General features: G+C 46.8%; 6 protein-coding genes across 18 annotated transcripts; 4 read left to right on the top strand and 2 right to left on the bottom strand.

The window, feature by feature from the left end:
* Positions 1-17,466: 17,466 nt before the first annotated feature.
* Positions 17,467-33,945, top strand: PAFAH2 (platelet activating factor acetylhydrolase 2). 3 transcript variants are annotated; one of them, XM_073317591.2, is made up of 11 exons: positions 17,467-17,536; positions 19,357-19,470; positions 21,574-21,724; positions 22,552-22,648; positions 24,308-24,376; positions 25,653-25,794; positions 28,522-28,635; positions 30,478-30,569; positions 30,732-30,902; positions 32,011-32,159; positions 33,115-33,945. In XM_073317591.2, exons 1-11 carry the CDS (start codon positions 17,474-17,476, stop codon positions 33,207-33,209), a joined length of 1,257 nt encoding a protein of 418 aa, XP_073173692.1. In that variant the 5' UTR covers positions 17,467-17,473; the 3' UTR covers positions 33,210-33,945. The 3 variants fall into 3 exon arrangements, with proteins under 3 accessions (XP_073173692.1, XP_073173694.1, XP_073173695.1); XM_073317593.2 differs by lacking the exon at positions 17,467-17,536 and adding an exon at positions 17,909-18,097; XM_073317594.2 differs by lacking the exons at positions 17,467-17,536; positions 33,115-33,945 and having other exon boundaries at positions 17,909-19,470; positions 31,985-32,153.
* A 19,710-nt stretch (positions 33,946-53,655) lies between these two features.
* STMN1 (stathmin 1) lies at positions 53,656-59,514 on the top strand. 3 transcript variants are annotated; one of them, XM_073317703.2, is made up of 5 exons: positions 53,656-53,754; positions 56,205-56,274; positions 57,038-57,210; positions 58,397-58,588; positions 59,042-59,514. In XM_073317703.2, the coding sequence occupies exons 2-5, from the start codon at positions 56,262-56,264 to the stop codon at positions 59,108-59,110; spliced, it is 447 nt and encodes a 148-aa protein (XP_073173804.1). In that variant the 5' UTR covers positions 53,656-53,754; positions 56,205-56,261; the 3' UTR covers positions 59,111-59,514. The 3 variants fall into 3 exon arrangements, with proteins under 3 accessions (XP_073173804.1, XP_073173806.1, XP_073173803.1); XM_073317705.2 differs by having other exon boundaries at positions 53,710-53,772; XM_073317702.2 differs by lacking the exons at positions 53,656-53,754; positions 56,205-56,274 and having other exon boundaries at positions 57,001-57,210.
* A 6,573-nt stretch (positions 59,515-66,087) lies between these two features.
* Positions 66,088-73,038, top strand: PAQR7 (progestin and adipoQ receptor family member 7). The gene is made up of 2 exons (XM_073317734.1): positions 66,088-66,233; positions 70,553-73,038. The coding sequence occupies exon 2, from the start codon at positions 70,596-70,598 to the stop codon at positions 71,652-71,654; it is 1,059 nt and encodes a 352-aa protein (XP_073173835.1). The 5' UTR covers positions 66,088-66,233; positions 70,553-70,595; the 3' UTR covers positions 71,655-73,038.
* Positions 73,039-80,105: 7,067 nt separating this feature from the next.
* Positions 80,106-88,144, top strand: AUNIP (aurora kinase A and ninein interacting protein). 2 transcript variants are annotated; one of them, XM_073317946.2, is made up of 4 exons: positions 80,106-80,239; positions 83,350-83,478; positions 83,909-84,062; positions 85,983-88,144. In XM_073317946.2, exons 2-4 carry the CDS (start codon positions 83,386-83,388, stop codon positions 87,038-87,040), a joined length of 1,305 nt encoding a protein of 434 aa, XP_073174047.2. In that variant the 5' UTR covers positions 80,106-80,239; positions 83,350-83,385; the 3' UTR covers positions 87,041-88,144. The 2 variants fall into 2 exon arrangements, with proteins under 2 accessions (XP_073174047.2, XP_073174046.2); XM_073317945.2 differs by having other exon boundaries at positions 83,347-83,478.
* On the bottom strand, positions 83,587-111,340 carry MTFR1L (mitochondrial fission regulator 1 like). 6 transcript variants are annotated; one of them, XM_073317954.2, is made up of 7 exons: positions 108,548-108,664; positions 104,710-104,750; positions 103,768-103,872; positions 102,880-102,989; positions 101,610-101,821; positions 96,878-97,187; positions 83,587-90,534 (listed from the first exon to the last, which is right to left on the bottom strand). In XM_073317954.2, exons 2-7 carry the CDS (start codon positions 104,722-104,724, stop codon positions 90,429-90,431), a joined length of 858 nt encoding a protein of 285 aa, XP_073174055.1. In that variant the 5' UTR covers positions 104,725-104,750; positions 108,548-108,664; the 3' UTR covers positions 83,587-90,428. The 6 variants fall into 6 exon arrangements, with proteins under 6 accessions (XP_073174055.1, XP_073174057.1, XP_073174054.1 ...); XM_073317956.2 differs by lacking the exon at positions 108,548-108,664 and adding an exon at positions 105,579-105,656 and having other exon boundaries at positions 83,588-90,534; XM_073317953.2 differs by lacking the exon at positions 108,548-108,664 and adding an exon at positions 111,262-111,340 and having other exon boundaries at positions 84,836-90,534; positions 104,710-104,822.
* A 41-nt stretch (positions 111,341-111,381) lies between these two features.
* Positions 111,382-140,453, bottom strand: SELENON (selenoprotein N). Of its 3 annotated transcripts, none has more exons than XM_078849447.1 (13): positions 140,238-140,453; positions 130,735-130,852; positions 129,843-129,973; positions 128,948-129,160; positions 127,299-127,423; positions 125,899-126,036; positions 124,120-124,201; positions 123,326-123,514; positions 121,843-121,948; positions 120,718-120,830; positions 119,277-119,378; positions 118,464-118,641; positions 111,382-111,464 (listed from the first exon to the last, which is right to left on the bottom strand). In XM_078849447.1, exons 1-12 carry the CDS (start codon positions 140,370-140,372, stop codon positions 118,471-118,473), a joined length of 1,623 nt encoding a protein of 540 aa, XP_078705573.1. In that variant the 5' UTR covers positions 140,373-140,453; the 3' UTR covers positions 111,382-111,464; positions 118,464-118,470. The 3 variants fall into 3 exon arrangements, with proteins under 3 accessions (XP_078705573.1, XP_073174044.1, XP_073174043.1); XM_073317943.2 differs by lacking the exon at positions 111,382-111,464 and adding an exon at positions 114,564-117,278; XM_073317942.2 differs by lacking the exon at positions 111,382-111,464 and having other exon boundaries at positions 117,288-118,641.
* Between the last annotated feature and the right edge of the window lie 529 nt (positions 140,454-140,982).

Genomic DNA, 140,982 nt, shown 5'->3' with positions numbered 1-140,982 from the left:
TTTAAAGATACAAGGAAACTGACCTCATCGCTTCCTTTGAAGTACGAGATGTAAATGACACCATCAGGATTTTATTTAACAGTGTTTTGGAAGTGCTGTGTTTGATGTCTATAAAATATTGAAAGGAATCCAAAGCCAAGTTTGTACTTGGGTAATTTTATTCTCCTGCAAGTGCATTGCACAAAAAAAAAAAAAAGCTAAAGCTGTCTTTTAAGTAATAATATCCCTTTTACGTATAAAAGGGATTCCTTTCTGACTCAGATGGCAGGAGCCTGCATCTTTGGAGCACCACATTGCTTTTGACACCTATTTGGGAGTGAACAGGGGTTCACAGGGGTGAACAGATCACGGCTTCTTGAAAACTCCAGAGGAAAAGAAGCTCCATCATGGAAGGAGCTGCCATCACCTGTTGACAAGCAAGGGGAAACAAGGGAATAGGCCAGGCCTCATTTGCATTTCTATTAGATGGCAGTTTGGGGGTGTTTTGATCAAATTTCAATTAAGTTTTAATTTGGGGGGGGAATTAAATGTTGTTATCCCTGTCAAGGAGGAAAAGGGGCAAGGGGATGGCACCCATAGTGCATGAGGAAGGGGTCACCCTAACCTAAATCACAGTCAGGCATGGTTGGGTACCAGAGCCTGGCTAAACTTAACAAAAGATAGTAGGAAGATGGTTGCTGCTTTCTGTGGGGAGTGCTTTCTTCATGGTAAGATTGCTATTTCTAGATGCATAGCATAGAGCAAAGGCTGTATTTCAGTATGTGTAATAAATTGTGTAGGGGATGAGTCTAAGGTGGTTTGGGTGCAAACCTCAGAGAGCTACGTTCCAACTGAGGACTCTGGTGTCAGCCTTCCTACCCAGCATGAAAGCTGTCCTCACTTCAGCTGGGGTAGGTGGTAGGGTACGGCAGCCCCTGGAGTACCTAAGCAACACTTCCCTTCAGGGCTGGAGATGGACCCGCCTGGATTTTAGACTCCAACAAGCCTGGATGACAAACTGTAAATGAATCATAGAATCACAGACTATCAGGGTTGGAAGGGACCTCAGGAGATCATCTAGTCCAGCCCCCTGGTCAAAGCAGGACCAATCCCCAACTAAGTGGAGCAGCCTGGAGGAGGGCAGGGGCTAGTGCTGGAAGGAACGTGTTGCCTGTTTACTCCCTTGCAACTGTGAGAGGAGGCCTGAAGTTAAGACTATTGCCAGGGCACCTGGGGGGGGGGGTCTTTGGGGGAGTCCGTCCTGCCCAATAGCAAGTGTTGATTTGTTAATTGCTGGCTTTCCCAAGTTTACTCTGTGTCCCCTTCCCCCACAAGTTTGCTTTGCTTGAACCCCCTGGACTCAGTGCTTGTGAGTGGGGGAGTATTGCCAGGGAAGCTAATTTAGTTTTCCCAGTTTTCTAAGTGTTATTCCAGGTCTCAGAATCCCTAGATGATCACTGAACCTGGATCCTTTTACTGCCAACAGCACCTGCAGAAAGGTTATGTAACTAACAATACTGGTCTATATAAAGCAGTCCAACCTGTGTGTGAAGGTGTGACTGGGGTCCCAACGGGGAGCTAGCTGTGGTCACTCAATTAGGGTGAACTGCAAAGAATGGGGCAGCCAATCCCCCTAAAGCTCTGGATATTCCAATACTTAGATTCAGCAAGCCAGCATCAAACAGCTTCTTTATTACCTTACTGGTTAGTCAGAAGTCCAGACAACACAGTTCCCTTAAAGTGATCCAGCCTCAGGCCTCCATCCAGGTACACATGTCAAATATGATGAAAATTTCTGTAAATTTTATTTCGTCACATAAAAGAATAGGTTCTACCAATCCCAAAAGATCGGACACATGACCTCCCAGGTTAATGAATGTTTCAGATCGTACCCAAATACACGCTACAGCCAATTCTTATTAACTAAACTAAAATGTATTAAAAAACAAAAGAGAGTCTGGTTAAAAGATCGATATACATACAGACATGAGTTCAATTCATTGAGGTTCAGATTCATAGCAGAGACCGTGAGCTTTGTAGTTGCAAAGAGTTCCTTCAGAATTCAGTTCATAGTCAAATGTCCAAATCTTATATTCCGGGCATACCAGCATAACTGGGACCTCAGTCTTACTACTCAAACTTCCCCTGATGAGGTCTAAGCAGATCTGAGATGACAGGGATCTTTTATACAAGGATCTTTTATACAATTTCATGTCCTCTTTGACAAGTTGGGATTTCCTCCAGGAACAAAAGGTGATTAGGATGACTTTGAAGGAGGTCCATCACCAATACTTAGCAATATGAATTAACATAAGGCCATTTGCTTGTTCCTCTACCATTCACAGTACATTTCAAAGAGAGATGAATACCGAGATATCCCATGTTTACAATTCATTTAAACACTAGGATGTTCTTTTGACCTCTAAAGTATCAGAATACAGCATAGACAGGGACCGTTAATTGTGGACCCTACTCATACATATGTAAATACACAAAAACACAAACATTATCTCCCTACATGTCTCTTGCGGGTAATTTATTTTGCAGGATGTTTAACCCTTTCTAGCCATGCGTCACAGAAGGCCTAAATTGTAATATGGGCCCTTATATACTATGACAGTATGCTCATGTATAGGGTAATGTGTAGAAACTTAGAGGCCTCTACTTTCAGGAACTTCTTGGAAAGAGAAGCCTGTATATGTGGAGGAAGGAATAAAGCCTGAATGCTGCACCATCCTGCCTCTTCTTCGGCTAGAACACTGAACAGAAGTGACTTGCCAAAGGTCACACAGGCAGAGCAGAATTAAGAACTGACCCTGGCTGTCTAGAGTCCTCGTTTAGAGCCTTAGCCACAAAACTCTCCTTCCTCTCTGCGAGCACTCTGTATAACCTGTTCAAGCAAAAAGAGACAGAGCCCAACTAATTACTGTAACAAATTTAATTAGAGAAGATGGTGGGGGGAAATGTCATTAGAAAGAGATGGAGTCAGTCAGCATGGTCTTTCCCTGCAGGAAAAATGTTTAATTCTAGCAAGAATATAAAGTCATTTTGCATTTGCAGATAGGGAGTCATTAAAAACACGGCCAGATTCTCAGGTGGTGTAAATCAATGTATTGACTTCAGTGGAGTTGTGCTGATTTACACCTGCTGAGGATATTTGGGGGCTCTGCTCAAATCTTGGTCCAGCTTTCCCAAAAGCATTCTCCCACCTCTGTCTCCCAAGCCCATAGATAGCTACATAGATATAGCTAATTGGGTCAAGATGCGGGGGCATTACCAGGTCTCTGGTGAACCGGGGGTGAACCTCGTTTTAGTGCCCCTTTTTCCCCTTGCCTGGGGGCCCCAGAAAGGGATATATATATTGGATAACCAGCAAAGGAAGAGTCCTCATCAGCATTGTTTCACCCCTAACAAACTTAAGTGACGTGTGGTTAGTGTTAATGTATTGATTTCAAAACCCATGCTGATCAAATATCTATCTAGCCCCTGTGGCAGTTTTATTTGTAAGGAGGCTCGTTTCTAGCATCTGCTGGAAAGAGATGGGGTTTCAAACGGAAGACGAAAGTCACAATAAGCTGTGTGAGCACCAATACTCACGGTCAGTGCTCCAGAACACAAAGATAAAATAGCACGGGAGTCAGATCCATCTCCTGGAGCCCTTTGCTAACAGTACTTTGAAGTGATGGAGGATTTCCGGTGCGGGAGGGGGTTGTTTGGTTTCATTAGAACATGAGCAGACAGGGATATCGGGAATCTGAGGTGTCGCCCATCACCTGGTCTCTCTCCCTCCCTTCCGCTCTCTTTCTCTGACTGGAATCTCTGCCCCACTTAGTTCTGCTCATGATCTGATAATTCCATTCTCTATGAGATCACAGCCTTCACCATGGTAACGCAATTGACCTGATTTGTAGAGAAGTTACATTGGCATCCTTGCCAGTTGGCACCATGCCGTTATCAAACCGTTATCAATATTTTAAGTGCCATCTTAAAAACAAAAAGGCTAAACTGGTTTTCAAAACCCCAATGTGTGTAGGAAATCAAACCAATAGCCGAGGCCTGATTCTCCTTCCTCTTACACCCCGTTAGCTTAGCTGAGCTATAGTAGAAGTGAGATCAATGTGGTATTTTGGAAACAGGTTAAAAATGACCAGCTTTGTCCTGTCTAGTTTTTAATGGTGGAAACTGCAGGTTTCCCACTTGGGGGACCATTCCACAGTCTAACAGATCTTGTTACTTCTCAGGAAATGTTTCCTGACAACCAGCTTTAATTTCCCTTTTGCTTGCTTTCATCCTATTGCTCATAGCTGGAGACCCGCAACTAGGAAACCTCTCAGCCCCTGCACTTTAGGAAGGGGCAGCTTTCTCCTTTCTTTAGCACCTCAGCTCCTTGCTGGCAGGTTTCCAGCCCCCCTGCAACAGGACCTAACAGCTTCCAGGAGTCTCCTCATCGGAGCTGCCAGGCAGAATGTCCTCCAGCTACATACTCAGCATTGCCAACTATGTAGCTGCTGAGTGGAAGGTGGGTTTCCATGGCACAGACAGAAGCCCAATTAGCACTGAGTGTCACTATCGTCAGATAATGTCCAAAAGTCTCACTGGAAAGAGGATAGATGTCAAAGATCCACATAGATTTTTTACTGTCCCTTGTGTCTCTCTACAGATCAGATGAGAAGCCAGAGCCTGGCCTGGCTTCTGTAATCAATGAATCCCAGTCAGTAGCCCAATCTAAACTGGCATCTGCCTTGGCACTTAAATCTCGTTATTGTGCCTGAAGATCACGTGCCGTAAAGGGACCAGAATGCATGTGTTGAAGTTAATCCTTTTAAGGAAAGTGCTTGTAAATACCAAAGGATCCCTTATGTGGGTGAAATGTGAGCAGCAGCATAAACACAAAGAAAGACCCCCCCTCCAATGCACTCCACTCCGGGCAGGGGGACCAGGAGCTGGGCAGGGAACACTGGTTCAGCATTGACTTACAGGGAAGAGGGCCACCTCCTGAGTCCCCAACCCCACTCCCTTCAGCACCAATCCTGGCAGCTCCCCCATCCCAGACCAGGAGTCAGGGAGATTAGTTAGGGCTGCTTGACATTTTTTAGTCAACCTTTTTTTCCAATGAAAAATGGAGTTTCAGCGAAACAGCAACCTCATCAAGGTTTTCATCCAAACAGTGAAATCCCCAAATGTTGCCATTTGGGGGCTTGTTTGTTTTTATGAAAACCTGAAAAAAAGTCAACAAAAAGGGGAAATTTTCATTGATTTCCCCCCCCCCCCCCCCAGGGAAAAAAATATAATTTGCCACACAGCTCGAGGGCTGTGTTTGTAAAGCCGGGGGGATCAATCCCAGCACACGGGGAAGGGCTGTGAACACACAGGGGGGGTGCAGGTTTGTGTTCTGTGTTTGTACAGCGCCTAGCACAATGGGACGCAGGTCCATGGCTGGGGCTCCCAGTCACTGCGGTAATACAAATAATAACAATAAAGGCATTATCGATATCAAATCTGTATATAGACACACACACACACACACAAACTGATTCCTCATGGGAGATTTTGCTGCAGATTGAACTCTGATAGATTCAATACTGGCTGCTCAGCCAAAGTGCAGAAGGGTCAACCGCAGCAAGCACCCTTCTGTCTCCTACCCGTACAGAAAGGATCAATTCCATTGCCCTTGTGCTTAGAAACCAACTGGGGACAACACAAAATCCCCTCCCCTGGCCATGGAATAAATATGTAAAAAACTGCAGAGGCTGATTTAATCAAGAGCAGGGAGAAGAGAAGCCGCCCTGGGACTGGCTGATTAGAGAAGGGAGTCATTCTGGGCAAAAGTGAGATGAGGCCTTGAACAAATCTGCAACATTTTCAATCATTTCTCCTCTCCTGTGCACTAAACTCATTTCATCCTGCCAGCTTTATGGTGCTGAGAATGATCTATAGCGACACCGCATTACTTTGGTGTGTACCAGCCACATAAATACTTGCTGCGAAGGGAAGGGGCGGGGGGGAAACCAGCAGCTGGGGAAAGAGAAGAAAGCAGGGAATGTTACAAAACTGCAGAGGCCAGCATCCCAGCGCCCTGCTCTCCCCTCCCCCAATGTGCTGTTCCCTTCCTTGGCCCTAACACTCTGCTCTGCACCCCAGCACCTTGCCACGCACCCCCAGCTCTCTGTAGCCCTCTGCTCCGCGCACTAGTTCTTTGCTCCCAACCCTCAACTCTCCGTTCCCATTCATCTCCACACCCTGAGCTTTCCATCCCTCTGCTTTCTCCCCCAGCTTCCCCTCTGACCCTCCCCAGAGCTTTCATACACCTTCTATCCCCACCCTTCCTGCTCTCTATTCCCCTTCTGCCACCACCCCCCACCCCAGCTCTGTACTTGCTGCCTGTCTCCTTCACTTATCCTTCTATCCCCGCATTGTAACTGCAACCTCCTCTCCAGTTCCTATGGCCCGAGGACCCTTGCCTGCCAGGCCCACTCCCCCCTGGCTTGCAACACCCTTGCAGAGGAGAGGGAGCGCCGTCTAGTGCTTAGAGCTCACAACTGGGAATCCAGACACCTGGGTTCTGTTCTTAGTTCTGCTTCTGAGTCACTGGTTGACCTTAGGCAAGTTGCTTCCCCTCTCCGTGACTCGGTTTCTCCATCTGTGAACTAGGGATGATAGCACTGTCCTGCCTCACTGAAGCCATGTGTGGCTTCATTAATAACTGGCTCATGTACTTGCTGCTTTGGGTCAGATCTCTTCTTCGCTCTCCCCTACCCCATAACTGGGGCCACCCAGACCCTCCTCAGAGACTAGGGCACAGAGCTGATGCCTTGTGCTCCGTTAGAAGGCTTAGCCTGTTTCAGAAACTATCAGAGACTGTGGCAAAGAAGCAGCCGTCTTCAAAATAATTTGACCAGGCCCGGCGAAGCCCAGCAGACAGAGCCCTGTTCTTAGGCCCATGCAGGGAAATGTATAAACAAAGGTGTGACCTGGAGAGGCGCCCTGGGGAGTGGTGAATTCAGAGGAGAGTGGAGGGGGGCATTCTTGAGCGCATGAATGCGGCCGCCTGTTTACAAAGTGACTCCCGAACACACGCGCCTGTGTACACAGCTCTGAGCTTGCGTCTGCGTTCTGGGCTCGTTATCAGAGCAGGAAGGTCATATGAAAGACTCTGCTTTGGCATTCATAAACACGGGCTTTTCCATCCCGGCCAAGGATGCGGGGCTGCCCTGGGGTGCCCAGAGCTGTGCTCTAATCCAGCCCAAAATCACTTCCTCTCGCCATGCCTCAGTTTCTCCATCTGCCGAACAAGGGAAGACCAAACTTCTCTCCGTCCTTGCGGGGTGTTGTGAGGCTTCAGGAATTAAGGAGGAGAGAAGTCCTTTGAAGCTGGGTGTGCTGACAGGTGTCCTAATTAAAGCTTCTCCCTAAGCCCAGACACATTCTTCTGGGATGGCTAAAAAGTTTGGTTTTATTTAGATCATTTTACCATTTGTTTTATACACACAATGCACAAGGGTGTGGACACACACCAGTGTGCACACACACACAGACACATTCACGCACCATCCTGACAAAATAAAAACCAAAGGCTCTGAGCCTCTTGTCGCTTACGCTTGCGTGCAAACCCCCTGAAGTCAGCACACTTACACAGGCAGAAACCCAGAGGAGGTGGGGCAGAATCAGGCCCTATCCATTGCTATTGAATCAACTGGCCCCCACAACACAGACCGCTCCCCAACATTACCAGCCCCAGAGGAAGAGCTAGGTGAAACTGACAAGTTAGAATGCTGCTCAGAGCCGGTTCCCAGCAACTGGTAAAGATCACAATGTGTGTGGTCCTCCAGGCACCCCACCTTCCCCTACACACACACACACACACACACGATAATGCCAACCCAAACCCACACACAAATGCCTCTTGCACCTCTTCCTGCACATGAGCTGAAGAGGGAGAGAACTGCAGAGCTAAGGGGTGCCCACCAAGAAAGCCCTGGGGATAGAGAGCAAACGCATCTGGACCAACGCTTCCCAGATTACTGAGCTGAGTGTGAGTCACGGGGATGCAATCATTCTGACATGGTGAGAAACGGGGCTTTGGGGGTTTCCCGTCCTCTCCCATCCCCAACAGGAAAAAGGAGAGAAAAGGGCAGCCTGAGGGACCCAGTGACTCGGGTTCCCCTGTAAGTGACAATGGGTGGGGGACAATGGCCTCACAGGCCACTCCCAACCCGCCCTTCTCTAGCTGTATGTTTCTGGCTCCCTCCCTGCAATTTTTGCCTTTGGGGCTCAGCTGAGCCCCACAATCCTTTTGCACTTCCCAGCTGCAAAGAATTCTGGGAGACGCCAGGCACCTGCTGCACGGGGCGCAGAAGCAGAGTTGGCTTTTGGGAGGCAGAATGACGCAGTCCAGAGGTTGCTGTGCTCGGGGGGGGGGGGGGGGGGGGGAGGGGAGGGGAGGGGATTGGAAGGAAGCTGAGAGGGAAAGGTTGGAGTTCCAGACACTGTCATCCCATCAGACACCCATGCTCGGCCCTGGCCAAAAGCCGGGAGGTGTATGCAGCTGGCATTGTGAGCCACTCTAGAGCTGCCAGGGTAAGGGAGGCCTGGACTTGCTGGCCGCGTACAAGCCAGTCACGTCTTCTGGGCACGTTTCTCTAAACATCCTGCCAGGAGCTGTGTGTGCTTTGCAGGTTTGGGCTGGCTTCTCCCCTCGTGACTCCCGTGCCCTGCCCTGGTGCCTCCCCAGACTTTCAGCTGGCTGCATACCAGCGGTGCAGGAATCAGATGGGAGAGTCACCCTCCACCCTGCACACGCCTTAGCCTGAAACTCCACCTGAGCGGGAGCCGGCTCAGTCAGAATAAGGCCCTTAGGGTTTGGCTACCTAGACTGGCAGGCACTGGCTCCTGAGCCTGCTAAGCTAGCAGGGACTGAGCCTGCTTTGTACTCGCAGGACCTGTGAGCCGGCACTGGATGGTTCAGGATATTGGTAATGGACTATGGAGATCTGTCACCTATAAGTCCATTTCAATCCAGCCTGGGCTGGCGACAACTGACCGTTGTCCTCTCTGATGACCTATGTGACGTGAGCTGGTGGATCTCAGGCCTGGTGTCTCAGACCCCATCGCGCCCCCCTCCCCTTCCCCCCCCCCAGTCCTTACTCGCTCTCGACTGGCAGCCTGAATAAACCTTGGTACCCTAACTCCCCTTTCACCCCTAGGGGTCAGGCCTGAGGCACATTGGCTGAGCACTGTCGGGAAGACACCATGGTGAGCGTTGAGACACTACGGGGATGGACAGCAGTATAAAACCTCGAGAAACGATTTCTTCTTATTTGTATTCTGTTAGCACCTCAGAGCCCCCAACCTGGACCAAGAATCTGTGGGGTTGGGTGTTGTACAGGCACAGAACAAAGAGCTGGCCCCTGCCCCAAAGAGCCAACAAGATGAGAGACACCAGGTGGATACAGCCAGAGGGACGGGGGAGCACCAGGAAACAATGAGACAATACTGGTCAGGGTGGGGACTGGATTGAAACTCATCCAGTCAGTTCCCCTAGACTGCTACACAACTTAGCAGCAGCGAGGGACTAGGATTCTGGACCTACCCGGCTCCTCATGTCCAGTGTTTATAGGTTACCCCAGAGACCAGTGACACTGGCCCTTAAGCAGCAAGAGAAACACTTGGGAGACCCAGAGCAATCCCACCCCCACGCTCCCTGCATCCCCATCCTCAGGCTCTGTCATCAGCCCAGTCTGAATAGGCTACGACAGCCCCGTTCCCTCTCTCTGGATTCTGGGGGCCTGGTTCTCGGCTAAGGCCCTTTTATGCTGGGTTGCACCCTCTCAGCCCCACACAGAGGGTGTAGGACTGCAAGAACATCAGCCCTACTCCCACCCCCTGGCAGAGGGGGCAGACTAAGGGCATGTCCAGAGCACACTGCACTATAGCCAGGGACCATGTGAAGCAGAGCATAAGTTAGAGCAGCCTTGAAGCTACTCTAACTTACAGCAGGGGCCTGGCAGACCCCTGTTTGATCCCAGAGCACAAGGGGCCACATCCTCAGATGATCTAAACCAACATTGCTCTAGTGAAATCAGTGGCCCTACAGCCACACAGCTGAGGAAACGGTCCAGGGAGCCCAAAGGGGACTTAAAGCCACCTTAACTTGCTGCCCAGAAACTGGGTGTCTGAGAATCAGGCTGTTGGGTTCTATTCCTGGCTCCACCACTGATGCGCGGTCTGACCTTGGCCAAATCGTCCCGTGCCTCAGTTTCCCCACCTGTAAAACTGGACCAGTGCTGCTCCTAAAGTGCTTTGAGAAGGTTCTCAGATGAAAGGCAACACTGTATCTAAGCACAAGGCACAATGCGTTACTATTGATGCTGTAGGCTGCTGACCCCCTTGCCAACCTCTGGGATCAAAGACCCCCACAGTTTTTTCCAGGAAGAGACCAAACCTAGACAAAGTGAGGTTAAACAGTTAACCACTCTGAGGGGCTCCGTAACTGTTTTCACCACTGTGGCGATTTATTCTCCGCCTCCTAGTGTGAACATCCCAAAGGGAGGCTGCCTGTAATTAACAGCCTGTTTTCCAAAGCAAGGGCACTGTGATTTATTTTTCATAAACTGGTCTCCAGAGAGCCAAGCAGCTCTCATTAGTAAACATTCATTTCAGTCTGCCCTTTATGTACATGTTCCCGTGCAATGATTCATTCTGGAACCCTGTTTGCTCCAGGAAAAACAGCAGCCATGTCTGTATGGAGCTGGAACCCCTCCTAACACCTGGGAGCTGGAGGTCTAGAGTGTGGTCTAGAGTAGGGGGCTGGGTGGGAGACAGGAATCCTGAATTATCTTCCCACCTCAAGGAGAGAGGTCCAGAGTTTAGCACAGGGACTGAGAGCCAACATTCCTGGGTTCTAGACTCTGTTCTGGGAGGGAGTGTGATCTAGTAGTCAAAGCAGGGGTGGACTTGGAGAAGGAACACCCAGTCCTGCCACTGACTGGCTGTACAGCCTGGACTCAACCTCCCTCTGCACCTCAGTTCCCCCATGATTATAGTAATGCTTGTGTACATCAGAGTGGGGTGGGGAGGCTTAATGAATTAACAAGGAAAGATTAAAGCCAGCAAGCTACATATGTCTTGTTAGGTTGTCAGTGGCTCTCAACCTTTCCAGGCTAACTGCACCTCTTGCAGGAGTCTGATTTGTCTTTTGTACCCCCAAGTTTCACCTCACTTAAAAACTACTTGCTTACAAAATCAGACCTAAAAATACAAGAGTGTCCCAGCACATTATTACTGACAAATTGCTAACTTTCTCATTTGTACCATAGAATTATAAAATAAATCAACTGGAATATAATCTTGTGCAGAATCTGACTGTCACGTGGGCCAAATGAATACAGCGAGCAGACTGGATCCAGGTATGTGACATCCCTTGTCTACACGCATCTGAAGGGATTAATTGCCAGGGAGGGAGAGGCATTATCGAGCATGGCACAAAGAGGTATTAGTAGGGGTAAGTGATTCAAGTGAAGAAAGGGAACATTTAAGATGAATATTAGGTAAAAATTGACAGTAAAATCTGTTCAGCTGTGTGACCAGCTCTCCAGGGAAGGGGTGGGAGCCCCATCACTTGAGTCATTTAAAACCAGAATGGACAGAGCCCTGGAGAGCAGACTGGGGGGAACAATCCTGAATTGGCCAGACGGACCTAACGTGCCTTCTCCATCTCTAATCTCTGTGACCCTGATCCTGCGATGTGCTAAACACCCTGAACTCCTGTTGAACCCACAGCCAGGGGCAGGTGCCGCTTTCTAATGGGCATGTTTAAAAGACTAGTTGTGGGGACTGAGGGCACCCTTGGACCTATATGTAGTGGGGGAAGAATCTAGCTCAGTGTATGCAAAATGATTTGAGATCCTTGCATGAAATGCACTGTAGAGCACAGTGAATTATTAAATATTAGTTATGATTTTATTACTTAGACTACGTGTTACTTAGGGTGACCAGACAGCAAGTGTGAAAAATTGGGACGGGGTGGCAGATAATAGGCACCTATATAAGACAAAGCCCCAAATATTGGGGCTGTCCCACTCCCTATAAAATCGGGACATCTGGTCACCCTAGAGTTACTAACCCTTTCCAAACCTTGCCCTGCTATCATGAGCCCGGCCTGCAGGGACCACCTGTGCCAGGGACACAGTTCAGTTTCCATGACCCATTCAAGTTTTGGCTTCTTTGCTGGGACACCTAACAAGGGAGTTATTAGTGATTTTTTTTTAATGAGGGCACCTGTCCACCAGGAAGTAGACTGAGGCCAATCAGTTAATTCCAATCCCCAGAACAGCCATCAGATGGTAGCTACATTCATCAGCCACTACCATAATAGTCCGAATTCCACCTCTTTCTATGTCTAGCATGTCTCTCTCTTCATTTGCTTTGGCTACCAGACCCCATACAGGTTCATCGAATCATCCCCTGCAATACACCTCCCACTCATACCACCATTCACCACAGGCCAAAGGGGCTTATGCAATATGAGTCACATGGCAAATACCCAGTGCACTGATCTGATCCTTGCTATGCTGTCTCTGGCTGAGTTTACACAAATGGCAAAGTAGAAATGACACCATAAAAGCCAAAGAAGGAAAAGACCAAGTAGGCTCAGCCCCCCCGGTACCTTAGCAGGAATGTGCTACGGTATGGGTTCATTGTGGGGGTGTGACACTCAGGCAGGGCTGTGAACAGACACTAGGGGATCACCAACTCCCTGGCCTTCCCACATTACTAACCGGGGAGGTGGCCTTAGCAAGATCCCAGTAGATGGGTGTGGAGTCCCAAGATGGGATCCCACAAAGTGTGTTCTCTCCAGAGCTGGTTTAAATGTACCCATGCGATTGACGATGAATCTGCAGTCCAGAGCTTCTCAGGGCCAGGAAGTATTTCCTGATAATCGGCCTAAATTTCCTCCTCTTAATTTCAGCCTCTTACTCACAGCAGGACACTTCCCCTTCAGTTTCTGGTTGCTCCGTTTCATCCCGTTACTGCTAGTCACACCCCCATGTACCACCCCGAACAATCCCCCTCCTACCGTGGAGTCTACACCCTTCCCATACTTTCAGACTCCCCCACTCCCTGATGGGTATTTCTGTGCACCAGTTACCATGGTCATTGCTATTGTTGTTTGTTAATTATTTGCATTATGAACCCCAGCCAAGGATCAGGGACCCCAGAGAGCTCACAAATCTACATGTCAGGTTGAATGCAACAGATGGATGAACCAGACAAACAGGGTGGGGATGGGGAGATGGGAGGCCAAGATAACAATAAAACAAACAGAGTTTTGCAGAAATGCAGAAGACACAGCTCGCTGCTTGCCTAACCAGTCCAGACAGGAGTGATTTGTAGATAGCACAGCACAAGTCGGTTTTAAGAAGGGATTTAAGAGAGGATAAGGTGGCAGCTTTACGTGTGTATAATTCTTTAAATCAAGATTGGATGTCTTTCTAAAAAACATGATTCAACTCAGCTACAAGATAGGGGCCTGGTGTAGGACTAATGGGGTGAAGTTTGATGGCCCCTGTTACGCAAGAGATCAGACAGGATGATCATAATCGTCCTTTCTGGCCTTAAAAATCTATGAATAATAATGCTGTGCTGTTATTGTATTAACAGTCGTGGGTGGTTGCGTTTTCTGCACCTTTCCTTTTTAAAAGGCCAGATTCACAAACGTTTAGGGTTAAAACTTTACAAGTTTGAAATGTCCTCTGCAAAGTGACTGCACTAAATTCTTTGGGGTGATATCTAACGTAATGGGGCACAATCACTGACTGAGCCCATAAGTAAGATAAATACTAAATAATCAGAATAACGATAATCAATGAAGGTCGCTACCAAGAACTAACCTACGCTCTGCACTATACAACTCTGCATTGGTCTGTGTTCATGCTGTTTATTGTGGCACAATTTGAGCTGCAAAATGAAATTTATTAATTAGCTGGAAAGAGCAGGCTAAGTTCGGGCTAAGCTGCCATCAGTGTCCATGATTTTAATTAAGTCCAAAATGTAATTATCTTGACTAGTTTTACCATCTTTCATATGATGACTCTATTATGTGCTCTGGTTAACTGTGGGCTAAGCATTTTCTGCACACACACACACACAAAATGAATCCAACAGAGGCTGCCAAATGAGAAAATGGATCCCAGATGCACAGAGTGAGTTTGCTGGGGTTTTGCACAGCTCCTTACTGCTAGAAGCTGAAAACCTGGGCTGGTTTTCAAAAATCATTTTAATTTATTTGTGTCTTCCACTCCCACTGGGTTTGGCCACGTTCAGGCTGTTAAAATAGAGGGATGTGGGCTCAAAATATTGTCTCAGATCATAAAAATCAGAGCTGGAAATGAAGGGATTAGGTCATCACCCCCAAAATGCCCAAGGTAGTCAGTCTAGAGCTGAAGATAGATTCTGTGGTTTGAGCCCCTTTCTGCTGTTCCCTCAAATGAACAGTTTCTCAGTAAAGACAAAAATGCTAAGCAAAGTAAACATATATAAACCTTCCCTGTCAGTCACTGGGTCTCCGGAACCAGCCAAAGGGCCAGGAAATTCCAGCTGCATACTCATTCTCAGTGACATCAATGCAATAACTCTGGGCATACAGGCATTCCAATCCCACATGCCGTCTGTAGTTATGGGGAGAACCCTTTCAGACAAAGAGCCCGATCTGTGATTCACCCACCTGCCGAGTAGAACTACAGGGTCAAGCTCAGTTTGGCCAAGTCTATAGTAACTTGATAAAGAGCCCCAGGCTGTGGAGGAAAGCAGTAAAAGCAGGTAGAGTTGAGAGGGGGCTCAGAAAGGGGGAGCAGTGGCTTCCCAATTTTGAGACCACAGAGATAATTTTGTATTTAGGAACATGAAGTGGGAAAGGAGAAGGTTGGGGTGTGGGTGGGAGAGTTCTCCCTTATATATACAAACAATGTAACTGTTCTTGCAATTGTGCCCCAAAATGAACCATGCAAAAGGCTGATGCTAAAAGTTCTGACCTCAGCTTTGATCCCTTTATTCAGCCCTGAGCTAGAACTATGATTATGATCATTTCTGAAGCACCATAGAAGTCCTGTGAACTTTACACACAGGCAAAGACCAGGCACTGAGGAGCTTATGGTCTGCTTAAGGCAGACACAGTGAGAGATCTGGTAGTCACAATGGTAAGTGATGAAAAGAGACTTGAAAAGAGATTTCAAGGAGGATGGGAGAGGAAGAGCAGTTGGTGCATGAAAAGCAGGGTCCAAGCCTGGGGGAAAGCCCCAAGTACCAAAAGAGCCCCAAGTATCAAAAACAGACTCCAACGAGAGAGTGCTGAATTGGAATTAATTTGCAAACTGGATACAATTAACTTAGGCTTGAATAAAGACTGGGAGTGGATGGGTCATTGCACAAAGTAAAACTATTTCCCCATGTTTATTCCCCATCCCCCACTGTTCTCAGACGTTCTTGTCAACTGCTGGAAATGACCCACCATGATTATCACTACAAAAGGTTCCCCCCCTCCCCGCACCCCGCTCTCCTGCTGGTAATAGCTCACCTTAAGTGATCACTCTCATTACAGTGTGTATGGTAACACCCATTGTTTCATGTTCTCTGTGTATATAAATCTCCCCACTGTATTTTCCTGAAATCCAACGAAGTGAGCTGTAGCTCACGAAAGCTTATGCTCAAATAACTTTGTTAGTCTCTAAGGTGCCACAAGTCCTCCTTTTCTTTTTGCAAGTACCCTAGAGTTTAGGGAGAAATCCCTCGACAAAAGGTTTTTACTAGTACACACAGCACATTGTGGGCCACATTTTTTAAAGGCGCTCCTAACCAGGCCATATTTGGAAACATGTCTGCACACCTGGACCCTCAGTGTCTCAATGTGCAAGACCATTTGGTAACAGTACATGCAAATAGGGACTCAAGCTCAGCTAACCAATTCACACACCCTTTGCCTGTCCCAAAGGCCTTTGCACATATTACAGGTCAGGCTAGGAAGCGCTTTGAGAACATGGCCCTTGGTGCCTGCACTAGGCTGGTGCCCTCTTAACTAGTGCCATGGCACCTAGAAACCCGGGTAGCAGAGATCCACAGGTGAGAAGCAGATAGACATCTTAGTATCATTGTCATTCGCTAGCCCAGACTTTGGCATGCAAAGATCTCTGGGAGTTGTAGTGAAAAGAGGAGAGGAAGAGGTGGAGAATACATAAATAGCTGGGAATTGTGGCTCTGGTACCCTTGATGGGGGCAGGGGTCCATGCATCCTACTCTGACGATTTTAGGACTGCAGAAGATATGGCCTGCAGCAATGAATTCTGGGAGTCGCAGTCCTGAGGTGTCTGTGCCTTACAGAACCCTGGGGCTTGTAGTCCTGTGGGTTGGGTGAGGACCAGTTCCCTGGAGCTAAGAACTATATTCCTGGGCGGTGGGATTCCAGGAGTCCTATTTCCCAGCCTTATGCTCTAACCCATTCACTCGCTGTCCCTGCCCCCTGTATGAGAGGTAGTGAAAACAGAGGAAACTCCCTGGAGTAGAGAGCTCTGGGAGTTGTAGTGCTGGGGGGGGGACAGTCCAGGCCGCGGGGAGCTCTGGGAGTTGTAGTGCTGGGGGGGGGAACAGTCCAGCCGCGGGGAGCTCTGGGAGTTGTAATGCTGGGGGGGGGAACAGTCCAGGCCGCGGGGAGCTCTGGGAGTTGTAATGCTGGGGGGAGGGGACAGTCCAGCCGCGGGGAGCTCTGGGAGTTGTAGTGCTGGGGGGGGCAGTCCAGGCCGCGGGGAGCTCTGGGAGTTGTAGTGCTGGGGGGGGCAGTCCAGGCCGCGGGGAGCTCTGGGAGTTGTAGTGCTGGGGGGGGAAGACAGTCCAGGCCGCGGGGAGCTCTGGGAGTTGTAGTGCTGGGGGGGGGGGAGAGACAGTCCAGGCCGCGGGGAGCTCTGGGAGTTGTAGTGCTGGGGGGAGGGGGGACAGTCCAGGCCGCGGGGAGCTCTGGGAGTTGTAGTGCTGGGGGGGGAAGACAGTCCAGGCCGCGGGGAGCTCTGGGAGTTGTAGTGCTGGGGGGGGCAGTCCAGGCCGCGGGGAGCTCTGGGAGTTGTAGTGCTGGGGGGGGGAGACAGTCCAGGCCGCGGGGAGCTCTGGGAGTTGTAGTGCTGGGGGGGCAGTCCAGGCCGCGGGGAGCTCTGGGAGTTGTAGTGCTGGGGGGGGGAGACAGTCCAGGCCGCGGGGAGCTCTGGGAGTTGTAGTGCTGGGGGGGCGGGACAGTCCAGGCCGCGGGGAGCTCTGGGAGTTGTAGTGCTGGGGGGGGAGACAGTCCAGGCCGCGGGGAGCTCTGGGAGTTGTAGTGCTGGGGGGGCAGTCCAGGCCGCGGGGAGCTCTGGGAGTTGTAGTGCTGGGGGGGGAGACAGTCCAGGCCGCGGGGAGCTCTGGGAGTTGTAGTGCTGAGCTTCGGGACCCTTCACACTGGGCGTGGCAATGACACTACATGTCCCAGGAGGCATCGGGGCGGGGGGCGGCCGCGTCTTTCCGTGGGGCGGCGGGAGCCCAGGTGGGTGCTGGCGCTGTAGTTCCGGCCTGGGTGGCCCTGGTAGCCCCGCGCCCCGAACCATCCCTCTCAGGCCGGGCGCGCCCCCTGCTGCTTCCGCTGAGCTCCCGGGGGCGGCGGAGGGACCAAGCGGGGGGGCAGCTCCCGCTCCCCCCCCCCGCGTCTGTGGGGGCCGGTTGTCCGGGGGGGCCGCTGTCGGGGGGAGAGAGGGAGCCGGGCTGGGGTCAGAGGTCTGGCTGGAGGGTGACACAGGTGGGGGGGCGTGAAGGGGGGCAGGTGTGGGGCAGCCAGCAAGAGCCAGTGGGGCGGGGCACACGGGACTGGGGGGAGAGTGGGACGGAGGGAGGAAGCAGGGCCGGGGGCTGTGGGGGGCTGCCTGTGGCCGTGCTGAAGTTCCGATTCCAGCTGTCTGGGTGGTCTTGGGCAAGTCACTGTCCTGCTTGGTGCCTCAGTTTCCCCACCTGTCATATTGGGATAATATTTCCCTGCCTTGTAGGTTGGCATCAGCACCCTAAGAGCCTGGCATAGAAGGTCTTATATAAAGAGCCAAGTGTTATCACTCAGGTATTGCTCTTGTGAAGCTCCCAGAATCAGAAAATCTCACTCATGTCGCTCAATTTAAAAGAAAAAAGCAAGCCTGCGTTGTCACCCTTTGCCTCCTGTTCTAGTCCCGCAGTCTGAGTCACAGAACCCCATTGTCCCGACCCTAGCATGTTACAGATGTCCAGATGGTGTGAGGTTAATCTCTTAAAAAGCATGCGAGAGGCGACTGCCACAATAAACAGCAGCCAGGGCAGGACATTGGTTGGTGTAAAGTGTTCTGTAAGTTCGGTTTCAAGAAGCACCTGAGCTAATACTCCAACAAAAAGCACTTTCACAAGAGCTGCTGCCCTGCCAAGCCACCAGAATGCGCAAGCTGTGCTTGGCTGAGTGAAGAGGGATCAGCGCAGAGCGGGGCTTTGCCTGGTCCTGGCTGCAGGTCAAATCCTGCTGTAATGTTAGCCATTGTTACAAGCAGCCTTGAAGACAGTGCAGCGGTCTCCTAAGGAAAGTGGTGAACGCCCCTTTGCTTGGAGACTGGACAAAGTGCTAGAAAATACACAATGGGGAACAGTTGTGCACCGCTCCGTGGGAGTTAGGCACCATGGCCCAGGCCCTGAAAGGCGCCTAGCTCCCATGGAAATCAATAAGAGTTAAGCTCCTAAACACTTTTGAGGACTTGAGCACTAGTCATCTTTGTGAAGCCTGCTTAGTGTCTATGTACATCTTTAGGAACCTTTCAAAATCTGGCTCTTTTAGATACTACAGTGATGGATAGGAGTCTTTTCCATCTCTAATCTCTGTAGCTGTAGGATTAAATAATAACGTACTTTGCACTTGCATTTCCTTTCATTGGAGGAGCTCAAAGCACTTTCCAGAGGTGAATCATGGAGAAAAATGATTTAGCTGCCGTCACACCGTGAGTCAGAGACTGAAACCCAGAGTCCTGTCTCCCAGTGCCCTGCTGGAACAATACGTTCATTTTGCCCCTGCAGCCCATAATCATTCTGGGAGTCAAAAGGCAGCTTCCTTGCACTGCCCTGGTCCCACTGGGTTGTGGCATAGGCCTTCTGATAAAATCTTGCTTACTCTTCTGCTCTCTCTGCCTGATGGCTAAGCTCGCCAGCCAGTGTTCTGCAGCTCTCAAAGTCAAGTAGGTTAGGCTTTGGTTGGAGGTTTTGCTCAACAGGAAACAGATGAAGGAAGTGAGATGAACTGGCTCTGTTTCACCAGCCATTGGGCGAAACAGTTCTAACACTGCAGCCTCCTCTCTCCCTTTCTAGGCACTGTCTCCCGCTCAGGAAGGCATGGGGGGAGTGCAGTCCCTCGGGCTGCCCCCAGGGAAAGGACCTCACCAAGTGGGCTGCACGGATGTGATGGTGGGCCGCAACCGGAAGGTACGGTCATGAGCGCTGCTAGCTCTCGGGGTTTTGCTTCTCATTAGTTGTGCCACCGTGAAACAGAGGATCAGCGGGTAGGAAGGCAATGGTGTTTCCAGCTATTGGATTATTTGTTTTGCTGGAACTGATCTTGCAGCAAGCCCTGTAAATGCAGCCTGTGGGGTACTTGAGATTGCCTGCTGTGTGACTCAGGGTCACTCTGAAGACTGGCTGGGGTGAGGCATGTGAGCAAGGAGATTACAGCTGCAGATTTCCTGCTGACCCAACTGGATTCTTGGTCTCTCCTTAAACTGAATTTTGTGTTTGGACACTTGAACAAAGGAATATAAAACTGGAAGGGAGCTCCTGGGTCACTGAGTCTCATCTCCTGCTATAGAAGCCAATCCCTTCATGTTATCCCCTTCGTAAACTGACCAAGCTGCATCTTAAAACTAGTTAGTTTTGACATTGCACATGTCTCCAGTTGTTATTTACTAAGCATGACTCTGTGCTTGGTACTGTACAAGATGTGGAAGTAAAGAGTGTCCCAGCCTCAGTCTGAGTTCTTGTATGCATTGAGAATTTGCCCCTGTTCGAGCAGTCACTGGCCAGCCATTGATGTAGTAGCATCTGAGCACAGAGAAGGAAAGCCAGAATTTGCACCAGCTAAGCCCAGCTTGAACAGAGGGCAAGCTTAGGGTGAGCTCAGCTGCTGCAAATCAGAGCTTTCCTAGTCTCTTCTCGGGGTTTGCACCACAGCTGGAATCAGGGCCCATTCCCAATGTAACAAGGCCTGAGATGCAGAGTAAACAGGACATGCTGGGCAACCTGGGGACAGAGCTGCTTTGAGATGTGTTTAAATTGCCATAATGAACTTACTTCTTGTTGGCATCACAGAAGTGAATAATTATAGTTTATCTGTTTTACGGTAGCACCCATAGGCACCAGTGAAGGGTCAGGGCCCCCATGTGCTCATTGCTGTACAGCCACATTACAACATAGTCTCTTCCCCTACAGCTTACTGTGTAATTTTCAGATCAAATATGCAAGTTAGTTTAACCAACAGAGGGAGGAAGAACAAAGGTCATATCGAGAAGATTGCCTGGCGACACAGTCCAGCGAGGGCACAATTTGAGTCCGATTCAGCTGAACGTTAGGGATTTTTTATATATAACAAAACTCCTCTGCCTTTGCTGATAATACAAGTCCAGTGGAGTTGAGGAAGGGCAGGCAATATAACCCGGCTGAATACACGTGGATTTGTGAGCACAGAGAGAAATCAGCTGTCTTACCGTCAGCTTCTCAACCTGGACTATAGTAGTCCTACTGCCTCACTATAACAACATGGAATAGGATGGATTTGAATGGTGGGGTGCCCTGATGACCTGACAGAGGAGGTTGTTCCATGCATAAGGCGCAACGTGGAAGCAGTCCCGGAGAAGGATGTGAATGCCGGCTGCAGTAACGTAGGCAGAAGATGATCAGGGCACACGGAAAGTGGTGGGTTGGCTGGTCTGGGTTCTAGAACCAGCACGGTCAATTGGGCAGCCTAGTGTTCTAGGTCCCGGTTCTGCGGGATGGGGCACTAACTCCTGAGAGGAAGAATACCTATTTTCTCCTCCCATTATTTGTTCCTTTTCCTTCCTTCCCACCCACCCACTCCGATCCACTCTCTCCATTTTCTGTCCACACTCCTCCTGTATGTTCCCTTTCCATTCCGTCTGTTCCTTCTCCCCTGCGCCTTCTGCTCAGTGGGGGCTCTGTGCAAATAGCTCCAGCCCTATTGGAGCTTATCCCTCTGCCTGTAGCGTGAGCAGAGTGAGGAGAGGAGTGGATCCGGCCTTCTGGGAGCTGTGTGAATCAACCCCCCTAACTTACTGACAGCATAGCCAAAGAACAGGGATAGAGGCACATGCTAGATGAGGATCACCTGGTTTGACGTCTGTATTGAGGGTGTGGGCTGCATGCGGGAGTGAAGGATGGATGCGGGAGGTCAGAACAGATGATCACAAGGGCCCCTTCTGGTTTTATAATCTGTGACATTCTCTGTTCAGATCTAGGTGGGATGGGGTGTTTCACACGTGTGATATTTGTGCCGCAATCCTCCCTTCTTTTCTTTAGGGGCTTTTCTTCCGGTTGTTTTACCCCTGCCTTCCCCAGGAGGGGGCAGAGCAGCCTCTCTGGATCCCGCGCCGTGAGTACTGCCAAGGGCTGGCCGACTACATCAACTGGAACAGGAAGTGGTGCACCCCTCTGCTCAGTGTGACTTTTGGTGAGAGGACTGATGGCTTCAGATAGATCTCAGCCCCTGGGGGGCTGCCCCAGACTCTCTCTGCCTCCTGGGAGCATGCATGGAGGCAGTTATAACAGCATGCTGTTAGTGCGGTCATAGGAAAACGGCCCCATGCTGCCCCCTTAGCTCCAGAGTCAGAGGAAGCGGTTGGTCTATGTTCTAAGCTAATAAGGCAGCATGATTACAGGTTAGCCACAAGAAAGGGAGAGGACTGGATAATATAACACTATAGTGGATGGTTTAGAGACCACAGCCTCAGGTTTGAACTAACTAGACTCCCTGGAACACCCGGGATCAAATCCCACCAGGGGTCTCTGCAGCAGGTAAAATGCAGACTGTTTAGCTTGCTGCACATGCAGGAGTTTCCAACGAGACGTCCAAAGGCAAGAGCCATGGGGACGGTGGAGCCCCTGGCACTTTCCATTAGTGTGGACGTTTGCTGTGGCATCCAAAATTGCCCTCCCCCGCCATTTGCAGGCTATGTACTGCTTGGCTGCTGTCCTGTTCCTCAGAGGTAGCTGCATTTCAGCAGGATGACAAAGCGCTTTGGGATGGAGGGTGCCTTAGAAATGTTCTCTGGGCTACAGAAAATTGCGAGGGCTTGGGAAGATGCTCAGTCCTCTCCCACTCAATTTCCTGTTGTTCCCTTGGTACAGAAGGTTACATGAGGCTGGAAGGGGGTCAGGATTCTGAAGAACCCAAGAACAAACGAGAGCGTGGGGGATGCCCCGCAACTGCAGGAGTCAGAGCTGTAACCCTCTGACAACTTGGCTCACTCCACTCACATCTGTCACTTCTTCCTTCAGGGTCCTACAGAGTTCCAGTGAGCTGGAACGGGCCTTTTAAGTCATGTGGCAGCAGGTACCCGCTGATCATATTCTCCCATGGCCTGGGAGCCTTTCGGTAAGAGTCGCGGCCTCACTTCCCACACCCCTGGCGTATTCTGTCTATGAGGCTGCCTCTCTTATAACGCTAACAGAACTTTCAGCTGGTCTGCACTGTCAGCAAGGGGCTGGTTTAAATGCACGCAGCCAACAGGCTGAGGTTAGGACTTGTCAGTCATTTCTGCCAAGGGATTGGCTAAAAAGTTTCCTGCTCCCCAAGATTCCCCACCAAGCAAGTCTCTTGTCATTGTTTTAGGAAGTGACTGGAATGCTGGTGAAAGATGCCAGGCTTGCAGCTCTGGAGACAGGAGTTCTGTGCACAGAGCAGGGGCAGGGCAAGCTGCCTCCATGTTGCTCGGCCAATGGGCCAGATCCTTCACTGGTGTAAATCAGCATTTGCAGTGGAGTTCTGCCCGTTTACATCAACGGAGAATCTGGCCCGAAGTATCTTACCTCTGTTTTAGAGGGACCATTTCTAGGGCAAAGAGCAGCGCTTAGTTTTTATGGCCAATTCCATCTTCAGCACCTGTCCTGGGACAGCCAAGAGTGGGAGTCAGTTGTGATGATGGCTTTTGCGGCGTGGACACACCTCCCACAAGGAGCTGGCTGGAGGCCCACACCAGTTTGTTTCACACTAGACAGCCAGCAGATGATAATCCCCTTTGGCCCATTTCTCTGGATTTAAATTGATGACCTAGAGGTGAAAGGCTCCCAGTCCCATTACAGCCCTCCTCCCTCCCCAACAGCAAATCCCTTATAAAAGCCAAGGACCAGGATATACAATGGCATTGTCAGCAAAAACTCCGCTCTTGTAGGATGAATCCCTGTGATCCCCGGCTGTCAGAGCCACTGACGTCTGCTGTAAATCTATGTTTAATACCGTGCCAATAGCTTAGAACCTTATGCTAGACGTAAAAAGTCATCCCTAGTTACTGCATATATAAACATGGATGCTAGGGACAGCAAAATCCTATTAGATCATCTCACACCTCTTGCTGGGCAGTGGAAACTGGATCCCTACTGTGTATTTCCTAGTGCTTTGTCCAGTCTAGTTTTAAATGATTCAAGCAATGGGGCTTCCACCACTTCCCTTAAGAGACAATTTCACAGTCTAATAGATCTCTGGGTTAGGCAGCTTTTCCGTACATTCAGCCACTGCACAAACAGTGGTTCTGTATCTGGCTTTATTAGTAATAATAACACTTGGCATTTTTCATCTTCAGAGCACTTTACAAATGTTACCCCATCCTCACAAACGGGTGGTATTCTGCCCGTTTTACAGATGCGGAAACCAAGTCACGAGCCTCTCTGTGCCCCCATTATCAGAAGTGCCGAGCACCTGCAGCCCCTGCTGAGATCAATGGAAGCGGTGTGTGCTCAGCACCTTTTGAAAACGGGCCATTGTGGCTTTGCCAAATCCTAGAGATGAAGTCAATGTCAGAGCTGGGATTAGAACCCAGGAGTCCCTCACTCCCGTGGCTGGGCTCAGATTATGACTCTCTCGCTCTTCAACAGGGAGACTTGCAGCAAAACTTGTGTAGGAGCGGAGCAAGTCCTGGAGGTGCTGAGTGCCTTGGACTTCTGCTGAGTCTAGTGGGGGTGGAGGGTGCTCAGCATCTCTGAGAGCCAGAGGATCGAGCCCTCATTCTGCTTTCCCTTTGCATCCTCATGTTTTCAGAACCGTTTACTCGGCTGTCTGTGCAGAAATGGCCTCCCGTGGCTTTCTGGTGATGGTGCTGGAGCACAGGTGAGTGGCAACCCCCTTTGGAACAGCATGATGTCGTCTGTTTCCTGGTGGTCACCCACCCTCTCCCCTAGTATATTTTGTTTTCTGGTTGATCATTATTTCAGCAGACTTGTGATATGAATTCTCCTCCTAGTGTTATACCAATAAAATAAAAACCAGCAGGATCTTATTAAAGGGGAAAAGGCAAAATGCCACATTTATTGTGAATACAGAAAGAATCATAGTAAGCAGTTAGTTATAGCTATAACATTCCATTCAATTTCATATTTATTCACACATTCATTCATACACACACATACACAGATTCTGCAAGGTGGTTGTTATAGTTACCAGCCTTAGAGTTGCTCATGCCAAGCCACTGGCCAGGTGGCCTGGACATGAGGAGGAAGCAGGGCCTTGTCAGATGCTCATCTGATGCTTGGCAGAATCAGACCCCAAAGTTATCACTTTCTAGAGTCCATTTTTATAGGAATTTCTTCCTATGCCAGTCTATGGGGATTTCTTCATCATGCTGTTACTGAATCAATCAGCAGATAGCACATTCCTGACAGCTCCTTGCTGCCAGATGTTATCTTGTTTTCTGGTTCTCCCATCCTTGAGGCTGTTGGGTGGATTCCAGTCTGCCCTCCGGGGGTCCTCTGGTTCTTTCCACTTGACGCCTTCTTCAGCTGATGGACACTGGATTCTTAGGCTGGCACCTCCCTGATCATTCAGTTATTATCCACACCAAGCATCCATCCACATACATCCTCTATCTCTATTTTAATCACAATTGTTAATAAAGCGAGATGAATACAACAAAAGGGCGGGGAGTCTCTGGGTGCTGTTTCTGTTGTTACAGAGTATTGCTTTGAGTTTCTCTCTGTGTGAGTAGTTGTTGTTACAAAGAATTACTTTGAGAACAGACTCTGTCTTAGAATGTACTAACACAATTAGCTTGCAAGTTTCACACAGAGAGGGTGCAAGTTTCACACAGAGAGGGTGCAAGTTTCACACAGAGAGGGAGAGAAACAGTACCAAAACCCAAGAGACCTCTTAATTAGTAATACCCTGGAATTTAAACTATGGGGAATCAAACTCATTTGTGATTTTAATACGGAACTTCTTTAATATGATCCAACACTAGGACTCATGAGCAGTCTCTGATCTTCTTTGAATGGGAGCATTCAGAAGCTGAATCGAATGCTAAATATTCCCCTTTCCCTTGCATGCCTCATGTTTCCGATGCATGGCTGCTGCTCAGTGATTTAACTTCACTATCCTGTTATTCCCGCAGAGACCATTCTGCCTGTACAACTTACTTTTGCAAGGCAGAGGCTGGGGGGTCCGATTCCCTGGAGGCTGCGCTGCAGGAGGAATGGATCCCGTTTCGAAGGATCCAAGAAGGGCAGAAGGAATTTCATTTTCGAAACCCACAGGTAATGACTGGAAGGCAGGGAAGGGCTGTTTTTAGGATGGAGGTGGCCGAACCAATTTGGGGAGGGGCAAAATCCATCACACCTGAATTCCGGGCCAGTCTAAGGTGTACGCACGATGGGCGTGTGCCTAGGGCCTCAGTTGCCAGTGTCACATGATGATCCCAGAATCTCTCTTTTCATTTAAAAAAAGAAATGCCATCATGGTTGCAAAGAAAAGCTTGAAAATGCTAAGTCAGTGCAATGGAGGTAGTGAAGTCTGCAGACGGTCTCCAGCTGAGGGAGGAGCACGTGTTTTATGAACATTTTCTGTTTTCACATCACTTTGGAAGAGAACCAGAGAGGAAGTTGTCTGGCCTTTTACCCACCACTAGAGCAAACCACACTGTTGCTCCAGGGTGGGAGGAGCCTGCCACAGCAGAGGGCAGTATGGGGCAAGGGCTGTATGGGGGTCTGCCCAGGGTTTTGGATAACTTTACTCTTCTTGCTTTGCCCATACCTGTCTCCATTTCTGGAACTGAACCTAAAGTTGAACCTGTTTTGTAGATGCTGAACCATTGGTTAACTAGTTTGCCTTTCACACTTTTATAGGCCTCTTTGTGTCTGAGTTCAGGGCAAGGCAGAAAGCAGCCCGCCTGGTTTTGCTGTATTTCCTGCCTCACTGGAAACAGAAAATTGCCTGAATACTCTCGAGCACCAGCTCAGTTCTGCAGCCTAAAGAGGCTGAGCTAAGCTTCAGATGAGTCTCCAAATATCCAGGTGCTTATCAGCACTCTGATTTCTAACTTTTTATGAGGTTCGTCCCATTGCTGTTTTGGACAGGACATAAAAAATCCAATTGCCTGCTCACCCCAGCCAAGTAGAAAAGTCCCCTAGTAAGTGAGGGGACTAAACTCTCAATTTCTGCTGAGTTTAAAAGGACAATGGCAACTTGAAATGTAGCCTGTTTTAAAAAAACTGGATTAACTGTGGTTTCTGGTGCTGCCCCTGAGACCCCTGCCAGTGTTTGTGGTTTTAAAACCATATTTTTCTGTCCTTTGTCATTGTAGAAAAATCCATACAAACAAGGGCAGAAGGCTGACTATACATAGGAAAATATGAACTGTGATGTCCAATGTCCAGAATAAGCAAACTGGGGGAAAAGCAACTTGCAGTAGGTCTCTTCTTCCCCCCCGCCCCCCATCTCAGTTATAGAAATCTTTGGTTTTACTTGTAACAACAAGTTTTTAAACTAAGTTTAGACAGATTTTTGTTTTATTTTGTTTTAAAGTTGATGGTCTCCCTTTAAACATGCACGTTAAATAAATTCTTTGCCTTTCTGCAAGTGGAGAACACCTTCCATATGTGACCCCCAATGCAGGACTTTCTTCCTGAGTCTGCAGACAGACCACTCCTGTGCTGCTGGAGCTCAAACAGCGGCAGAGTGAAATTGACAAAGACTCTGGTCTGTTTTGTTGCTGTTACAACCCTTTGGGCAGCCCTGAAATGCTCAAAAAACAGGTCAGTTTTACTCAGCTGCAGCGGGAGAGACAGGCACTGAATTTATTCATTATGGAGGAAGACCCAGATATGGAGGGTGGTGTAGTGTTATGGAGATACGCCCACTCACACTGTTTGAGGTAGCCAGGATGCTGAGGAAGGGAAGGAAGAGCAGATTCAGCTTCTCCAACCTATTTCTCTCTTCCAACAGCCTGAAGGAGGCTGGGTCTCAAGAGAGCTTCAAAATACCTACTAACAGAGGCTAATATAATACCGGCCAATTGGGAAGAGACTTTCCAGAGTGCATGTATTTTTGGTGGCACAGTGGGATCTATGGCAATGTGATCCGTTAGATCCTCGCTGTGACCCAGTGTGTTAAAACCTCATCAGATTATTTAGGAATATCTTTTGCAACTATTACAAAAAATGGAGTCCTTGAGCAGGGTCCAGGGACAGCACCTCAGTAGGAATCCCAGCGATCATCTTCTTCCCAGCAGCTGGGGGGGGGGGGCGGGGGGGGGGAGCGGGGTTTCTCATTAGGCGTTTGGACCTGTTTGGGGAAAGTCTCTCTCTCTCTTTCATATTGGCCTCTGGCTGGTAGGTTCGGCCATGGTGGATCCAGTGAGCAAAACACATTCTGTCCTCTGAGTACCCTCCTTACTTATTGGTATAGTGGAAATGTTTTGCTTATCTTCAGCAGTTTGTGGTATTAAATTAACTGGATTTTAAGAAGCTTTTCCAATACATTTATAGTGATTTCCCTTGGGAACCTCTTGCGGTGTCTATATTTTCCTCCACATTTGTCTCCACATTCGCGGTGATCCAAGAAAGGCAGTGTGGTTTAAAGCCTGAGACCGGAGTTGGGACTCCTGAATTCTATTCCTGCTGCTAACTCACCCAATGGCCTTGGGCAAGTCTCTGAGGGCCTGATTTTATGCTCTGTTAAAGCACTACAAATTAGGAGTAACCCTATTGAGCTCAGTGGAGTTACACAGAGATAAAAGTGGTATAAATCAGAGGAGAATCCTTCCCTTTAATCTTTCCATGTGTGCATGCAAGGGGTATGACACGTACTGACCTCACCTGGTGTAATGAGACTTACTAATCTTTGCAAGTCACTGTGATGCGCTTAGACAAAGGGCGTCTTGGCAGAGCACATTATTATTCTATATTATCATCATCCCTGTGTTGATGCTTGATCAGTGTGGAGGAAAGAAGAGGTTGAATTAACCAGGGACGCTTTCGTTACAGGTTCATCAAAGAGCAAACGAGTGTGTGCGAGGGCTCAGGCTGGTGAAGGACATCAACAGCGGCAAAGCTGTCACCAATGTCTTGCACAAAGGGTTTGATCTGTCTGCACTGAAGGTATTTCCAGCCAACTCTTCAGTTGCAGCCGAGAGACTTTTTGATGCAGGGCAGTTTGTGAAGGGATTCACTGGAACCCGTGCAGGGTTGCCTTCCAAGCTGGCCAGTTGTTTTAATCTGATTTCCTACCAGCAATAGCAGCAGCCTCTCCTCCACCCAACACCTTCCTTTCGTTGCCCCTGCAGGTGGTGTTACTGGCAGGAACGGGCCTGGTTCTGTGAAATTTGCAGATTGCCCTCCTGGAATTGGAGGCGTGGGGGCCGAAAATGCAGAACCAGAATCCTTTAAGCCCCTGATTCATTTTCCCTTTTGTCCTGTCCCACCACTGCACCCCCTCGTTTCCTTTTTATCTCCTCTGTCACCTTCTCCGCTGTCTTATTTTTCTCCTCCTCCTTCCCTTTTCTCTTTTTGTCCCCTTTAACTGCACCCCTTCCATATTCTCCCCATTTTTTCTCCTTCCTTTCTTCTCACTATCCTCTTCTTTCTTTCCCCCCTCTTTATTATTTTGTTTATGTATATTTTAGGGGAGCCGGCTATATATATTTTAGGAGACTCAGATCCCTCCAGGGCCCAACAGTGCTGCTCCTGGACTGGCAAGAGAAGGTGTTCTTTAGTGACTAAGTACTGCTCTTCCCTTCAGCCTCCCATTCCAGGGCTTAGCACTGAGCCTCTTATAAATACTAACTGCATCTGCTGCTTGGGGACTTGTGCTGTGGTGCCCCTTGTTGCAGAATTGTGTACCAGCACATTCATTCTATGGGCTGGTCGACGCTGAAAATGTACATCGGCGTAGCTACGTCTCTCCGGGGTGTGAAAAATCCACACCCCGGAGAGACGTAGCTATGCCACCCTAACCCCCGGTGTAGACAGTGCTAGGTTGAGAGAGGAGTTCTTCCATCAACCTAGCTACCTTCTCTCGGGGAGGTAGAGTGTCTACAGCGATGCTGCTATGGCATTTTAAGAGTAGACATACCCTAAGGCCTGGTCTACATGAAAAGGTTAGGTCAACACAGGGGAAAAATCCACACCCCTGAGCAACATATTGAACCTGCTAGGTCAATAGACAAATTCTCCCTCCCACCAGCCTAGCTACTGCCCCCTGGGGAAGTGGCTTACCTACGCTGATGGGAGAACCCCTCCTGTCAGCATAGGTATTATCTACAACTGCAAATGCAGCATTTCAAGCGTAGACGAGCCCTTCATGTTTTTATTTTCCACCCATCGTCTCTGTTGTGCTGTCTGAATATGGCCACTGCACTGATCCTCAGGGCCATGCATGACAAGCGACTCAAGTGTCACCAAACGCTGCAGGAGATCCCCATGTGTTTTCAGAACACAGTGGAGCTAGTAATGCTGTGTCCCCAGGCTCCTTAGGACAAAGAATGTGGCTAAGATCAGTGGCTTGTAGCAAGGATGGCTGAGCTTATCAGCCTGTAGCTCAAATAGGGAAGGTGTTGGTTCAGAATGTAATAGGAACTCGCTGGTAAATGAGGGTTCCAAATCCGAGACGCACCGTGGTCTGGGAGCTGAGAACTCCTGTGTTCTGTTTCTAGCAGTGCCATAGACTTACTGTGTAACCTTAGGGAAATCACTTACCTGCTCCGTGCCTCGGTTTCCTCATCTGTAAAATGGGGATAATACATCCCTGCCTCAGAGAGATGTGGAACTTCATGAGTCACCCCTAAGATGACCTTACTCCCTCCAACATCTACTCCCCTGGCAAATGCAGCTTAGAGTCTCTGTAGCAAGCTGGCTTTTCCTGAGGTCACTACTTCCCCAGCAGGAGCTTTGTGCAGTGCGGTTTGGGGACTCGCCTCTTTACAGTTTTTCTCCTTTTTGCAGGAGAGTGTGGATTTGACTAAAGTCGCTGTAATGGGCCACTCTTTCGGAGGAGCGACAGCAATTCTAGCCCTTGCTAAAGAAGCCCATTTTAAGTGAGTATCGGACAGATGCTGCTTTTAAACTAATAGTAAAACTTGAAGCAAGAACTCTCCACCAGCTTGGGAGTGGGGGATGCATTTATAGAAACGGGCCAGATGTGAATAGAAGACTTTAGATACCAGAAGAATTCCCTGTTGTCTTCCATCCTGCTGCAGATGCGCCGTTGCTCTTGATGCCTGGATGTTCCCTTTGAAAAATGATCTCTACCCCAAGGTGACCAAGCCGGTGCTTTTTATCAACACAGAGAAATTCCAGACTCCAGAAAGTGTCGCCAAAATGAAGAGACTCCGCTCCAGAAACAGGCAGACCAAGATCATAACCATCCTGTAAGTCCGCACTCTGTGTCTGGGCAGTGTGGGGCAGCGGCAGAGCAATGGCCTGGGAGCCAGGAGTGCTCATCCTGGCTCTGCTATTGACCTCCTGGGTGACCTTGGGCAGGTCACGTCCCTGCTCTGTGTCTCAGTTTCCCCATCTTTAAAATGGGGGTAGTGCTATTTATGATCCCTTGTAAAGTGATTTGACATTTCCAGATGAAAAGTGCTGTATACGAGCCAACGGTTACTATTATACCGCTGCGTGAACAATCCCAGAACACTGCTCACTCTGTGCCAAGTTTTACTGTCCCACTCATGTGCAGCAACCTTTGTCTGCATCTGCTTTGGACTTCTTGTCCTCACCTTCAGAGCCATGCTCCTGCTGACAGCTCAGCTCGTGTTTCCTTCGCCCCTGTCCCCCATGCCCAGTCCTCACTCTGACTCCCCTTTCTCCCATGTTCAGCTCTCTGTCTTTTGCTACCCCCTTTGCCTCCCTTTTCTCTTTCACCAAGAAACCTTCCTACAGATTCCTCAACCTCCAACACCAGCACCTTCCCCACACTGATCTGCCCTCCGACAGGACCTCTTCCTCCTTTGGCTTTCCTTTAATTTGCAGGCTGTTTGTCTCAGTTAGATGGGCGGCTGTTCAGGCTTGGATCTTGTCTTATGTGCTTACAGAGAGCTGTGTGCATTTATATGGCCTGTGGAAAATACCACTGAGTGATGCATGAGTCAGGGTGGGCAGTGGATAGTGTTACTTAGGCCTTGTCTACGCTGGGGCTGAAATCCTGTTCCCATTCAAGTCAATGGCAAAGCACCCATGGGACCCAGATTTCACCCTAGGTGGTTTTGAGAGATCTCCCAGCAGTGACTGCACTGGTGATTAGTGACCATAGTGAAGACAGAGCTCACATGGCCACTGGCATTTTTACCACCATGCTGTCTAGCTGTATCGTGAGCAGGGTCAGATGATTCCTGATGCACCATCTGTGTCTACAGTGGGAGATTCCCAAACCCAATGTAGACCCAACCCAGGGCTGTAAAGCTAGCAAGAGCAAGTCGTCGATGAGAGCTTTTCATCCCTGTCTCCAAAGGACTCGTTTCCTTCTCCCTTCTCCAGGGGATCTGTGCATCAGAGTCAAACTGACTTCACTTTTCTGGCTGGGAATCTCCTGAACAGAGTGTTCCAGACCAGAGGAACCCTGGACCCATACACAGGCTTGGACATCACCAACAGGGCGGCGCTTGCTTTCCTGCAGAAACATCTTGGTACGACGCTAGGCAGAAAAAATCTTTTTCGTTGGGATGGTGCAATGGGTCCGTCTGTCTGCCCAGACATCTGAGCTGAGGCTCTCGCCTCCTTGGCCAGGAGGGGCTGATAGTTTGGAGGAGGCGATGCTTGCAGAAGGATTTCTGTCCGGCTTGGGTGATGACCATGCTAGCCAATGTGTGGGCTTGGTGTTCTGTGGAGAGCTTCATTCCTGCCCTATACACAGAGCTGGCCAAGATTCTGAAGAGCGTAGTGGGGGTGTAGTGACCTGTCTTGTGCTGTGTTAGGCAGGGACCTTCTTCTATGGTTAGTGCCAGATTTAAAGGCAAAACCATGAGCTTTGCCTTAGCAACGCCACCTGGTCTAGTGGCCTTGGTATGGGGCTGGAAGCAAAGCACTGCTGGCTCGCAGCTGCTCACTTTGTGAATGGGGGAAAATCAATTCCCCTCCATTCGTGCCTCAGTTTCCCCATGTACAGATGGCAATAATGATACTGCCTTACTTCACAGGGGTGTCTGCAAAGCCCACGGCCTAGGCCACACCAAACACTTAGCCAACTGAGGGACTCCCCTCTGGAAGAATCCTGCTGTGTGGGCAAGCCACAAGAATGCCAGATGACGGATGTGGGGAAGTGGGTGGGGGTTCATTAAAAATCAAACACCACCCCCACATCTGCAGAGTCTGTTTGCTGTGTTATGACAATGCCCTGTAAAATGGGCTTAGCACAGGTCCCTCAGCTTTCTCTGACAAAGCAAAGCCAAGTGCATTTGGCTAGGTTAGCCTCGTGATCTATGGGAAGAGCTACACACATATACTAATGCTCATCAACTCCTGCCATTGTCTAGCACAGCTAATGGGGCCAGGGGCCTCTCTCTTGTAATGCATGTTGCTGAGCCTTGCCAGCAGTGTAGTAATCATGGAGTAATCCTCTCGTCATCTCTCTTCCCCAATTAGAGCTGGAGGAAGATTTTGATCAGTGGAATAATCTCCTGGAAGGCATTGGTGACTCAGTGATTCCAGAGGCGCCTCTCTGCATCTCCAGCCTTTAGAGACACTGTCTGCTGGTCCGTCCGCATGGATGTTAGGCATCCTACATACCAGGAAGATAGTAGTTTCCCCTTAAATGAGCAACTCCAATAACTGCAAAAGACACATGTAAATCATACAGCTGCTGATGGAATCCAGAGACATGGAGCCCTCACTAGTCCAGAATTCATGCTGGAACTGGAAGACTAGAGGCCCTGACTGGTCAAGGGTTGACCATGGAACCCAGAGAGTGGGCCCTCCTCTGGTCTAGAACTCACCACGGAGAACAGACTGGGGCGCCTGGCTGCTCTAGAACTGATTTTGGAACCAGAAAACTGATGCCTTATTGGACAGAAGCAGATGTGGGGTGTGGCTTAGTGGCCCCATTTTAACAGGTCCCAAACCTTTCTCTCTGCCCCTTCAAATCCCTCCTCTAAATACATTTTTTCCCAGAAGTCCTTCACACATGAGACCTGCCTTGGTCCCCTCTGACTCCTGCCAGCACCCCATGCACTTTGTTGTCTACACCTGAACTACATTGCCCTAGTTTCAGACAATGGAGGGAAAATCTCTCCCCTTGTGTTAAACTCTCAGAAGCCCCTCCTATGAATTACCTGAGGTACTTATGCTGCTGTAGTAATTATGTCAGTCAAAATGGTATTGTCTGTAAAATGGTGCATATATTGGAAACTGTATTTTCTTCTCTCTTAAATGTGCATTAAATGAAGATGGAGAATATTGTTCCTAACGCATATCTAAGCTTTCTCTTTTTTGTTTTGTTTTTATCATAGGAGAGGCGGTACTGTCCAGTGGATAGGGCACTAGATTGGTACTGAGACCTGGGTTCTGTTCCTGGCATGGCTACTGGTTTGGGGGAGGGATAGCTCAGTGGTTTGAGCATTGGCCTACTACACCCAGGGTTGTGAGTTCAATCCTTGAGGGGGCCATTTAGGGAACTGGGGCAAAAATTGGGGATTGGTCCTGCTTTGAGCAGGGGGTTGGACTAGATGACCTCCTGAGGTCCCTTCCAACCCTGATATTCTATGATATCTATGATAAGTCACTTCACTTTTCTGTGCCTCAATTTCCCCTTCTATAAAATGGGAATAATATTAATTGATTGTAAAATGCTTTGCGATCTGTGGATGAAACATGCCTTAGAAGAGCAAGGTTCCAACAACCTTCCATGCAAAGAGAATTGGTCATAGAGCCCAGAGAGTGGCCTTGTCATTAGTGAGGTTCCCAGTCTTTTAGCTCAGTTGTACCCCATCAATAGACCATTCTCCAGTTCTATCAGCCAAGGTCCCTTTCTCTGATTCAGGAGTGGTTTCTAAGCTGCCCTGGAGTGTAGGCTACTGTTGCCAAAATCTAGTTTTTTGATGGTATGAGCCAAAACTCCAAGGGGAGGGAGAGCATGTCGACAAATAGAAAGCAGGGAGTGACGTTGCTTTCAGGCCCGACAGAGAAGCTCTTCACAGTGGCAAGGGAAGGGGCTCATCAGTCAGCCAAAGTCTGGTGTGCCGGTAGTGCGCCACACAGCAGGGGTTGGGAATCTCTAGGGGAAAATTCACAAGGGATAAGGATGGATACCTATTGTTCTGTATTTGATGATGGAACCCACATCTTACCTGCAAGTACAAAGCCTACTGTAATGGGGCCCTGCTCTCCGATTTGGGCCTGTAGATGCTGTCACAGTGCAAATAGTAACAACCCTGATTTGTCGGAGGCAAGAGCAGGCGGCGGCCCGGTAGCCATCTTGGCATCCTAGAGATTCTTGAGTGGGGATGAAGAGTTCTTTAGCTGGAGTACAGACCTACTTCAGTGAAGGCCATCGGAACCAGCACAAAGGACAGAGCACAATGGGCTAGAATCTTGGTTTCCCCAAAAGTGAAGGTGAAGAAAACCTCTGCTTTCCCAGAGGATGTACTGAGGGTCACAATCACCTCCCGTAAGTCCAAAATGTAAGATTTGTTTCACAAAAATGAGGGGAGAGATGCCGGGCTGGGGTGGGGGGAGTTAAAGAACCCTAACAGGAAACCAATCCGTTTCCATTCTTTTAATTTCACTCAGAACATTTTTGTTTATCTTACAATTGAAATGTTTCCCTTCTGCCTTGGAAATCCAACAGCAAAGGGATTGCGGGGGAGAAGGGGGTAAATGAAAAGGGAAATTGATTATAAACAGAAAGGGAAACCTAGTTTTGCTGCCCACCCTGAGGGAAATATAAAATCAAACCGCCTGGGTGGTGAGAAGCTAGTAACTGAAAGAATTTTTAAAAAAATACATAATCTAGAGTGTGAGCGAGGAGAGAGGAGCAATGGATTTTTTTGAAATACAAAGGGTCAGATCCTTGTCTCATGGCTGCATTAAGCCAATGGAGCTGTGCTGATTTACACCCACTGAGGATCTTGCCCAAGTTTTTTACCCTGACGAGGCAACGGTTAGCTCTGGGTGTTCATTGGCATGCTCCCCGTGCATGCTGCTTTTGCATAGGTTTTAAATATTTAGGGCCATAATGTGCCATTCGTTTTTAAGGACAACTCCCCATTGACGCCAGCGTGTAGCTCTGCCTCGAGATGGATGGGGCCGTGAACAATGTCACCCCTCGCTTCTCTACTTTATGATTCAGTGGAGGTGATACAGCCTGGCGATTATATGACATTAATGATCCTTCCTCCTTCCTTCCAGAGGAGCCTGCTGCAGGCAGCTGCTTAAGGTGCTGAATTTGGAAACCCAGTTTCCTTTGGGGATAAAAGTGGTGTGTGTGGACAGACTCTGCTCATGTTACTTTCCCCCAAGAGATGGCTGCTGAACAGTGAGCAACATGATTCCAGTGCATATAAAGCCAGCAAAGCGCTCTGGGACCCTTTGTGATGAAAGGTGCAATGAAAATGTACCGTGTTGTTTTTCCTCCTCCTCCCTCTCTTGGAATGAGCGAGGAGTTTATGTAACCATGTATTGGCCATTTCCCTGCCTGTTAACGGACACCCACACTACAGCCTGGCAGCAGCAGTCGGCTTGGGTGGGGAGAGCGGCTGTTACGTGCTGATAGAACCAAAGCCTTGAGCAGTATGAAGCATCTCCAACTCTCATAGAGTTTAGCCGGGGTCCAAGGTGCTTAGTACTGCTCCAAATTTGCCCGGGAAGGGATTGTCTTTTGGTTCTGTGTGGCAGGGAGACTAAGGGCTTAAGATTCCCATTAACTTGAATGGCCTTTCGACCAGATCCCAAGAGCCTTATCTCCCATTGACCTCAGTGGGACTTGAAAACCGCCAGCACCTCTGAAGATCTAGCCCTAAGGCAGTCTGGTATCCAGCTGCAGAACTGACCCAGATCATCTTAAACAGCCAGCGTCCTTTATTTTTTTCTTGACCCATTCCCACGATCTGCCAGAGACTTGTCACACCCTAGGACTGGGTCAGGTTGCAATGTTCCAGAGAATCCCAGGGCCGTTCTACAGAGAGCAGGGACCTCAGGGCCCACAAAGCGGGTGGGTGGGAACGCCAGGGCTAACTGGGGAGTTCTCTCCAGTTTGAAATGAATTGCTTTGGGGAGCTAATTGGTGAGGAGACTGTAATGAGGAAAAGCCTCTTTTTAACAGCGAGTGATGGTCCCTGGTGCAGAAGTGAAGTTCCATTTCCTCCCTCAATTGACATTGGGCGGGATTTGTTCTGACGGTTACATGGAGTGCAGAGAACAGTTCACGTCCAATCCATCTCCAGCGATGCACCACCCGGAAGAGCTATTAATTATGCAAGACTCTTATGTAAGGGCTTTTGGGGGAGGCGTCTTGGACTGGGAGGGGAGAATGAGCATGTTTCACTCAGAAGGTGACTTTGAAACACATTGACCCTTCGGTTCCCAGCGCACTGCTTGGGTCACAGTGGATACAGCGTCAAGGGTGGGATAGGTTTCAGAGTAACAGCCGTGTTAGTCTCTATTTGCAAAAAGAAAAGGAGGACTTGTGGCACCTTAGAGATTAACCAATTTATTTGAGCATAAGCTTTCGTGAGCTACAGCTCACTTCATTGGATGCGTACTGTGGAAAGTGTAGAAGATCTTATTATATACACACAAAGCATGAAAAAATACCTCCTCCTTCACTCACACCCCACTCCTGATCCTCTCTAGCTACATGCTAGTTCTAAATTTTGTTGAGCTCTAGTGCCTTGGGATGCAGCTTGTGTGGAAGATGCTGCACAAAAAACAAGTATTATCTGGCATGAAGTGAAGCCATTTTCTCTCTCTTGATGGGTTGATTGGCTTGCTTCTCCTCCAGGCCCAAGAGGTTTCTTCGCTCCAGTGAAAGGGGGTAAGACAGCTCTGCCGAACTTAGCACCTTCGGCACCTACGTTTGCCCTGAGGAGCAGATGCATGTTCAGTGGCATCTGTTAGGAGCATCTTCCCATGTTACAGGCATGGCCAATCATAAGAGGTGAGAACCCCAGGGGCCTTTTTTCAAATGAGCTTATTTTGCACTGAGGCCTTGTTTGTACTTGACTGATGGGGCTTATGCAGCTACGTGGTAAGGAAGGAGTTAATGGGGGCACCAGGAAATCCGCTTCAGCCGGAGCGATTCTAGTGCCTATATAACCATTCCCCTCCCTGAGAAGAGGCTGGCAGGGGAGATGGAGTTGCAGGAGGGGTTACAGCAAGCTGGAGTTAGCTGTTGAGGAATCCTTCCTCTTGCCTAGAAAGGAGGTCATCTGCTTAGTTCCTAGCCTGGCTGGAGGAACTGACTGAGGCAGGCATCCTTGGAACTGGTGGTTGCCTTACGCTGGGTTGGGTCAAGCCTGTTTCCTTGACGTACACCATTCACAAGCAGCCAGCTCTTTTCTTAAAAGGATAGTACCGATGGGGTACGTGGCCAGCTCTTTGGAACCCCCACAGTAAGAACAGCCCCAGCTCAGCTCTCGTTGGCCAGCCTGGACTGACAAGGGCAAGGCGGGATTTGCACCACGGCCCAGTTGGCTCAATCTGTGTAAAACCCAGTTTGTCCTTATCTACACTTCGAGGTCAGCCCCAGTCCAGTTACACTGACTGCTGAGTCAGGACTATTCAAGGCCTCCAGAATGGGCATGGGCATATCCAGAACAGGACCCGGGTACAGGAGAGATTTTTCTAACCACCCCCTAGTTTGTGACTACAGCCCCATTATGTCGCCCTTCCTCCAGGCTAAACCCCCAACAAGCCCACTTGCCTAGTTAGTGCTCAGCCCTTTGCTTGCCAGGGAGGGCTCTGTACACCTCCCCATCCTTGCACTGCAGCAAGCCTTGGCTCTTTGCCTTTTCATCCCCACTCCAGCGGAACTGACTGTAAAGCCGATGGTGAAATACAGCAGAATCAATAACAGGCCATAAGGAGCAGGTGTAGAAACGTGCTCCTGGGATGAATGCTCTCTGTGTGAAAGAGAGAGAGAGTGCGACTCCGTTAATGGCTAGGGGTGGGGGGCGTTGGGGGACACACACAGTTAGACTGGTGGCTGAGAGGGGCAAGGCTGGCCTGGATCTGTGCTGAGTAGATGCATTGAATCTCCCGTACACATTTTTGGAGGGTGCAGGGAAGGGAAACCCTCCCCACGCATCCAGCCCCCTATCCCCATCCCTCCATACTTCTGCCTGATGAGCTGTGCAGTACAACCTGCATCCAGTAGTCAGGGCCTCCCTACCCCCCATTCTAGCTGTCTGAACCTCCCAAGCCCCCAAACCTCACCAGCCACTAGAACCCTCTTACGTTCCCCTGATGACAAGCATCGCTGACCCACTCAGCTGCCCAACCATCCAACTCCCCGGACATGAACTACTGCAGTCATGGAAGTCAGACCCCAACACCTACCCCAAGTCATAAGAATGGCCATACTGGGTCAGACCAAAGGTCCATCTAGCCCAGTATCCTGTCTTCTGACAGTGGCCAATGCCAGGTGCCCCAGAGGGAATGAACAGAACAGGGAATTATCAAGTGATCCATTCCCTATTGTCTTAACAAAAAGTTCTCCCAAACCTAGGGCCAGAGTAATGCTGAGGATTATAATTAACAGTAGGCCCCAATGGAGCCAAAGCCTATTGGAAAGACCCCATTAACTTCAACAGGCTTTGGATCAGACCCCCTAGGCCTCACACCTCTCTGCTGTAGAAACTAATGTAGAAAGGAGCTTATCCGATCTAACTACCATGCCATTTCTAGTGTGCCCATCACCATGCCTGGGAAATCTATCTAGATGGCTCAAACAATTCACCAGGACAGTTAAAGATCAAGGGAATGACCTGCATGTTATTTAAGTGCATCTATTATCCTGACACTTGAAAAGTTCTAGACAGCCTAGGCCCGCAGCGTTCAGGTAGTGGGTGTTTCATAGGGCAGGGTTACCTTCTGAACTAAAAGCTGTGTGTCACGGAGTCCCCGGGCGATGCTCTGGAACTGCTCCCTACGAAGCCAGGCAGGACTCTGGGGAAGTCTCCTCTCTGCGAGCAGACTGTCTTCAGGACACACAGCTCACCCGGCTTCCACCTTCCTGGGTCTGACCTCGGAGCATTCAGCATCCTCTGCCCCTCCGTGCGCTTCCCCCAGCGAGTCCGCCCAGGCGGGCTCCTGGGGAAGCCAGAGGGTCCTGCACCCCAACTCCGCAGTCAGACGTGACTCTCAGCCAGCCAGTAAAACAAGGTTTATTAGACGACAGGAACATGGTCTAAAACAGAGCTTGTAGGTGCAGAGAACAGGACCCCTCAGCCGGGTCCATTTGGCAGGGGCAGTGAGCCAGACAACCACGTCTGCACTTCACTCCATGTCCCCAGCCAGCCCCAAACTCAAACTCTCTCCAGCCCCCCCCTCCTCTGGGCTTTGTCCCTTTCCTCAGCCAGGAGGGCACCTGATTCCTTTGTTCCCCAACCCTTTAGCTCTCACCTTGCAGGGGGGAAGGGACCAGGCCATCAGTTGCCAGGAAACAGGGTGTCGGCCATTCTCTGTGTCCAGACCCCTGCACACACCTGCCCTCTAGGGCTCTGCAACAATCATACACCCTTATCCCACCACCTAGATACTTGAGAACTGCATAGGGGAAACTGAGGCACCCCCACAATATTCAGATCATAGAATATCAGGGTTGGAAGGGACCTCAGGAGGTCATCTAGTCCAACCCCCTGCTCAAAGCAGGACCAATCCCCAATTTTTGCCCCAGATCCCTAAATGGCCCCCTACAAGGATTGAACTCACAACTCTGGGTTTAGCAGGCCAATGCTCAAACCACTGAACTAATATTCAGAGGAAACATTAAGAACAGTCCCGCTTCGTCACAGTGTGGAAGGTGCATCTCATTTTTCAGAGCTCCCCAGGGGCCTGAAGTACTCCTGCTAATACAGACATTCATTAGCTGATGCATTTTACAAGAGGACTAGTGGATGAAGATGATGATTGAATTGTGCTTCATTGTGTGGCAAGGAGAAGCGTGTCTCTGAGGGCAAAAATCCTGAAGGCCAATGAAATCAAACCAGGAGAAAAGGTAAAATGGTCCAACAGCCCAGAGCCTTTTGGGCAGAGTATTTTGCTTTGATTAATGCTTTATTCCCAAACCTTTGTTTTCCCTCCAAGGTAGCCTTGAATTTTAATTTGGCCGCCATCAGTCAGTTATTAGACAGATGCTTGCATTCACATTTCAGCCTCCGATAAATCGAATGATTGCAGACAATACAACAGAACTGTGTGCGCAGCTGCTGTGTGGAGGGAGGTACCCTCTAGAGATGTCTAGTGGTTAGAGCTAGGAGATTGGGTGACAAGGAGATTTGGATTCTATCCTTGATTCTGCTGCCGTCTCCCCTGTGGCCTTGGGTAAGCTACTGAACTGCTCTGTGTCTCAGTTCCCCCACCTGTACAATATAGATGACTTCCCCACCTGCGCAAGGTGTTTGGAGATCGGCTGCTGGAAGATGCTATGTAATATCAAAGTATTATTATTATTTGATTTTAGTATGAATTTACCACTAGAATTAGGTGTTGGACTGATAACTCCAAAGACTGAAGCCCTCTGCGTATCCACAAACCAGGTACAGCAAGCCGTCTTACTCCACTCCGCCCTGCCAGTGAGCCTTAACCCTTCCTTAGGGGAAACGCCTCAAGGAGGAAAAGCTTAGTTCAGATGGTCCCATTGGAAGAAGAGTAAAGTGCAAGGGTTCATCCCATCTTTGATTCCTCTGCTGAGAAAGCCAGCAACATGAAAAAATCCATGCCCGCTGTAGTGATGGGGTTTATGCTACATTCACCTACCCCATCAGAAATGGGCGGTGACCCACTAACTTTTTTCACGCCAGTCACTGCAGGGTCGTCGGCTCTTGGTCGTTGCTGCGGTGGGCCTGGAGCCATGTTTTATTCTCCCTACAGCACAGAGATTTTTACATTCCTTGGTGCGTTTGTTTATTTAGGGCCTGCTCCAAAGCCCTACAAAACTGCCATTGGCATCCATAGGCATTGGATCAGGCCCTTAAAACCAGTATGTTCAGTGCGGATAAACATCCCTGGTGTGCAGAGGCTCCTTACAGGGTCAGCACTAGCAGATCCGATTGCAGGAGTGGGGCCAAAGCTAGTCCTCACCCCAAAGACCTTGTGGGCGCACCTGTGTAATAGATGCAGCTTTGGAATTAGCTTCCGGTTAAACTAGGCATTTAAAAATGATTTCTGATCTGTTTTAATATTCAAACAAGCAGCTTTTAAAAAAGTGGCCCATTTAGATTCGCCTCAGAGTCTCATTTAAGACATCACTCAGCTGTGAATGGAATAAATTTTTTTTTAAGCCCTGGCTTATCTTCGCCGAGCAATTTCAGCCCCCAACCTATGCTAACTTCAAAGGCATCTCACAGCAGCTGCTGTGACTTGGGCTGCAGCTGAAATCTGAGTGTCAGCACAGACTAGATACTGAAGGTCTTAATATCCTAACCTCTGGTATCTTGTACTCCTTCCCCCAGCCTGAGAAACCCCTTGAGCCTTGTCAGATCACTCGATACAGAATTCACACACACACACCCAGTGAATTGTATCTACCAGCCAGTGCCCGCAACAGAATCCTCTGTTTCTTTGGAAGCTTAATTCTTTATAAAAGAGAAACGAGGCGAACATTTACTCACCTGAAGGTTCCCTGTTGATTTCAATAAAATAAATTGAAATATATGTTCAAACATCCCTTGAATTGTCTTTTGGGGAGAGGGTTGGTTTTTTTTTTTAAAGACAAGACTTTCTCTGAGGTCTGGATTAAGCACAATGTATGAAGGCCCTGATACTGCAAACTGATCTGAGCGGATGCCCATGCAAATCCCAACTAGCTCCAAAGGGGCTCCATGCAAGGGTATTTGCATGGATCAGATTGCGTGAATGGGGCCCGTTTGGACAAACATGCAGCATTATGTCGCCTAATTAAAAACAATGCAGAATCCCTTAAAGAACTTCCCAGAGCGGAATTCCTCATTCTCTGTTTAATGATTATAAACTGGGTTTTATATTGATTTTTACCACAGCATCAAAGCCTTGGAAAATCACACAGAGGTGAAGATAAGAGAAAATCTAGTTTATTGATATCTGTATCAAATCCATGGTCATCTATTGTACGAGCTTCCCTGTTCTCACTAGGCTACACACCCTGGACACTTGGAATATCAGAGCATCACCAGGGGATAGAACTCAGATCCTTCTTTCCCAAAAAGAGCAAGTTTCTACCACTTGCGTTAAAGGAGAATCTCTCTTAGCTCTAAGCAGTAAAAGGCCTATGACACACAGGTGGGCAGCACAGATCCCATCCAGTGACGCCCATATACTAGCCAGTTTTTTGCAATACAGTGTCATAGCCACTACAATCAGCCACAATGCACTTAGCCTCTGTCCCCAGGGCTTCTATCTCAAGAAGAGCTGGCAGAGCATTCTGAGTGATAGACTGTGAGATTCACTCCAGATTTAGGGCCTCTAGGGCCCGGATCTGGTAGCCTTCACAATGTAGCCAACTTGGCACCAGTCCCTTACTTTAGAATCCTAGGGGTGAGTAGGTTCTCTTTACATTTCATAGGATCAGCTGAGGCTAAAATAATCCAAAAACGTTTATTATTATTGCATTATTTATTTATTAGTTTTACACTATGGCTGAGAGGCCTCAGCTGAGATTGGCGTTCCAGGGTGCTAGGGCACTTGTGCACGCTGTAAAAGACAGACCCTTCCCCAGAGAGCTTGTAATCTGAAATAGACAAGATAGAGGGTGGTGGGGAGGGGAAACAGACGCAGAGAGATGAAATGACTTGCCCTGTGTCACACAGCAGGGCAGTGACAGCTGGGAATAGAACCTAGCTCTCTCGAGTCCCCACCCAGTGCTTTCCCCCATGTTAGGAGGCACACACTAAACCCAGTTAGTGGCCCCCAATCCTCCCTAAAATCTTGGATGGCACTGGGGAAACTTAGCTTCATCTTAGCCTTATGCACACAGCCTTGGTGATCATAGGCCTGCAAACGTACAAGGTTCAAAGCCCTGCCGGATTGTCTTCCCCACCTGGCCAATTTGTCCGGCCGTCCATTTAATTAAAAAAGGGGGTGGACGCGGCTTCGTGCCCCTGCCTCCCCTCCCCTCCGCATCTCTCTGTCCTGAAGGGAGGCAGCACGGCCGATACTGGCTGGCCAGCATTTTATTCCGAGAGTAAAGCAGCTTCGTACAGGTCAGCGAGGTGATTCCTGAAAGTGGCTGAGCTGCCAAACCCCGGGCTGAGGAGAAGGGAAAGTTAATTAGGTCTTTTTTTTTTTTTTAATGGAAACATGATCGGCCACTCACCATGCGACCTGCTCCTGGCCATCTGCTACTGGAGACGGACAAATCTGGCCAGGGAAAAGCCGAGGCCCCTGGCCCACCAGGCTGGGATGGGGCGGGAGGGGGCTGAGACCTAGGTCCAGGCCCCAGTGGATGGGTCCTTTGCCCCGGTTGCTATAGAGACAGACAGGCAGCAGCTGCAGGAGGAGGAGGAGGGATGGCAGTGGCAGCCCAAGCTGCTGCCACCACAGGCAGATCAGATGGTATGGGATTGCCCCAAACCGACAGCGTCAGACGCTAGCCTGCCCCCTGCATGATGTGCAGCTTTCAGACCAAAAGAGAAATATGCCTTCTGGGCCCCAGTGCCCTGGGAGTTGACAGCGTGGCATCTCTTGGGCTCCCCCAGCATCCCCTGCACTGACGCCCCAAGATGTCAGTCCTGTTGATTAATGCAGCAGAGGACAGCGGGAAGGTACATTGTAGTGTGATACGGAAACGTCAGGGCTCTCCAGCTGTGCTCACTTGACTAAGAAGGATTTTTTTTTTTAAAATGTCTCTTTCAAATACACAGAAAAAACATTAATTATGGGCCCAATTCTGCAAAGCACAGAACAGATTCAATTCCTACCGCTCAGGCTTGGTGCCCAGTTGAGTGCCACTGGGAAAGGTCTGGGGTTGCATCTTAAAATACGTACGTTGAGGGCAGAACCCGATTTGAATTTCATAGGTTGTCTATATTTTATGCAAAGGAAGCACTCACATTCATGCTATGCTATGCAGAACCATGTAAATGCCTTTCTGGATGATTTATATGAATGTACAGTAGCAGTATGCTGTGTGACAGGGTTGGGCTAGATGGCTATAGGAGAGTAATAGAAGGCAGATATATTAGCCCCAGGCTAAATAGGTCCCTTTTCCCTGGATAAGGTAACAGGGAAGGTTCCAGAACAATCAGGAACCTTCTGGAGACAATTAAGACAGGCTGATTAGAACACCTGCAGCCAATCAAGAAGCTGCTAGAATCAATTAAGGCAGGCTAATCAGGGCACCTGGGTTTTACAAAGGAGCTCACTTCAGTTTGTGGTGTGTGTGTGAGGAGCTGGGAGCAAGAGGCACTAGGAGCTGAGAGTGAGAACGTGGACTGTTGGAGGACTGAGGTGTACAAGCGTTATCAGACACCAGGAGAAAGGTCCTATGGTGAGTCTAAAGAAGGTGTTGGGAGGAGGCCATGGGGAAGTAACCCAGGGAGTTGTAGCTTTCACACACCTGTTCCAGGAGTCACTCTAGACAGCTGCATTCCACAGGGCCCTGGGCTGGAACCCGGAGTAGAGGGCGAGCCCGGGTTCCCCCCAAATCCTCCCAACTCCTGGTCAGACACAGGAGGAGTCGACCTGGACTGTGAATTCAGAAAAACGGCCAAGCTGAGGGCTGCCGTGAAGCTCCAAGGGGAGCAAATCCACCAATAAGCGCAAGACCCACCAAGGTAGAGCAGGAACTTTGTCACAGCTGATATATTCCATGCAACATTTCTATCTGCTAGGTAAGGATCTCAAGATATGACAGTGCTCCTTGCCTAAGGTTGCATTTGTTTGTATATTTTTACAGTATTTGTAGACTCCTGTGTTTATTTTTGCATCGATCTATTAAATGTTCAATTTAAAAAAAATCAAACTTAGTAATAAACAAAGTGAGATCTGGATATATTGTTTCCAGACTGTTATTGTTTTAAATAATTCTAGTTAAGATATATACTGAAGTCAACCCAAGAACTGAACAATTTAGAGAGAGAATTTTGGGTGGGAACAAGAGGGAAATTTACTATATTTTAAAACAAACGTTAAAGTATAAAATCATATCTTTAAAACACCTTACACTCAGGATTACAACTGAAAACATTTTAAAGATCAAATGTACTTTCCGCAGGTTGTACTGTTTAATTATTTTATATTAGGCCAACGAAAACAGATATCCATTTCACCGTTCTTTATAGTCAGCTTCTCGTCGATTTACTTAAATGGCCAAGCTGTCTGAGACAAGCCCAACTTTTCATTCTGCAGTTATACAGCACCTAGCACATTGAGAGTCATGGTCCCTGAATAGACTCCTTGATGCTAGTGCAATACGTGTAACAATAAGTTCATTTTCTGGTTCTTCTTCACTACCACAGTGCAGCAGTGTAGGGGTTCTTAGGTTACGTAAAGGCTTGTTTTCACAAATCTGATATTGCCCCAATTTCACCTTGCCTTGTCTGCTTTGACCAAGTCAGACACGTCAGTACTTTAAACAATTCTGCTCCTCACATCACAGATCTTTCCGGCAAAAAAAAGCAAATTGTCTTACCAATTGGTTGTCCACCAATTTTGCATGTGAAATAGCTTTGAGACCCAGGGGTCTAGGCCATTTACTTTAATTGGAGTTGACTCAATCTAAGGTCTTTTCTGCCATTTCAGATCAATAATGTGAATGATCTTACTTACCAGGAATATACCTTTAAGAGGGTTTCCAGCTAAAAACCCCTCCCATTATTGCAACGTAAATTTCTGTCTTGAAAGGGAAGTGGCATTTTTAAAGGTATCATGCCGAGAAAATATTAATAATACAATGGGTTTTCTGAGCTTCTTCTACTTCTGAACCCATCTTTTGAATCCCAGAGTCTAATTAGGGACTGGGGAATAATTAGTGCTACACCAAACGTCTTTATTTCATTTCATTTCATTTTCAAAGAGCCAGAGCAAATGTCTTACGGGAACCTTCTTTCTCTGTTGAATATTTTATGGCTTCTGTATGCATTGCTATTCTCTGTGTTGTCAAATTCACCTTGTCTCCTTTGCTCCGCATCCCAGGTGAAGTGGGAGACTCTGACACTCTTGAAATCTAATTAGTGCACCTCAAGTCGGCTAAGAAAAAAACTTTATCTCCTCTCTTCTCTTCCTTCTGTTCCGTTATTGAGAGAGCCTTGCAAGCCCAGTGGTCATCTCTGAACCTTCAGCAGTTGGTTATTCAGGGGCTTCCTTGACAAGCGAAGTGCTCGGGATGAAATTCAGCCAGGGTGCAGAGAGCTGGTGTAAGTCCCTGCATATCTCCTAAGATCAGGACTAGAGTGACAGGGGGAGTAGCCAAGAAAGGGAAGGGGGGGCCTTCCTCTGTACTCTGTGCTCTCAGTGAAAGGGGATCTCCATGCCAGCTTTGCATTGGCTAGCACAATGGTTGAGGACGGTTGGGGCCACAAAATCTGTGACTATGTAGAATCTCATATAGATTGGCGTAGCTGACCGTAGAGCCCAGTTACTTAGGAGTTATGTGGAGGGTTTGAATTTCATCCAGAGAGAAAACCATAGAGTTCAGTCTTAAGGTGAATATGAGAACAAGCAGGATCCTACTGTGACTATATAACGTACAGGGACTTTCTGTCAGTAGCCATTTCTGGGGGCCAGAAAGTGTTGAAAAGGCAGTAGAGTATTTTCATAAAATCCTAAATGTACTGTTCTATTCTGTTCAATATAGGTTTTTATACCATCCTCCATAGCATCTGAGCACCTTCCAACACTGCATTAAGCAACAGCTGTCACGTGATTTTTTTTTTTATGAAGGGTAAGAAATTTCAGGATCATGGTGCCCATATATTATAATAATAATTAATTTGCATTTATATATCTTTTGTCACCGACATGGTCCCCCTCTGAGTTAATGAGGTGCTATTACTATCCTTGTTTTATGGGGGAATAAAGAGAATCACACAAAAGGTTGAGTGGGTTTCCAACAGGCACACGGCAAGTCTGTGGCTGAACTGGGTCCAGAACCCTAACTCCCCAGCTACTGCTCTAACCAGGGCCATATCCAAGAGTATTGACTGCCTTACGGCCAAAGGCAAAATTTAATCCTAAAGAAAGCATTTAATTACTAATACTCATGTTTTCAGCATAAAGATACCAAATAGTCTCAAAAAACTAAGAAAGAAATAAGCTAATATTAATATATACATAAGCAAATAGATCCTGATTAGCATATACAGATCGTTTCCAAACTATTTCTGTTTCACCGATTGAAGAACTCTCTCTGAGTGGGAATCACGCCTTGAAAGTCTTGTTTGAAAGTCTTAGTTTTTGGCAAATTCTGCAGATTCTTTGATTTCTTTATCTGGTGCAGGATGATAGTCTGGAATGTATGTTATCCAAAGATTTCAATGTGCTTTCCAAATATTAATTAACTCTCTCAATACCCTCGTGAGCTACCCTAAGTAAGTATTATTATAACCATTGTGCCAATGGGTAAACTGAGGTATGGGGAGATTTGAGGCCCAGATTCTCAAAGTTAAGAGCCCAACTTCTGTTGATTTTAATGGGAGTTGTTAGGCTGACGTGAGCCTAAGTGAATTGCTCAAGGTCAACATAGCAAGTCAGTGGCAGAGCTGGGAAGAAAATCCTGACTTTAGTCCCCTGCTCTAACCAGGCCGCCTCTCTCTAACTTCAGGTGCTGAATCTCTTTTAGCTCCCATGTCTTTCTTAGCAGGCGACCATATTAAAAATCATTAAAAATTAAAGATCATTTTAAGACCAGCTATAATAATACATCAGAAAGCATGTACTGGATTTCTATTCTGAAATCAACAAACATTCCTAGTTCAAACAACGAGGAGTCCTTGTGGCACTTTAGAGACTAACACATTTATTTGGGCATAAGCTTTCATAGGCTATAACCCACTTCATCAGAGTGGAACTCCCATCTTTTCATGTGCTGTGTATTTATACCTGCTGCTGTATTTTCCACCCCATGCATGGGCTACCCTTCTGATTCCTAGTTCAGACACAGTTACTAATATGTCCAAATGTAGAAAATATCTGCCATTGACATTACTTACAAAGGCACTTTAAGGCATTCTCTGCATAACGAACCATATATCTGTCAGTCCATCTACCACGGACACTGTAAGGATGGCAATTTAATACTCAAGAAGTGCATTTTCTTGTTGGAGATTAAATGTTTTGGCAAGTTAAAGGCGCTGCCGTGGGCTGAGCTGTCGCCTAATTATGTCAGTCTCTTTGTGGGATGTTTTGATAAGTACATCACAGGAGCATTTTAATCTTCATGCTAAATCTGATCACTGTGTCCTAATTCCATGTACAAACAGTCCTCCAGCTGAGACCTTGAAACATATAAGAATACAAATTGCAGTTACCAGTTACAGGAAAAACCTAACTATTTTAATACAGTCTTTTATGCTTTCAGACAAATTTTGAGGAGAGGCCCCGTTGTCCAGTGGGCAAGGTACAGGACTGGGAGTCAGGAGACATGGATTCTTTTTGCTAGCTCTGCCACTGACCTGATGTGTCCCCTTGGGCAAGTCACACAATGTCTCAGTTTCTTCATGGGGTACTTACCTTCCTTTTTAAAAGTACGTTGAGACCCTTAGATTATAAATGCTAAATATTATTAGTGCACCTGAGGCAGTGCCCAAGTAAATTGCCTCGAAATATTTTGTATTTATGTTACATTTATAATTCGAGGATCTCAAAGAGCTTTACAAGCATTAATTGATTCTGTGAAGTAGGTAAGTGTAATGATGTCCATTTTCAGGCTGAAGTCAATGGTCACACAGCACAGTGATTTCAATGGGACTCAGGCACCTAACTTGCTTAGGTGCTTTTGAAAATCCCACTAGCTGCTTCTGGGCATCTTTAGATACCTAAACACCTTTGAAAATCTGGCCCCAGGGGTTTTTATGCTTCACAGGTTGATTGGTGGGGAAATGAAGGGCCCGATCCTGCCAGGAACTAAGTGCCAAGTGCAGAGATGTCTGAACACCCATTATAATGACTCATTGAGGGGCCTGATCCTCGGTGGGGCTGAGCACCCTCAACTCGCCTGGAAGACAAAGAGCCTGCTCCTGCTTCCATTGAATCCATGAGAGTTCAGGTGTTCAATAAACATCTGAGGGGCCTTGTTTGTACTGGGAATTAGCCCCAGTCTCAGCAATCAGTGGCCAGTTACTGCTGTAGCTGCACTGGTACAAACACCCAGATCAGACCAGGAAAGCTTTGATTTGCGTGAGTGGAGCTGAGCCTGGTTTCAAGCAGCTGCAGCTACCCTTGGGGTGACCTTGGTTGCTAGCCACCAGTTGCTGAAATCAAATCTTATCCCCAGTATAAACAAGGCCATCGACACCTTTCTGCATCCTGCAATGTCCTCCTCAGGCTGTGCCATTGTCCTTTCTTGCTGCCAAGATGCACATATTCGTTAGCTGATTTGGTTAGAGTTAGGCTTGAAAGAGCATATTCACTCTTGAGCCGTGATTTTTGGTAGTTTACAGTGTTCAGAAACTATGACCTTTCATTGGAAATTTCTCTTCCGAAAGGCGAACTTTTTTGGAAAGCTTGACATAAATGGAAAGATTGTTCTTATTTGCAAGGAATCCTGCAACCAAAAGCTGCTGGCATGTACTGAGCTCAAGAGGAATCTGCTTGGTCTCCCACTAGCAATGCCTATAAACAATGGTCTAATGCAAATTAAATGCCTGACTTTCCTATACTGCATTTTCCCTGGGAGATCCCCAGCCAAGCAGTGACAAAGCCCAGCCCCAGACAAACAAGTGGGTTTTATGAAACTTAAAATCGCTTCTGAGGGGAGACCAAAAATGAGACATTTTATCCCAAAAGGTAAATGTTTGAGAATGCTGTAAGAAATTGGAAATACATGTTGAATATTATATATTTTTTTTGTATTACGGTAGGGCCAAAGAATCCACTGAGATCAGGGTTCTACTGTGTTGGTGTTGTCCGCACACATATAGTTAAAGATAGTTCTAGCCCAAACAGAGTACTGTTTAAATAAACAAGGCAGACAAAGGGTTGGCAGGCAAAGAGAGGTGAAGTCATTTGCCCAATGTGACGCAGAAGGAAATAGGCAGAACTGGGCCCTAGCCACTGGACAATGCTGCCTCTAAATTTTAGAGGTTATATAGGAAAGGCATCTGAGCTTTAAAGGAAAAATAATTAGTCTCAGACCTTTTTTTTATTTTTAGTTCTTTACTATGTGCAAACAAGCCAAGAAGATGTATAGAATCTGGGCCCAGAGTCTGGCCACAAGTAACTGGCAGTGGGATCCAACCCCGTTTCCCTTTTGCAGGAGGTACAGATGACATTTCTTCATGTCTCTGCTGAGGGTCTGGCACCAGGAAGTGACAGGAATGCCAATCAAAACCCACAAACCCAGGAAGTCATTGACCCTGTGACTCTTGAGATCACCCCATGACAAGCTCCCTTTTGTTACTAAAAGGCTTTAAAATACAAGCACCTAACACACTGTTGAAATCATATGGATAATAATAATTAATACATAATAATAAAAGAACACTTGATTTAGGAATGACAAGCTCTCAGCAGGTCAACGACATTCCAAACAATATTTAAAGCAGTGTAATCACAGCACTTAAGATATTTCTTTTATTTCAAAATGATCAGTATGTATATATATTTTATAACTAGCCCCTTGGCTGCTGTTTCTTGCTGCACTGTAACATGTGGCTGCTAGCATTTAGAGTGATCCACCCTGTGGATGGGGCAGCACCTGCCCTGTTTCTCCCAGTATACCAGGTCTGTTACTGAATGGTTAAGCAGATGGACCCTCTTTCAAAACTGAAACATTACACTAGCCACTAGAGCCTAAAATCAGCTCTAAAATACTGCTTAAAAATGGCTCTTGCTATGCTGAGCTAGCCGATCCAGCTGAAAACCTAGTTCTAACAGCTCTGCTGCTGGATGCTGTTTCCATGGAAATAGACGTTAGATCAGCACACACACACACACACACAAAAACAGAGCAAGTGTTTAAAATAATTTGTGTTTTGAAAGCTTTATAATTTTCTGTCACAATATTAACCTACCTTAATGTGTGTAAAATCCTTGTTTTTTTAAAGTATGCACAACAGGGGTGGATCCCCTTAATAAAACCTTCTTATTTCAATACTACAGATACAAAGCCTTTGAAATAAAGAGCTTGGCTCATAACACATTAAGGCTGCTCTACCCCGGTCATTTACCTCTCATGCATATTGACTTTTGATGCAATTTAAATGAGTGGATCACAAAAATTATCAAGGGAATCATATTGAAATAATTTTTAAAGAACACACTAAAACCCAGCTAGTTCATTCAAAGTTCGTCTGGGAATGAACCACTTAGCTATGCTTAGTAATTCAATACCTCAGAACCAGAATTGTTCATAATGTACCCCAGAACACAAATAGGGATGGTTCTTAAAGCAGCCTACATGAACGTAATTATAAAATAATCATTATGGATGAAGAAATCGGACTAGCTGGCTGGTGGCATGGCTGCAGGGGTTTCCAGTGTAACTGCACAAATCCAAGTGTACTGTATGTAACAAAAACCATCAATGAAGGCTGTATGCTGTTCTTTAACTGTATTGTACCCTGATAATATTTACCTCCTTCACAGGCATGTGTGGCTTAGGGGAAGCTTCAGCAAAGCACGTTGAGTCCTTTGGCTAAAAGATACTGTCGAAGTGCAAAGGATTTATCATATTATACTACCTCTTGGTACTTTTAGATTGTAAATGGTTTTGGGGGTGCATGTTTCACTCTGTATCAGAGGGGTAGCTGTGTTAGTCTGTATCCACAAAACCAACAAGGAATCTGGTGGCAGCTTACAGACTAATAGATTTATTTGGGCATAAGCTTTCCTGGGTAAAAACCCCACTTCTTCAGACTCCATGCATCGTGGCTTTGTTACCCATGAAAGCTTATGCCCAAATAAATCTGTTAGTCTTTAAGGTGCCACCAGACTCCTCCTTGCTTTTGTTTCCCTCTGATTTCTCTTTCCTATATTTCACTGGCATTGAAGTAACAGGTACATGTATGGCTTCCTACAAATGACAGCACATGTCATATAATAATTAGCCCTTTTGTGGCATCTCCCATGAAGGTTTCTCAAAGCATTTCACATACATTAGTGAATGAAGCTGGACTACTCCCCTCTGAATTAGGTATTCATTATCATAAATCCCAGCCCAACGGGCAAGGCACAAAAAGGGCACGTTGCTGTGCTGAGACCCCCTTTTCAATGGGTCAGAGCAGCCTCAGTTCCCACTGACTTCCCTGCTCCTCAGGCAGGCATCTGGTTGCAGCACCCCGGGGGGAAGCTGAGGTCTCTCAGCACCTTGTAGCCTTGATCTGGCCCTGCCCCGAGCTCTTTCCGCCTGAAAGATGGACAAAGCCCCAGACAGCCTGGGAGCCCCAGCGCTGGGCAGAGCCTTCCTGCTGCTGCCCTGCAAGGGCTGGGGCTCGCACGTGCCTGGGAATTTGGGGTCCTCCCGGGGCCAGTGGGTTTCGGGGGGCGCTGGGAGGGACGGAGCCTTGGCACAGCGTTAGCCCAGGCAGAGGCAGGGGTGGGAGCAGGAGACAAAGGGAGTCCCGTTATCCCCATTTCACACGTGGGGACGGTGAGGCCGAGGCGGGGGGCGCGTGCCGCAGCGCGTGGAGGAGCCGAGCGGGGGCAGACCCTGGCCTCCTGCCCCCAGCCCCCGCTGTCCCCAGCACCTTCACCCGCCGCGGGTCCGGCCCCGGCCCCCCCGCACTGGCCCCCCACGCCCTGTTTTGGGGACTACAGCTCCCACGATGCACCAGGCGCAGGGGGCACGCGAGCCCCCTCCCCCCCCGCTGGGCGACACGTGCCGCCGCTCTCGGCCAATGGGGGCGGGGCGGGGCTGGTCACGTGCCATTGTTTGGCGCTTTTGTGAGCAGCTGGTCGGTTAAGCGCTGAGTGTGGCCAGCCGCGCGGACGGAGCAGGTGGGCGAGCGGAGCGAGGTGCGGGGGAGGGGGAGACAGAACAGAGGGCGCCTAGCAGAGGCGCGGGGAAGCAGCGGGTCGGTGCCCGCGAGGGCGCCCACGAGGGCGGCGGTCGCGGGAGGGCCCCCCCCCCTCGGTGCGGATCGGCGCTGGAGGGGATGGTCGGGGTTAATGCGGGGGGAGGGGGGCGCTGTGTTCGCCACAGCGCGGAATTGGTCAGCCTCCGTCAGGGACCGCGGCCGCTTTGGGGCGAGGAGGCGGCGGCGGCTCCGCGCTTTCCCCGGGTGAAGGGAGCGGCCGGTCCCCCACAGCGGTGCCGCGGCGCAGAGGGAGCGGGGCTGACAAAGAGGACAGGGCTGCGGGAGACAATGAGCTGGGGGACGGGGCGGGGCGCGTCCCCTCCCTCCGCCTGGGGCTCCATTGTCCCCGCCGCCGTGTGGGCGGGGGGCCCGGGGCGGTTCCCGACGGAGGGGGAGAGGGGTGGGCTCAGGCAGCGGCGGTTGTCCCCGATCCCCTCCCTCCTCTGACAGGGCCCCGGCTTTGTTCGCGGGGAAGGGGGCGGTGCCCAGCCAGCTCGGCCGCCCTCGAGGCCTTAGCGGGGAGCGGGGCCGCCTCGCTGCGAGGTGAGGGGCGCGGAAGGGACCGAATCCGGCTCGCAGGGCAGGGGCCGAGCCGAGGGAGGCTCCCCGGAGGAAGGGGCTGCCGCCTGAGGGGCTTTGGCGCGCGAAAGGCGGGGGCCCGTGTCAGGTGAAACGGGCGGGAGGGGTGGCTGGGGAGGGGGTACCCAGGTGCCCGGATGTTACAGTTAGCGCCGCCCCCTCCCCTTAGCCCCTGCGCGCGCTCTCCAGCGGTTTGAATTCGGTGCTGCTCGAAACGCGCGTGCCGAGGGAGGGGCTTCAAGAGAGCTCGCTTCTGAGTGGCTATGTGGGGCATCTGCCTGCCCCGTCCGGGGCATCTCATTGGGCCAATTAGGGAGCCGGTCCTGGCCCCGCCCCATGAGCTATAGCCTGTCCCAAGCACTGTCTGGAGATTACTCTACCTGGGGGGTCAGCTCTTCACTCTGCCCCCCACAGCCCCGCTTACCCACAATAGCCAGACTGTTCTACCATTACTCTTCCAGAGCCCCATCCGTCTGTTCTGCCTCCAAAGGGGGCGCCCCTCCCTACTATTCCAGGCTTACAGTCCTTGCCCCTCTGTAGCTATTGTTCTGGTTCTAATCTTTGCTATTTAACAATCCAGCTGTTCATAGTTGTCTCGCTTACCTCAACTAGCAGTCATGCTTTTGTGGTTTTGCAATGATCTCTGCTCTTATTTTAGTGAGGCTGTCATAATCTGGCATTAAGGAAAATGGTTCAGCTGTCTATCTTTAAAAGTGCAGAGTATCATGTAGTGCTTTTCATCTAATGGCTTCTAAATAACCATTCTAAACAGAGTCAACATCAGTGGGACTGTACCCATTTTTGTACATGAGTAAATGGAGGCACTTGTAGCTGGCCTGTATCTATTGGATCCTCTGGATAGAATGCAGGACTGGAACTCAAATCTGAGTTTTCTATTCCTGGCTCTGTTACTGCACTGCTGGGTCCTTGGGTAAGTCAGTTCCCCCTCTGTGCCTCCTCTTCCCCATTAAAATGGGGATAATGATGCGAATACGGACTAACACGGCTGCTACTCTGAAACTGATAATGATACTGTTCACCTTTGTAAAGTGCTTTGAGATCGATGGGTGGAAAATGACCCTAAGAGCTAAGTGTTACAAAATGGTTATGCTCCAAGCATGCTGTATAATGTGGCTTGGTGTCTCTTCAGTAGATGGGTATCAGTCATAGCGTAAAAACAAGGGAAATTTGATCCTATTCGCACAAGAACAACCAAACTTAAAGTATCTTGAGAGACAGCTGTCTAATGACTAGTTGTCTCATTGTAGTCTTAAATATGGTGTTGACTAAGCCTAAATTGTCACTGCAATTCTCTGAAACTTGGAATAGGCTGCAGTCCTGAATCTACTTCCTTTGGACTATAGTGCCACCCCTGAAATTTAAAATCTATTACTTTCCTCAGTTTATGAAATGACTTAATCTTTGGTGGAAAAAAGCAGGATTAGTAGCCCTTTGTGGGGACAGAGAAATTATTGGACTAAACACTTACTTTGTGGCACTTGCAATTTAGAAGTGCAAACAAGGTCCGAAAATATTCGGATCAACTGGGCCTAGAGGCACTGAAATAGCAGAAACTTCTCCAACTGTCTAGATTGGCCACAAACTCTTAAATCATAGGGTTAGAAGGGACCGCAAGGTCATCCGGTTGTAGTAATTAATGCCTCTTCAGTATTCTCTTATTGTAACACACAGTGATTTTTGATTGGTGTTGCATTCTGCTGTGTAAAACAATTTTTTTAACTCTTATGGTTGTCTACTCAAAGAATTAATGACTATTTATTAATTACTTAGGGGTTCCACTGATTGGAGTCTTTCCAGAGCACATTTCTGGTGTCTACCTTCTTAGTCATGGCTTCTTCTGGTATGTAATGTGTTAAGAACACTTTATGGAATATTCCTGTATTGTATCTTCTCAATCACTTGTAAATGTTTTGAATAAATGGGAAGTTCCTTCACTACCCTAATTTTGATGTTAAATAAGCAGTAAGCAAAGTACTATTTTACTGTCTCTTAATGCAGGGGTTAGAAAACTTTAAATTAAATGCATGTGAAAACACACAAAGCTTTGTCTGCTAACAGATAGCATTAGATTAACTGAAAGCCATCTGGTATGGTTGATGAAAGTGACTATAAAATGTGCATGTGATGCCCTAAATCCTATAAGAAGACAAAGTCAGTTCTGCAGGAGATTAGAAGCCATTTGTGCTCTGTCCTGAGAAACATAGTCTGAAGTTCTGGAAGAAAGGCTGGCCTGCTGGCTAAAGGGCGTTGGAAGACCAGGGTTCAATGCCTGGCTTTACCACAGCTTTCTGTGAGACCTTGGGCAAGTTATTTAATCTTGGTCCTTTAGTTCTCCATCTATAAAGTGGGGATACTTGCCTATCTAACTAGGATGTTGAGGATAAATTAATGTGTAAAGATGCACAGATACTGTTGTGGCTATGTGACTTAAGAAACAAATGTATTGTTGGCTTATGCGGCTGCTTTAAATAGGCTAATCTGCTCATTTTAAACTCTGTCTTCATTAAACAGCTGTGTTATCTAAGTCTAAGAATCATGTGTAATGAACCAAAGTCAACACTTAAGTTGGCTCCAAGTACCGATGTGTCTTGTCATTCTCTTAGATATTCAGGTGAAGGAGCTGGAAAAGCGTGCATCTGGGCAGGCATTTGAGCTGATACTTAGTCCTCCTTCAAAAGAAGCAGTCCCAGAATTTCCCCTCTCCCCTCCAAAGAAGAAGGATCTTTCACTGGAAGAAATTCAGAAAAAGTTGGAAGCTGCAGAAGAGAGACGTAAGGTAAATCCAAAGTAACAGTAGCTTAAAAGGCCAGTCAGGTAAAGCTCACTTTTAAAAAAACCAACAAAAACCCCTTTCTGATAAATCTAATATTGCAGGACTTTCAGTCTTAATATAGGTTTCAGAGTAACAGCCGTGTTAGTCTGTATTTGCAAAAAGAAAAGGAGTACTTGTGGCACCTTAGAGACTAACCAATTTATTTGAGCATAAGCTTTAGTGAGCTACAGCTCACTTCATCAGATTCATCCAATGAAGTGAGCTGTAGCTCACGAAAGCTTATGCTCAAATAAATTGGTTAGTCTCTAAGGTGCCACAAGTACTCCTTTTCTTTTAGTCTTAATATAGGCACTTGTTAGTTTGGACAACCAGCTAGCTACTCACATGCTAGCATAGCGCTGCAAAAGAGCAGGAGATTGTTTGCTTGTTAAATGGCTTGCAGTAGAATTTCTAAAGCTCTTACTCATTTGTATCAAATATATCTGCAAGACCTGAACTTCATTCCCAAAGTGACCCTTCAAGAGGTTGCCCCAAACACGGGGGTAGTGGGACATACAATAGGGAGAGAGACTGCTACTCTGTGATCTCCTAAAGTTTACTGAAAGGTTGTCTTCCTTCTAATTCTTCCTCCTACCTCTTACTTCATGGGGAAAGTCTTGGACTCCTCCCAGAAAAATCTGGCTATTGGTAAATCTCCGAAACACTCCTAATACAAAGTCCATGGTTGAAAGTTGGACTAGACATGGCACCTGCTGTTGAGACATGGCTTCAAATTCCTAATTATTATAAATAGGAGGGCCACAAATGTGAAGGCTTTTTAACATAAACGTAATATTTGAGTTGCATAGTCTCTAGTGTCTATGGCTTCATGTTAAGACGTACGGTGACTGGAGGAGGATAGAATCATCCAGAAAACTTGGCAGCAATGTACCCTTTTTCTTTCAGAAGCTATCTAGTTTACTAGATTCTTATACTTAACTGCAAGAACTTATTTTCTTGTGTACTCAACTATGATGGAATCTGGGCAAGTAGAGAAGGAAGGCATTGGGGATTTGTGCCTGATGTGTTAAGACTACAGTCACAAATGAAATCGGCAGTAGAAAATGTTGTCTCCAATGTAGACAAATTAGGTACCTTGCTATATAGTTCATCTGTCTTGTGTCTAAACATACGTGGTCTATCTTGTTAGTCTCATGAAGCAGAAGTCTTGAAGCAATTAGCTGAGAAACGAGAGCATGAAAAAGAAGTGCTTCAGAAAGCAATTGAAGAAAATAATAACTTCAGCAAAATGGCAGAAGAGAAGCTGACCCACAAAATGGAAGCTAACAAAGAAAACAGAGAGGCACAAATGGCTGCTAAACTGGAGCGCTTGAGGGAGAAAGTAGGTGTCGAGTTCTAATTCCCACTTGGGAAGAACTCTTGTATGTTCTTTTCTATGCTCACTAGCTAAACATAACCTACTAATGGCAGAGTGGGGTAATTCTCTAATTAGATATCTGGAGGTCTGGGGGGTATCTTTTGGTCAGTCTCCACACTAAAGAGGATTATATATCTTATTAAATCCCCAAAAGACGTATAGTAATTCTCTTGGGAAGAGGGACTGGAGGGAATTTTCATGCACTTTAAAAAAGGAAGTAAGAAGTCACTGATCTTCAAAACTTTCAGTGGCGTATGCTACAATTCACCCTGTCATTTGGGGATCAGGTGTGAAGGTGGAATCAGAAGATTTGGCAGCTGAAGTGTAGACCTGAGTGCTGCTACAAACTTAGAGTCTTGGTTTCTTTAGTAGACTAATTCAAACAACTAATTGCTCAATCACCTTTGCTTTCTTCAGGACAAGCATATTGAAGAAGTACGAAAGAACAAAGAAGGCAAAGAACCTGGTGAGAACGAAACTGACTGACCTTCATTCTGGAAAATGACTCTCCCCCTCCCCTAAATATCCAAAGACTGTATTGGCCAGTGGGTTTTTTTTGTTGAATTTCTAGAAAACTGATGTAGAGCTGTATAGTTAGATCCAAACTGTACACTTGCTTTGGGGACTAAAGGGGAGATCTTACATGTTTCACTTTTTCTAAAGTGTTGTCTTTCCAGTGTAGCTATCTTGTTGCATCCTTTTCTACTCCAGTGAGCTTGCTACTGGGCTGATGGCTAGTACTGTATAAGCTCTGTAAGACTTGTTTGTGAAAGGAATATGTAGTATACTATTCCATGCTGAATATCTGTTACACTTCAAAATCTGACTGTCCCAGTCTTATAAGATACTACTGTAACTGAGTGACTTAATAAAGCTGCACAGTGCTATTATCACAAGTGAATTATTTCTGGAACTAATATGACAATACATTTTAAAAAATCCAACTTTTATAGATGACTGTGTCTAAAACAGACTGTCTTTAACATTAGAAAGAAAAGCCTGAAGCAGCACTCTTTCTTACACCCAGCTACTGGATATACTGTATAGCATCCTTTTTCCCTAGAGCAGTCTTCATTGTTTTAATCTTACAATAAGAGCTTTGTTGTGGCACCTCAGCAGTTGTCAGCTGTTACGGTTCTTGTTTAAACAATTCAGAACCACCTCCCTCGGGATGTTGACACTTCAACAAATAAATCCTTGTTACCACATGACTTATCTGACTTGTTATGTTAAAAACAACTTTTTCTGGAAACACTAAGTGAGCAATCCAAGTGTCACCATGCAGCTTGTTGGAGAGACTTCAGGGGAAATAGTGACTTCAAACTTGATGCAGTTCTTGCACTTCCCTAATCAAATGACAGAGGTTTAAATTTAAAAATGGGCATATTATCAAGACTTCCAGTACTTTCCATGTACATCAACTGTGGTACAGTGCAATCTACACCTATTACCAATTAAGAGGAGCTACACTTTGTGAGCAAAAAATAGCTTATTCTAACTCAAACAGTAGTTAGAGCTTAAGGGAGAGAGAGGAACACAACTCCCATCGCTGTCATTACAAAATAGTCCCCCAAAACTCTACTTCCTTAATTACTGTTATCATATGTTGTCCCTATTTAACTCAATTCATGCGAGTCTAACTGGAGACAGGCCATTATTTCACTTAATGTCACTCAACTCAGTAGCTTTCCTTCCAAAGTGAAAGACTCTAGAAGGAGTCTTGTAGACACTTATGAATGTATACTGCTAATTATGAGGAAAAGAAATAACTGCAAATTGCCCATGTAAGTAGCTATACGACCATAAAGTCTCCAACCTAGACATAGGTAGGATTCATTCTTAAAGTGAGCCCTGTTACTCAGACTTGTGTTATAATCTGTCCCAGAGAACTTTTCTAGCTAAATACAGGAGTACCCATTGAATGGCTTGACACCATATACACTTACCACTGAAGCTTGTAAGAGGCAAGGTACCAAACATGAGACAGCTCATGCCTGACTTCCAGAGGCACTGAGCACTAACAGCTCCCACTGACTTCATCTGGAATTTGGGATGGTCAGCACTGCTAAAACAGCTCTGAGGGCTCAAAATTGGACACCGTTTAATTTGTTGCTCTTATTGCAACAGTTACTTCACAATCCAGCTCCACTTCATGGGAATAAAAGTCCCAGGGCATCTGATGTCCTGAGGCTGGTGTGATGGCTGAGCCAGGCTTCTAGGGTTTTTAAATTACTGACCTGAATTCCAAGCTGCTCCTCCAGTTTTCTGGGGGCTGTTAATATGGAAGCCTTGTTTCTGCAGGTCCTTACATACCATGTGGAGTGTTTTTATTTGGTGTTCGTACAGTATCTAGAACAGTGAGACCCCTGGTCCGTGACTGGGGCTCCTCCTAGCTGCTACCTGTGTAATGACAGATCTGATCAGATCAAGAATCTATTCTGCATATTTAGTCCAAGTATCGTGGGGTGCTACTCCATCAAAGGGAGACAGGACAGAAGCAGAGGCAAAGTGACTTTTCTGAGATCACACAGCAGTGCCAATCAGAAATGAACCATAGATTTGGCAACTACCAGTCCAGTGCATCTCTCCTGAAATACACGGTGCTGCATTTAAACCATTCCTGTGAAAAAAGTCAGAGGCTCCCAAAGTATTCATCACATTGATTTTGTCTCACCTAGGGAAAAAGCCCAGCCCTGTCAGCACCCTAGTGCCATGCTGTGAAGAAGAGCACCACCCACTAAAACCTTGACATTATTCCTGTAGTAGGTTGCCAGATGGGCCCTGGAGCCCTGTCTAAAGATCTGGTCATGCCTAACCCAGATCCTGTTATATCCAAAAGGAACAACACAAAGGGGATATGGCTGAACTGGTCTCCTTCCATCTTTTTGAAGAAGGAGACTGGTGGAAGAAAAGGGTCTTAAAAGAAGGGTAATAAAGGAATTTGAGGAAGGAGGGACCCAGGAATTGCAAGGATGACACAGCAAGTGAGGGGAAAAGTGAAGTAATGGATTACAGGGAGAGATAGGATGGAACAGATAAGATGAGGCGAGAGAAAGGGAATAGACATCTGGAAAAAGTGAAAGGCTGGACAGCCTGTAAAGAGCACCAGGCTTTGTTAAAACAGACAAATTCAAGTTAGAATTCACAGTGAGGGTGACTGACCATGAGAACCAATTACAAAGGGAGGGTGCCTTCTCCATCTCTTGATGTCTTCAGCTCAAGATGCTGCCTGTCTGCAAGATATGCTTTAGCCAAACCCAAGTTACTGGGCTTATTACAGGTGTAACTGAAAATTAATTGCCTCTAGTATACAGGAGGTTATGCTAGATGATTTAATGCTCTCTTCTGGCCTTAACATCTATGAAACTACAAAGCTATATAATAATTCTTGGGTCCATATTAGAAGAATTGTGGCTTGGAAAGTGGGAAAAGGCTGTGAAACAAGGCTGTGATATGGTTTTTATTGGATTAACTATGAAAATTAATATAGCCAGTATTATAAAATCCCATGTTTTTTTATGCTGCCCTCATATTTTCAGTTTTCAATATACCACAGATTTTTGCAGTGATGATGTCCAACTACATCATAGAGATTGTCAGGGGACGCTAGACGTTTGGCATCTGAGTAGGGGATATTTGGGGTTGACGCCTTCACTGGTATGGATGACAATTTGGGATTGCAGAATAAACACATTAGCTGGATGTTTTTGCTATGTCATCTTTATGTTTTAGAGTTAACTCATTTCAGATGAACAGGCCAGTTCACACCTCTTTCAGGTATTGTTACAAATTATCTGCAGACTCTGGAAGATGTCACTGCATTGATATAGGCCCTAGGGCTTGTCTACACGGAGAAGCTATTGCAAAATAAGGTAGGATGTGAATTTAAAACATGATAGTTATTCCACACTAGTTCCAAACGTATACGCTCTTAGACAGGCTTGTCTAAACTGCAACGTTGTCAACAAAACTTTTGTCTTTCATGGGTACTTAAAAAAGCCCCCCTGCGAAAGATAAAAAGTTTTGCCGACATAAGTGGCAGTGTGAACGTGGCTTTGTCGGCAGGAGTGCTCTCCTGCCGACAAAGCTAACGCCGCTGGCGGGGCTGGAAGTATTTTGTCGGCAAAAGTGCCGACAAAATATCGACAGAGAGCATTCGCACACGCTGACTTTCAGTGACAAGCCTGACAAGTGTTGACACAGCCTTGTTGCTAAAAGCTGCGTAGTGTAGACAAGCCCTTATTCCACACTGAGTGATTTCTGCATATTTAGCTTATTGCACTTGCAAAGTGATTTAAGCTAAACTATATAAAGGCACTCACTGCAGAATAAGCATCCACATGGGGAGGTAGTACAAAATAGCTACTGCAGCCTATTTCCCTATGTAGATAAGCCTTTATTCTGTTCAAGTTTTCAGGGTTATGTTTGCAATAATGAGTGCTACAAAGACAATTTTTTTTAAAATGCAAGTTCAGATTCTGGAGCACAATTGTGCATCAAGGGGTGAATTCCATAGCCACCGAATCATGGATTACATAGGGGTTCTAGCTATGATTTAGAGAGCCCCAAATGGTCTGCAATCCAGTTGGAAAGATCTGTGTTCCTTTATAAATGGCTTTGACATACTTGCTATTGTTCCTACCGCTCAAGGACAGATGGCTGAGTATTCTTCATTGAGGATATTGCAGGAACCTTTTTTTGGCCATTTCCCTAGAGCAGTGGTTCTCAACCAGAGGTCTTCCAGGGGGTACATCAACTCATCTAGATATTTGCCTAGTTTATAAAAAGCACTGGCAAAATCAGTACAAACTAAAATTTGGTACAGACTATGACTTGTTTATACTGCTCTCTATACACTGAAATGTAAGTACAACATTTATATTCCAGTTGATTTATGACTATATGGTAACAATTGGAAAGCAATTTTTCAGTAATAGTGTGCTGGGACACTTTTGTATTTTTAGGTCTGATTTTGTAAGCAAGCAGTTTTTAAGTGAGGTTAAACTTGGGGGTATGTAAGACAAATCAGACTACTGAAAGGGGTACAGTAGCCTGGAAAGCTTGAGAATCACTGCCCTAGAGCCTGCATTTGGCAAGCTTCAGGTCAGAATGTAAGAATTACCTGTCTAGACTGGCTTTTGACTGACTTTTAGATTATTTTAAAGGTGACTTGTGAAGGGGGGAAAAAGGGGGTTGTATCTTGTTTTGCCTCTTTATGATGTATAAAGAAGACCTAGAAGGAGTTTTTTCCTAATAGAAATAGAAATCCAGGTTCTGTCTGCACTGGGTGAATCTTGTATGATTGGAGATCTGGTGAAATTATAAGTCTAGAGAGTGAAAGCTGAGCAAATGAGAAGGGAAGGAATTTTTAATTATACTTTTAAAGCATTTTTTTCAAACATAACACCTATTTAACTCCCAACCCTTCAAGGTAAGTTAAGGTGTTTCAGTGTAAAATACACATTCTCTGAGGCATGAAATACATTTTCTGCCAACCCCAGAGAAGACGAGACTTGACATTCCTGATACTTCCAAAGTCAAGAAACAGAAACTCAGCTCTTTATCCATCATAAAGAAGCAAAAAAAGATGCACAAGCCAAATTTTTAAAGATTCTCTGTGGGTCACTTTTCACATCCTCCATGACCTGCGTTTATTTTGAAGGTCTTGTGTTTTATTGATGGTTTTTAATGGTACCCAAATGCACTGGGTACTTCTAACACCCTGATCTTGCAGATACTGACAAATGTCAATAGTCACTAAAGTGTTTTTCATGGCAGAAACAGGTTGGGTATCGAGATGAAATGGTCTAAAATAAGGAGAGCTGAGAGGCCATTTGGGGATGAATTCAGATCAGAGATACAGCAGTCTGATTGCACTGATCCCTGTCTCCTGTTCGATAAAACTGACACCAAACCACGAAGAATCAGAAGACAAAACAATAGAAGAACCTTTGTCAACTCCTGTGTCACCTGAAGTTTCTTCTCTAACATTAGTGAGTTAAACCTCACAACCCACTTGTGTGATATTACTGAGCCTATTTTATAGATGGAATGCCTGGTAATATGGGTACAAATAGCACTGTGTCATGAAAATAGCAGGGAATTTGCAGGAAAGTGCTATGCTGAGATTCACATCATAGAGCTATATTTTATTGAGGAACCGGTGCAGAAAGGCAGGTGTCCCTGGGAATGGGCCTATTTAAATCTTGATCTGAAGCTACACCAGTGTGATTGGATGTTGATCGCCGTGTAAAGATAATGGTCATATATTTGAATCAATAAATATTTTAAAACCCAGTGAAAAGAGTTTGCACAACATACTGGGCTCCAGAAAAGCCACCACTGTAACATGATAGCTCAGCTGGGCTGGGAAATGTGGGAAGATTGCCAAGGTTTTCAGAAGGATCCAGACGGGTTGCCATTGGAGAGGGTGTGAGAAGTGTGTGTTCATGTGGAAGGCAGGTGCCCCTCACTAGACTTTGGAGCTGCCTGCTTGAAAACAAAGAGGTGTCAATAGAGCGACCTAAGCAGTAATAATGCAATGGTCACTTCGTTTTCATGTTTTGGAGGGGTAGCCGTGTTAGTCTGTATCAGGAAAAACAATGAGGGGTCCTTATGGCACCTTAGAGACTAACAAATTTATTTGGGCATAAACTTTCCGGGCTAGAACCCACTTCATCGGATGCATGGAGTGGAAATTACAGTAGCAGGTATAAATACACAGCACATGAAAAGATGGCAGTTGCCTTACCAAGTGGGATGTCAGTCTAAGGAGGCAATTCAATTAACAGTAGGAGAGCAAGGCAGGAAAAATCCTACTGTTAACTGAATTATTTCATTAGACTGACCTCCCACTTGGTAAGGCAACTCCCAACTTTTCATGTGCTGTGTATTTATACCTTCTACTGTATTTTCCACTCCATGCATCTGTTGAAGTGGGTTCTAGCCCGGAAAGTTTATGCCCAAATAAATTTGTTAGTCTCTAAGGTGCCACAAGGACCCCTCATTGTTTTTTCGTTTTCATGCAGAAAATACAGGCTGATGGAGCTGCTAGCCATGGGCAGAGGGGAAAGTTCAAGGATCTTAAATCCTCTCCCCATCCTGCAAAATGTAAATACTCTGAATTCTAGAAATGCCCCTAATCCCCCACGCCTGATCAAGGCAGATTTTGGACAGGGTCACCCTGAGGCCGGGATTAAAGCTGCTGGTTTTAAAATAACTTCTTAGGGAAATTAATGTCCCAGCAAGAAAAGGGAGAGCTGCAGGGGTCGGCTCTTCCCCGCAACCCCCCCTCCACCCTCAGCTCCCGGCATCTCCCTCTCTTTGCTGCCCCATTGCGCCCCCGCAGCAGGCTGCCCCAGCGGCAGGTCTCCGCGGCCTCCAGATGGCGCAGCTCCCTCGCTGCAGCTCCTCGGCCCCCGGGTTGCAGCGGCGCAGGCGTCTCTGCCAGCTGGGTGGGGCAGGGAAGCAGATGACGGCCGCTGCAGAGGGGCGGCCCGGCCGGACTGGGGATCGCCTCCCTCCCCTCTGTCTCCCAGGTGCCACTGGGACCAGGGTGGGGCAGAGCCAGGAGCATCGGACAGGGGCCGAGGGAATTCGAGCTTCGCAGGTACCTGAGCGGGACAAGGGAGGGACTGAGCTGTTTGGGGGTGCCAGGAGCGCACGATTCTGGGGACCCCTGAGAACTAGGAGTAGCCTAGGTACTCCCTTGCGCCGGGCACCTCTGAGATCCTTGTTTGCTTGGGGAGCCAGTATACGGGGTACTTCCCTAACACTACGAACCTCTGAGATCCCCATAGCCTTTAAGCCTAATACCAAGGATCTCTAGGGGACACCCTGGGGCATCCTTCACGGCAGGAATCTGCAGGGGACCCCAATACTTAAAAACTTAGGGCACTAGAAAATGGGGTACCCTGCGTGGAAACCCTAATAGCTACAGATCTCTCGGGTACCTGGAGACTGATGGGGAGCCCTGGTACTGCATACTCCTGGGGGGACCCTAATCCTATAGATCCTAATATTAGGAAATTCTCAGAAACCCTAGTACCCTGAGCCTTTTGGGGGCCCCTAATATATGGCACATCAAGGGACCCTGGTATCTGGAGGCTAGAGTTTGCTCTCAGTTATGTGGCTGAATGCCTATTGACTTGAGTGGAGCTATCCTGGATTTACACTGGCAGAATTTGGTCCTTGAGCTTTAGGGGAGTCTGCTACCTGTACATAGCTGGGTCCTGCTGATGCAGTCCCAGCAACCAAGTCCAAAAAAATCACAGCTCTGTTTTGGATCAGTTTCTGCCTGTCTGAGGAAAGTTTTTCAGAACTTTGAGAAATAAGATAAAAATTCAATTGAGGTGAAATTGATCCCTACAGGGCACACTGAGTTTAATCCAGCAATTGAAGTGAGTTTTGCTGATCCTGCCCCAGTTTAAAAGAAACCACATAGTGACTGACATTTAAAATATACCAAATTTTATTTATGCTTTTAACAGGATGTTTACGTTTGTACACAAGCAAATACACATGTAAACATTTAGGGCCAGATGCTGCAAACTTCACATTAAGTAGCACTCTATGAGACTTCCGATGTAAGTGCTACTCAACATGAGTCAGGGATACCTTGTGGGAGAGTTAGTTTATGGCACTGGAGATGCCTGGGTATTTGGTGCAGTACTGTTAAAATCTAGTTAGGTACGTAGATGTTCTTGATTCAGAGTGTAAATGAGACTAGTATTTTCCTAGGTACTGTACAGGGCCCTTATTGTTTCTTTGCTCCCACTATGTTGTAAGGAAGTTCACTAGTGAAAGATTAGTGCTGCTCAAACCAGTCTCGGGGCTGCCTGATTTAAGCTGTTTTCTGTTTCCTATTTTCTGTTTTGTTTGGCCACATGGAAGGTCACTCTGTGAATGATATATTTCCTTGCTACTGTTAAGACTCTGAATCAGAGGTGGTGCTAACCTACAGGAATATTTTTGGGTCCCTTTTCACCACCCCCACTAAAAATACTATGTGCATTATTTCCACAAACCAAAAAATATACCAACACATACTCATACACTTGTGGTAACAAGTCCACGTTAAGGGTACTTTGGGTGTAATACTAAATCAGGGAACGCTTGAGCTGCTGGGGGCCTAAGTAAATACTTAGTCTGCTTATGCCTAGCAAGCTTATCACTGCTTCAAATGCATATTTCTCTATTGCCTTGTAGATTCTGGAGCAGTGTCTCCTAAAATGTAGCAAACTGGGGCCTTAGCTTTACTGGGCATTTTCTCCGATTCCAACAATTGATGAACCAACCACCCATCCACCAATATAGCTCGGAGCTGGATAAGCACCGCCCATGCAAATCGTGGCTTTCCTTGTCTCCACCTGGGGTTTGCACTGGTGTGCAGCTATGCTGACAGCAGGAATCAGGACATATTCTCAGTGCAGACGAGGCTTGAGGTTTTTACCAAACCATGGAAGATTTTCTATCACTTAATGTATGTGACCAACAATGTGTTTGAGTCAGGAACCACGTGTGCAGCTGCCTTCTTGCCCATGCCTTCCCCAGCAGGGATCAGGATGGTTTCTGTTCTTTTTGTTGAGGATTAGTTGGAGTGTAGAAGAAGTTGGTGATTACTTTCCATTGTCACCCTCCCCATTCTGGTGATTCCCATCAGGAGGAGAAGAGGGTGGCAGGAGCAATTTGGAGGCTGCCTCCCAAAGAGTTTTCTGTCTCGTACCCTGGAATTCTTTTATATAATGTGATTTCAGCACTAATCAGAGCTGCACAGAACAGGAAATATTATTTTGTCCTCAAGCCTATTTTTTTCAATATCACAGTGTGTTCTAGTGGTCCCAACCACGAGTTGGATCTCATTGTGCTAATTGCTGTACAAACCTAGAATAACAGTCCTTGCATCAAGGATTTTACAATCTAAATAATCTTCTAGACAGACAGTGGGGGAAAGGGATGCAGTGTAGAAGCAGAGCACTAAGCAATCTTTTTGTCTGAATGCGTGTGGTTCATCTTCAGATATCAGCACGGGGGGGGGCATGTATCTGCTCTGTCTATTTTGATATAGAGGTAATGATAGCAGGTCGTTAATAATAATAATTAATAATAAATAATGCCCCTAACCTTGTCTAAGGGTACATTTACCCTGTGACAAAAGACCTGTGTCATGGCCACAGCTGGCCCAGGTCAGCTGACAGGGCTCAGGCTGAGAGGCTATAAAATTGCAGTGTAGATGTTCAGGCTCAAGCCTAGGCTCTGAGACCCCCAAGAGTGAGGAGGGTCTTAGAGCCAGGGGTCCAGCAAGAGCCCAAATGTCTATACTGCAGTTTTTAGTCAGCTGTCCTGGGTTTAGGGTTGCCAGCCCTCCAGGATTGTCCTGAAGTCTCAGGGGATTAATCTTTAATTATAAATAATGTCATGTGATGAAAACTCCAGGAATTCATCCAACCAAAGTTGGCAACCCTATTGGGCTAGGAGATTCGGTGCTGTGTGTTTTTTATCACAGTGTAGCTGTACCCTGAGCTGTTCCAATGGCTTTGTCATAAATATAAAGGGAAGGGTAAACACCTTTAAAATCCCTCCTGGCTAGAGGAAAAACCCTTTCACCTGTAAAGGGTTAATAAGCTAGGATAACCTTGCTGGCATCTGACCACAATGACCAATGAGGAGACAAGATACTTTCAAAGCTGGAGTGGGGGAGAAACAAAGGGTCTGGGTCTGTCTGTGTGATACTTTTGCTGGGGACAGCACAGGAATGGAGTCTTAGAACTTAGTAAGTAATCTAGCAAGATATGCGTTAGATTCTGTTTGTTTAAATGGCTGATAAAATAAGCTGTGCTGAATGGAATGGATATTCCTGTTTTTGTGTCTTTTTGTAACTTAAGGTTTTGCCTAGAGGGATTCTCTATGTTTTGAATCTGATTACCCTGTAAGGTATCTACCATCCTGATTTTACAGAGATGATTCTTTTTTACTTTTTCTTCTATTAAAATTCTTCTTTTAAGAAACTGAATGCTCTTTTCATTGTTCTTAAGATCCAAGGGTTTGGGTCTGTGGTCACCTATGCAAATTGGTGAGGATTTTTATCAAACCTTCCCCAGAAAAAGGGGGTAAGATTTGGGAGGATTTTGGGGGGAAAGACGTTTCCAGATGAACTCTTTCCTAATAATAATAATATCGGTGTTAGATGTTTGGTGGTGGCAGCGAAAGTCCAAGGGCAAAGGGTAAAATAGTTTGTACCTTGGGGAAGTTTTAACCTAAGCTGGTAAAAGTAAGCTTAGGAGGTTTTCATGCAGGTCCCCACATCTGTACACTAGCGTTCAGAGTGGGGAAGGAACCTTGACAGGGTTCATGTCTGAAATGTAAGAGTTAATCTAAAGCGCCCAGTTGCACAGAGCCTGGAATGGGGTTTGAACTTTGTGTTTAAACAAGGCTTTAGCAAATAGAGTTAGGGTAAACACATTTAAAAAAAAACCAAGAACGTTCTAGCCTAGAACAGGGTCGTCTTAATACACTTCCAAGGCCAGTGTGAATGTGGTAAAAGGAGCCCAAAAGTTTGGTTTTTGTCTCTTCAGAGACAGTAGTTTCTGAGTAGAATGCAACTACATAACAGTTTGCTCCCACAGAATGTGTTAGGGAATCTAAATGATGTGTTTAGAGTATTTGTGTTTTGTAACCCCTGCTCCAATGGGGTCAAACTTGCTTGTGACCTCTAGGCCCTGCTGTAATACAAATAATAGTGTTTAAACCCAAATCAAAAAACCCTCCATGCTACTTTTCATTCTTCATTTATTGTAAATGTCGGGAGACCATTATCTCTGATAAGCAGATCTACCAAGATTTAAAAACAAACAAATGAACCCTACATGTTGATCCCCAGTAATGCTGCTTTTAAAACTAACTAAACTTTCCTTTCTTCTCTTCATGAAGGTTCGCTTGCTTGGCAGCAATTGAGTGTACTGGTCTCCTTGTCATGGCAACCATTGTCCCGGAAAAACTTACTCGCCTTTTCATTAATGTGCAGCAGCTTTGGCAGGTCCCCAGGCTGCTGGAAACGGCATTCCCCTCGCCTCCCTGCACCGTGGGTACCTCAGATGTGCCTAAGGTCTTCTGGAAACCCTACATTCACACCGGCTACAGACCCCTCAACCGGACCTGGAAGTATTACTTCTTGACGCTTTTCCAGCCGCACAACGAAGCTGTCAACGTCTGGACTCACCTCGTGGCTGCACTAATCCTGCTGTTGAGGTTCCAGCGTCTTTCCCAGACAGTGGATTTTGTGAGCGATCCTCATGCCCATCCCCTGTTCATCATTGCCATTGCTTCTATCACCTACCTAACCTTCAGCACCCTGGCTCACCTCCTCCAAGCCAAATCAGAGGTCTGGCATTATAGCTTCTTTTTCATGGACTATGTGGGAGTAGCCATTTACCAGTACAGCAGTGCCTTGGTGCATTACTACTATGCCATTGAGCCAGACTGGCATGCAAGGATCATGGGGTTTTACATGCCGGGGGCTGCTTTGCTAGCTTGGTTATCGTGTGCAGGTTCCTGTTATGCTAAATATAGATACCATCAGCTTCCCCGCCATCTGAGCAGGGTGTGTCAGGAAATGCCCTTGGGCCTGGCGTATGCTCTAGACATTAGCCCAGTAATTCACCGGCTCTACACTGTTCAGCCCTCCGAGCAGGCAGATCCAGCCCTTTTATACCACAAATGCCAGGTGCTGTTTTTCCTTATCGGTGCTTTTTTCTTCTCGTACCCTTATCCAGAGAAATGGTTTCCAGGGAAATGTCATTTCTTTGGGCAGGGGCATCAGATCTTCCACGTGTTTCTGGTGCTGTGCACCCTAGCCCAGGTGCAGGCGGTGGCTCTGGACTATGAGTCAAGGAGGGAGATCTACACCAGTCTGCACGGTAACCAGACTCGCAATTTCTCTGCCCTGTGCTTCTTCACCGTAGCCTGCTGCCTCCTCACTGCCGCTTACATGACCAGCAAAGTGAAGTGCAAACTGAATTGCAAAGGAGAATGAAAGCTGTGGAGAGGAAGCTCCTGATCTTTCCCATCCTGGCTGTTTGAGGGGATGCCACCATAACAATCTGGATTCAAATCTGGCTATGGACAAGTGTAAAGTGTGATGGAATGCTTGGAAATGTGCTATTGTTAAGTGATCTGCAAAGGGAAAATGCTGGAAGTTTGTGCTCTTTTGGATTTTTTATGATGGATAAAGAAGACCTGGAAAGGTGTATGTGTGTATAAGTGTTAAACCGGTTTCTTTTTCTGCTGATTTTCTGCCTTCGAAATTCCGGTGCTGTCTTTAAAAGACCTCAATGAAGAGGGAGTAACGCTCTCTTTGCTAAATATGCAGCCCGCTGCCCCGACATCTAAGGGCTGAGAAAGCTGACTTGCACAACTGAGATCTAGGTCTAGCAAAACCAGGAGTGGTCAATTCTAATATTTCTCAGGCAGAAGTTAAGACAGAAAAAACAAGTCCAGCTTGTCTTTACATGTCGCAAAGCAAAGCAAACAAGGGGACAAGACAGACATTTTTTTTCTATTCAGGTCACTTTATATAGCACAGGAACTTTACACGGCACTTTACACACAGAGAAAGACATGTGGCCTGCCCTTATAATCTAAATAAGACAAGATACACTGAAGACAAGGCCCTATCAGGAGGGGGGAGGAGGTTATCAGTGATGAAGAGGAGAAGGGAGGAAGGATAGCTGGAAGAAATGGGTTTCTAGGCGGGATCTGAAGGAGGAGAGAGGCCAGTAGGCCACTGAGAAGAGGGAAATTTTGTCTTTACTGCCCCTGTACCCCTAAAAGTTCCCTCTGTTGCCACCACGGGTTCAGTTCCATTGCAGGTAGCAATAATGAGAATCCCTGGTGTTTTAACCACCGTGTCTTGCAGACCTGATCCGGGTGATAAAACCACTGGCAGCTAGTCTCTACTACAGCTGTCGGCACTGTCGTTACACCAGCATTGGCAAGAGTGGTAAAGAGAGACGCTCTCGTAAACGTAGCCAGAGTCCTGGACGTTCTAGAACAGGTTTGAAAGTCGCTGTGCTTGAACAAAAAGCTTCAGAGAGAAACCGCAGAACTAAAATTCATTTGCATATTTAACACCATTAATTTGGGCTTGAATAGGGACTGGGAATGGCTGGCTCTTTACAAAAGCAGCTTTGCCTCTCCTGGAATTGACACCTCCTCGTCCACTGTTGGGAGTGGACACCATCCACCCTGATCGAATTGGCCCTGTCAGCACTGGGTCTCCATTTGTGAGGTAACTCCCTTCTCTTCATGTGCCAGTATATTTATGTCTGCGTCTGTAATTTTCACTCCATGCATCTGAAGAAGTGGGGTTTTTACCCACAAAAGCTTATGCTCAAATAAATCTGTTAGTCTTTAAGGTGCCACCAGACTCCTTGTTGCTTTTGCGGATACGGACTATCACGGCTACCCCCTGATACTTGATAGCCAGAGTGTGCCCCAGGCATAGGGGCGGCATGAATGCAGAGGTGAATCTGCGGGTGGGAAAAGGAGCAGAAGGAAGGGGACCTGCAAGCAGTGAGAGATAGGTGGGGGCAAAAGCGCCAATGAAAGTGAGTGCTCACACCCCCTCCCCGAATCTGTGCCCCAGCCCTGTGTTTTCCCCCAGCGTGCTGCGTTCCTCCTCCTCGCCCCTCCCTCCCAGCGCTTGCCTTGAGAAACAGGTGTTTTGCAGTGCAAGTGCTGGGAGGGGGAGGGGGAAGGAAGCAGGATGTGGCGGCCCACTCAGGGGAGGAGGCAGAGGTGAGCTGGGGTGTGGGGGGGCGGGTTGGGGAGCTGCTGGTGGGTGCAGAGCACCCACCAGTTTTTCCCCTTGGGTGCTTCAGCCCCAGAGCACCCACGGAGTCGGCGCCTATGGGTGGGGGGCGAGATTGGTGAGTACAAGGAGCCTGGATTCGATGTGGCAAGAGATGGGAAAGATTCAAGATGGGGGGCCTGGACTGAAGCAGCTGGGATGTGGGTGGAGGGCAGGAAGATGACTTTAGCAGCAGTTTTTGGGACAGACTAAGGAGGAGAAGATGATTGTGTTCAAAGGCAGGGGGATTCAGCTTGGGGTGAGTGCTGCAGCAGCTGGGTTAATGAAAAAGGGCCGATGTTAAGGAAGCAGTGATTGAGATTTAGCAAGAATTTGGCTGTGGAGGAGAAAGAAAGCCGAGGCAAAGATGATCCAAGATTCTGGCCTGGGAGGTGGGGTGAACAGAAAAGTTTTAAAACAACTGATCTGAACCTAGACTTAATTTTGGTTCTAAAATTGGTTCCAGGACCTGAGCTCATTCCACCTCCTCCCCCCGGGTTTCCCTTTCCTCTGCTGCCCTCAGTGATTTAGACTAAGGCCTTGCCCACAGTGGCGAAATTGACCATGTCCTGAAATTGCTTTCTCACTCTGTCCAGTCTGAAAGGGTTTCAGGAACCTGGTTACTTCGGCTGCTCCTGGTGATGGTTTTCAATAATCATGATAAAAAAAAAAAAAAGTTCTGCCCTGTCTAAGCTGGGCAGCAGAAGCCAGCAAAGCAGGTTCTCCTGAAACCATTTTTAAGAGCTGTAAGCGAAAAATGGTTTGTGAACGCTGTCGTTTCCGAGTGCTGGAGCCTACTGCAATGTAAGGAATCCAGCTGCCTGATCTGGTTTGGGTAATTATGGCTGCAGGAGGAATCAAAGACCTCTCGGGGCCTAATTCAAGTCCTGGCAGGTAGAAAGTATTTTAAATAAGCTTTAAAATGCATTAGCCATATGCATGGTTCTTAAGCCTACACAAATTTCATCGGAGAGCTCTAATGGCTAATGAGACAGCTTTGTAAAGAAGTATAGCTGTGCTCACTGGACACCAACTGACTTTAAGATGCATAATCCACATATTTAAAATTATTTGATCAGTGCATTTCTGTTCTGCCGATCCTGGGAGGTGCTGAGCCCTTGCAGCTCCCAATGGACTTTTCTGGCTCAGGCGCTAAACTCTTATGGCAGTTTAATGTGTGTAAAATGCTTTGAAGATGAAAGACACTGTGTAAATGTTAACAAATATTAGAGAATCATATAATTAACAGGCATCAGTGCCTCTCTCCTCTCTCTCTCCCTTCAAGGGGGAGAGGAGTGACTTTACCAGCTCTGTGTCCCCCACAACCCATTTGAAGGGTTCCTCTGTGTTCCTAAAATCCTGAAGCGAGGGAGTTTCACTCCAGCTTTTCACGAGCATGAACAATATGGAGCTTGAATGAGCCAGTTGACTTCAGTTCTCCTTAAAGTTTATCCTCTTGGTAGGTGGTATTTTCTGAATGTAAATATTTTATTCCTCTATTGCGACACAAAAAGCCTTAGGATGTAGTTTGAATTTTAGTTTACTTTATTGGGGGATCCAGGATTTCGCTGCCCCTAAGATTTTAGAATGGCAACAAACTAACACCCCTGTGCCTCCCAAACATGGGGAAGGGTCCGGATCTGAGCTTCTCCTTTTATGATGAGATTACTGGTTCTGTGGATGAAGGGAAAGCAGTGGATGAATTGTATCTTGACTTTAGCAAAGCTTTTGACACGGTCTCCCACAGTATTCTTGTCAGCAAGTTAAGGAAGTATGGGTTGGATGAATGCACTATAAGGTGGGTAGAAAGCTGGCTAGATTGTCGGGCTCAACGGGTAGTGATCAATGGCTCCATGTCTAGTTGGCAGCCGGTATCAAGTGGAGTGCCCCAAGGGTCGGTCCTGGGGCCGGTTTTGTTCAATATCTTCATAAATGATCTGGAGGATGGTGTGGATTGCACTCTCAGCAAATTTGCGGATGATACTAAACTGGGAGGAGTGGTAGATACGCTGGAGGGGAGGGATAGGATACAGAAGGACCTAGACAAATTGGAGGATTGGGCCAAAAGAAATCTGATGAGGTTCAATAAGGATAAGTGCAGGGTCCTGCACTTAGGATGGAAGAATCCAATGCACCGCTACAGACTAGGGACCGAATGGCTAGGCAGCAGTTCTGCGGAAAAGGACCTGGGGTGACAGTGGACGAGAAGCTGGATATGAGTCAGCAGTGTGCCCTTGTTGCCAAGAAGGCCAATGGCATTTTGGGATGTATAAGTAGGGGCATAGCGAGCAGATCGAGGGACGTGATCGTTCCCCTCTATTCGACATTGGTGAGGCCTCATCTGGAGTACTGTGTCCAGTTTTGGGCCCCACACTACAAGAAGGATGTGGATAAATTGGAGAGAGTCCAGCGAAGGGCAACAAAAATGATTAGGGGTCTAGAACACATGACTTATGAGGAGAGGCTGAGGGAGCTGGGATCGTTTAGCCTGCAGAAGAGAAGAATGAGGGGGGATTTGATAGCTGCTTTCAACTACCTGAAAGGGGGTTCCAAAGAGGATGGCTCTAGACTGTTCTCAATGGTAGCAGATGACAGAACGAGGAGTAATGGTCTCAAGTTGCAGTGGGGGAGGTTTAGATTGGATATTAGGAAAAACTTTTTCACTAAGAGGGTGGTGAAACACTGGAGTGCGTTACCTAGGGAGGTGGTAGAATCTCCTTCCTTAGAGGTTTTTAAGGTCAGGCTTGACAAAGCCCTGGCTGGGATGATTTAACTGGGAATTGGTCCTGCTTCGAGCAGGGGGTTGGACTAGATGACCTTCAGGGGTCCCTTCCAACCCTGATATTCTATGATTCTATGATTCTCCAGTGTTTGGGTGTGTTTGGATCTAGGATTTGGATTCAACTTGTGACAGGAATAGGGACCATTCTTAAAGTCTGAAGGAGCTTTGGTTTGGACTGATCTCTCGTTTGTATAAACTATTAAAATATTTAATATGTCATATGAATAGACTAGATCAGTCAATGTGGATTATCAGCCCAAGCTGCGTTGATGTCCCCAGACTGGGGCTGCCTGGTTTGGGGTGAAGGGTAGGGCCCATCACCAATGGTCAGGAAGGATTTGTGCTTCACCAGCGATCACTCCTGGACAGGTTTAAAAGCTTTGCTTCCTTGAAAATTATTTCACTGTGATTTAAAACTGATTTGCAAACACTTGGGCTACTTTTCACCTTGGAAAGACTTCAGGGAAGGGAATGCCTAGAGGTAGATGATAGCTTGGTGGGCTTTGAAAAAAGCCCTGGGGTCTGATCCTGCTGCCATTGAAAGAATGGCCAAACCTCTGTTGGCAGGAGCAGGGCTGAGATGGATCTTTGTTTAATTGCACATCTTCTTGCTGGCAGCAGAGTTTGTGTTGCTGAACTCCTCCTTGTAGGAGGTAATTGGTCAGCCACAGAGAAGCTGTTAGAGGAACAAGAACGAGATCTGACCTGTGTGAGCAATGTCTCCCATGCTCCTAGCTTCCACTGTAAGACCTGCTGCAGCACCACGTGCAGGCCGGTGCCTCCTCTGATGGGGACTATATCGCCCAGACCGGGCAGCACATGGGATTGGTTGCATTGTGTTGAAAGGCCAAGCAGTCCCCGGAGGAGCAGGACTGAATGCAGCACAGCAAAGCTTGTGCAATTTTATCTTCAGTCCTGTTGCAACTGGAAATAGGCCCATGAAAATTAGGAGCCAGATTTCAAACAGCCCCCTAGTTTGGGCATATTAGGGCTCAATATAAAGGTGGGGGAACATGTGTAAAATTCAAGCTCAGATGTGAGTGCAGGTTTCAAAGATCCCCTAAATGTTGAGGGTTTTCGGATCTGAGCTTCGGTGTGGGACGGTCCCTGGTCATGATGTTCATTTAAACACTTCTATGGATACTAAACTTCTCCTTGTCCTTTGAGGAGATGATGCCTCTCCTGGCCTGACCCATCTGCAGCCTCCGTGTGTGATCAGGCTCTTCTGCTGCCAAAGGATTCAGCCCCCTTGCTCCGGCTGGTAATTCTCAAAGCAGATGTTACTGGCGCGTCATTGTTTATACTGCAGGCCATTCCTTCCTGCTGCTCTTACGCACACATTCCATCCTTGGCCCAAGGAACTGAATGCTAACTCTGTTTTTTTTTTTAATCCCCAAAGGAGGCAAGAGTAACAATAACAGTGATGAGTTACACTACTGAGGATGGCTTGCCTTGCTAGCCCCACTTGCCTCTGTTGTCTTAGGCGTCCACCTGGAAAGTCCTGTGTGGGACCGAATGGCCTGATCCAGTGCCATTCTGCACTCCCACAACTCCCATTGACTGTGTCAAGTTCAGCCTGTCACTGAGCTCGGCCTGTTAACAGTCCCTAGGTCTGGACCCAGCATGGAGGGGCGTTGCTGGCCTACATGAACAATCTTTTCTGTGATCACGAGCTCAGCAGAATGACATTACAGCTTCCATAGTGTCTGCAGCAGTGACCATATTACAAACATGTAATAGCCGGCACGATCAGGAGCTGTGAAAACTGGCAAGCCATAACATTCGGCAAAGGTATCCATTCAAATGACCAAACTCTATTGTCAAATATCCCCTACTTTGCTGTGCCAGCTTCAGAGCAGCATAACTGATAAGGGAATCAGGACAGGCTGGAATCAAAGCCCCAGTAAGGACACATAGCATTTATGTAGGTATCCCTCAAGTGCTGTTTTGGAGATCCTGTGTTATATGCGGTGAGCACAAAATAAAACGAATGTGCAATTCAGCTTCGTTTCTTTTGCAATTGTCTTGATCTATCGTGTTTGTAGTGTAGTTGTAGCCATGATGTTGGTCCCAGAAAATGAGAGATGCAAGGTGGGTGAGGTGGTATCTTTTGTTGGACCAAACTCTGTCGGTGAAAGAGACAAGCTTTTGAGCTCTGCAGAGCTCTTGTTCACAGCTGGGAAAGACACTGGGAGACACTCCAATTACCTTTCCCAGACCTGAAGAAGAGCTCTGCGGAGCTCAAAAGCTTGTCTCTTTCACCAACAGAAGTTGGTCCAACAAAAGATATTGCGACACCTACCTTGTCCCTCTCTTACTCTACCATGTTCGATTCCAGTTTGCTGCATCATATGACAAACAGCACTTGTTGGGTTTCATCCAGTGGCTGAAACAACAGCTGAGTGGGTTTACATTGGGTCTAATCAGGTTAGTACTGTGTGTTTGTTTAGAGGATCTGGTATTTTGCTGCAATAGGCTGAGTACAATAACCTCAAGACCATTAATTGTAAACATATGACAAAACTTCCCCTTTACACTTCACTTTATTTGCGTTTTTAGGTGCAATGTTTTTGACAAACCTTTTAAAAATCAACTAGCTTTAAGAAAAAATTTCTGCCCTGCTCCTCTTACTGGTGCCATGGTGATGGACGCAGCAGTGGAGGATAATGGGGTTACACAGGAGCACAGATCCACCCTGATGGAACACGCTTCAGAAGTAGGGTGCTAGTTTTTAACTCCTAGTTTACAAACGTTCTCCCCTTACCCAATCTGCAAAGCAATTGAGAAATCCCTCCCTCCCTGCCTCCCATCTTTATGCAATGTTGGGCTTGGCTTTGTCTGTTGCCCGTTTATAACAATAAATAGGAGCCATTTGTCCCATAGCTAGCCCATTGTGCGGAAGAGAAATTCACCCTGAGGCAGAGAGCATGTGCATGACCATCTGCCTTTCGAAAGCTTTAACAAGTAAAATGTGGGGGCTTCATCACCCTCTGCTGTGGGGTGAACTTAACCTTTGTTAAATGGAGTCAGTAAAAGCAGATGCAAACCTAGTGTGTGGTGTAGACCTTCCACCGCCCCCAGTGGCATGATGATTTCAAGGCAGGGCTGGGCTATGCTTAGGGGGCCTGAGCACCCCCACGCTATGCATAGTAAATAATTCTATGATGAGGGGGGAGGGGGAAGCAGAGTGGAACTCAGGCAGAATGGGTGTCTTTGTACAGCACCTAGGATGGTGGCAGGCCGTTTGGGGGGCCTGTGCACTACCATGCTAGAGCCTCGGTGCTCCCCGCTCCTGGCTACGCCTTGCTCCGTCCTGCCTCCCCACCCACAGTGGTCCTGACCGATCCCTCTGGGAGCTTATCGCAGCGCCGCAGCTGCTTCCTGGCCGCCGCCCCTTCTCCTTCTGACTGCTCCCAGGGGGGCGGGACCTGGTACCGCGAGGTACAGCTGCCCCGAGAGCCGCCCTGCCCCGTATTTATTGACTGCTCATCGTGTGGGTGTGCACAGGACCCCTTTGTGCTCGGTGCTGTACAAACACACCCATTCTGCCTAAATTCCACCCTCCTCCTCCCTCATCACAGAATTATTTACTGTGCATAGTGTGGGGGGGGCACGGATCCCCTAAGCATGGCCCAGCCCCTGCTCCCCCCCCCCCCCCCGGCTGCTAGGCGCTGGATAAACACATGCGGCCTGAGCTGCACCCCGCCCCCTTTGTGAGATCGCTGACTTCTCATAGTTCTGCCACGCGGGGGCGGGTCCCTGGGACGCCTCGCTCCGCAGCGCCCAATTAGGGACCGGGGCGCCGGGCGCGCGCGCGGAGAGCCGAGTCTAACCCCGCCCCTCGCTGCGGCCGCGCGGGGCAGGGGCGGGGCCTAGCCGGCCGCTGTGATTGGCCCCTCTCCCGGCCAGCCCGCCCCGTGCCGGGCGTGGGGACCGGGCGGGAAGGGAAGCTGCTCGGCGGGAGAGGTCGTTGGCCGCCGCTAGCCCGGTGAGGGCCGGTGCGGGGCGTTTGTGGGGGAGCTCGCCGCCGTTCAGAGCCCCCCGGAGGCCGGGAGGAGCCATGGGCGGGGGGCTGGGAGCGAGGGGGCTCAGGAGGGGCTGGGGGCGGGGGGCTCAGAGCGGGGGGGGCTCAGGAGGGGCTGGGGGCGGGGGGCTCAGAGCGGGGGGGGGGCTCAGGAGGGGCTGGGAGCGAGGGGATGGGGGGGCTCAGAGCGGGGGGGGCTCAGGAGGGGCTGGGGGCGGGGGGCTCAGAGCAGGGGGGGGCTCAGGAGGGGCTGGGAGCGAGGGGGCGGGGGGCTCAGAGCGGGGGGGGCTCAGGAGGGGCTGGGAGCAAGGGGATGGGGGGGCTCAGAGCAGGGGGGGGCTCAGGAAGGGCTGGGAGCGAGGGGGCGGGGGGCTCAGGAGGGGCTGGGAGCAAGGGGGTGGGGGGCTCAGGAAGGGTTGGGGTGAGGTGGGTTGCGAGGCTGGGATGAGGAGCGGATGGAGAGCTGGGGGCTCAGAGCAAGGGGGCTCAGGAAGGGCTGGGAGCAAGCAGCAGTGGGCGGGGGGAGCACGCAAGGGGCTTATCCAGCCTGTTCTTGAACATCTGGAGTGATGGGGAGCGCCCCCCCACCTCCCTTAGCATCTGTCCCGGGAGTTCAAAAGGTTTCCTACCAGCTCACCTAGATCTCCCTTGCTGCCCATCAAGCCCATTACTCCTTGTCCTGCCTTCACAGGCTGCTGAGAACAATCGGTCTCTTTTTCACGGCCCCTCACATATGTGATGGTTGCTATCCCGTCCCCCCTCAGTCTCCAGACTAGGTGTGCCCAGGTTATGTTAACCTTTCTTCATAGGTCAGGTTTCTAAACGTTTTATCATGTTTGTTGAGCTCCTCTGGACTTGCTTCAGTTTGTCCCCATCTTTCCTATGGTGCGGTGCCCAGAAATGGATCCAATACTCCAGCTGTGGCCTCCCCAGTGCTGAATAGAGTGGGACAGTTACCGCCCATATCTTCTATGTAACCTCCAGATCCTTTTCAGCAGTACTACCACCCTGGTCTTTTATTTGAATTTTTCCTTTCTACATAAAATACATTGCACTTATCTCTATTGAATTTCGTCTTGTAGAATTCAATCACTTCTCCAATTTAAGGTCCTTTTGAATTCTAATCCTGTCTGCCAAAGTGCTTGCAACATCTCCCAGCTTGATGTCATCTCCAGAATTTATAAGCATGCTCTCCAGTTCATTTTCTAAGTTGTTAATGAAAATCTTGAATATTATTAGACCCAGGACTGACCCCTTAGGGATCCCACGAGATATGTCCTCCCAGTTTGACAGTGAACCATGGAAAACCATGCTGCATGTGGTCTTTCAACCAGTTGTGCACCCACCTTATAATAATTACATATAGATGGCATTTCCCTAGTTTGCTTATCAAAATGTCATGTGAAATTGTGTCAAAAACCTTACTAAAATCAAGATATATCCCCTCTACAGCTCCCTCCCCCCATCCACTAGGCTAGTAAACCTGACAAAGTCATGCTGGCAGTCTTTATAACTGTTATCCTCTAGGTACTTACAGATTGATTGTTCAATAATTTGTTCTAGCACCTTTCCAGGTATTCCAGTTAGGCTGACTGGACTATAATTCCCTGGGTCCTCTTTGTTCCCCTTTTTAAAGATAAGGTACTATGTTTGCCCTTCTTCAGTCTTCTAGGACCTTAACTATCCTCCATGAGTTCTCAAGATAATTGCTAATGGTTCTCAGATTGCTTCATCTAGTTTATTAAGAACCAAAGGATGAATTTCAGCAGGCCTTGTCAACTTGAATACATATAACTTTATATAAATATTCTTTAACCGGTTCTTTCCCTATTTTGGCTTATGTTCCTTCCCCCTTGTTATTAATATTGTGTTGAGTATCTGCTCACCCTTAACCTTTCCAGTGAAGACTGAAGCAAAATAGGCATTAAATACCTCAGCCTTCTTGATGTCATCAGTTATTTGCTCTCCTTTCCCACCAAGTTGAGGACCTATGCTTTCCTTCATCTTTCTCCTAATATGTTTAAAGAATCTCTTCTTACTGGGTTTTATGTCCCCTGGCATGTGTAACTCCTTTCATGCCTGAGCCTTTCTGATTTTGTCCCTACATGCTTGTGCTGTTTTTTTGCACGCCACCGTGGCAATTTGTCCATGTTTCCACTTTTTGTAGGATTCCTTTTTGATTTTCAGGTCATTAAAAAGCTGCTGATGGAGCCTTACTGGCCTTCCTATGCCCCTTTCTCTCGCACTGCCCTGGGCCATAGGCCCTTGTCTCATCTCCTCCCTGCAGATCAGCTATTGACCATTCACCATGGCCCTGTTTAAAACACAACAGTGCATGCAGCACCAGTATAGACATGCAGCTTCTGAGCTACTTCACAGGATATGTTCAGGTTGCAGCCATGGTGTGTGATTGCAGCTTGAGCAGACATACCTGGGCTAGGTAGTTTGGGTCCTGGAACAGTGAAGCAAACGCAGTATAAGCTTCAGTGTGGACTAGGGCTCCCTCCCCCCTCCGAAAGTAACTACCCAGGTTTCTGGGCAAGTTCGTACAGCTAGTGCTGCCATGGTTTTGCTGCTCTGGGACTTGAGCTAGCTAGATGAAAGCTAGCTTGGGTACATCTCAGTTATTGCAATATATACATACCCACCATGTGGCAGGTCTCACTGAAGCTAGGCGAACTCCAGTGTAGATAACTCCTATTAATTCTGCAGTGAAGCCATAGCCTCAAGTGTTTCCAGCAATTATAAATCCAGCTGTGCTAAGAACTGTGTGAAAGAGAAGCAGCAAAAGTTTTTAGGAGCAGCCAGTTACAAAGCACATCATCAAAATAATTATTTGGCACTTATACAGTAGATCTCAAAGGGCTTTCCAATCAGTTACCAAATTATCCCTTGCTAAATGGGGTGCAAAGGATGAAATAACTTGCCCAAGGTCTCACAGTGAGTCAGTTTCGTATCGCTGTTGCCCACTCTCCCACTACTGCACTGGAAATTGTTCCTGTCCTCGCACAGAGTATATACAAGAACACTGCTAATGATGCTCTAACCTGCCTTCTTATTTCACGCTGCAGCAGGTCCCTCATTATTTGTATACAGAAAAAGGATCAGCCATGAAATGTGTAAGAAAAAGAAGCACTGCGGAACAGTTCGAGACTTGTGGCATCTGGCTGGACACTGCAAAGTTAAAGAAGAGCAAAATACAGGTAATAAATCTGTACTGTTTGTGATGTCATAGCTTTGTACAGCTCTTTACAAACCTAGTACACAATGTTCTCTGCCCTCAGGAGTTTACAATCCAAGTTAGAGGGCTCACATGCGGGGATGATATAGCATGGGAACAAGAGATTGGCAGAAGAAGCAGCTTAGAGTATTTTTACCTCTCCTTTTTTTAAAATGAGCCATCACTGAATTGTCTCAGATGTGGCAGAGGGGAGTATCCTAATAGAGACTAGCAGTGCAAAGAAGCAAGGAAAAAAGGTGAAGAGGTAGGAAATGTGGCTTATTGGGGAAGAGGGTGGTTCAAGCAGTGTGGTACAACTGTAGACGAAAGGAGATAAAGGGAATAACAAGGAGAGGGGAGTTATGTCACTGTTAACAAGTTAAATTCACTCTAGCACTTCTCTCCCCACCCAGACTCTTGTATCCAAGCCAACTTCAAACACGCCAAATCCACTTCTTGAGAGGAACTGTAATAGTCACATTTCAGTTAATTTTACTCAGACAAGACTTTCTCAGCCATACACCAGGCAAACTACCATCTCTTCGTTCTTCAGCATTCAACCAACAGGTACTGTAGAACAATTTTTGTGCGCTCACACACGCCCCCACACACAACTTTTTAATATGGCGAAGTTACAGTGAAACATTATATCATGCTACATTATATGTTACTTATTCAGGATCAGGTTAATATTCACAGAACCTGGCTAAAAATTATGGCTTGCTGGCTGGGGAGTCTTCCTCCTCTGAGTACGCTCGAAAGATTGACCAAATCTCTGTGCATACACATATATATATATATTTTCCTGACAGGACAGAAAAACCACCTAGTCTCATTTTAAGGCATTTTGCACGGGCAGAGACAGAGAATGCCTTTACTGGTGTGCAGTTAGGAGTCTGGACCCTTTCCAGCATTGCTTCTGTCAGGTAGCCTAAAGTAGATTAGAGGCTAAATAGCATGGGATGGGTAAATCTGACCCAAAGTGAACAAAGACCATTCAGATCCATTCCCACGTTTGCCAGATTGTATTCCCCACTAATGTTAAAGGCTGGGATTAACCTAAAAGAATTAGGTGCCAAATTCATCCCATGTGTTTTTATAAATTTGGAACTGATGCTACAATTCACTGTTTGTGCAACACTCCCATTGATTTAAACAGGAGCATTGTGCTGTGGAAGGGCTACAGGATCAGGACCTTTATTGGGAAGGGTAGCATGTTAACCCTGAAGTCTTGAAGCTGAGAGGAAATGGTAGGGGAAGGAGTGTACTCCTACTATGGACACATCTCTAATTGGTTTAGTCAACTGGGTCCATCTAGTGTCGTTGAATTTTATCTAACATGGTATTTCAGCTCAGAAACGCTGACTGCGAGCTAAGCCATGGCTCAGTTTATGATGAAAAGTGCTTTTTACATTTGTGTGCTCTGGCTGTTGGAGCGAGCGCAACAATGGCCTGTGGGGAGCTGAGCCTAGTAATCTTGCATGATATTTGTTTAAACACATGCACACACTACTCTGAGTGAGTCTGATTTTTATTTGTCTCTAGTGGGCCAGGCTTGTAGTAGTGCCATTCAGCCTCTGCTTATGCTTTGTGCTGTTTCCTGCTCCCTGTGGATTTACTGCATGAAGGCCACTATCCTTTCATTCAGTATAGATTCCGATGGCAAGATTTAGAGACTTCCCTGCAGTAATTTCTACAAAGTTTTCTATTGCTGTGTAAATATTAACTCTTTATTCTGAAATTGAGAAAAAGCTAGAATCTTGAGGTAGGATTTAGAAATTACACTATTTCAAATGGTTTCAAAAGCAGAAGACTTATTCTGTTGTTTCTTTCCTCCCTTCAAAGAGATGATGAGGTGTCTGGAAAATTTTACAGTTCAGTTTTCCACATTCCTTGTGCATCACTAATTTCGAAAAGTGGAGCATCTTCTAGTAGTTAATCACACCACTTTGTATCAGAGGAAGATTTATTAAATCTTAATTTCTATTGCACTATTCATTGGTAAAGCACTTCACAAATATACAGTGTCCTCAAAATCACTGCAGCCACCTTAGGTGTGGAAAGCAGAGGCATTACATAACTGTTAAATGGCACATCCTGTTGAAAGTGTAAGGGGAACTTAAGGTAGGTGGAATGGCTTTACTCAAGTTGGAATTTGACTCTTCGTGGGAGGGAGGCCTGAGGAAGAGACAGAGCACCAAGGGGAGCTTGGAACTGCTCAGATGTCACTTCACTTCTCCCTCATGAGAGGCAGAACTTGCTTGACTGTCCTCTTGCTTCACATATTTCACTAATTTCTACAAGGAGGTAGAGCTATTAGGATGTTGTGAAACAGGGGAGAGTCTGGTCATGTCCAAATTAGTTAAAGGAGGGGTGGGGCACAGTGTAGAGTTATGGAAGAGGCATAATTGTGTGGTCGCTCATCTTGAGTTTGAAAAGCTTGCATATCAGCTGTGTTGTCTTATTCAAATACATTGTTTTTTCCAGGTGAAAAGGATGATGAAGAAAACTTAAAGCCATATCCTCTTATGTCAAATAAAACACACCTAGGAAAAGGCTCTGATTTCTTGGCTGCCTCCTCTATGAAGAACTCGGGAGCTGCTAAGTTAGAGGAAGTCCAGGCACCAACCTTGAGCCCTCAGGAGGACAACATTCAGGAGTGTAGCCAGCTGCTTGTACAAAACACACAAGGCTTGAGCATTCCCCTGGTGAACTATAACTTCCCACAAGCACAGGCTAACGGCAGGAGTGAGCGCACAGCCATTGCAAGGACCTCCGCTGGTGAGACAGAAGACTCTGTCTCCATAAACTTCACCCAGGATTCAGAGGGCAATAGGGTTCTGGCTCACAGGAATTCAGCTGACTCATTCACTGGAAGTGTTTCTGTAGTAAATGGGATAATTTCAAGCAAGAGCGAGAGTTATTGGGTAGGTGAGAAAGAGGCTCATTTGTGCTCCAAGAGGGGGATAACTAGAGTGGGTCTCAAACCTAAACACCTGATGAAGCAAGGTAGGAGGAGATGCAAAAACCTGCCCCCTCGTGGAATTTCTTTCATGGATTTCTCAGAGATTGAGAATATAAGTCCTGTTCCCAAGGGTAACGAAGGCCAGCAGACCAATTGTCCTCTCTCCCAGGGGCAAAAAGCTAAAACAGAGCTTTTGAGAGACAGTAGTCAAAATTTTGCTGACTTTTGGACAAGAAATTCTCACAATATGGCTGGTTCAGCAGGAGAGCAGGGGGACAGTAAGAGTAGTCCTACCACACAGTTGTTTACCCAGGATTCAGAGGGATACAGAGTCATTTCTCACCAGTGCTTCTATGAGAATGTCAGATCTCCTTTGCAGAAAAAGTATCTACAGGACAAAACCAATTTTGTCCAGAGGGTGCCTAGCCCACCCTCTGTGGATTGCTTTAAAGTTTATTCTTCAGGGGCATTGGACAGGACTCCTTTAGCTACTACAGCTATTAATTTATGTGAGCCTGAGTCATGCTATGATTTGCTATTCACAGAGGATTCAGAAGGAAATAGAATTATCAAACATTGATTCAGTAGTAATTTTTTTCTGAATACAATGGGCTGCTGAAAAATTGACATTTTTTAATGTATGTGAAAATTCCTCTGGAGCCTCCACAGTGCATCACTTTCTTTAAGATACAAGGACTGTGTAAGCGTACACCTTGCATATATGGCCTTTGGCTATGAGTGGTATAGACCCACACACACAGGCTATTTATGCTGCATGCAGAATTGTTGATTAAAAAGAGATTATACATGTGCAAATAAAGTGATAATTTTATAGCAAGATGGGTTGTAATCAAGTTTCCACATCTGCTCCTACCCGTGCCCTGCTCATATGAACATAGGAACCACGTTGTCAAACATTGTATCTGTGTGACACCATCTATTTGCATGTTTGGCAAGGCTCTGGTTAGTGGTGGTGCTATATAAAAGGAAGCATGAAGGGTACTTCAATCCCACATTTGAAGAATAAGGACCTGTTACTTATTCAAGGGAAAAGAGACACCTTGCCATTGATTTAAAACATTGCCACTCATCTTGTAAGATTTGAATATTGCAGTATGTCTCAGAAGTCAGAGTCCACAAGCCTGAGGATCCACACTATGTAGTCTAGTGTCTCACAACACATCTACAGGTGGATTATCTGCCCCCCAAATTTAGGTTCAGCTGCCCAGTCAAGTGTTTAATCATAACACAGTTAGCTTGTGGAATTCACTGGTAGAGGATGTCACTAAAAGAGTCAAAAATGGACTGGACATGTATATAGCTAAGAACAGCCCTGAGAATATTTAAAAACAAGTTTGTAAAGGACACAGAGCCTCTTGTGTCAGCAGACAAAACAACCCCTAATTAACTAGTGTTATGAGCACTGGATCGAAGTGGCAAGCAACTTCCTATGAAGTATGTGGTACTGGTTACTTGACTAGATGGACCCCATGGTCTGCTGTATGGTAATTGTTACTATAGCAACAGAACAATATTTTGACTTAAAGGGAGTATGCACGCTATAATGCTTCTTAAGGGGCACAGTTGTCAGCTATACATGTCCCTTCATTAAATTAGTAGGATTAAGCTACTTTGCTCAATAGAAAAATCAAAGATCATCATCAGAAACTGTAGTTGTACCATCCCCACCCAAGGCAGCTGGTGTGGAGAAGGAAGAGATGTACATAACAGGCATTTTAGACCTTGCAAGCCAAAGTTTGTAGCTGTGTACAGGGAGGGATCCTAGACGTTCAGTACTAATTGTGACTGCCACCAGCGTGCTTAAATAAAGCAAGAGTGCAGTGGCAGGTTTACTTATTTTAAAATAGAAACCTTGACATTACCACTATCGCCAGATCTGGCTTCACAATCTGCAGGGCCCCACAACTGCCACAGTAAGGAGGGACAGCAAGAAAGTCACAGTGTGACTTTTCTTGCTGGCCCTACCACCAGGGGCTTCTAACAGAGCAAGCTTCCTCCCTCTCTAAGCCAGTTACTGGCTGCAGGAGCAAATCTGGACTTGAAGTGAGGTTTTCCCCACACTGGTCACACCACCAGTGTAGGGAAGAATCTGGCTTAGGTACATTTGCATCTGTTTGGGGAGAGAGAGGCCAATTCACCCCATTCAGAAGCAGCATGATAGTATAGGGCAGGAAGATCACACAAAAGTGCAATCATTTGCATTAGCTGACCCCATATTGTCCCTTTTATGTGGGACTAGGCTCCCATGTTTTCCTCTGACAATACAGTATGGCCACAGCTGTGTAGATACAGATGCATTCTTGGGAAAACATGGCTAATCTTCCCTATTGACTCAGCAAAGGATTGCGTGTGTGTGTGTGTGTAGAATTGTGCAATGGACCTTTGGAATATTATTCCACACCAAGGACTAAAATATGTGCCACCCAGGCCGCCCAGTTATACTCTCCCATCCTACAGAAGTGGTGATAAGTAGGAACTAATGGGGTTAGATACCAACTGTGTGTGGTGTGTTTCAGGCAGAATGACAATGTCATGTATAGTTTCCTGCAGCACAAATATTGTGGGAATTATGGTGTGGGAGCTGCTCACTCACCCCATTCCTGACACCCAATATTTTAAACAGGCATGCATTGAATTTTCAATTCTCTGCTGAGTTGCAAGGACAGTAGAGTGACTTCACAAGAAAGCAACACAGGAGAGACTAGGAGGAGGGAGCCACAGGACCCAGTGATTGCTGACAGACAGATGTCAAGTTGAGGCAACATGCAGCATGGTGATTCATGCCCTCTGCTGCAGCAGAAACAGCCCAAAACACCAATACTCTGCTACAAGCAACGTTTCAGATACCAGTACAAGCAGACAGACAGAACCAGTCCTCCAAAAAAACCCAGCACAGCTGTTGACTATTGAGGAAACCTGCAAATATCATTGGAGAACTAAGTATAGGGATCCATTTATATAAAAGAATCATCATCATCTACCTTGAAGACAGCTGAGAGACATATTAGCGCAGAATGACACTTCAACCAGGGACTTTGATTTAACTCTCTCCTTTTCCCCACATGGTTTCCTACAGGACTCAACTCCTAGCTTTGATGATTCAGTAGATAAACTTTAAGTCACATTATTAAAATTCAGTAAGGATTTCATCCAGTTAAAGTTAATTGAATAAAAAGATCATTTTAATGAAACACATGGAATTCTTGACAAGTTACCTTAGGGCAGGATATAAGTGTCATGTAATGTGATTCGGGATATTTTGATCTTTCAAATATTACAAATTATTTGAAAGTCACTCACCAGTCTAGCAAATTGAGCTTGGTTAAATGGACTGATCATTCCCTTTAATGTCTCCTATCCCATTTGGGATGGGAAAGTAATTGGAAGAAACTTTAGGGAATGGAATCCTTTTTTGAGAAAATAATGTAAGCTCTTAAACCACCCTCGCTACAGTAAGAACTTCCTAAAAACTGACAGTCTAGAAGGAAGAAGCAATTTAGTTTCATTGATAGCTTTGCACCAGACTTTCCCTGAACGAAGAAAGAATTAGATGCTTTATGTCCATTTATATTATAAATTAGTAGCTAGTCATATTGCAACAAGACCATCATGAGTCAAATTAATGATTCAAGTTAAAGTCACCTTGGGGAAAACACAGATAGGAAGATAACTTCATTTAGCATCACTCTGTAGAAGAATCTGTTACCAGCAATGCTTCAAAATATATGTGGAAAACAATTTCCTTTTTCTTAAAAAGTTTTTATATATTTAGAGACGTGGAAAACACTGCAAATCCATAGTTTCTTTCTTGAATAAGTTTCCAGTGCAGAAATCATTTCTAATTAGTAAAGAGGCAAAAAAGTTTTATCCTGAGGAAGGCAGCTACTGTGAAGAAAAATCTTAGGAGCACAATACACTTGCTTACAGATTTAAATGGAAGTGTAATGTCAGTTTTCTTTCATGGTTACATCTTCATCCTTTAGAGCAAATTTTCTTCTTAACACTTCTGATATAAGAACAGCGGGGTCTTCCTCCTTCAGTAAAGTTCGGTTCCTGATGGAGGATACAAAATTAACATATTAACTGCAATTTGGGTAGAGATTCTCCAAAGGCTGCAGAGGACACTGTCTCTGCTAGGCCCAAGCTTTAGGATTTTGTTTAAAAAAATTGTTTTATAAACCAAATTATGAGAAAATGGTGCATCTCTGAAACCCCCTTTTTATTTAAGCATCTCACCGCAGCACTGGGAACCCTGACAGTCTGTCAGAGTTGGGTAAAGTGCAAAACCTGAATAGAAGACAAAGGGAATAGTTCATTAAGGCTGAGATTTTGCAAGCTGCCTAGGAAATGTAGAGACAGAGTTCCCATTAATTTCAAGGGGAAATTGTGCGGTCTAAATGCCCCTAGTGGTGTAGAAAATCTCAGTCTACATTTCATTCCCCCACCCCCAAATTTTAAATCTGAAGTGTTAACAACAGGTCAGAAGAAATGTGCAAAATATAAGCTGTATGCAGGCTGCCCCCCTTCTTTATTAAAACCAAAAGACATTACTTTGAACTGAAATAGTAGAACTAATTATCTATGATGATGTTAATTGTGAAATGGGTACACTGCTCACTTGCATGTCTTTGTACAATAAAAACAGGATTCTTCTGCTTTACCTCCCCTTTTCTCACATAATCCAACAATAGTCTTGCATGACAGGTAAGCAGTGGGTCCTGCGTTTTATGAGCCCTAGTGATCAGTTTACTTTACAAAAAGGGAGCCTACTTCACAAGAAACCAAAAATGTATGAATTATATTGGGTCATTCATGATACTTGAAAATAAGGATCCCATGCTAACAGCCACTGATTTCAGAGTTTAATATTTTAGAGTAAAAAGTTTCTTATAGGCTGGAAAACATTCCATGAGTTCTGAAATCTTTTAAAAGCCTCTAAAAGAGCTTATTATTTTTAACTAGATGAAAGCAAAAAATAAATTACGGTTTGCTGTATTTGTTTTAAACACCTGCAGCCACTTAATCTTGAATTTGCACTGAAAGCTTTTACTAGACCAAGTGATTAAATTTAAGAAGTTCACAAGTAACCCAAGGGGCAAGGCCTTAGCCCACAATTGTAATATATAGTTTAACTTCAGCTTTTAAATCATGACGGTAGATAGAAACACCCCACTGATTTCACCAGAATCAGGATCCCCTCTGATACAAGTGCAGAGACAGGGAGAAAGAACTACTGAAGTTGGGGAAGCTTAAGAGAATCCATAATCATCCAGCGTTCCAAGAAACTGCTTCCAAAGGGCAATGGGTATAGGAGAGAAGCCAAGAGCAGATGCAGGAAGAGGCAAAGTGAGACTGCAGCAATAAAGACTGAAGTTGTACTGATCACAAGAAAGAAGCTCATCCTCACCATGGGTAGCTAAAAGCGGTGTGGTGGAAATCTATGAGAGGGAGAGAACAAGCCTCCTGCAACAGCGCACAACCAGCAGCTATTGTAGAAAACTGACACCCGGCAACTGGCAGCAGAGGGGGTACCTTCAACCAACATCAAGCAGCACTGCAATTAAATATCAGCATCTTGATTCTTTAGAAATTCTCAAAGAACTACAACAACCAGGGAAGTAATCATGGACAAATTAATGCACAATTACACCTGAATTAGATCAGTCCCACCATCAGTACTTAAAAAAACGTACTCACATTCAAAGCAGATCCTCACGCTAAATGTTTTTAACCACACACCGAATGAACGGATCAGCTGGAACACTACACAGACCATTCCTTTCCAAAGGGCATCAGCTATTAAAAGGGGTCTATTCTGATTTTAATGGTGGAAACATGCAAATGTGTCTCATACTCATTCCTGAAGTTTCCAGGCTGTGGGTTTTAACACCAGTTCCTAAACAGGAGCATCAGAGAAGCATTGATTTAATCATCGTTAGATGTAAATGGCATCTCCACCCACAAAAATTAAAATGGTCATTTAACTCCCTTTTTACACATTCACTTTATACTGCTGGCTCTGGTACCATCAGGAAACTGGTCAGACGAGGGACAGACCCCAGGGAGGCTGCCGCTTGAAAACAACCTCAGTTCATGCTGCCTCATGATTCTTCTACATGATGCTGCTTCTACACCTGCTGGGATGTCCGAATAATCACCACAATAACCTCAAAGAGATCAAGGACTCTATAATCAGTTCTAAGCTGACTGAGATCATTTACTATAGGTGGCTATGGCAGGATATTTCACAACTCATTAATGTACATCAGCTGTGAAATAACAGATGTTCTAAGAATAACCCCACTAGATCTTTTCACATTCACTTGTTTTTGTTCACTAAACATTTTATGTGAAATACGGAACTGATGTCAGCAGTATAAGACACAGCAGAAGCCCAGCAATTCACCACAAAAAATCCAGGCTTCTAGGGTCTTGTTGCTTTCCAGGCACACAATAACTAAGTGTTGTATTCAGCTGGTCAGGGAGGTACAAGCTGCTCACCCCCACAGCATATTAGGGAGTCCCAACCAACTCTCAACAGATATATGGCACGTCACCATGGTATGAGGCCGGCGTGTAGGGCAATCGTCAATTTGTGCTGGTCAAACAACAAAGACAATTGTTCACCAGTTAATTGCTAAGTCACAAGGAATACATTATTCACGGCTATTCACCCAGCTCTCATTCAGATATTGTAACCCTCATCTCCAAGTGCTTGTACTGTACATTGGAGGCAAGGCAATAGGAAGCAATATATGGTGTGAAGCTATGGTTATAGATTTGGTCATACAGCGTAAGAGGAAGCATTAGGGAAAACACACATCACCACAACCTTTCCACAAATGAATGCCGTTATCTTTCGGTAAATCCACTGGAGACATGGCAATTCATGTTCTTGCTACCACAGTATTTGCCTAGGATCTGGGCCATTCATTCTGAACACCAATTTAAATCAGGAAAAAAAATAGAGCTATCAGAAACAGACTAAAATAAATTTGCATACAATGTGATTCAGCTTCTCCTGTTAATCAGGCGAGCAGTTATTCCCTGTGGGAAACGGGCCTTGGCTGAACAGAAAAGCAGGGCTCTCTGCCCATCCAGTCCCAGTGGGATAGAATTTGTTAGATATCCTCATACAAGACATTTGCATTCTACTTTACAGACGTCTGTGCTAATAGTTACTGGTAATAGCTCCCCTTCATGGAATAAGGCCATTGGAACATAGCTACCTGGAGAAGGACTAGCCCCTTCTTTGGATAAAGGCATAAACCATCAGATACATGCCTGGTCTACAATTAAAAATTAGATCCATCTAGTTAAGTTGCTCAGGGCTTTGAAGAATGTTGTGGCATGGTGAACTCAATCTACCCCAGTGTAGAGGCAGCTAGCTGGGTGGAAGAATTCTTCCGACCTAGTTACCACCTCTAGGAGAGGTGGACTAACTACATCGACAGAAAATCCCCTTCCGGCGACACAGGAAGGGTCTATGTTAGGGTGCTAGAGCAGCACGATCGGAGCAGTCCATGCATACCACCCGCAGTCCCTAAAATTATACTGGTCCCATTCTCTTGCTCCTGCATCTGAGCGACTTCCAGTGAAGTCAATGGGAACTGCTGATAAATAAGCAGCAAGAAAATTGGGGCTCTTCTCTCTATGCCACCCTCAGTTCTGCATAGCTGTGTGTTACCATTCCCATGGCTCAGACTACCTTCCCCCCACCTACAAGAGCCTAATCCTGGGGACTGAGACTCACCTACTGCTCAGGTGTCTCTATACTGACTTCCTGGGGAATCATGCAATTCCATTTCATTTGGGGAAACAGAATGATTGGGACAGAGGAGAATGCTACCCTGAAAGTCAAACACACACCTTGTATAGAACTATCTGCATAACCAGCCGCATATATGTCAACACCATCAAATCTTAAAGTGAAAGGACTTGTCCAGCACAGCATCTGAAATGCCCTGAGGGTGCACACTAGAGCCCTCCCTGCACAATGGGGGTGTATATTTGCTGGAAGAGTTAAAGTCTGCCGTTGCCTTCAAATCCTCGGGTCACAGACGGGCACAGTTTCACCTAGACTGTTCTCAGTGGCCGTGCTCCGTTCCTGCTGATCCTAGGGAGAGGTCATGTCTAACATTCTCTCCCCCTACCCTCCAGCCCAATATTCACCCCAGTGGCAATCTTCTCCTTGTGTCTGAGCCATAGCTCATGTTATTTCCTTCTCCTATTCGGCTGGTTCAGGAACAAGATGTAAACATTCCACGAACCGTCCTTTTCATTCAGCATTAGTTATCCCTATGCATTTTGGCCAGGGAGGCATAAAGTCAAAATAGGGGCACTTGTACCATAAGGCCCCGACCCCATCCATGACAAGGCTTTAGGAGGACTTCAGCTACGTCTGTTGAAGGCACTGGGCTAGTGGTGCTCCATATCTAATCCATGCAGGAGCGTACACAAGATGACTCAACAGACACGGGGATAATATTGCGACCTGCATTCTCACGCTAACCAAGCTGCTCAACCAAGTGCATCCACTAGTTCAAGAGTCATTTTAAGAATAAGCCTAAGAAAGTCACCATGCTTGTTCCTAAAACTCTTCACGAACTTGCTCCAGGTCCCCCTCAAAGACCTTGTGAAATGCCTCCGCACCAATCCCTCTTCATCAAGCACCTTCCCAATGAACCTGGGAATGCTGGTGTGAGAGCCGCCTTCTCTGCAGCTTCTGACACATGGAATGAGCTTCCTGAATCTCCCAGCTGAAAAAAATTATTGCAGGTCTTTCCCTAATCAGCATTGCTCTGCATAGTGCACGATTCCCAGGCCCAATATGCCCCAGGTGATTGGCAATTTCCCCTCACCCAAGAGGGGAGCCTCCAGGGGAAGTTTACTTTATGTATTTGAAAATGAATTTACCCAATTAGGGTTAAATATTGTGTCGCACAAGTGTAACAAATGCTTGTAGGCACTTTAGCTACGTTTTAGCCCATTTCTGATGGGAGTTCAAATTTAACATTCTGAAGAAAGTCTGGCTTTCTATCAGCAAAAGAAGATGATTCACATTTCCCAAATACGACATTGCAGACGAAATTACCTAATGCCTGACAACGGAAATTGATGCAACCCTGCTAAATCCTGCAAAATGACAAGTACCTTTTTTTTTTTTTTTTTTTTTGCAAATTACATCTCCTTTGACTGTGATAAATCAAAACTGCAAAGGATGCCAAAAAAAAGCTCCTTTGGACGGGCAGGAAAAAACTTCAATCTGCAATTCAAAAGAGGATACATATCCAGTGTGTATTCATGAGCGGGAGAAATTCATTTAAGTTTGACTCCTACTCCAGCCTCCAGAAAGATGAATGACAAGAATTATAATGGAGGAGGGATATATTTCCACTTCTGAATAATATTTCTTTGGAAAATTTGAGATCAATGATACTTCAGGTGCAGGCTGAGCTGTACAGAGTATATTTCAGTGTTTTATTTTTTGGTATACTTTTGTTTGGTGCCAGACACTCTCTCTTTAATTGGATTAGGCATAACATTCATAAGGAGCATAATGATGATTCAAAATGTTCTTTATTCTGATATTGAAGAGGGCTCCCCACAATACCACAGAAGTGGCCACATGGATTTTGGGGTGCGCTGGTGAAAGGGCTGAGCTTCATCAGTCTAATTCCATGTTGTCCATGTGAGACAAGGACAGTACAAAGGCCAGCTGAGATATTAGAGAAGGTATTTCTTCATTGGGAGGGTCCTGTCCCCGACAATGCATAGGTAAGCATGTCAATGACTTGGCGTTCCCAGGTTACAAGACAACAGTACGATAAATCTGCTTTCAGGACAGCACTTATGAGGAAAAAGGCATGAGGTGGGCGGTTTGCCTAATCAGACATTGCATGGAATGCACACAGAGCTTAGAGGTGAGGGGTGTGCAGATATCTGACAATAGTAAGGCAGCGTCTCACAGGGCTTCACACATGAAGAGTCGCAGCATGGAGGTCTCCTCTCCCCACACATTTTGTTAAACAATAAAAAAAGCAAGAGGATTTTTGGTGTGGATGGGTCGAAGCAGAGTGGTCAAGCAGCGCGCTAGCAGACTTGCACTACTTCCCCCCTCTCTCCAGTGTTTTCTACCCTTAAATTCAAAGGCTTGGCTCGGCTCAAAGGGAATCATTTTGGAGGCAAATAAAACAGATCTAGAAATAGCAGCAGTTCTAATGTACAACAAATATTTCCTTGTAAAGCTTGATTATAGCACGAAGGACCAGCAGATAAACACAATATTCCGTGCGTCTACAATGCTTTGAAACAAACAAACAAACAAATAAATAAATAAAAAAAAGAGGACAGGAACATTCATTCAGAAAATAAAAGAGGTTCAGGAGAGACTTACAAATCTTTGTTCTGTTTCATCCTATGAATGTCTTTAAGGATGCCCATCATGTCTGCAAAACTGCTGGCCTTCGAAAGAGAGACAGAATCTTCCACGTCAACATCCTTTGGTTCTGGTTTACAACATTCAGAGGTTGCAGAACAAAGCACGGAAACTGATGGAAGCTCCGGAATTTCTAATTCTGCCTCCTCTGTGATATCACTAATGACAAAGGAAGTTGTAGATTGGAATGAGGATCCAAAACAAGGTAAGGGAGAAGATACATTTGAACTTCCTGGAGATAATAAATCTGGCGTTAATGAAGCGGAAGCTGAAAAAGAAAACAATAAACGTGGATACGTAAACTAGTGCCAAATCACCTTATTTTTCTAAGCAGTAAAATATAAATCAAGCTCAGATCTTGGCCAACCTCCCCCAGGTGATGCAAAAATAAACATGGCCCAGGGCTTTCCCTTTTACCCTCCACATGCCCACTGCTTCCTACAGCCCTCCCGCCCCTCCAGTGCTCATCCCCACTGCCTCTTATACCATGCTTCTGTCTACAAATCTGGGTCCACATACAGCCTCCATCACTATATTACCATGCATCTTGCAAAGATGGACTTTATCTTCACAAGCCCCCTGGGAGCCAGAAAAGCATTATTCCCATTTTACAGGTGGGAACCCACGCACAGAGATTAAGTTACATAGTTAAGGACAAACAAAACATCTGTGAAATCTGGGAACAGAACAAAGGTCTCCTGGGTCCCAGTCGAATTCCTTAAGCAGAAGGCCATTCTTCCTCTTCTAATCCAGGGTCTTCCTCCTACAGCACCATCCCAGGCCTTTAACCAGGGCTGTCCCCCTTACACAATGCCTCTACCAAGTCGTTCCTTTCCATTTTGTTCTGAAAACCATTACACATGGATCTCAGGCATTTCTACACATGACAGTACGAACACACGACTGGGAACTAGGCACTCCTGCATTTTAAATATTGACTCTGATATGAATGCCTTTTGGGACCTTGGATTTTTCCCTAATTTATTTAACATTAGAGTACACGCATCTTCTAGAAGGGCCTTTTCTATGTCAGAAAGGAGGTTACAGAACTACACAGACTCGCTTTCAGTTTCCAGCGACCAGAGTCATTTTGTTGATGTAGATAAAGCCGGTTGCACAGTACCTATTACTTTCCACCAACACCTCCAAAAGGAGATTGAGAACGGTAGTTAGCACTTGGATTATCAGATTACTTGGCTGCAACTATTTTCTCAATTATAATTCCAAAGTACTGAAATCAAAATATGCTGTAGACTTTGCAAAAAGCCCTTATAAGCGAGCTGACAAACCTGGTCACATTGCCAGGGAAGGAGCAGGGAGGGAGAAACACATGATCAGTGTTTCCCATGTAGACCTCTTATTTGCTCAGTCATCATCTTCCTCTAATTAAGGGGAGTTGAACAGTTTAGTTGACTGATCCGACATCTTGCTCTCAAGACATTTTCTCCAGTCTGTGTTTCTAATTCGATTGCTCCTCTTGGATCTTACATGGAGGAGGAAGAATGAGGGTAACAGCCTTTCCAAAGAGGGTACATGCTTCACTTTCACGGTCTCCCCCACCCCTGGAGAGTTCTTTCAGCCTTTTAGTGTGTATGTTCTGTGATACCTTATGGTTTAATAGACAACAAGATGCAAATATACTTCCCTTAAACTACCTGACCTCTGCACAGTACATTCTGTGTTAAATTACGGATTGTTTTCCATACAGATCAGCTAATGCCTTTCCCCCTTCATCTGTGCTTTGTCTTTTTCTAAGAGTACAAATGCACCAGAGATCAGGAAAAAAGTAATTATTGTTCTACATATGCAACCTAAATATGACCACAAAGTATCTTGGAAGAGTTTGGAAAAATTCTTAATTTTCTGTGATATAGTATCACACCCATGTCAGAGTGTGTCTGCCTCTAAGAAAGAATGCACCATGCCCTATCCAAAGGCATGGAAAATACTCTAGTTTCCTAGCAAAATAACCAGCAAGAACAATTCCTACATGCATGAAATCACTGAGTGAATCTTTTTGGAAAATGATGACTGGACCAGGGTAGGCAGTTACACAAAAATATACTATCACCTGGCATAGGGAGAGGGTGGGGATGAGACAAGGCTCATGTGGTTTGAGCAAGAGCCATAATTATTCTATCACTAAACCCCCATTTTACTACTGAACTTGGAAGCGTTAAAGCTGTTCCTGACGCCGTACGGCTTAAGGAGAATGAAAGGTACCAACAGCTGATTAAGAGGCAGTGTACACTGACATTTTAAGGGTCAAATTCTGCCTTCAGTTACTTTTGAGGCAGCATGTCCACTGCTTAGAATACAAGCCTGGGAATCAAGAATCTGACGTTCTAAAGGCAGCTTTTTCACTCTCATCTGGTGTAGTCTTGTCCCAGAGAACCTCTCTGCCTCAGTTTCCACATCTGAAAAAAACAAACTCACACAAGCTCTCCCCTAGGCATTCTGTGCATGTAACTGTGACCCATGAACTTGTGGCCAAATTCTGTCCTGAGTGGATTATCGATACACTAGATGGCCAACTTTGTACCGCATCTCATTTAAAAATTAATTGTGATCTAGACAAAAACATCCTATGTATTCCAAGTGGGCATCTCATATATTAAAGGTGGATAAAATAAGTTAAAATGGGCTGAACCGAATACATAAGATTCATGTCTGAAATGCAGAGGCCAACATTCAAACTAAATCCAGTATCGTCTGAGGATGTAATGAGTAAGTGTCTCCCCTTGTAACAGGACTAACTATAAGCAATTGCTTATATTGTTTATAAGGTTGTAAGTTCGCCACAGCTATGACTTTGGACAGATCCTAGGACAAGGTATTTTTCATAGAAGGGTCACCCTACTCAACTGTCTCCTTCTCCCTGAAGGATTAGATTTGGTTCTGTAGTCGAGTAGGGAAGAGTGCCCTGGGTTTTAAATTAAAAAAACAAAACAAGCAAAACTATATTTAATTGCAGAATAAAGGATATTTCACTTACACAATTTCCCATGACAAACAGAAGTATTTAAGATAGTGTCATGACATCATAGAATCAGAATCTCAGGATTGGAAGGGACCTCAAGAGGTCATCTAGTCCAACCCCCTGCTCAAAGCTCACTGCATTTTATTTAAAAATGGAAAAGGCTTTTGCATTTTTTGCCATAACAAAGTTACAATTTCCCCCCTTTTATGTCATTGTCAGAAAGGCAAATTATAACCACTGCCTTTGTACCTTGGTTGTACACCAACAGTTCAAGTACACTGCACACGAATAACAGATGCAGCTTCCTACAAGAGAAGCTGTTTTGGAGAAGGTTCAAGTTCCAGGAATGTGCCAAGTTGCTACTTTTAAAAGGTTTTAAAGTTGTAAGATTGACAAGGCCTCAAGGGTACTTCTGGTCTTGCACGGCTCTGAGACTGGTCAGCATGTGATGCCACTGTGTACTTTGAGGTTTCAACAAAAATAGCATCCTGTTTATTTCCAGAGCCACCCAGCGGAAGCTAGACCATAAGAGCAAACTGAAGGATGGAATTTCCCCTTTCACATTAAATTTACTTGCATTTTTTTAGCTTAAAACACAACTAAAATCAGTGTGTTTATGACAGGCAGCAGTCAACCAACTAGAATTAATTCAAGATGATGTTGTGCACATGGTCAGACTAGATGATCACAATGATCCCTTCTGGCTTTATAATCTGAACTCCAGATGGCCTCTTCTCAAAAAGCTTAACTGGCCCGAGAACAATTAGTACTCATCTCTGGTCACGAAAAACCAGAACATTTACATCACACTCCCAAAGAGAGAGGAAAACAACCCTTTTTAGACATCAACAACAGGCCTGGGGGCAAGAATGACAAGACTAAATCCCCAACCTTTTCATTCAATGGAAGTCGCTCAGTCTGGAAACTAAAACACCCTCTACCTCTCTCTCTCCAGTACAGTTACGGTTGATTTTGGTAGTACTAATTAGAATCATAGAATATCAGGGTTGGAAGGGACCTCAGGAGGTCATCTAGTCCAACCCCCTGCTCAAAGCAGGACCAATCCCCAATTTTTGCCCCCGATCCCTAAATGACCCCCTCAAGGATTGAACTCAACACTGGGTTTAGCAGGCCAATGCTCAAACCACTGAGCTATCCCTCCCCTGTAAATATTAAACGTATTAAATAAATGCCAATACATACAAACAGTACCATTCGTTCTACTGACATCATAGAGGACATTGCACAAACAAGGGGAAGGAAGAAACGTAGAATTCACAATGGCTGACTACAACTCTAGCCGTTTAGGTCATTCATGTTCACTACATGGATGCTGGAAATGGTTGTATTCCATTTAATCCACTGCCAGCTCTTAGGAAGCAATAGGATCAGCATGGTTGTCATCTCCCCACTTGTCAAACTCCTACGATGCTCCACTCAGCTGCAGTTGTAACAATGAGCTGTTTGGACAGCTTTGGCTATGCATACCACTACAAACATATATTGTATTAGATCGCTAAGTCACATGCTAGAGATAGGGGTCCAAAGACGACAAAATATCTATTGTCTTGCATTTGTATGCAAAAAGCCAGAATACTGGCAATGTTTTGATATAGTATCTGACCAGTACTCACTGCGTTTTATCGTGGAATCATCACAGTTCACTGTCTCAAGCCTTTTATTGTTAGAAAAGAAGACTTATGTTCCTACCTGGATCTGCAGCTACAATTTTAGCTATTTGACTCCGCAGGTGACTCAGCTCATCTTGAAGCTCTGTCGTCCGACTGAGGGCCGGTAAACCAGGTTTCTTCAAGACCAGCAGCTTCTCTTCCTGCTTTCTCAAGTTGGGGACTGAAGCATTTCGCTGTATAACAAAGAATGGGCTGGGCTTCCACTTGTGCTTTAATGGGCGAGTGTCACTCCTAAGAAGAACAGCACAAAAGCCCATCAATCACACAAATGGAACAGACCCCACTCAAGCAATAATGTTTTGTATTTCTACAGCCTTCCACCCAAGAACTACAAAGCATTTTACCAACAATACATCAGGATACTCGTGGCAGGTAGATATTATCCTTGTTCTATAAAGGAGGAAAATGAGGCACAGAAACTACACAAAAACTGCTGCCCAACACAGGAAGTCTGTGGCAGATGCAGGAACAAAAAAAGCAACCCTCCAAACTTTCAGTCTAGAGCCTTAACCAGGAGGGGGAGGGATAGCTCAGTGGTTTGAGCATTGGCCTGCTAAACCCAGGGTTGTGAGTTCTACCCTTGAGGGGGCCATTTAGGGATCTGGGACAAAAACTGGGAATTGGCCCTGCTTTGAGCAGGGGGTTGGACTAGATGATCTCCTGGGGTCCCTTCCAACCCTGATATTCTATGATTCTATATTCCTCTCTTCTGGCTGGTTTACATTTCTGTACAATGTACAGTGATAGTGTATTTGATAGTGTATGCAAATGGGGGCGTCACCTGTTCCCATTTCACAGTTTCTCGAACTGCAAAAGGCTTACATTTTATTTTTCACAAGACATTAATATTAATGTGGCCTTCCCTAGAACTTCAAAAAGTGAAATGGATAGAAGTGGACTCCCTGGACCACTAGGTGTGAATCCCAGAAGGGATATGACAGCCCTTCATCCTTCCGAAGTAGATACCCTGAGCACCATGTAGTTTATTAGGTGGAGGTCTTTCAGTTACGATCTTAAAAGCGAAGAGCCCAGCCACTCTAGCTGAATGTTAAGTATCCTCTGGCACTTTCTGTAAGAGTTTGCCCTTGTGTCCTTGGCCAAAATTTCTCATCCCCTCCTCTCTGTGGAACAATTTTCAAAGAAAAAAATAAATCAACGAGTTGTTCTGGTCAGATGCCTAAGTGACGAGAAATTTTGAGCATTTGATCAGTTACTGTTTTATCTTTCATAAAACACCCAGGAAGAATGGAAGAACGGAAAGATACGGGGAGAGAAAAAGTAAAAAATACCTGACTCTAGCATAGGTTTCTCCTTCATCTGCTGCTATCCATGCAATATCTGCCAGAGTGGGGACTGGAGGTCCATCGTTTAGATACAGATCTGAAATGTTTGGTAGAACCTAGGAAGAACATAGTGACATTATAATAAACATAATGGTTTTGTTCTGTTTAATGTGTTTGGTACAATTTAAAGATGATGAAGCCTTCTCTGCATCAGATTCATAGCTGAGCCTTTGCTGTACAAAGCCAGCGTAGATGGATTCAGATAAACACACCCAGCGTTTCATGTACTGGTTTATGAAACTGTCCTCTTAGCTTTTTTGATGTGTATCATAAAACTGGAAAATGAGCCTGCAAAAATGTACTCACTATTGCCTTAAATGCAGCCAAAAAAGAAAAAAAATTGGCATCCACACGAACGCCACTTTTCAGCTACAAAGCAATACCATTATTGAGCTAACTCTCAAACACCCAATAAAGTAGGCATGTATCATGAGCCTCATGTTATGGTTTGGGAAACAGAGGCACAGAGAGGTTAGGTGACTTGCCCAAGGTCACACATTCAGTTAGTGGCTCAGCTGGGAATAGGATCCAAAAGTTTGGACTCAGTCCCCTCTGATCATTAGCTCACGCTCCTTCCCGTTTGTAGGCATGATTGTATAGAACATGTTGTTCCCAGATTGCCACTGATCATTTCAGGGATTTACAAAACTAGGAAGAGTTAAAATTGTTAAAACTGATAATTTATACAACCCTATTGACTGCATGTGGTGCATTTCCAATTTCAAAAATACTTTACTTTGCTATGGGAAGGAATGGCAAATCAGAATTATTTCTGTTGCTAAAGAACTGCAGAGTCCTGTATATATTTCCAGAATCTCTCATGCATTCCCTTACCTCAAAAGATGCTCTAGGACAGGGTTTTAAAGGAAGATTTGTCCCAATCCTCCTGACAACACTACGTGATGAGCCACAGGGCTTGTTCTGCCAAATTGGGATAGTCTGAGAATCAAGACAATATTTTATAATATATTTCAGAAATTGCCTTTTTAAAATCTGTTCTTTATTTTTTGAAAGTATCAAAAGCCACCATATAAACTAAATTCAAACCTACGGCACCTCTTTTAGCCATTTTTAAAAGAATAAAAAGTTAACAAGAGTACCAACAAGTACCAATATTTATTTTCAAATTAGGATCTTCTTTCTACAAAACCATAAAAGCCAATGAAAGAAAGTGAGGTGCCTAACTGGTATTTGTGCCTTTGAAAATCACCTCCTTAGTCAGTTTCATGTCTGTTTATAGTCATCTTCTAGACTTTGGCAAACTCTGGAGGTAAATGTTTAAATCCAAACAAGTTTATTATTTTTCAATTCATGCAAAAACCTCTATTAATAGTTGGTTGATACAAAAATGTTTTAAGACACCCAAAGTCTGTATTTTGGACCTAAGCTACCCGATAGTGCTGGTTTTAAATTGTTTACCCGTATATTAAATAATAAATTGAGTCACCAGGCTATAAATGCACCTATTCCTATAATATAGATTTGAAAGCCAAAGCAACACTTGATTTATGGTATACCAAGAAGTTCCTTAATGTATTTGTAATCTCACAATTCAAACAGAATAGCTAAATTTTATATATAATAAAACCCAATAGATAGTGAGTATATGAAGTGACAGTCCATTCTTGCAGCTCTTAAACAAGCAATAAAGGTTGAGGTACTGGGAAGAGAGATGACAAATGAGACGGTCTCTCTCATGATGTGTTCTGCAGAATGAGTTTTGGGATCCCCTGGCTCTGCATAATTAAGTATTTTTCAAAGAAATGTTGTACTTACTGATTCTGTTTCCATCTCAGGCCGTAGAGAAGGTTCCCAAACTGGATGATCAATTAAATCAGAGATGAAAATTGCAGTGCCAAGAAACATAAGGCAGCTTCATATTATTTCACCTTGAAAAACACAGATTTTCTCACTAAAAAAACAACACCCCACAATGAGCCTAGATGTGGACAAGTTCTGCATTTGTGTATTTAACATTAATATCGAAGTCAACTTTACAAAGAGCCCTATGTTTATCAGAAGGGTAGTTAACGTGGCCCTTTTCTGGGCATCAGTGGTTTTAAGATAGGCCCCTAAGGCCAAGGAATTCTGCCACCCTAACAGCTGAGGTGAATATCAAGTGGGATGTTGTCCTTCTGAACTCACAGTACTTCTGGACCTTGAATAGAGGTAACCAGGCAGCCTTCCTCAAAAAGCAGTTTTAATCCCAGCTGAAAAATACTGTACAAAATGAACTAAGGAGAGTGTGTGATCACTTGGTTCAAGAGCCAGACTGGATGCTAGGACTCCTGGGTTCTACTCTTAGCTCTGCCATGAAGTTACCATGGTGACTGGCAGTTTCTCCCTCTTAGCCATGGCACTTGCCTCCCAAATGAGGATAGTGGGTAAGTTGAGGCATCTCTTATTTGAGCTCCTTAGAGGTAGGTACCAACGAGGCAGGTTTTCAGGCAGATAAAGGGGACAGGAAATGTGTTTAGCAAGGTTTTGTAAAGACAGGCCTCTCACTAAACTCACACTCTAAACTCATCTAAACTCTAAACTCATCTCATCTAAACTCACACTCCCCAGGAAGGTGGAAAGAACAAAGGCAGAAAAATCACACACACGCCCCCAACCCACAGGAGAGTTAGAGGGGAGCTCCTCACCTGCTAGTAGTGAAAAGGAACTGCCAGTTGGAGGCAGTTGAACACTGTACTACTCCCAGCACAGGATCAGAACATTCCACTTACTGGTAGGGGAACCGGAGTGGGAGGGTACGACACCATCCAAAAACATTAAGCTTTGGCGGTTCCATCTGGCCTTGAGGATGCTTGAGACCCATGAAAGAGAATCGTCTACTGATGGGCACAGAGGAGAATAATTAGGTTTTGTTTTGTTTTTTGTTTTTTTTTGGGGGGGGGGGGTTCCTGTTTTGTCAACTTTGTACCTTTGACAGGATTTTTGTTCCCCTGGTTAGTTCCGGATGGGAGTTTGGGGGCGGGGGGGAGAGAATCTCTCACACAACAGAGAGAAGGGTATTTAAAACTAGTAAAATGTGATTAAAAACCCATAGAGATTGGCTGGGGGGGGCTCAGTGGTAGGTGTATACTTGGAAATACATCTAACTCAGGGTTTTGAAGTTGACTACCTTTCAGCTGATGGTGTCCCTTTAAGCTCCTTATTTTCAACATGCCTTGGGTGTTTTAACAAGCGCCAGCGAAACAACGGAGAAAGTCTCATGCTGACAAAGGTCAGCAGCAAGAAGCTGCTGCTCTGACTGCCAAGATCCAAAGAGAAGCCAAAAAAGGCATTTAAAATGACATGTCTCCCTAACGTAAGCAGGCCTCTCGAGATTTAGCAGTTAGTTGTCTGAAAGGAATTTTTTTCCCCCGGCTCATTTCCTCTCCTTGATTTCTCATGGGAGAGGGTTAATTTGCCGTAGTTCACTTTCATCCCTTGCAGTAACATTAGTACTATATGAATTACGTGGAGAACTTCATGAAGCAAGCAACTGTCTCTAATGAGATCTGCAGTCACCATAGCATCCAGGTGCCTTCATATACAAATACAAGTTCACCTCAGGTTTGCTGTGATAAAATCACCACCTTTTTTCAGCAGTGACTACCACAAAATTGGTGGCTCAAGAGCAACAAGTGTGGCAAAGGACAAATAAACATCAGCCATGTAGAGAAAACAAGACATGACAGCCCTCCTCCATACTGAGCCAAGGTCAGCTAAGTGACATATGCTAACAGTATCACAGCTCAGTCAACCAAAAATAACTACGCATGACAGAGAGGGGCACTGCCAAAGTGTTCTTCAGCCTGCAGCATGCACAGAACCACCATTAACTGTCCCCTGGCTCATGTCATTTACACAAGAGTACAAACATTGGTGTACCCAGGAGCCCGCAGCGTAATCAATGGGGGAGAAGCCAAAGAGGAATTGACAACAACTGCAGTATGGAGTATGGTTGTATTGCTCTAGGATAAGCTCAGCTGCTTCCACTATTAATGAGAAACCTCCCATGTTTCAAGAGACAAACCACTCAAGCTTCACTCTTGAGTTATAGTGATACAAGAAAGGGAGGACTTGTGGCACCTTAGAGACTAACAAATTTCTTTGAGCATAAGCTTTCGTGAGCTACACTTCATCGGATCCATGCAGTGGAAAATACAAGAAACTCAATATGCCCATTAGAGAAAGCCAGGCTCATCTGTTTTCCTAGCCTTGTCCCAAGTGGGGCTAGGGACCTTTTTGGTTTGAGTGGGAAGCTTTATTTTAATAGTACTCATTTAAAAAAAAACATTTAATGACGATGACACAGTGCATTTTACTGTTCGGGCCCCTGAGGAAGCGATATGAAAATTAGACATGCACGCTCCAGTTGCCTGTTGTGTTAGGGAGAGAATTGGAGACTATTAGTGTTGCAGCTTTAATTCCAACTAAAAAAGACTGGACAAGATGAACTCGGGAGGGAGTGTGGTGAAGTGGTTCAGCGTCAAATCAGGAGCCAGGACTCCAGGATTCTAGTCCCGGTTCTGGGAGGGAATGTGGCCTAGTGGTTAGAGCAGGAGCCTCAGTTCTATTCCTGGCTTGTCAACCGTTACTGCTGATTATCAGCTTCACCTCGCAGTGCCTCAGCTTCCCCATATGTAAAGTATGTGTGAGAGAGAGAGACAGACAGACAGTGACCTGCTTCCGAGTAGACCTCCCTGCTGTTTAAAACCCAGCAAGGGCAGCACTAGAGAAGGAAAGGTTTGCAGAACGATCAAGCTGGGGGTGTTGTTAGCGAGGTCCTGTATTCACACCCTCCTCTCCCCCAGTCCAGGCCTGGGACTCTCAGTCTCTCACCCACTTTACTGATAAACCCAGAGTGGCAGAGGCAATACCTGAGAGTAAAACACCTCCCGCTTCCTACATAACTCAGTTAGGCGGCTCCCAACGACCCCCCAACTCCCCCGCCCTGCGCGCCCCCCTCCCCACGGCCCCCCGACTCCCCCGCCCTGCGCGCCCCCCTCCCCTCGGCCCCCGACTCCCCCGCCCTGCGCGCCCCCCTCCCCTCGGCCCCCGACTCCCCCGCCCTGCGCGCCCCCCTCCCCTCGGCCCCCGACTCCCCCGCCCTGCGCGCCCCCCTCCCCTCGGCCCCCGACTCCCCCGCCCTGCGCGCCCCCCTCCCCTCGGCCCCCGACTCCCCCGCCCTGCGCGCCCCCCTCGCCCCCTCCCCACGGCCCCCCCGACTCCCCCGCCCTGCGCGCCCCCCGACTCCCCCGCCCTGCGCGCCCCCCTCGCCCCCTCCCCACGGCCCCCCGACTCCCCCGCCCTGCGCGCCCCCCTCGCCCCCTCCCCACGGCCCCCCGACTCCCCCGCCCTGCGCGCCCCCCTCGCCCCCTCCCCACGGCCCCCCCACTCCCCCGCCCTGCGCGCCCCCCTCCCCTCGGCCCCCGACTCCCCCGCCCTGCGCGCCCCCCTCGCCCCCTCCCCTCGGCCCCCGACTCCCCCGCCCTGCGCGCCCCCCTCCCCTCGGCCCCCGACCTGCGCGCCCCCCTCGCCCCCTCCCCTCGGCCCCCGACTCCCCCGCCCTGCGCGCCCCCTCCCCTCGCAATTGCCCCCGACTCCCCCCCCTTCACCTTACCTGCCGCAAACCCCTCCTGCACCTCCACCGCAGTCACCCCTCCCCCTGAAATTCTCTCCACGGAGGAACCCGCCGGTACCGGCACCGCCTCCTCTTCTTCCCGTCTCACCTCCGCTTCCGGTCAGCCATCAGGCCCTGACCCGGAAGTAGAAGGCGATAACCGACTCAGGCAGCTGTCACGACATACTTCCGATAGCTCCTCAGCCCCCCGCTATGCGCCTGCGCAGTATCGCGTCCCTCCGGCTTAGCCGGCGCATGGCGCCTCCGCCGCGCCGGTTACTGCTGGGCAGCGAGAGAGCGAGCGACTCCGCCCCCTCCCGTGAGCCACCGCGCAGTGCCAGGGTCGCACGGGCCCTCCGGTGCGTGGTGACGTCACATCCAGACGTGCCGTGGCGCTGTTGGGCTGACTCCGCCCCTGGGAGCGAGAGGCGTGAAGGGAGGGAGGGGCCCTAGCAACGGGGGCGGGGGAGGCAGAGACAAGAGGGGCCCCCCCAGCGACCGCCCCCCGTCCTCCTTGGGGCGGAGACACAGGGGCCCTGGGGAGAGGGGGGCCAACTTCCTAATCACACAAAACCAAACACCCCTGCCCCGCCCCTTCTCTGCAGCCACGCCCACGCCCCGCCCCTTTCTAAGGCCCCGCCCCCCGCTCGGTCCATCCACCACTCACTGTTTGCCACTTTCACTGGGCTGGAGCGGGGGTGTGGGAGGGGGGGCAGGGCTGGGGATGAGGGGTTCAGGGTGCAGGAGGGGGCTCCAGGCTGGGGAAGATTCCAGCTGAGGGTGCGGGCTCCGGGGTGGGACTAGGGATGAGGGGCTTGAGGTGCAAGAGGGGGTGCTGGGCTGGACCGGGGGTGGGGGCCCGGTGGCACCACATCTCCAGGGAAGTAGCCCCCACGTCCCTGTGGCCTCTAGATGCATGGGCAGCCAGGCAGCTCTGCACCTTCGTGCCTGCAGACACCACCCCCCACAGCTCCCATGGGTCACAGTTCCCAGCCAATGGGAGCTGCGGAGCTGGTACTTGGGGCAGGGACAGCACACGGAGCCTCCCAGTCCCTGGCCGCCCCAGCACTGAGGGGCCGCAGGGACCTGGCGCCTGCGTCCAGGAGCCCAGAACAGGTAGGGAGCCTGCCTTAGACCCAGGCCCCTGCTGCGCCGCCAACCGGACTTTGGACAGCCCGGTTGGCAGTACTGACCAGAGCCATCAGGGTCCCTTTTCAACCAGGTGTTCCAGTCAAAAACTGGACACCTGGCAACCCTACCCCAGGAAGCCCCCTTCACCCCATGCGGGGGTGCAGAGACATGGGGAGAGGCGCAGGGAACCCCCATTATCTTATAGGAGGGCAGAGACACAGGGCCATCCCTACAAATCCCTCCTGTAGAGCCAGTCAAAAAAATCAGAATTTCTGTCCCCTTGGCAATTCCCCAATTTTCAGGCACTTTCAGAACAAAACAGGACAGTTCCAAAGAAATCAAACCATTTTGGTTCAACTTTCCCAAAAATAAATGAAGCAGCCAGGTGCACCCAGTTCCTGGGAGAAGTGGGCTGAAGCCTGGGGCCTTATGGAGCCAGCCCCACTGAGAGCTGGAGTTCTCAGGCTAACAGGCTCCAGGGCAAGATTGCCCTAGTCACAGACTCTAGAAACCCAGGGTTCGCAGCAGCCCATCCGGAACCAAGACAGGTTTCAATTAGAACATGTCTGTAGTTCCAAGCAATTGTTTCCATCACACATTTGTGGTTTAATGAATTGACCTTTTCCAACTGAACTGTTTCTTTCATGGGACAATTCCTAACCAGCTCTACCTTCCTCTGATCCCCTTCAGGTTCAGTAGTGCCCCATCACCAACATGCTGCTCTTGTCCTTGCTCCTTCCCTTCTACCTAGTGCTTTGGTAGAAGCCTACATGCAGGGACTGGTTAGGGTGAGGAACGACCACAGGGGACACATTGAAGGAGTACCCAAATCAGGATGCATATTGGTTTGACGGGCATTGTCAAAGCTCCCCTTCCCTGCCCTCCAACACACAGATGCCTACATTCCTGTGGTGGGATACATCCTTCCCAAGGGCTGGTTGGTGCTCCCACAGGTAAGGTGCACAACTCAGCTATGCAAAATGTATCCCTACTCTCCACCCCTCCAGAGACAGATTTCTCCATGCTGGAGGTAACCCAGTCTCTCAACTGTACCAGAGCTATCAAATACCATTGCACACCAATTCCTACTGCCCGAACAATTTTTAATCAAAGACCAGAAGGCCACGGTATATACGTAGTAGCAATTTAGTAGCATTATTCACTTTGCAAGGGGCCTTCCCGTAGCTGATTGGGATGATTTAGCTTAAGGACACAATGCAGAGTGATTTTGGATTGTTAGGGGGTGCTCAGCAGTGAGGGGTTTGATCTCCACTCCATTTCAGAACGTCCTTCACCCCCACTACACCAGTACTGTAACCCTTCAAGCCAGAGCTCTCCGAGAGGAGTCGGGCACAATCAGTTTGCGACAAGGGAATTTACCTTGTCTGACTCAGTTTCTTCCTGATTTTACTGTGGAGTTTTGGGCATAGGCCAGTTGCTAAAGAAGAGACTAGAGCCATTGGCAGAAAAGTGACACAAACATGCCCCATGAGGAAGGGTCCAGGAGTCAGCGCATCTCAACTCCAATCCCATCTCTATGGCAACATAGCCTATTTGGCCTTACCCAGTCAAACTTTAAATACCTTGGCATTTGAGTCTATCCACATCCAGACTACAGGAGAATCAGTCGCCTCAAAAATGGACTTTGTTCTGGATTCCTTTGTCAGTTCCAGAACTTTCATCATCTGTTCCTTCTAAGATTCTTGGTGAGGTTCAGAGTTGACAGCAATATTCTAATGTAGGTGTCGCACTGCCAAACTTCTAGCAGCATCAAAGGGAGTTTTGCCTAGGAAGAATGAGATTGTATGGATCTGAGGCTCTGCAGTATGCAGAGAGGGTTGACCCAGGGGTGAAAGTAAAGCGGTACGGGCTAGTATGGTGTACTGGTAAAAGGTGGCCGCCGGTACCAGCCCCTACCACCTTACTTTGCAGTAAGCACTTTATCATCGCTGCCCTTTTTGCCCCCTCCGAGGCTGCCAACAGGGGAGTTGGGGGGGAAGAGGAGCAGCTGCCCCAGGGCTAGCAATTTAAAAGGGCACCGGGGCTCCGGCCGCTGCTGCAGTAGCAGCAGCCAGAGCCCTGGGCCCTTTACATTGCCACTGGAGCCCTGGGCAGCACGAGCCAGGCAGCATGGAAGGGCTGGCTGGGGGACACTGACCCTCCAGCCCCACCCCTTCCACCTGAGGCCCCGCCCCTTCTGGGGGGGGGGGCAGAGCCAGCCCCATACTGGTAAGTTTTCAATTTTACTTTCACCCCTGAGTTGACCTTTGTGTTGGCTCTGGCTCAAAATATTGGTCTTGAGACATTAAAAGTTTTGACGTCCTCTCCCTCACACTATCTATGCCTCCTATCTTTCAATATGTGCCCAGCCATTTCAACCCTGCTAATCCTTTCTCATGTTACTCGTTTGGAAACAAGTCTTGATTTAGTCCAATTGCCAACATATCCAAATGACAAGCCAAACAAGCATTTATTTTTCAGATTTTTTTTTTATTATTACTACGCAAAAATGAGTGAACTAAGCTGGTACAGATGATAAAATTGAGAACATTTCTCACAAGAATTACCTGTAAAGCTCAATCAGAACACTGAGCTAATCCTTAATGTAATGGTTTTTCTGCAGGTGCAGTTATGAACAAACCTATAAATAGGTATTTAAGTATGTAAAGCCATTTTAGAAGAATGAGGTATGCACAAAACACAAAAATCATTATTCCATATTGACCTCTGTGTGTATTAGCTTATTACCACACCACTGTTTAATTCCAAGATGACTAGGGAACACAAATGAAGAGCATCAATGGTTGACACACAGTATATATCTGAGTTATAGGTTGGCTGGTATTCCTTTATGTTGGGTAATTCTTCCCTCCACTACACTAAATAATCCTTGAGCTCTCTCAAATACCGCTACAGAAACTGTCCAGCATAGCCGGACTACAGTGTTTTAAAATTAGTCTCACACATCATAACAGAAACATTTACTTTTGTAAAAAATACACGATTTGAGAATGTTCACCTCTAAACGTGAATTGTCTCTGGGCAAGAACACTAGATGAAAATATATTTTACATATGCTGATTAAAAAACTCACAGAGGAGGAGGAAATGAAATAAGTTTTTCCCTGAATTACAGCTGTGGGAAATCAGCCCTGACCCATTAATGATTTAAGATCAGGCCGTCACAAAGCACAGATGATCAGGGGAAAAAAGGCTTCTACTTCCATCCTCTTCGGAGATATCAAAACCGCCTATAAAAGCCTATGAAGTATACAGTAAAAATATGAAAAATTTGGCGCATATTAAAAAAGTTTAAGACACCGCTTTTGTTCAGAGTTCACCTCTCAAAACTCCATCAAAGATTAAACAATAGTAAAAAACAGCAAATAGTTCTTCTAGGCAGCTTTACGACTGCAAGATTAATACTGGAATCAAACGCCTTTTGAGAGCCATGCAACAGCTTCCGAGCCCCTGGAGTACATTGATTATTCTTGAAACTGAAGAATTCTTCCCACCAAGCTTAATTTCTAATGAGCTGATTCTAATAAAGGTGGGGAAAATGCCCATTTCAGGGACATAAGAGGGAGATGTAGCCGTTTTGGACAATGTTAAGGATACCATAGGTCTCGGTTTGGGTTCTAATTTGGTTGGGAATGTCTTAGGCACTGTCTGCCTTAAAGATTCACTGGTACCCTATCAATCAACGTCAACCCAACCGTTCTAATTTCCACTACCCGTAGACACATTCAGTGTTGTAGTAGTGGAAGGTTTTGCCCTGGGTCCACACTGATGCTGTGCTAACTGTGGCCCTTTGTCCTCGGTGAATGTATCCCAGAGTTCCTAGCATTGCTTCCTGGTTATCCTGCTGTGGTGACGAATGCACCTTAGCACAACAGTGAGAGAAATACTTGCACCGATTGTCTTTCCACAGTAGTACGATGCAATCACATCATCGCTACTTTAGCGCCCGGTGATGCTTTTCTTGCCTCCAGTTGGGGTCATTTGCACTAACAGCACTGCCAGCAAAATTTAAGCGATTCTGAGTACAGGTATAAAGCACTTCTCACTGATTTAAGGTCAGAGCCATTGCTGACTCCTGGATGCAGACAGGGAGACCCTGGAGATTTTATATTTTAATCCCACTTTTTTCATGCCACAAGAAATTGAAAACAATCTCTAGCTGTTCACGTGGGGCCCATAATTTTTGGTTCTGCTACTGCAAAGCTGGACAGAGGGCAGACCATTTGATCTCTTTCCCCAAGCTGAGGATATTTATACAAGGGGTGGTTGAAAGGTTAAAACCCCCTGAGACTTTTTTTTTTTTTTTTAAAGCAATGAAAGTGCTTCTAATTATATTAAGTTTTATAAAACCTAAAAGTTGGTCTAAGTCGGGGTGGGCAAACTACAGCCCACAGGCCACATCTAGCCTGCTAGCCATTTTAATTTGGCCCTCAAGCTCCTGCTAGGGAGCAGGGTCTGGGGCAGCTCCACACGGCTCCCAGAAGCAGCGGCATGTCCCCCCTCCGGCTCCTATGCATATAGGCAGCCAGGAGGCTCCGCTCTGCATGCTGCCCCCACCCCAAGCGATGCCCCCAGAAGAGCTGCACGGGTGGTGCCTGTGGACAGGGCAGCATGTAAAGCCACCTGGCTGTGCCTCTAGGTAGGAGCCGGAGAAGGGACATGCCGCTGCTTTTGTGAGTCGCTTGAGGTAAGCACTGCCTGGAGCCTCCCCCTGCGCCCCAACCCCTCGATCCCATCCCAGAGCCCTCTCCTGCACCTCAAACCCCTCATCCTCAGCCCCATCCCAAAGTCCTCACCCCCTCCACACCCCACTTTCCCGACCCAGCCCAGAGCCCCCTCCCACACCCTGAACTCCTCTTTTGTGGCCCCACCCCAGAGCCTGCACCCCCAGGTGGAACCCGCACCCCAACCCCAATTTTGTGAGCATTCACAGCCCGCCATACAATTTCTATTCCCCGATGTGGCCCTCCGGCCAAAAAGTTTGCCCACCCCTGGTCTAAGCTAAGGCCAGGATTCCCCCCCCGATCCCCAAATCGCAGCCAGAGCCAATGGAGTCCCTTTAACATTGGGGATACTGCATGTTTGCAGTGTGGCTAAGGCTACTTGCATGAGTGATCAAGGTTCTTTTTGTTCAGACAATACCGTTTACAGACACTGAACTGTCACAATCACCATCAAACATGCTGCCAAACCTGAGGCTGTAATGTATTTCTAATGTTTCAGAGATGCCAGCCGGAGCCAAAACACAACACAGTTAGAAAGCTAATACTGGGAAACATCAAGTGATGAGTTGCCAGAAGCTGAAGAACCGGTTCCTTCAGTCGCTCCAGGTCTTTGGTGGCACTGAAGGACCTGCCGCCGAAGGCCCGGAGCGAGTGAAGGACCCGCAGCCGAAGTGCTGCCGAAGGCCCGGAGTGCCGCTGGGTAAGTAAAAATTCTCAAGGGGTGTTGTAGTAGCTTCCCCAGCCGAGAGCTCAGGTGGGACAGAAAGGACGGTCCCGCGGGCCACAGTTTGCCCACCCCTTTAACAGCCAGTTCTAAACCGGCTTCAAAATTTAACAACCGGTTCGTGCGAACCAGCTCCAGCTCACCACTGAACACATCCCATGGGTGAATGTCACTACAACAAGTGGGTTGGGGTGAGCTTTTTGTCATGGGTTACACACCCATGAAGGAAAAAAAAACAAGATACCCAAACAGTACAGAGCGTTGGGGGGTGTTCTCCTTTTCATTTGGTCCCTTGAGTGCGTTTTGGATTCAAATGTGCTTCAGAGAGCAGAAAAGGTGACAACAGTTCTGCTATTTGTCTGTAGCAATTGGCTGCTTTTGATTGTCTACCACGGATGCTGTCTCATCTACCTACAGGAACGTGCATTAAAACGTGCTGCCACAAAAGTAACGGTTTATGGCTACTGAAAAGCAACAATCCTTTTTAAAAATGATCAGACACATAGATGAATACAATTTGTTGGGAAAGTATCAATGCGGCTTTTGTAAAGGAAAATCATGCCTCACTAATCTATTAGAATTCTTTGAGGAGGGTCAACAAACACTTGGACAAGGGTGATCCAGTGGATATAGTGTACTTGGACTTTCAGAAAGCCTTTGACAAGGTCCTTCACCAAAAGCTCTTAAGCAAACTAAGTGGTCCTAGGTTAAGAGGGAAGGTCCTCTCATGAATGAGTAATTGGATAAAAGACAGGAAACAAAGGATAGGAATAAAAGGTCAGTTTTCAGAATGGACAGAGGTAAATAGTGGGGTCCCCCAGGAACATGTGCTGTTCAACATTTTCATACGTGATCTGGGAAAAGGGGTAAACAGTGAGATGGCAATGTTTGCAGATGATAGAAAATTACTCAAGATAGTTAAGTCCAAACCAGACTGTGAAGAGCTACAAAAAGATCTCACAAAACTGGGTGATTGGGCAATAAAATGGCATGTGAAATTCAATGTTGATAAATGCATGTTGGAAAACATAATCCTAACTATGCATACAAAATGATGGAGTCTAAATTACCTGTTACCACTCAAGAAAGAGATCTTGGAGTCGTCAAGGCTAGTTCTCTGCTTAATGTGAAGTGGTAGTCAAAAAAGCTAACAGAATGTTAGGAACCATTAGGAAAGGAATCGATAAGACGACAATAAATATCATAATGCCACTATATAAATCCATGGAAAGCCCACACCCGGAATGCTGCATGCAGTTCTAGTCACTCCATCTCAGAACATATCTTAGAAATTGCAAAGATACAGAGAAGGGCAATAAACATGATTAAGGGACTGGAACAGCTTTCACATGAGGAGAGATTAAAAAGACGGACTGTTCAGCTTGGAAGAGACAACTAAGGTGGGGATATGATCGAGGTCTACAAGATCATGACTGGTGTGGAGAAAGTGAATAAGGAAGTGTTATTTACTCCTTTACATAGGAACTAGGGGTCACCCAATGAAATTAATAGGCAGCAGGTTTAAATCAAACAAAAAGAAGTACTTTTTCACATAATGTGCAATCAACCTGTAGAACTCGTAGCCAGAGGATGTTGTGAAAGCCAAGACTATAACAGGGTTCAAAAAAGAATTAGAGAAGTTCATGGAGGACAGGTCCATCAATGGCTTTTAGCTAAGATGGTCAAGGATGCAACCCCACGCTTTGGGTGTCCCTAAGCGTCTGACTACCAGATGCCGGATTGAACAACAGGGGATGGATCACTTGATAATTGCCCTGTTTTTTTCATTCCCTTTGAAGCATCTGGCATTGGACACTGTTGGAAGATAAGATAGTGGGCTAGATGGACCACTGATCTGACCCAGTATAGCCACTCTTATGTTCTTATGTAAAATCCAATAGCTTTATATCATTCATAATAGAAGAATTTTGTGATTTAAAATTTGTCTCTCTGATCTTAACTAAATTTAACCCCCACTCTCAAGACACATTTGTCTTGTGGCCAAGTACTTATATAAAGTAAATGCTGCTGCTCAGGATGGTTAAAGATGAAGGATGAAAAGCATTTTGTCTGGGCAAGTTCTCCTTCATTCTTTGTACTTTGAAAATTCTCAGGTGCAGTTTTCAAAGCAGCTAGTAGAAACAAAAAACAAAAAAAAAACACTTTTAAATTTTACAGGAGGTAATGTGCAAGAAACAGTATGAACCTTCCATTTCAAAAGAAACTTTTGCATTTTGCTTCTGGAGGAGGAATGGATTTATTTACATAATGCAAATTGGACACATGAAACGTGCAAAAAAAAAGTAAATATGGACACTAGCATGTTGTACAGGAAATGGGAGAACTTCTGGAGGACCCTGGCATTTTGGAGTCACATCCAGGACATCTCGTAGAATAAGAACTCTCAAGGCACTGAACAACACTGAAGACATTTGTTGATTAATTCCCCACTGCCAATTGCACCATATCAATTTGATAATCCCTCTTCAAAGGCAAAAGCTTGAGTAAATAAAATGGGGTCTTACACCATGCCATGAAGCACAACTGACTTGGGCTCTAGCAGACCTGGGAGTGGATTATTTCTAGAGTTGAATGCTCTCCAATTAGAACATCCTACCTTCAGATCTAGACAGTGTCAGCAAAGGTGTCCAAGCTGACTGGCTGCTGTAGCAACTCAAAGAGGCCATCTCAATTACTCAGGACCTAAATACGTAACAGTTTACAGATCAGAGTCAACACTCTGAATTGCACAAAGAAGCAAAGAGAATTGGTGTAGTTTGCAAAATGCTTGTAGAAAGCATTCTACACTGGAGACCCAATTCTGCAATGCTTATTCACTCGGAGTAGCACTTAACATAAGCACTTAATTTCACTGGGACTATTGCATGGTGCTGTGCAGCAAGAGTGATGAGAGTTGAAAGTAGGCCCTAGATAACAAGCATTTCTGATTTTCAGTCAACGTAGCTATAACAGGAGTTTTACTATGAACAATCTTTTAACTAAAGATGGAAAATATGAGGACTGGTAACAGATCAGACTTTGTGACATATGTACAAACAATGTATTAAGTATATAAATTATAGTATTTCAGCTCCTGTAGAAGTTTCCTAAACTCTAATTTCACTTAACTTATCCTTTTAAGTACTAAAAAAAAAAGATGTATTCTAGAATCTACAGCCCAACTATTCAGATCAAGACTCCAGTCCTAGAATATTTTACATTTTAGTATCAGTACCACTGTAGATCAGGAACAATTGCCTTAATCAAAATAGAAGAACTCTAAAATCTTTGGTCATCTTTGCTGGGTGTTCACTTGCCTTTTTTTTAGGTCTGCAGGAACCGTTTGGCTCTTTGCAGTCCTTCCTTCAGGAACTGGAGGTAGGTTGCAGTGGAAGGATCTTCAAAATTGGTTGAGAAGCTAAAGATGCTGCTCTCGACTTCTTCAGGCTTCATAGAAGTAATATCCAAGAAATAGTTGGCATTGATATGATGAATCTGGGAAAGGAAAGGAGTTGAATAAGCACAGGTACAAGGACACTGCATCATCCAGTGGATTAGCCTATAGCCAACTACTAGGTAGTTTGCCCTTCACCTTAAGTCCCAGGTTCTCCAAGCTCTTTGTCAACGAATGAAGCCTCCAAACCCCTATGGGAGGGAAGGCAAGGATGGCTCCCATTTTACCGACGGGGAATGGAGGGACCAAGAGATTGATGGCCTCGTTTTCAAGAGCGCTAAGTACCTGCAGCTCCCATGAACCACAGTGGGTGCTATGGCTGCTCGGTACTTCTGAAAATATCAAGCCTTAGGTAATTTGGGCAAGAACATACAGGAATCCCCCTATGGCAGAGCCAGGAAAAAAAACCCTAGATACTAGTTAACTTCAGGGAGTAGACATGAAAGGCGTGGGAGACTTTATTAATTATTATATGCTCCTCTATATGGTTGCTACCATGTTTCTGGTCACCCCAATAAGTACAGTTAGCATGTAGATTTTAGTGCCTAACATATGCCAGGTAGTTTTCAAGCCTTTCCCTGAGAAAGGCCCTCTTAATAAAGGGGGAGGAAAAGAGGACAGAGTGGGGTACAGATGGAAAGGCCAAAACCTGGCCCACCCGACGTGACCAATGTACCACGGTTCCGTTGGGAAGGCAGATCATCATCTCCACGGGGAAGTTATATTTCTCTAGATGCAGGTCAGCCAGTCTGCTGTAGAATTCATTCTGCCTCTTAGTCTGTAAAAAAAAGGACCCCAGAAGAGTGAGAGTTTGTATCACGCCTAATGGACTGGAGAAAAAATAAATGCAATATGCACGTGGGAACACCAGAAGGAACATAGGGTGGGGGCAGCAAAGGCAAGACCGAACAGCTCTTCAGTATGGTAACATTAAAAAAAAGGGATCCTGTTTTATTTGCCTGACTGCTTCTTTCAGTCAGGACACCCCACTAGAATGTACCTTGTCACCGTATAGTCAATATCACCCCTGCCATTGCCCGCTCGCCAGAGGTCTGGATCACTGTGACTGACCGACATCTAGACTCCTAGCATAAGCTGAGACGGACGTTAACGAGCTAGGAAACAGGCACCCTTAATGATCTACTAAGGGTCTGCTACAAGCCAACAGAAGCCGGAGCACTTAGCTTGGTGCACACTTCACAACCCCCTGTGGTGGGGGGTGCATGGAGAGATGGAAACAGTAATTACATAGGGCAGGGCCAGCTACAGATGAAGCTCCCTGGTTAGTGATTAACACTGGCACGGCAACTGTTTAAAGGGAGACTCCCGCGCTCTTTCCTTAGCTTACCTCCATCTGTGCATTGCTTTTATTCTAGTGAAAGGAGTCTGACTGAGACGCCTGGAGACAGACACCCGCCCTATACATGCAGAACACGCACAGCTTGAGACTTGGCACAAGCTTCCCCCTGCCAGAGCACCCCGGTCAACCTAAAGGGACCCCCAGGAGGAGGTCAGCCTCAGTCAGGCCAATCCAGGGCAGCCAACACAGGAGCTAATTAGCGTCCACATTGCACAACCACTTGTCCTCCTGGGAAGTGGACAGAAACTCAAACTTCCAATGCAATTGCCTCTCCTAACCTGGACTGATAGCGATGAAAGGCTCTGCAGACCATCCAGTCACCCGTCAGCTATTTATCCAGCCATTCTTGGCTATTGCATAAATCTTTATGTGACACTGTTGGCATTCATCGGCAGAGCTACCTGCAACAGTGCAATACCCTCCCGTGGCCAGGGGGAGCGGTCACTTCAGGTCAGGAGAGAGGCACAGGACTGCCCACACAGTACTGTCTAAGGACATGGGAGACCTTCAATCTTTAGGACACCCCTCCAGGACAGGGAGGGGTATTCGTCCCATTTTACTGATGCTGAGTGAGGCACAGAGGCCAAGCGACTTGCGGGAGCCTGCGGCGGAGCAGGGAATTGAACCCAGACATCCCTAGAATGTTGGCCACTGGACTATCGTTTGTTCTGTAAATTCTTCAGTCCCCAGGACTGTCAAGCTGGTACCTTTTACCAGCACTACACGCATGGAAGCCAGATGCTACAATGATGCTTACCTGTAGCTCTTCTAGCTCCTTCACCAGTGACCAACTACTGATGAAGCTCTCGTTCAGCAGAGCAAGGATGGGCGAACTTTCCAGGACCGTCTCCCGGAGAGTTCGCCCCGAACCTGGCACAGAGAGAGAGAGACTGGTTTGCCAAGTTGCCTGACACACAATGTTGCAGGGGTAACTTGGGGTGCTAATGCTTTGCCAATTGAAGGCTACCATGGCAGCTTGAATGGGACACCCCTGATCGGGTACAAAAAGTTTTATTTCTGCCTGAGCAAGGAGAGGAGGGTTTAGTTACACCCATCACAGGCTGTGCTATGTAATTTACTGTTTTAAGTGTGCACTGCAAGTGAGCCCCTACACAATGAGTGCTCCAAGAGTAAATTAACCATTTGCAGCCATCTTCCCCTTTAACCCAGACGCAGCCTGCAGAAACTAGCAGTCCCAGGCAGGCAGAGTAGGCTATTTGGATCAGAATGGCTCATTGCATTCTGGGAGGTACAGGGCTCGATTCTCCTTGGCCTTGCAGCTTGGGCTGCCATTTACACCTGTGCAGAGTGGGTGCCAGACAAGGAGAACCTGGATTTAGCAGCATTTTCCACCCACTATGCACAGATGCGAGATGATACAAGGTGCCAGGCAGGGGAAGAATCGTGCTGTATTCACCAGAGGCTGCAGCTGCCTGATTAGACTGATGTGGGGCAGGGGCAGGGGCAGAGAGGTATCACAGGGAGAACAGGGAAACATGCTATAGCACTGTGGGCTACCCCAGTATAAATCTATTAGAAGTAAAGATGGGCTTAAGCCACCAGATTGTGACCTAGCTCCAATCTTTCCCCGAGATGAAACATCTGAATTTGGGTATGGGCCCATTATAGGTTGCAGCTGCAGAGTTCTGATCAGCCCTTTCCCAGAATTTAGGGCAGCAATTCTAGTTCAAACCCAGGGGCTTTGCTACCAATGCAGTGTAACAGGAGACACCTGCAGCTGGTTTCCCCACTGATCCCAGTGGCCTCGCGGAGCCTGGATGAAGCATTTCTTTGCCCTTCCTGCCCAGCTGGCAGGGGAAGGTGGCTTGGCTGCTCTTGCAGAGTCCCCCGAACACACCTCTACAGGTCGGCAGCAGCTCACCTCAGCAGGACTGGTCGTCCAAGGCACCCCACAGCAGGATGGAGTGCACCAGTTTGTTTTCAGCTTTCGCTCTGTCAAAAGCCTGAGTAAAGGGAAGGTACGAAACCTGCAAGCAGAGAGCCAGTTGGAGAAGCTGATCCCAAATCAGCCCATGGGGTGAGGCAGGGTTTAGAGGTGATTTGACAGGCACATGTACAAGTAAAGACACAGCCACTAAACCCCAGCAGCGGTACTCTCAGCTCCCCTCCTGGCCTTACATTAAGCCTCTGTGCTCTCCTGCCTCCCACCGGATTATACCATCCCTTTAATCTGCAGCGGAGCTGTTCTAAATCACAAGCTATTGCCAGGACTTGTGGGTTCTATTCCCAGCTCTCCCCCTGACTTGCTGAAGGTCTCTCCATGAGTCTCACGTGTACAGAAGGAGCTAACTCTTCCCTCCTGTGCCAGGTGTGGGGAATGAGGTTCAATTCATTGTTTTTAAAGTGCTATGAGATCCCCGGATGAAAGCAACGATGGAAAGGCAAGAACTGGGAAGGTTAGAGGCATGGTTACCTAGGATACCTGAGTCTTCAAGGAATTTTTAACCATCTTGTACTTTCTTCTCATAAACCCTGTTCAACAATTTTGCCGCATTTACACACCCAGAGCAGGTGTCGGCACACAGCTGTGTACTCTACTCATCCAAACATATCCAGGAGTATTTCTTAGAAAAGGTATCAATAACTAGCCACAGAGACACTCTGCAGAAAGATGTCTCCAATCATTCACACACACTGAACTTTATTAACATCTTGGAAACATTTGCTCCAAAGGACATCTTTTCCCACGGCTGCTCTTACGTTTCCCCTCAGCCAAGGAATCAGGGGCAGGGAGCAGCGATCCACTCTAACTGCCACGGGAGCGTGAAGTTATTTTGGTCACCCTGTGCTACAGATTCACTTTTCCCTGCAAGGCACTGAGCCACAAGTGTTTTGTGTATTTCCCGCTGATAAGGAAAATTCAGTCCCTAAGATAGTTCTGCGGTTTTCGGCTGGTGCAAAAAGAAAACCACCATTATTCGCCTCTCTCAAAATAGCACCAGTAGCTACTATAATGAGGAGTGAGCCAACACTAAGTATAAGCCTGGAACATGTGAGATCAGGACTCTATTCCAGCCTCCACCACCGGTGTCCTGCAAGGCCCTGGGCTTCTCTGTGACCATTCCCCTCCCCCAGGTCCCAATTGTAAAGCAGGATCATACACTTAGCTCACTGAAGTGTTGCGAGGCTGGATTCATCCAAGTCCAATGGCAATGCACCTGGATGGCAGGTGCTCGAGGTGCAGAATATTAATACGTCTATAGTCACCTCTTATTTCTAAATCAAACTAGCAGAGGACCTTGCCCCGTAGCTCTGGTAGTTCTCCAGGATGATTGGAGCATCTCAGTGGAGTGCCCCCTCCAAACAAAATGCTGACGCAGCAATGGAGTGGGCTGTTTTCCTACCTTCTTAAATGGGTACATGGCAACTTCCAGTTTCTGGGCTGCCTCTTCCCCACTTAGTTCACGCTGCCAGTTTATCTCTTCAAACACAAACTGAATCGGCTCCCCCGCAGGGTCTCGGCTGTCCATCACGTTGCCGTTTTCGTCATGAATCACGGAAGGGATGGACGGCCCAGAAGATTCTAATTCCATCTACACGACAAGGTCAGAGAGTTTAGTCCCTAGGAAGTTACATTTGTAGCTCCCACCCCCAAAGTGCAGGCCCATGCCAGAACAAAGATGTACACACACGAGTGTCTCGGAGTCATTTTAATGAAAACAGGATAGATCGTCCGTTCGATTTGTATTCACATCCAAAAATCACAAGTCAGCCCCACTCATCAGATTTTAAAAAAAATTAATTTTAAGCCAAATAGATTTTATGTTTTTTTATTTGCTCTCTGGATTTTGACACTTGATGTCCCAAGTTCTTCCTCTATAGCCATCTGGGTCATACGAGAACTTTAATTTTTAAACCAAGATTCCCGTGTAATCACATGACTCCAGGAGCTCAGGCTTCAAGAAAAACACTAAATATTGTGTTTCATGATAAAAATAATGAGTTAGGAACACTGGGTGGCATTTCTGCACAGTGCCCCACATATACACTGGAAACACCAGGATCACATCCAAGTTTACAAGAAGCCACATGAAAAACAACAGAGATAGAGGTAACACTGCCAGGCTGCCATGGGGTGGATCATGAGGAATCCCAACTAAGATGCTGCACACACAAAGGAGAGAAAGTTACTACACACCTGAGGTAGGTAACCTATATCCACTTCCATGTTGCTGCTTTCGCTCGCCCCATATAGCCATTCCATGTCAACGTTGAGAGACCTAGCAGGAGAATCCAGCACATTCAGTAACAGCCATGTGCAGACGAAAGAGCTTTGCACTTGATAACTCAGCTAAACTTGAGCCATTTCTCCCTAAACATCCAACATCCCTAGGCCGGATTCAGGACTAAAGGCCAGGTGCGCAAGGGACACTGCACAGCTCTGCTGAAGTCAGTGGGGTTCTGCGTAGGTCCACCACTCTTGGATCCCACTGAAGGACCAGGGCCCGAGTGCCTGCCCAATATGACGAAAGGAGAGGCAGAGTCATGCATGAGCTTTAATCTGTTTAGATACTGGGGGGGAGGAGTATCCCTTCTTCCTTCCAAACCCTGAGAATTTGGGAATTCCATTCCTGTAAAACATATTTTTCTGCAAGCAAAGAGCTCCCATAACGAACATGCTGCCAGAACTGCAAGTATCAAGTCACCAGGGTAATGCTCTGTTTACAATTTCGATTCAAGCCACCGTGGGCCGAGAAAAATGTCAGCTTTTATCTCCTGAAATGCTTCCAGCCACTTGCCAGAGAGAAATAATGAGAGAGTGTAAACCTATACAACACAATACATTAGCCTTTGAAATATGAAGTGAAGAATATCTCAAAGCAAGTGAGTCACACTATGCCAGACTCCAGTGCACCAAAACACACGTGGAGATCACCAGGGTTTTTCTCCCCATCCCGATGTTTCAAGGATTACCATTTTACAGTATGTTAAACAAATCAGATCCTTGGCTGAGCTAAGTGTTCTCAGTGGCTCTACTAAAAACGTGTTGCCGCTGCAATATGGGGTTCTCTCAGTTTTAGGTATGACAACAGTGGAGCTTGTTTCACTTTTATTTACAAGGGACTTATTGCAAAATGTAAACCGCCCGGAGGCGTGTAATAAAACACAGGCGTTGCATGATTCTTCTGGGGCTTTCAATGGCCCTGCTGCATGCGCAATAGTCATAACAGCAGCCTCACCTCTAATTGCAAACTAAGCCATCTCTGGAACTCTTTCAAGGGTAGCTAGCCAGACATTCCTCGGGAATATGGGTTTGCAGTAGCTCAAGCAATGAAGAGGAGAATATACATTTAGTAACTTTCATCCAAAGTTTTCCGAGCACTTTACAAACACTCATTAAGACTCATGCACAGATTGGAGAAATTCCTTATTTTTACAGGCCCAGAAGTTCAAGCAACTTGGCAAAAGAACCCAAAGTGACTTCAAGTCTGTGACAGACCCAGGAACAGATTCTAGCTCTCTTGGGTCCCAGTCCCAAGAGATCAAGAGTGAAATCTGACTATAGACTATTACCCGCATGGTAATTTATGTACTGTGTGGAGGAGAGAGACTGTTACCTGGTAATCAGAGCATGGGATAATGACCTAGGACTCCTGGGTTCCAGTTCGTACCCGAACACAGATTTCTGTGTGAGTTTAGGTGAGTCATTTAACTTTCCTGTGCTTTGATTTCCCCATATACATGATGGGGATAGGGATACCTGGCTCACAGAGATGCAAATCTTGTTTAAAACAGCCAATGCATTTTGAGATCATCAGACAGGAGATGGCACCGTACGTGCAAGGAACATCCTCTAGATCTGCGACACACACAGCACAGCTGCAGGATCGCAGAGCCCCTCGAGCTTCACTCATGTTCTGGTTTCCAATTAATCTCAGGTCTTTGCTCAGCGTACACTGAAAAGAGATGGTCATACCTCTTGTTAGGGACAAAGAGCTTGAACTCTCGAACGTGGGAGGAATCTCTGGAGAGGACGATGTGGCCTGCGAACTGGCCAGGGGAAAACCAGAAAGGGAAATCTGGAGGTTCATTCAGCTGGAACTCGGCATGGATCCTGAAACAGGAAGATCAACATCAGCCTTGGTGCCCTAAGCAAGACCAAGAACCAGGGAGAAGGAGAGAGAACGGGTCATACATGCCAGATGCTAGTCATGTTGTTTCATGGGCTGCTGGAGGCACTCAGATCAAGGGTGCCGGAACCTTTGTAGAAGTGGGGGGGCCACCGGTGCCAGAACCAGGGGACAGGGGCCATGCCTCCCCCACTTTTTTACGTGGGCATAGTTTGGGGGGCAGCATTGCCCCCCCCCAGCTGCAAGTCTCGAGCAGGTGCAGAGAGGTGCCAGCAGGAGCTGCGTTTTGCTGCTCCACACCTGCCCGAGGCTTACAGTTTGCGGGGGGCAACACCGCCCCCAACCCCCCAAAACTACACCATGTTAAAAAGGGAAAGGGTATGGCCCCCTGGCCCTCCTGGTTCCAGTGCCATTGACTCAGATACTATGGTGATAACGGCATTTAACTTCCCTGTGCTTTGATTTCCCCATATGATAACGGACATACAAGGACCTGAACAGAACAGACTAGACAAGAACTGTCTGCAAGATGAACGAGAGCAGCGTGAGGAATCACTCTTCTAGGGACTGTTGGCTTTAGAGAACTGCTCCATCTGTTGACTAAAACAGTTAGATCCTCCCCTTTCGATTCTGGACATCACCAAATAGAGGGCGTTTGCTTAGACCTGGGACTGGGGACTTACAGGGCAATAGCGCCTCTCACCCAGTCAGTTCAGACAAAAACAGGAGCGTTGGATCCATGGATGGAGCCGTAAGGGAAGTAACACATTCAAAGCCACTTCCTGGAGGACACACCCTTCTTCTCTGCAAGCTGCTTAGCAGCCCTCGGTCAGTTACATATGTTGTTAGGGAGCATAATCACAATTAAGTAACATGCCCACATGCTGCTCCTGGTTTATGTTCCCTGGAGGACGGGGAAATCATGGGGCTGCTGCCAGCTGGACGTGTCCATATTTTCCCCCTCCCATTCCCCAGATCTAATGCTGTCTTATCAAACCCCAGGGTCTCCTGGCAGCCCGGGACAGTGTCATGACCCCTTTGCTTGACAGCCCCTTTCGTAGATTTCTTCCACCCCCAAAACAGATTGAACATAATTAACAGACTAATTGTGAAAGTCCCAACCTCCACATTATACTAGCTGCTTTGATTCTAATAGGTCTTTAAAAAGATGCAGATCTAATTAAAACAGCACCAATCCCCACCTTTAACACGCTGCACCTCCCAGTCCCATTTGGGAAGTTCTTACCTGAACGCTATCCTATAGTAGAACTCACTGATTGCCTGGATGCAGGCCACAGCTCCTTGGGGAGCAAAGCGAGTTTTTACAAACGGACGAGGATGGAACATGCTCAAGAGTTTGTGGATCACGATCTATGGAAAGAATTGGAGAGGTAGCAAAAAAAATGAAAGCAACGGCCTTTAATGTAGACCTCAGTTAAGCTACACTTCTAAAACTACTCCCCTACAAGGACAGGAAGATAAAACAACTAACATGACTTGGATCTAGCTAACAATTTCCATCTTCCATTTTTTTGGACTCCCTTCTATAATTTATAGTTTTCCACCACCTTGCACATTTATCCTCTGTCTGGAAGCGTACTAACCATTGTCTTCCATATACGCAATATTTCCAGAGCACAGAGGCTGAGTACTGCAAGCGGATCGGATTTCATGTTGTGCATTATACTGAACAATAAGACTTTGATGCAGTTTGCAATTTGAAGTGATCGCATACACCATCCACTGGAGTGTACTCAATATGGCAGAATTAAAGCCTAACCAAACACCCATGAGGGCAGAGCATTTACAGACTGATTTTATAGACCACATACAAGAATCACTTCACTGACCGCTGTGGGGTGGAACATGAGGTCACCGTTTGACAAAGCACATTCATTTTACACAATTAGTTTAGACGGGGAGTGGAGAATCTTACCCAAGTCAGACTAAATGAGGATTTTTGTTATTTAAATTGATTAGTAGTTGGTCTGGCTGCTGTGGATACCCCGTACTATTGTTATAAATGCCTTGGATCTTCTGAGACCGCAAACAAAATTCTTGGTTTTTACCTCTCCTCTGAAAGATGGCTCCCTTAACACTGCACTGAGACATCGATTTACAGAGAAGTGACAAACTACAGCCTCATCTACACTAGGGAAGTTCTGTACAGAGCGTTTCCACCATTGGTAAGGCCCAGTCTACATTATATATTATATCCTACCCAGGCCAACAATGGCACATATGTGGAAACTAGCCGCCTCCATTCCTCTCTGTCATTTGCTGCTGCTTCCTTCTCTGTGATGCTGGCTATACTGCACCCCCCCCCTTTTGCGTAGATATATACTGGGTCCCCAACCAAAATAAGCTACACTGACAAAAGCACTCTTGCTGATATAATTTGTGTCTACACCAGGCCTTTTACTGGTAAAGAAATGCCATAAAAATCGTACACCCCTAACAGCATAATCATATCAGCAAAAGTTTCTAGTGTAGACCTGGCCTGAGACTCATTCAACTCCACTAATATCGGCTACAGGGAACCCTAGTATAGAAATAAATGCAACTGATATGGCGCTGGAAACAGCTGCGCAAGCTAGAGAACTGTCTACACTAGGGTTCCCTCCAAGAGCGGCTGAACATCCTCAACAAGGCTTTACTGATTCACCCCCACCACTCCCTGTAGCATGCATATTTTCTCTGGCGCCCTCCCATCCAAGCACCGAGGTGACCATGCTTAGTGTGTGAGATCTGATGAGAGGACAGCCCAAGATGATATTGGTTACCTGCTGCTCATTAGGATGTGAAAATTGCAAAATGGACAATATGGAAGCATCTGTTAGAAGCAATATCCTCCCACTGAGAAGGATCACTGTTCATATTAAGTGGTGCTCTTACTTCTTTGCCCTTGGGGACCGGAGGGTAAAACCGGTTGTTGGAAAGGTAGCCGGTGAAGATGTTTAATTCACTTGGGATTATCCACCAGGGATCGCCGAGTTCGATCTTATTCTTTGGGGGAAGAAAGGCTTTGAACTGCTTGGCAAACATTATGCTCATAGGGGCTGCTGGGGCTGTCCAGTTCCGTAGGCCAGACAGCGCAATATGAGAAATCTACAAAGAGAAACACGTGTCAGAACGAGCTAATGGGATGTAATAACATTTGAAGAGTTTTGTTCTATAGGAGGCAGATGGATATGAACCACTGCACAGAAGTCAGATTCTGGTATTAGAGAAAGTGGTACTCCTTTTAAACTCCACCCACAATCCAAAGCATCATGTAAAATCCCACATTAGCTAGAAGTTTCTGCAAAAAATGGCCAGCAGTAAAATAAATTGATAATGCAAGTAGTCAGATAACATGGCAACAAATGCCATGGAAATAGTCACATATAAGGTGGGCACCATTACACTCCAGAGTTAACATCTCATTGAGAAATAGGGGCAGTTTATGATTCTCAAAGCTATTGTTTCAAATGGTTTTGCAAATTCCTGTAGACAACACTGCACCGGGTCACGTATGGAAGATTTTCTGCACGTTCATAAGAGCTGGAAGCGTACATATATTCTTAAAAAAATGTTTAAGTGCTGAATAAACTGATGATGCCACCAGCAAAAATGCCAAAATGCACCAATGCACACTGGCTCGGTCTGATCTCTGCTCACAGAAGGAACAACTGACAAAATAAGCACTATATGTTCACTCCTATGGGGGTAGTTAGAGCCTCTACTACATTGCATGGGTTTTGCTGGGAATTTGGGTTTTCTATTCATACACATGATGTATGATACTTACTCCTAGGAAACCATCTTTGCTCTTTGTCATTGTTTCCATGAGAAGGGGTTGGAATTTAGCAACAATTGATAGCGTCTCCCCACTGGGATCCAGTGTCTCTTCCTCTTCAAATTCGAGGACAGGAGTAACACCTAAACAGAACAATTATTTAACACCATAGGGAAATTATTATACTTTTATAATAGTCTAATGGGCAGGTACGTGGAACCTCGCAGTTGTCACTTTGCTGCATGTGACAGCCCTTAGCAACTGAACTCAGACCCACCTGCTTCAAGGGCACAAGTCCCTGCTACTTGAGTTAAAGGAGAATCTCCCCTTAATTGATAGCAGTATAAAGTTTATGACACATGGTTCAGTGGTTCCTGGGGCATCCAGCAGGGGGCAGATACACACACTGCTGTTTCATTACATTATGAGAAAGTATTCCTGGTATTTCGGTTGCAGTTCAATCCCTCCTGCATGCTATGTTGAGATCACAGGGTTTCATGCATTTTGGCATAGCTGAGAAACATTTGCTACGTTGATACTGCATGACAGAGACTTCGGAAGCCACAGGAAAATATGAATGAAATAGTTTTGGTCTAGCCAGTGCTGAGCTATATCCGTTGTATTCATCCATTCCAAATCCCGTTTAAGCCCTGGACAAAGTAACTTGTGCACTTTACTACTCCAGCAAAGGGAGATTCAGTCTTATTAAAAGTGCACTTTGTGAAAGTGGTGTCTGACGCTTAAGCCTTTCCAAAAACACTTAAAGCTTTGCAGCCCCTCGCTGTGTAAATCAGCCCCAGACCAGCACAAAAAAAGATAATTAGCCATTGTGCACATGCAGTGCTGAGATCTTCAGCCTTCCTTTCCTTTATTGCACAACTGACCTTGCAAGGTAAATACCTACCTGTTAATTTCTCTGCTACTGGCTTGAACTCCTCAGGGCTAATGTACAGATCATTGTTAGTGTCCAGAGAGGAGAAGAGAAAAAGCCCCTCGTTCCCCAGAGACTTCAAGGCCATCTCCTGGTTTGGGAAGAAGAGAGGCAGGTAAGTCTTAATTGGAGCTGTTTTACTAGTTCATTTAGGCCCCATCAGCCCTTGAGTTATTATACATCCTTTACAACTGCAAACAAAGCCATCAAATAAAAAGAGTAACGCACGCTAGCAGGACTCTGCACTATCAACAATAGCGACTGGGATCCAGGAACAGTTTCCATGAATGTATTAAAACTAAATCTGGATGAACAACAAATAATTGACAACAAATCATTTGTTCTGTTTTGTCTTCTCTCTTAGTGAGTCTTTGTCCAAGGAATCTGTCAACTGCAGCAGCGAGTGATTCTGGGCCTGCAAGAACGTTGCCAGCTGCTGCTATTTGCAGGAGGCTCTGTGCTGCTAGTGAGCATTCACCACAGGGCATTTTTACAGCATCCTGACACGGTGACTTAGGTAGCTAGCCAACGTCACGTGAATGAAGACGGTCAAATATAGACTATTCAAACTTCACCAATGATTACCTGAGGATTTGCTCTAAAGAGTCACTTTTCACAAGGAGGAGGAGAGCTAACTGGGCCCTCCCATGTTTAAAGGAAGTGAACCCGGCCAAATCAACATTTACATTCCAACCAATATCCACAGACATCGCTTGCCACGGAGACCCGCTCTAGCTAGAACCACGTTCACATCCTAGAGCACATAAGCAAATTGTGATTAGGCAAGAGCTTCCACCTCACAGCTCCTGGTGGGGAGTGTTGCCTAGTGATCCTACCACTGATCCAGGACTCATACAGTCTATTCCTACTCTGCCATCAATACTGTTTAACCTTGGGAAGTGGGTAATCACAGCCACTCTGGGCCTCAGTTTCCCCCATCAGACACTAACCCTTTCAGATCTCACAGGGAGCAGCCTGCATGGCCTCATTTGTTACAATCTGAAGATACAGGAGCTCCTCGAACAGAAGGGGCTGCAGTTTTACTCAAACTTTTGTACTGGTGACCCCTTTCAAATAGCAAGCCTCTGAGTGCGACCCCCCCTTATAAATTAAAGGCACTTTCTTATATAATTAGCAATTATAAATGCTGGATATAAAGCGGGGTTTGGGGGTGGAGGCTGACAGCTCGTGACCCCCCCATGTAATAACCTCGCAACCCCCTGAGGGGTCCCGACCCCCAGTTTGAGAACCCCTGGGCTACAGAAATGCAGTTCTCGCTTGGAACAGACGCAGACAGTTCCACACTGCAGCAAGCGCAGCTGAGGAAAGAGACAATACACAGATGGAAGGAGAGAGCTGCTCTACTGAGGGAGAAGGAAATGAGACAGAGTGAAGGAAAGGAGTGGTGGGGCAGTCAGACAAGTCATATTCCTCATTGCCATTCAGCAGCAGATCCAGGGCTTTACTGGCAGGGGAGACAGCTCCCCCCACCCCGGTGCAAAGCCTATAGGAGCAAGAGACTATCCCTCATTCTGCTGCTTAGATGTGTGTGTCCTCTGATGCCTGCAGCACCATTAACATCCCCAAAGCTCCTGAACCAGTTTAGTTTCCATCTGTTGCCTGCCAGCCTGAGACACCATTTAATGCAGGCTGGAAGGCTCAGCGCCTGTCAGTTACAATGAGAGAAGCACTTGGAGCCATATACGGCAGTTCCTGGGCCAAGGAAGTCAAAGAAAAAACAAAGGCAAGCAGAGAAGCTCTTGGAACATGAACCGCGGAAGGGCGGGAAGAAGGCCCGTTTGAAGCAAGGTGAGAACCCAATGCCTGGAAAAGAGGGCGGACAACAGCTATGCTATGGAAGGAAAGGGAACGAGCATGCTAATTATTTCAAACACTGGATCAATCCCCTAAGACACCCCAAGCTCCTTTGGACAGGGACCATAGCTTTACTGTGTGTGTAAAATGCCTGCACACGTTTACCAATGATGTTATTCTAGCGTTACTGGAATGGGAATCGCCCAGGAGCTGAGGTCACTCCCCTAATCCAAACACACAGCCTTTATAATGCCCATTCCACTGCTTTACAATTTCCTTCTGCGTCCCCCTCAAGAGCCCGTCTGGCAGGGAGCAGCGAACACAGGCACAGGAGCCAGAACAGCTTAGACAAGTAAACAGCTTCATACAGGGGCTTCCCTCCACAGATCACACCATCCTGAGCACATGCAGAGCTCTAGAGATGGTCACAGAGGGTCCTTTCCTTCTCTTTTCCCCAGGTGTCTGCAATCATCTATCTGATGGCCCCTCTCCAGTCTCTGGTCCTTTCTTTTTCCCCCCCGTTTAGCAGGTCAAGAATGCCACTGATCTGAACCCCAAGAGATTCCATTCAGAGAGCAACAGCCGATGAGCCTTTCAGTGGGTTAGGCTCTGGCTTCCAACATTACAGTGAGCAGACAGCACAGACACTCAGACCTGGGAAACCTCTATCTTTGGCCTCCAGTGCCCCGTCAAACAGGAAAGGCACCAGTTATATCCCATGCATATGGATGAAATGCTGTCCCAGACAGCATCAAGGACAGCAGCTGTGATGTAGAGAACTCAATATAGATGTTTGATGTTATGCTCATTGGTGCTGCAAGACTCCAGAATGAATTACTCTCCAGAGAGATAAGAGCCAATTTGCATGCCCGGTCAGTATCTCAGACATCTTTCAGACGGGACAAGCAGTGGGACATTTCCAGGCAGCAGGATTTTTTCCTAGAAAATTAAGTACTAATTCCTAGACCTGTAAACGCACACCCTCACTCCTGGCCAAGTGTGTCCGGTACATGTGCCATCAGGACTCGAACCTATCAAATCTCAGCTCCAGCAATCACTCCCCTCTGCAAGATGAGTTAAACTTGGTGCTCATCGAGTAAATGAGATTGATAGGCACATTTCCAGGCAATATTCCAACAGTACATCAGTTCCACACACAGCCTTGTTCCATCAGAATTCTTGATTTATATATGCCCAGCATGGACACTCCAGCTCCTCAACATGGACCTGCTGAAAGGGAAACCCCAGTGCTTCTGCCCTATAGGAGATAATGATCCGGAACATGGAAGTGAGCAAATCAGTCCTGAAATTCTGAGAGATGGTGAAGAAGGACAAAGGGAAAGAGAAATTGGGTTTGTGCCTTTTTGCTTTTTTATAGCACACATGTTAAAGCAAGCCAAAAAAGGCACCTAAGATTTATTTTAACCTTGGAAATATCAGGAATAATAAAGTTTTGCCTTCACTGTTTTTGCTGACAGGACAAAGAGCAGGAGCTTTCTCAGCTCCCAAATGTAACAGTGGCAGGGAGCGGAGTCTTCACAAAGATTTATTCCCCCAAGTGTTTGTTAGACCTTTGAATTAGGTAGTTGCTAACAAAGGAAATGGATAAAAAGTTTTTAAAAATCTGAACAGAAAAACTCTCTCAGCTGTTCAGATTTCAACGTTTTCTTCTACGGTTCCCAATCCAACCTGTTTGCCTGTCATCCACTGAATCCCTCGCAAGAGCAGAGTAGACGAGACCTGATATTTCTTGTGTAAAGACAGTCAGAAAAGAGTTTTATCAACTGAAATCCTCTCAGACTCTCTATGCATCTCCTACAGCAGCAGTAAAGGACAGAGATATTTGCCCTTTACAGTCACCTTCAAATAATGTTTTTTATAAAATGGGCTTGTACCATTTTTGCTTTTTTGTGATACATAAAGGCCAAAAAGGACTTTTAAAAGTTTACTCTTTACTGTTTTATTGTTGAAATATCAGGAATTTGCAGTCTGATCTTTGCTAGAGGTCCTCCTAGATGTACACTTGGGGCTTTCCCACCTTAAATGAGAATTCAGGGGGAGTAGAATCTTTAACAAAGACGACCTTGTTCCAAGGTTCATGTTAGTCATTTGAGTTACATAGTTATTAAAACAAAAAAGTTTTAATCAGTTGGATAAAAAACACTATTTCTTTCGCTGTTGCACAACTTGCACTCGTGCAATATCATTTCACAAGTTCTATAGTAACCATACAGCCTCAGGGCAGACAAGACCTGAATTTCTAGTGTAAAAAAAAAAAAGTTTAAAAGAAATTCAGATCTTCTTTATACAGAACAAAACACCAAGAGGGCCCCAAAGCTCGTTTTTTCTTTATAGGTCACTTTAAAGTTGAGTTAAAATCTTTTGAGCTAACAGGAACCAAGGTCAAGTATAATGTAAACGTGTGCCTTTGCTTGTCTTGCAGTGGTTTTCAGCATGAATGCCCATAATTAAGACGGGAACTGTATCCTTATACAGTCTGAAAGGTTCTCAGCTGCTGCAGCAGAAGGAGAATCCTGAACTCAGGGTCTGACAAGCACACTAACAACTGATTTCAACTATGAGGTTTTAAACTAGAAATACATACAGGTATGTACGTATATCTACACATATACATCCTGTTGCTAATTTATGAGCTTTGGTCCTGATTCGACTAACATACATGGTTAGCTGTACTCATGTAAGCAGTCCCACCACTTCAATGGATCAGTGCCTTAGTTCATAATTTATTCTGCATTTTACAGAGCAAGACATATTCCCTCCCCCAAAGAGTTTACTACCATAAGGCCCATCATGCTACTAGCTGGCTGGGTACAAGAGGCTGCCTGCCTGAGTCAGCTTCTAGGATCAGGCTCTAAGATGCTAAGAACTTATCTCTCACCTTTGGCTGCAGTGCCACTTACATCACGCTTTACAAACTATCTAAATTCTAAATCAATCCTTGACCACGCACCCCAGCGAGATAGGCACAGTCAATTATCCCCATTTTACAGATGGGGAAACGAAGATACAGAGAACTGATCTCCCCACAGCCCAAGATGTGATTATAATGAACATAGAATCATAGAATATCAGGGTTGGAAGGGACCCCTGAAGGTCATCTAGTCCAACCCCCTGCTCGAAGCAGGACCAATTCCCAGTTAAATCATCCCAGCCAGGGCTTTGTCAAACCTGACCTTAAAAACCTCTAAGGAAGGAGATTCTACCACCTCCCTAGGTAACGCATTCCAGAGTTTCACCACCCTCTTAGTGAAAAAGTTTTTCCTAATATCCAATCTAAACCTCCCCCACTGCAACTTGAGACCATTACTCCTCGTTCTGTCATCTGCTACCATTGAGAACAGTCTAGAGCCATCCTCTTTGGAACCCCCTTTCAGGTAGTTGAAAGCAGCTATCAAATCCCCCCTCATTCTTCTCTTCTGCAGGCTAAACAATCCCAGCTCCCTCAGCCTCTCCTCATAAGTCATGTGTTCTAGACCCCTAATCATTTTTGTTGCCCTTCGCTGGACTCTCTCCAATTTATCCACATCCTTCTTGTAGTGTGGGGCCCAAAACTGGACACAGTACTCCAGATGAGGCCTCACCAATGTCGAATAGAGGGGAACGATCACGTCCCTCGATCTGCTCGCTATGCCCCTACTTATATATCCCAAAATGCCATTGGCCTTCTTGGCAACAAGGGCACACTGCTGACTCATATCCAGCTTCTCGTCCACTGTCACCCCTAGGTCCTTTTCCGCAGAACTGCTGCCTAGCCATTCGGTCCCTAGTCTGTAGCGGTGCATTGGATTCTTCCATCCTAAGTGCAGGACCCTGCACTTATCCTTATTGAACCTCATCAGATTTCTTTTGGCCCAATCCTCCAATTTGTCTAGGTCCTTCTGTATCCTATCCCTCCCCTCCAGTGTATCTACCACTCCTCCCAGTTTAGTATCATCCGCAAATTTGCTGAGAGTGCAATCCACACCATCCTCCAGATCATTTATGAAGATATTGAACAAAACCGGCCCCAGGACCGACCCTTGGGGCACTCCACTTGATACCGGCTGCCAACTAGACATGGAGCCATTGATCACTACCCGTTGAGCCCGACAATCTAGCCAGCTTTCTACCCACCTTATAGTGCATTCATCCAGCCCATACTTCCTTAACTTGCTGACAAGAATACTGTGGGAGACCGTGTCAAAAGCTTTGCTAAAGTCAAGATACAATACATCCACTGCTTTTCCTTCATCCACAGAACCAGTAATCTCATCATAAAAGGCGATTAGATTAGTCAGGCATGACCTTCCCTTGGTGAATCCATGCTGGCTGTTCCCGATCACTTTCCTCTCATGCAAGTGCTTCAGGATTGATTCTTTGAGGACCTGCTCCATGATTTTTCCAGAGACTGAGGTGAGGCTGACTGGCCTGTAGTTCCCTGGATCCTCCTTCTTCCCTTTTTTAAAGATTGGCACTACATTAGCCTTTTTCCAGTCATCCGGGACTTCCCCCGTTCGCCACGAGTTTTCAAAGATAATGGCCAATGGCTCTGCAATCACAGCCGCCAATTCCTTCAGCACTCTCGGATGCAATTCGTCCGGCCCCATGGACTTGTGCACGTCCAGCTTTTCTAAATAGTCCCTAACCACCTCTATCTCCACAGAGGGCTGGCCATCTCTTCCCCATTTTGTGATGCCCAGCGCAGCAGTCTGGGAGCTGACTTTGTTAGTGAAAACAGAGGCAAAAAAGCATTGAGTACATTAGCTTTTTCCACATCCTCTGTCACTAGGTTGCCTCCCTCATTCAGTAAGGGGCCCACACTTTCCTTGGCTTTCTTCTTGTTGCCAACATACCTGAAGAAACCCTTCTTGTTACTCTTGACATCTCTTGCTAGCTGTAGCTCCAGGTGCGATTTGGCCCTCCTGATATCATTCCTACATGCCCAAGCAATATTTTTATACTCTTCCCCGGTCATATGTCCAACCTTCCACTTCTTGTAAGCTTCTTTTTTATGTTTAAGATCCGCTAGGATTTCACCATTAAGCCAAGCTGGTCGCCTGCCATATTTACTATTCTTTCGACTCATCGGGATGGTTTGTCCCTGTAACCTCAACAGGGATTCCTTGAAATACAGCCAGCTCTCCTGGACTCCTTTCCCCTGCCAGCCTACACTCAGTCCACCTCGCCACCAGAACCGTCACTGGACATTACCTCTTCACCTTGTTAAACTTGCAAACAAACATCTTTGTGCTTTCTCCAATCCTGACCATCATGCTTGGCAGCAGTTCCCAGTAAACAACAGCAAAACTAACTCATTATACTTCAAATCTCTCCTTGAAACTCGCCTCTGCCATGAAACCTACAAAAACTTGACCACGATTAGGCTACTGGTGTGATGAAACCAGTGCCTGTCATGCTGACCAATACTGCCTCACCATTTCCTTGTAATTCTGCACTTGTTTTGCGTCTTAGACTGGGCTGCACTTAAAACTTAGGACGACATGAAAAATCCATGCCCCTGAGCACTATAGCTTTGTCAACTTAATGCCTGGTGCAGATGCAGCTAAGTTGACAGAAGCCTATTTCCATCGACCAAACTACCATAACTTGGGGAGGTGAAGTCACTACAGTGATGGAAAAACCCCTTCTCTCCCTGTAGTTTGTGCCTACGCCATGGGTTTACAGCACCAAAGTTGCGGTACCATAGCAATGTTACTGTAACACCCACACTGCACACATGGCCTTAGATTGTAAGCTTTTTGGGACAGGTACTATCCTTTTGTTTCGTGTTTGTACAGCACCTAGCAACATGGGGTCCTGGTGCATCACTGGGGCTCCTAAGCACTACAATACACATAAATAACAATATGTAGAATGTTTGTCCAGTATTATTGACAACCTGCAGCCAAATGCTTCAATTTCTCTCCTCAACACAAATCCCAGTTCGCTGCTGGAGTAGGTGCCTCTGTGTGAACCTGTGTCGGTCTTATTTTGTAAGTTTTTTTCTCCCTTCTACGGATAAGCTAGGTTGGGATTTGGGGCATTGAGAAGATCTGGATTGTGAGTTGTCCTGGCTGGGGAGTGAGGGGGTCATTACAGTTCAGAGAGAAGTGAAATTTCACGCTAAATAACAAGATTCTCCAGGTCCACTCAGGAAAAGGGGCTGGGATCTGACCAGGGTACTTCGCTAAATTAGAATAAAAATACATGTTTAGACACACAACAGGGAACCAAGGACAAGAATGTGATATGGCTGTGAAAAAAGCTAATGTCGTCTTGGGATGCATCAGGAGAGGTATTTCCAGTAGGGATAAGGAGGTTTTAGTACCGTTATATAAGGCACTGGTGAGACCTCACCTGGAATACTGTGTGCAGTTCTGGTCTCCCATGTTTAAGAAGGATGAATTCAAACTGGAACAGGTACAGAGAAGGGCTACTAGGATGATCTGAGGAATGGAAAACTTGTCTTATGAAAGGAGACTCAGGGAGCTTGGCTTGTTTAGCCTAACTAAAAGAAGGTTGAGGGGAGATATGATTGCTCTCTATAAATATATCAGAGGGATAAATACCAGAGAGGGAGAGGAATTATTTAAACTCAGTACCAATGTGGACACAAGAACAAATGGATATAAACTGGCCACTAGGAAATTTAGATTAGAAATTAGACGAAGGTTTCTAACCATCAGAGGAGTGAAGTTTTGGAATAGCCTTCCGAGGGAAGTAGTGGGGGCAAAAGATCTATCTTGCTTTAAGATTAAACTCGATAAGTTTATGGAGGAGATGGTATGATGGGATAACATGGTTTTGGTAATTAAATATTCATGGTAAATAGGCCCAATGGCCTGTGATGGGTTTTTAGATGAGGTAAGATCCAAGTTACCCGGGAAAGAATTTTCTGTAGTATCTGGCTGATGAATCTTGCCCACATGCTCAGGGTTTAGCTGATCGCCATATTTGGGGTCGGGAAGGAATTTTCCTCCAGGGCAGATTGGAAGGCCCTGGAGGTTTTTCGCCTTCCTCTGTAGCATGGGGCACGGGTCACTTGCTGGAGGATTCTCTGCTCCTTGAGGTCTTCAAACTACAATTTGAGGACTTCAATAGCACAGAGATAGGTGTGAGGTCTTTTTTAGGAGTGGTGGGTGAAATTCTGTGGCCTGCATTGTGCAGGAGGTCAGACTAGATGATCATAATGGTCCCTTCTGACCTAAATATCTATGAATCTATGAATCTAAGAAGGGAAGAGCAAAGAGAATCCTAGGAGTGCCCAAGTTGGCAGGCCCCCTGCCCACAGCCAGAGCCCCCTAGCAGCATCTCCCCAGAGCTCCCTTCCACCCCCCAGCCCCCTCCAAATCAGAGCCCCCCAGCAAAACCCAAAGTCTCCCCAAAGCCCCCAGCACAATCACTCAGCATCCCCCACCTCTTCCCCCCAACCCTTCCCTCGAAGCCCCCAGCGTCCTGTCCACCCCCAACCAGCCCCTAGAACCCCCAGCGCCTCCAGCCCCCCAACTCTTCCCCCAAAGCCCCCAGCGTCCTGTCCACCCCCCAACCGGCCCCTACAACCCCCAGCGTCCTCTCCAGTCCCCCAAACCTCCCGTAGCCCCCAGCACTAACCCCCGCGCCCCCCAATTTACCCTCCCCCGGAGCCACCCCCGCTCCGGTACCTGCCGCCGGGCCGCCTCGGCGTCCCGATAGTATTTCACCGCGGCCAGGGCGGCCAGCAGGCCCAGCACCAGCCCCAGCCTGGGCAGCCGCGGCGAGGGGGCTCCGGGGGCTCCCGGCTGCGGCCCCCCGGCCATCCCCGCTGCTCCGCTGGGCTGGGCCGCGCCGCTCGCCGCCTCCGCCCGGCTCCCTGCGCCGCCCTCAGCGCCCGGCCGCCCGCCGCGTCGCCAGGCTGGGGGCGGCGTCAAAGGGGCCGCGCCCGGCCCGGGACCGGGGCCGGTTCCCCCCCGCCCGCCGTGGGGTTTTTCCCCAAGGGCCGTTTCCAACCAGTCTCCCTGGGGAGACCCGCGCCTGAGCCCCGCTGCCGCGATCACCCGCCCGGGCGTTACTGGGGGGGCTGGGGAGGACCCTGGGGGCTTTAGGGACAGGGCTGAGGGGGCTGGGGGGCTTCAGGGGCAGGGTTGGGGGGCTAGAGGGGGCTGGGGGGCTTCAGGGGCAGGGTAGGGCGGGCTAGAGGGGGCTGGGGGGCTTCAGGGGCAGGGCGGGGGGGGCTAGAGTTGTCTGGGGGGCTTCAGGGGCAGGGTTGGGGGGCTAGAGGTGGCTGGGGGGCTTCAGGGGCAGGGCGGGGCGGGCTAGAGGGGGCTGAGGGGGCAGGGTTGGGGGGCTAGAGGTGGCTGGGGGGCTTCAGGGGCAGGGCGGGGGGGGCTAGAGGTGGCTGGGGGGCTTCAGGGGCAGGGCAGGGCGGGC

This window comes from Lepidochelys kempii, chromosome 19, assembly GCF_965140285.1.
Source record: "Lepidochelys kempii isolate rLepKem1 chromosome 19, rLepKem1.hap1, whole genome shotgun sequence".
In the NCBI taxonomy this organism is placed as follows: domain Eukaryota; kingdom Metazoa; phylum Chordata; order Testudines; family Cheloniidae; genus Lepidochelys; species Lepidochelys kempii.
Note: the sequence above shows the minus strand (reverse complement) of the source record. Positions and strands in the feature narration are given on the sequence as shown.

What these genes read in the sequence shown, in the direction of transcription:
- PAFAH2 (XM_073317591.2), top strand. Translation starts at nt 17,474, where the DNA reads ATGTCCCAGGAGGCATCGGGGCGGGGGGCGGCCGCGTCTTTCCGTGGG. An exon ending in TTCATTTTCGAAACCCACAG is followed by an intron (nt 25,795 to 28,521) that starts GTAATGACTGGA and finishes CTTTCGTTACAG; the next exon opens with GTTCATCAAAGAGCAAACGA. An exon ending in TTGATCTGTCTGCACTGAAG is followed by an intron (nt 28,636 to 30,477) that starts GTATTTCCAGCC and finishes TCCTTTTTGCAG; the next exon opens with GAGAGTGTGGATTTGACTAA.
- PAQR7 (XM_073317734.1), top strand. Translation starts at nt 70,596, where the DNA reads ATGGCAACCATTGTCCCGGAAAAACTTACTCGCCTTTTCATTAATGTG.
- STMN1 (XM_073317702.2), top strand. Translation starts at nt 57,016, where the DNA reads ATGTGTCTTGTCATTCTCTTAGATATTCAGGTGAAGGAGCTGGAAAAG. An exon ending in CTGCAGAAGAGAGACGTAAG is followed by an intron (nt 57,211 to 58,396) that starts GTAAATCCAAAG and finishes CTATCTTGTTAG; the next exon opens with TCTCATGAAGCAGAAGTCTT. An exon ending in TGGAGCGCTTGAGGGAGAAA is followed by an intron (nt 58,589 to 59,041) that starts GTAGGTGTCGAG and finishes TGCTTTCTTCAG; the next exon opens with GACAAGCATATTGAAGAAGT.
- MTFR1L (XM_073317953.2), bottom strand. Translation starts at nt 104,799, where the DNA reads ATGTTTCTTGGCACTGCAATTTTCATCTCTGATTTAATTGATCATCCA. An exon ending in GAAACCTATGCTAGAGTCAG is followed by an intron (nt 101,822 to 102,879) that starts GTATTTTTTACT and finishes TGTTCTTCTTAG; the next exon opens with GAGTGACACTCGCCCATTAA. An exon ending in ATGAAACAGAACAAAGATTT is followed by an intron (nt 90,535 to 96,877) that starts GTAAGTCTCTCC and finishes ATCCTCCATCAG; the next exon opens with GAACCGAACTTTACTGAAGG.
- AUNIP (XM_073317946.2), top strand. Translation starts at nt 83,386, where the DNA reads ATGAAATGTGTAAGAAAAAGAAGCACTGCGGAACAGTTCGAGACTTGT. An exon ending in TAAAGAAGAGCAAAATACAG is followed by an intron (nt 83,479 to 83,908) that starts GTAATAAATCTG and finishes CTCCCCACCCAG; the next exon opens with ACTCTTGTATCCAAGCCAAC. An exon ending in CTTCAGCATTCAACCAACAG is followed by an intron (nt 84,063 to 85,982) that starts GTACTGTAGAAC and finishes TGTTTTTTCCAG; the next exon opens with GTGAAAAGGATGATGAAGAA.